The sequence below is a fragment of the Lipophrys pholis genome, assembly GCF_963383615.2.
Source record: "Lipophrys pholis genome assembly, chromosome: 6".
Taxonomy (NCBI): Eukaryota; Metazoa; Chordata; class Actinopteri; order Blenniiformes; family Blenniidae; genus Lipophrys; species Lipophrys pholis.
In genome coordinates this window covers 30,704,529-30,848,707 of record NC_137629.1, presented here as the reverse complement: position 1 = coordinate 30,848,707, position 144,179 = coordinate 30,704,529, and the positions used below count along the sequence as shown (strand labels likewise).

The window sequence follows — 144,179 nt, the reverse complement described above, 5'->3', positions numbered from 1 at the left end:
GCATTTATTACGCAAGTGGCCATATTCCTTAACTTCCGATCTTCTCTAGTTTTCTTCCAAATTAATAATTTTAAACGCCAGACCGACGGAATATTGAAATATGTTCTGATGATACATTTTTACCCCCTTTGCCTTTCGTGAATCAGATGATGAATGTGAATCTGACGACTGCATTTAATGCGACAATACTAAAAAAAAAGTCTTAAAATACATCCCCAGTTTTTCAAGGGTTAATTTATTTATGTTTTGCAGTGAGAGTATGGACAATATTTTACAGAAATCCAGTTTTTCATGCCATAAAAGTTGAGTTGTGGTGAGCATTCATTCAAAGTTGTGACGTTAAAGAGGTGTAATGTCTGTGTTGGTGTTGCTGCTGATCTGTCCCCCCCCTTGCAGGGTGCAGCCGGCTGGCGTCCAGTGGTTGAGAGCAGATCTCTGGAAGTGTGAGTGTGTATTCATGCCCTTGATGGAAACAAAGCAGTATATTTTCCGTGTGCCAGTGAGTGACTGCGTCTGTGTTCATCGTTTCCTTCAGATTTCCGTCACCTGACGGTGGACAGGAAGACGGTGCACAGAGACATCGCGCTGTCGGAGGACAACAGGAGGCTGAGACAGGTGCCGGAGCCTCGGGACTATCCCGATCATTCGCAGAGGTTTGAAGCCTCACGCCAGTTTCTGTGTGAAGAACCTCTGAGTGGCCGCTGCTACTGGGAGGTGGAGTGGAGCGGCTCCGTCCACATCTCCGTCACCTGCAGCAGAATCAGCAGGAAGGGGAAGTCCGACCACTGCTGGTTTGGAGGTAACGACCACTCCTGGAGTCTGTTCTCCTCGGACGGAGGCTACTCTGCGTGGCACAATAAGAGGGGCACATCCGTCCCCTCCTCCTCCTCCTCTTCCTCCTCCTCCTCCTCCTGCAGAGTCGGAGTGTACCTGGACCATCCTGCTGGCACACTGTCCTTCTACAGAGTCTGCTCCAACTCTCTGATCCACCTCCACACCTTCAGCGCCACATTCACTGAACCCCTGTACGCTGGTTTTGGGTTCTGGTCCTGGTCTGTGGTGGCTCCTCCCTCCTCGGTGTTTCTGTGTCCCCTGGAGAGACATGATCTTCTCTAGACCCCCCCCCCCACACACACACACACACACACTGCACCCCACTGCACCCCACTGCTGCTTTCTATGGTTAGTTAAAGTTAACTATGAATAGAGTTAGATGCGGAGAAATATTTCCCCAAGGGAATAAATAAAGTCGGCTCGCTTCTAAGCAAAGCATTTAGAACAAACAGTTTTAAGCTGTTATTGATGTATGTGATGTTCTTTTAGTATCTCTTTACTCACAGTGTGAACCTGGGTGATACGCTTCTTTTTTTAAAATGTGAAAAACAAATTGTGCTCCACTATCGGCTCAGAAAACGCCTGCAGGTGATCTATCATGTATTTTTCTGTATTTACTTTCACACTTTATAAGTCTTGTGAGCGTATTTACTTGTTTTATAAGTAACATAATATTCTAGGTTAGTAGAAGACTATTTAATACTGTATATAGCTCGGCATTTATGTACTGTATGAGCTTGTTAAAGGAGGACTGAAAACCTCTGTCTTCAATATATGTGACTTTGCCCTGTTTAACGTCATTTCTCAAGATGATCGATAGTTTATCTGCCACGTACTGTTACATTTGTCTTTTTCCACATTATTTCAGTAAATTCCCCGCAAGCGGTTGAGCCGGGTCTGAAAGGGAAACACATCAAATGTACTGAAACTGCAGTGTGAAACACACGAAATCCTTTTAGTTTACCAGGTTGGTCAATTGAGAACCATGTTCTCATTTAAAATGACGTGCAGTGGGTGACAGAAGACTGAAATGAGGAGCAGACAAAATAAATAACAATCAGGAGAGTTCATATCGCCTGGGGAGAAAAACAAAACGTTTTTTTAGTATTTTATAAAGGCATAAACTAATATTTCAGTCAAGAAAACCATAAACTGTCTGAATTATCATAGGATCTGTTTTTTTTATTCTTTTTTTTTGATAATTATCACAATTATCATTTTAAAATAATATGTTTTTATGCCTCTGAACGTTACACTGGTGTTCTTGTTTGGCATTTTAAAGTTTAAGACAGTTTCCTCATAAGGTACAGATCTTCAGCTGACGGGACTTCCTGTATATGATGTTTTATTATCGATCCTCAGGCGGTAAAAGACACGTTGGAAACAGCAATTTAGAGGCTTTTACTGAAAGTTCTAGTTCTAGTAGATGTCACCATACTATGGAAATGCACAATAATAAAAAGTAATGAGATTAAAGACGGTGCAGGGAGAGGCTGGACTGATTGTAGCTGCAGCCTCCACCCAATCATATTAAACCTCAAAGAGTACAGAAACATAAATACCAGAGAGAGTAAAGTACTGTGAAGTGTATCTGATTACAGCAGGAAGAAAACATGAAAGAACAACAAACACATGTTGTGCTGGAGGTACTTTAATATTTACAGTTTCCAGAGAAAGGGAGTGTCATTACTTATGTTATTGTCACGTTATGTTTGTTCGTTTTTTTTTTTAAACCTTTGTTTTTCTTTCGTTGTTGGTTTTGTTGTTTTCGTTTCTAAGTTGCACATTTTCCAGGTTACTCCATATAACTCATCGTTAAGGCATTAATAAGCTGCTTTTCTTTGTCATTTAAAGTAAAAAGTACTTTGTTTGTGGTTGTATTTTACACGTGTTGAACCATGAGCGTAAATAAAGCATTTAATTTGTTCATTCGTAGTTCACTGTATAGTCAGACTGATTTTTATAGTCACAATGACTGTTACTCTGATAGTTACTCATTAAGCTTCACAGTACTTCTACTACACAGTTTGTACTGACTTAAGCTTGAGGGTTGTTTGGTCGGTGAATCAAAAAGAGGTGAAACTATTACCGCATGCAGTTTAACCGTTTCAGGCTTTTGGGAAGGAGGCAAGAAAAACGCCTGATCGAAGCTTTACTGGGAATCATCGTAAGAGATTAATGAGTTAAAAGAGTTACACACACACACACACACACACACACACACACACACACACACACACACACACACACACACAGAAAACAAAAGATGATATAACTTCGCCATCTAGTGCTGAAGTCAGCAATTAACTGTGCGTGCATCTGTGAGTGTGAGTGTGAGTGTGAGTGTGTGTGTGTGTGTGTGTGTGTGTGTGTGTGTGTGTGTGTGTGTGTGTGTGTGTGTGTGTGTGTGTGTGTGTGTGTGTGTGTGTGTGTGTGTGAGACAGTAATGGAACAGGTCAGCTGTATCAGAATGAAGGGAAAGTTCTATTCATTCACAAGCATTTTCAAATGTCAGACTATTGTAATTTAACTATAAAGTAACTGATTTCTGTAACTTTGCAGGTTGGATCCATTGTAGAGGCAGAATAGACATATAAAGACATTCAAAGACATGAAGTGTTCAGTTATGGTATGTAGCTGTTGAGAAAGACTTACTTGATTTTTTATTTTTTATTTTTTATTTTTTTTAAATTTTTAAGATCACCAGCATTTTTCCACTCATCCACCTTCTACACCTTGGGGTGCTGGGAACTGGACCTCTGAGACTTTCCTCAGTTGGAGTATTCATGAGGAGAAAAGAAATCCAGTTTGTTTGGTTTTCCTCTCTGAGAAGCTTTCGGCCTCCTGGACAGAGGCTGAGTATTGTATTTCTCACACGTGAGCACCAGAGGGCGACACACCTGAAGCCGTGCCAGCCAAAGGCAAAGATTAAGTCAGAATCAGATGGTTTACGGTTTCGACCTTTCAGCCCCTGAGAGGAAATGGCTTTGTGTGCGGTGTCTTTAAGAAGCTGAAGTCAGAGACGAGATGAAACGTGTGCAGGCGAGATGAGGTTTGTGTTTCAGCAGCTGCCACCGACTCTGATGAAGACGTGTGGGAGCCAGAAGAGAGAGAGACACTGTCAGACAGCGAGAGCCGGAAGCAACATCTGGCCGGTGATTTGAGGAGTTATACTCACAGAATGGCTGCAGTCTCAGTTTTTGTAGCCTGTAGCCCTGTTTTGGAGACCCTAGACCCGGAGACCCATGAGGGGCAATAATTCCTGAAGACGGGAAGCAGGTGCTTGTCCTGCTCTCATGCAGGTTTCTTCTTTGTGGCCCAGCATCAACCATCGACTCAACAATATAGTCAAGAACAAAGTGAATAAAGAACCAATCAAACTGAGAATAGGCTGCACAAAAACTTTACTGTGTTCATGTTACAACATCTGCATAAAGTTCCTCGTTGGGATCTGGGTTCTGGATTATTTAAAGTTGTTCAAGGCAGATTATTGCTTTGGTAACTTAACATGATCTGTGTTGAGTCATCCTGAGTTTCCCTGAACGCTCCGATGAGCGGGTTCCTTTAAATGTTGTCGCCGCAAGGAATTGTGGGGGAACATGATCTGGTCTCCTTTGCTAAAGGAAGCATCAGTGGTTCCTAGGCTGAAGGAGGTTCTAAAGGAAGCATCAGTGGTTCCTAGGCTGAAGGAGGTTCTAAAGGAAGCATCAGTGGTTCCTAGGCTGAAGGAGGTTCTAAAGGAAGTATCAGTGGTTCCTAGGCTGAAGGAGGTTCTAAAGGAAGCATCAGTGGTCCCTAGGCTAAAGGAGGTTCTAAAGGAAGCATCAGTGGTCCCTAGGCTAAAGGAGGTTCTAAAGGAAGTATCAGTGGTTCCTAGGCTAAGGGAGGTTCTAAAGGAAGCATCAGTGGTTCCTAGGCTGAAGGAGGTTCTAAAGGAAGCATCAGTGGTTCCTAGGCTAAAGGAGGTTCTAAAGGAAGCATCAGTGGTCCCTAGGCTAAAGGAGGTTCTAAAGGAAGTATCAGTGGTTCCTAGGCTAAAGGAGGTTCTAAAGGAAGTATCAGTGGTTCCTAGGCTAAGGGAGGTTCTAAAGGAAGCATCAGTGGTTCCTAGGCTGAAGGAGGTTCTAAAGGAAGCATCAGTGGTTCCTAGGCTGAAGGAGGTTCTAAAGGAAGCATCAGTGGTTCCTAGGCTGAAGGAGGTTCTAAAGGAAGTATCAGTGGTTCCTAGGCTAAAGGAGGTTCTAAAGGAAGCATCAGTGGTCCCTAGGCTAAAGGAGGTTCTAAAGGAAGCATCAGTGGTCCCTAGGCTAAAGGAGGTTCTAAAGGAAGCATCAGTGGTTCCTAGGCTAGAGGAGGTTCTAAATTGTCGATGAACTCTGGTGGTGACCTGCAGCTCTGCAGCCCTCACAACCTGTACTGACATTACTCTCTATTTTATTCTGTTTAATTCTTTGCATATTTATATTTTGATGCGGAGTACAGAGTTCCCCACCATGTCGATTTACAGTGTACCGGTCTGACTAACAAAGAATTCTTGAAGCCGTATGCCTTCTTTCATTGAGGAACTATGATACAGGGAACGGGGAGCTGTTGGTGGCACGTGGGCAGTGCCGGAGGCGGCGCACTTCCTTTCATCCTTGAAAACATCAAAGATGCTGAATTGTCATCAAACCACGTGCTCCCTCTTTTTCAGTCGTTTAAGCTTCACCTGTCCAGGATTCCCACTGCTGAAGTCCTGAACAAACATCCTTCAGAAAACTTGCGTTGCATTTTGGACGTCCGTTTACAAAACGACGATCCTCCGAGCCGCCGAAAACTGATCTTCTTAAAAAAAAAAAAAAAAAGTTGTTTATTGAAGTGACCGGAATGCGTCAGTGTGCAGCAGAACCAGGTGAAATGCTTGATGAGTGATTCTGAAGCGACGATGCGTCAAGGTTGACCGACTATTCAAGCCTTTGTAGTCTGTCGGCTGCAGTGTTTGCTGACCCGTGAGGAGGCGCGGAGGAAGAGGAGCGGGAGAAGGACGTGTTGGTGTGGAAAACAAAAGGAGCGCCCTTCGGTGAACGGAGGCGCAGCATTCGCAGCGGCGTGAGAGTCCTGCTGATGACGCCAAGCCTTCATACTTCACAGGAACCTGTGACCTGGTAACTGCGGACGGCTTCGGTGTGAAGGCAGCGTAAGACTTCGCTCGTTTCTCTCACAAACACAGTTCAGCTGACGGCAACTAGAACGACACACTCACTCCCAAACACAGAGGATTACAGGAGAACACTGACGTTATACAGGTGAGGTCAAAATGAGCCAGAAAGTCACAGCCATCAGTGCTTGAGGACAAAAAAGTCTGAACTTTCACGAGTGTGACGTTATGAAGAGACCAATTAAAAGTCGTAAATGTGTTGATCTGTCGGGCCGTTATCGGTTCAGACCGAGACCATCACGCACTGGAGCGCACAGATTACAGATTAACCGTCCGGACCGTCTCACTGCATCAGCGAGGAGCATTTATCTGGTGAGGGTCAGTTTGTTAGACAGGAGAATAATATGTGTGGGGGTGGTGGGGGTGGTGGGGGTCACTCGTATATCAGGGAGGCAGATGGGGCTGAAGCAGGCGGTACAAGACCGCACACAGTGTGTGTGTGTGTGTGTGTGTGTGTGTGTGTGTGTGTATGTGTGTGTGTGTGATGATACTATTCTCCTTCCAGTACACTGAAGGTCACCTCATAACATGGAAACATAAAAATCTACATAAACAATAAAAACATAAATTGTGCTGTATGCAGTGTGTGTGTGTGTGTGTGTGTGTGTGTGTGTGTGTGTGTATAAACCCAGCAGGTATGATGAAAACAGGAGCTCCCTCTCAGCAGGTTCGTTGGTTCATGCTCAGTTTGTCTTCACTGGATTTATCCGTCCATCTGCTCTGTTATTTTTTTATTTAATATTTTTCCTTGCACATTCAGCCTGAGACTTCCTGTCAGAATAAAAGCTGCAGTCGATTTCAGATCTGCTCTCTCTCCCTCTCTGAATCTTCCAATAGGATTCATCTCCTGTGTGCTGAGAGCTGATTGGTGCTTGGGGACATACGTTCATTCTTTATTTGTACTTTTCTGACGACTATCAAGCTTTATATAAAATACTTTATTGGTTATGTAACGTTGCTGCGTCATGAAGCCGATGGAGTTGATATTTCCTACTCGGTAGACAGAAGAAGACTTTGAAGGATGTTTACACGACAACAAATTCAAGTGAAAACGCAAAATGTTTGTTGCGTCTATTTAGACGACGACGGTGTTCAGAGCCGCTGTAAATGCAACTTTTTGAAAACCGCTGAAAGGTGGAACTTTTCGAAAACGCTCCCATTTGTTCCGTTTTGTCGACAAAGGAAAACTTTCTGGAAACGCTCTTTTATTACAAAAACAACGACAACATCTACAAAAAAACACCCCAAAAAGCATGTAAAGTAAATGTGGAACTTTTCGAAAACAAAAATAAAAGTGAAAACAAAACATGTTGGCGTGTAAATGGGGCCTTTATTTTCCTACAAATTAATGCAAACGTGTGTTACTTTGTAAACAGACCGGGTTTATAAATGATTTATTAAAAAGATAACATATCCTCCACGTTTGAGACGATGTATTTCAGCAGGAGAGACGAGTCTGAGGGTAAATCATTTTCACTGTTTGAAATAATCGGTTTGAGCTCGCGTTTCTTGTCTTTGTTTGTGTTTGCCGGAGAAGGAGAAGTGGAGACGGTGCATTCAGGCGCCCGAGGCGTGGGGTCGGGTGGGAGACAAAGCCGTGTCTGTTGAGATGCGGAGGAGCTCCGGTGGCCTCGATAACGCCGACAGAGCCCGTTCAGTGTGACGACGCTGCAGCGCCTCCGCGGCCTTGAACGCTGCGCAGAACAACCAGCCCTCTGACAGTTCACGTTGTTCCCGTCTCAGACCCTCGACCGACGCTCTCCTTCATCCCGCCGCGTTCTTTCGCTTGTTCCCCCGAGCTGTCAATTAGCGGCCGAGACTCTGCGAGGCAGGAAGTGACACCGTGACAGGAAGTCTGGTTCCCTTCAGGTGATTGTTGGTGAAAGTCTGTTGTTTCCTTCGCTGTGTCCAGCTCGCACAGACACAGCAGATTCTGGATGCAGCTCCTGTGATCCAATGTTCAAGCTATAAACTTTGAAAACAAGGTTTTGGACCAATGAGACCATGTGAAAGTGTTAGAAAGTTGTGTAATATATATAATATGACCTCTTTAAAGTCGAGTTCCGGTGGTTCTGCAGGATAAACTTCAGCTGAAGCACATTTAACCCATAAAAAGTTCAGTTCAGTTAAACGTTTCTGCAATAAAAACAGTAAAAGGAGATTGGTTTCCAGTCAGTCGTCGTCGTGTAAGCTGCACCTCAGTCATACCACGTTGTGACATTGCAGATCGTTAACAGTGCTGATTAGTTTTTCCTAAATCACATCAGCCATGTGTTCTGTGTAGTTGATTCGTGTGTGAGGTGAAGGTTTCCGTGGCGTTCACTCTGTGAATGAGGCCGTCAGGTGAGAAGTTCGGTTCTTAGCTGTGAGACTCTGAGCTGAAGCCAGACCGAGCGGCCGCTGGCTTCGTGCCTCAGAGAGCTTCCTCTTCATGTTGGAGGAAAGAGGAACATCTCATCCTGCTGCAGCCTGTCTGATCCTTATCAGCGCAGGCGTCAGGCAGGGGCTGTAAATTCAAGCCAGCGGCGGGGGTGACTGACTGGGCCTGCGGTTATAGAGGCGTGAGGGGGACCCTCGCTCTGGAGGCTTTACATAAACACAGTGTGAGCCTTCACTGGGCTGGATTTTATCTGAGTTTATGTGCAGGAGTGAACTCCTGTCGGGCATAAAGAGACGCTGATATACTGCAGGAATCTGATGCTATCGCAGCGGGTCACAGCTGAACTGTCACAGGAACTTAAATAAAGTTGGAGGGGGTCCATCAACTGTCTGGAGCCCAGCTTCAGAGTTTCAGTCTGGGAACATCGACAGATCCACATTAGAGAGGAAACGCTTTATAATGACGCACCAGGAAATAACATGACTCAGCAGAAAATTTTATAACTCAGGAGTAACATCACATCACTGAACAGAAAAGGACTAGACTCAGACGTAGATCGTGTCACTTTGCAGAAATAATCATACAAATGCGCTGTAAGTCACGTGACTCAGGAGAAACAGTTGATGACTCAGCTGAAAAATCACCAGACTCAGCAGAAAATATAATGACTCAGCAGTAAATCACATGACTCAGCGGAAAAAGCAACTAGTCAGCAGCAAATCACATGACTCAGGAGAAACATTTGAAGACTCGGAGAAAAATCACTTGACTCTGCAGTAAATCACATGACTTAGCAGAAAATATGACTCAGCAGTGAATCAGCGGATTCATCAGTAAATCACATTGCTAGAGTGAATCACTTCACTCAACAGAAACGTTTAATAACTCACCATTAAATGATATGACTCAGCAGAAAAATCTGTAACTCAGCAGAAAAATCACATGACTCGGCAGAAAAATCATAGCGACTCAGTAACTCTTGAGACTGCAATGATTTTTTCCACATCAGCACTTCAAACCGAACATTTACCGACTCTCTATGTCGAACTGTCCTGAGACTTAGTGTAGACTGTACTGCACATTCAGGTTTCGCAAAACAACTTAATTACTTACATCAACTGTGCCACTTTACTTACTAAGTCCTGTTGTTCAGAACAGACAACAACAGCTTTATAAATTTATGTAAAATGTGTGGAGCTGTGACATTACCAATTTTTGGCATCAGCAGATGCCATACAGACATATAGTATGTTTTAATTTTTTATCTAGCATGTTTATGAATGTTAAATGTTGATTTATTGACTGTGAAAATGCCTGCTCGGTGTCTCCTTCTTTACTGGAGAAAATGCTGAAACACTGACATCAAGATTCCACCCACAGCAAAGGCAGATTACAGCATTGTGTTCGTGCTACAGAAGCCGTTGACCTTGTTTACGCTTTAAAACATAATTTTCTTTTCCTCCTGTATCATCGCGAGCAACAGGAGGAAATTGAGAACAGCAAACGCCACATGCTCCTAGATCCACTGCGGAGAACCTTCTGGTTGTTCTCTGCAGTGGACAACACCATGTGCTTTGAGTCTCGTGTGTGATTCATGACTTTTTCCTCTGTCGGTGTATTTCTGTATTTTCGTGGTGACGCTACAGCGTCACCGTAGGTTTCTCCACAGATTCACTGACGGAGATTCCGACATGGATCTATCAGAAAAAGAGACTCCAGTTGGCAGGACAGGGAGGGGTGAGAACCACGTTACGAAATCGGACCAAGATGATCAACACACAGAACATTTGTAACCTGTATAGATATGTTATCAGGAAATAATTCCGATGTATGTGGTGATATACTGCCATTGTGCAAATGTGATGTCAGTGAAGGATTTCAAAACTGTGTTTTTTTTCTGTTAGGTTCATGCCTGGTTTGGAAAACTGTTACCCCTATAACCCTTAGTAATTCGAAACTACCGCAGTATTTCAATCAGTACATTTATAAAGATCTAATGCAGGACCGTCTTCACCAACCAACATATGGCACACCATTCCGACTTTAGCTTCAGGACAGCACGAGAAGAAATCAAAACCTTTGTAGGAATGCCGGTGCCAGGGCTTCCGCTGGATATTCAAGAAAACAAAACGAGCTGCTAAAAGAAGAACTGCATTTATAGCCGGTAATATGACAAGTGATCATTTTCTTTAAGATCAGATCTTTGCTGAAAATGATCTGGAAAAGCCAAGAGAAGAAATAAAAAAGATGGTTGTTGGTGCCAGATGGGCTGGTCGGAGTATTTCAGAACCTGCTACATGGATTCTGACACAGAAGCGCCTCTTTGGGTTACAGACAATGGAAAATGAAATTCTGACAGCGTAAAATGGCCAGACTGGTTTGAGATGATAAAAAGGCAACTTTAAGTCAAATATTTGTTGCAACCAAAGTATGCAGAAGACCGTCTTTCACTGCACATCACGAGGAACCTTGAGGCCGATGGGCAGCAGGAGACACAATCGGTGTTGCACCTGTCTGCTGACGCTCCAGTTCAGGCGGTGGAACAAACGTTGACTTGTCTGATGAGTCCTGATTGGAAAAACACACGTGAATCTACCGAAACCTGTCTGTGTTTTGAGTTTCACATCAAAGCTACAGAGCCACTACAGGTCTGATATAAATCCTACAGATTCTGATGCTGTTTTGTGCATATTGACAAAACCGTCTGTCAATATACACAAAAAGTGAAAACAAGTGAAAACCTGTTGTTTTTGTGTTTTTATTTCAGAAGAGTTTCGTGTTTAAACAGCTTTGAAAACAATGTCCATTTACACAGAAAGAGCAGAAACACTGAAAATGATGTAGTTAGTATATTGGGCCACTTGGGGGTGCTGTTGTTTGTTTGTGTAATGAACCTACACAAACACACACACACACACACGCACATGTGAGCAACCCAACAATAACAACATGGCGGACGACACACTCCAGGTCGTGATAAGGTGATTTCTCTGTGAGGATGAGGAGGAGGATTCTCCGTTTCATCTTCTACGGTTTCACACGCTCTGTGTCTTCTTCCCCTTTTTTAGGTGTGTATTTCTGTGGCACTTACAGTGCCACCTAAAGGTCTGGCATATGTATTACATCGTTTTGAGCCGTGCTCACAGTGACTTGTATTTTTTATTTGTTTTTATTTATTTATTTATTTATTTATTTATTTATTTATTTATTTATTTATTTATTTATTTATTTGTATTTTTTTTATTGTGAACAGAATTCGTTTCAGAAGTGAAGGGGAGAAGAAATATTGTTTTTGGCTTGTGGGGACACGGCCTTAATTTTCAGATTTCAATAATAAATATACAATAAAACCTCAAACCAAAACCGTTTAACTCTGAGAGTCTCATTATGCCTCTGGTTGTTTGTGTGAACGGACTCCTCCTCGTCTAGTCCTGACCTCCTCCCAAACTCCTCATGACCTCCTCCTGCCGTCATGCTGTGAGGAATCCTGGCTGTCATCCCGTTGACAGACACACTGACATCTTTTTAAAGGTCAGCTGAGGACTCCTGCTCACCCCGAAGCTTCACTCCATCACTGCTTCACATGTTCCGTTCACTGCCAATCTGAAGAAGTTTGTTTATTCATCGTGTCTTCACTGGAGTAGATTAGTCTTCTGCATTTAACCCCACCTGAGGGAGCAGTGTAGCCTCTCGGTGGTTCCCGGGTGGTGTTGAGGGAACCACATGAGGGTGGGGATTGGCAGTGGTCTCATATGACCGTAGAGTTTTCTGCTGGAATAATCCAGTCACAAGTTTGCTTCATCACCCAGGCTGTCAAGTCCACAAAGTGTTATTATATTAGCACAGATGCTTTTAGTATTTTTGACATAAAGGATTCAGATGTAAGTGAAAAAGCAAGGTTTATATACCTTAATTAAGTTTAAGGTACCAACACATAATATTTTTTACCAAACAGAGGAAGCATTTCGGTATATAAACGTTTCCATGTCACAAATACAAAGATGAAACTGAAACAAAACTCAGTTGACTCACAGAACATTTATCCCCTTTGAGCTCTTTAATCACAGAACATGTTGGGGGCGTCCACTTTTCCACACCACATGCTCACTATGACCGAGCTCCTCCAGCCGTCCCTCACATGCTGCTGTCAGTCCCTCAGTTCTGGCTGTATTACATGCTGTCCCACTACCTGTTCAGGTTTTGAACACACGTTGCAGTACTGTCTAAATACAGGATATAGGAAATACAGGAATGGATCTGCCTTCATACTCCGACTATGTTATTCCCACTTATTTTCAGTTCTTTTGAAGTTTCATTGTTTTGTGACACTTTTTAGAAAATGTTTTTCTAACCTTTTTCATCTCATGAATGTTTTTGTAGTGTTTATATATGATTTCAGTCTTTTTGCCTGTTTGTGTTTTTCCCCCTGAGTGTTGTGGTTTTTGTGTTTCTGTGAGCCCTCCGGGCCTCCGTAGCTTCCTGCACCAGACTGTGAGGACGGGCTCAGTGTGCTGTGGATTACACAGTGTGAGAGTGACAGGAGGAGGGTCTGAGTCTCTCTGCTCACGTTCACCTGCTGCCCTCGGCTTCATGCCCACCTTCTGTTGGGTTTATTTCTGGATCGGCCCTCTCCTTCCTGCTTCTCTCCTCTTCATCCTTCTGTCCTCCCCGTTGGCTCTCGGGGAAAGCTCATGATGACTGCAGGTCAGAGTTTCACATGGTCACTCTTCAACTCAGACTCTGCTGCAAACGACCTATGATAGTGTCTGGGATTCTGGTAAATTCATCACATGGGCTTAAAAAACAACAACAAACAAACCCAAAATACTATTACACTGAATTTAATCCTGTCGCTGCTTCCTATCCTTAATCTTTGTAGTGCTTTGGCTGTATCGTAACCTACATGTTTTTAGTCCTGTAGCTGTAAAGTCAGGCTACCCTCCATGTTTGTAGTCCTCTAGCAGCATTCTATCCTCCATGTTTGTAGTCCTCTAGCAGCATGCTATCCTCCATGTTTTTAGTCCTCTAGCAGCATGCTATCCTTCATGTTTTTAGTCCTCTAGCAGCATGCTATCCTCCATGTTTGTAGTCCTCTAGCAGCATGCTCGCCTCCATGTTTGTAGTCCTCTAGCAGCATACTCTCCTCCATGTTTGTAGTCCTCTAGCAGCATGCTCTTTCCATGAAGCCATGAAGTGAATGAATCTTGGGAGTTTTTTCTCTCTTTATAGCAGGTGTGTTTTGTGCTGAATGTTCTTGTTAAAGTGGCCGTGATGACACACATTCTAAATTTGGATGAGGCTACCCAAAATACTACCAACTGATTTCAAACTGCTTTCATGGCCAGAATTTTCTATCCACATTCTCAAACCGTCCATCAAAACATTGTTCTCCTCTTTCACCCAGTCTCTCGATGTAATAGAACAGTTGGGAAGTTCCTTCTCAGATCACATCAGGTCTGAACTTTTCCCAGATTAAGGGCGCGTTCACATTTCCCTGTTTGAGAGTTCTCGATAGTCCTCGATTATCCGAATGTAAAAGGCCTCAAGACATGCAGAATTAAACCAGTATAAAATAAAAACTAGTTAAAAAGAAAATATTCTTTACTTAATGACTTGCTGAGCGACTCATTTTCACCACTTGGTTCTTGATATTCTGCCACATTGCAATTTTGGCTTCAGTGTCTTAAGGACACTTCCCCAAATGGACAGGGATAATGGGAAATATAACCAACGGCTTAGTCTTCCCATTGAGCTACATCCAACCTTCAAAGTAAGTCTAATCTAAAGACTGATCTAAAACTCATCTTTCAAAATGTGTGGTTTGTTGTGACATCATGCCACAGGTCCATTAGTGGGCAGAAATAACAAAATTCCAATTCAGTGGCTGGTAGAGCAAAGATTAGCCCCCCGCAAATCTTCCCTGGCTTTTTTGCCCTCCTGCCCCCAATCCTCACCTCTCCGGCCTGCAGGCCGTCGCACAGCTGTACACAGCGACTTTATTTACAGTGTTTACACAACATTTGAACAATGAGATTCCACAGCGGCTAATGGAACGTTTCCATCAGGTGGAGACGACTTTCACAGGGAGTCCCTGCTGAAGTCCTCTCACGGGTGGTGGAGCTCTTATCCTGAACAATACTTAATTATATTCATTGATCCTGGAGGGAACATAAAAGAACAGCTTCTCTTACAGATAACAGACGGGAATCGAACAATCTCACAGGTAAATACTGAACATTAAAAAACACAGATAAGATGAAGACCTCTCCTGAGGCCGCTGACAGGATTCATCATGCACGGTTACTTTCACTGTAACTCACAGACTGCTCATGAATTCTACCAGGCCATGTTTACATGACACTGTTTTCAGTGAAAACATTTAGTTTTTGCATATTTGTTTCAGAAACATTTCGTGTTTACATAGCAACATATTGAAAAAGGTGTTTGTTTACACGACTGAAATGCTGAAAATGATGTAGTTAGCATGCCAGGCCAGGAGGGGGTGCTGTATTTTGTTTCTGTAAACCACACACACACACACACACACACACACACACACACACACACACACACACACACACACACACACACACACACACACACACACACACACACACACACACACACGTACAGAGAGAACTACAACATTTTGCTGTGATTCTGTTGAGTATTTTTGCCAATGTGCAACATATTGTAAGAAAAAAATTTAATCAACTACTTGAATATGTTTAATGATAAATGTTACTGAAATATATGTAACTCAACTGTAACCCAAGCATTCCCAGGTACCAGGACAACAAGTTTTAAGGACTGAAGCACTTCCAAATGTACAAACTCTACAAAGTTTCAGAAAGACATCTGATTGGATGACTCCTCACCATATCGTATTTCAAGTGGAGGACTCAAACTGTTTTGCTGTTCTGGATCCGTCTTGTTTTGAGGACTCGTCTCTATTCCAGTATTTTGTAAAATAAAGCTCCATCAAAAACGTCCATGTTTACAGTTGTTTGCGTTCGCCTTTCCGTCGCCTTCATGCTCTTGTTGCATGACTTTCGTCTTCTTATCCCAAAGGTCCATCAGGTCAAAATGTGTTTTCTTGGATTTTATTTTATTAAATTCTTTTTTCATTTTATTGGTTTCTAATGTTTCCAAATGTTGTCAGATAGTGTGGAAGTTGCAGATTCTGTGACTTTTGAGAAAACACATTCCATCTGTCGTCACCTGCACATTTACCGAGTCCTCATTGCTTGAAACTGACTGAAAAACTCCATTTTGGCGCTGACGCGTGTTCATCTGCTGTATGATCACACGACAGGAGAAAAACCTTCTCACACTGAAACAAACGATGGAGAAAAGTTTCACGTTCCATCAGGAAAGTTTCCAACTCTTCGTTACAATACGACAGTAAATCTGACAAAAAACATCCAACTAGCAGACCTCTTCTGACCTTAAAAACACGTCTTCATTGAAATATATGTTTATTCTCTCATGAGTACATGTTTTGGGTATAAATTGGATGAAGTCCCCACAATAACACACACACACACACACACACACACACACACACACACACACACACACACACACACACACACACACACACACACACACACACACACACACACACACACACACACCAAACTGTCCTGGCTGGGGCCCAAAGGCTTGAGCCCGCAGGCAGGAGAAAGGTGGGGGGGCATGTTACAATCTGGTGTGTGTGTGTGTGTGTGTGTGTGTGTGTGTGTGTGTGTGTGTGTGTGTGTGTGTGTGTGTGTGTGTGTGTGTGTGTGTGAAAGAGGAGGGCCGGTGTGTAGAAAGTGGGAGGAGATGGCCTCTTGAAGGAGTGCTGGAGGTGTCTCAACAGCACTTTGCTTCAGACAGTTTGAAGCCACTCAGGCTGAAGTTAGTACACAGTACAACAGTACTACTATATAGCACTACTTACTGCACGGGATTACATATTACGACGTACTGCTACACAGCACTCCCCCAGTCTGGTGTGTGTGCCTGCTTGTGTATTTTGGAGGATTTTCCAGTTTTTCCTGCTGGATGTTGATGCAGCGCATCATGGTTACTGTCTGGTCATGGTCGTGCAGAGTGAGGAGGCTCGGGGCTGCAGACGAGTGAGACCAGATCAAACGCAGAGGGGAGGAAGAGTCGATAGCGGGACGTCAGGTAGGTTCTCCCACCCGGGCTGCTGTCACTGCTGTTTACTGCGCAAAGCCACAGTTTACCCTCAGAGCACCAACACACAGGAACCATCACATAAGAACCATAAACTATCACATGAGAAACATGACACAAGAACTATTACAAAGGAACCGTCACACAGGAAGCATCTCACATTGAACTACCCTATGGGAACCATCATGGGAACCTGATACAGAAAATGGAACCACAGGAACCACCAGCATAGGAACCATCACTGAATGAATGAATTTATTTGGATTTTCTTTTTTTTCTTTTTTTACATGTGCATGCAAAATAGAACATGCAAATATATGTTAATCATTTTGATGGCATGACGATGACACAAAGATAGTCACTAATAAGACTTATTCCATTGTGATCCTCATAAAATAAAAATAAAATAAAATATAATAAATAAAAAAAACATAAATAATACGAAAGGATCCACCATACAGGAACCATCACGCTGAAACTGTCGCATCTATACAAACCGAGGAACCAGACTTGATGCCATAGATGACTTTATTGTGCAGCTAACTTCTTGCTTCACAATCGTTTCTTTACTTACTTTTATTATTTTGAGAGAAAATGAGAAACTGCGCTTCTTTCTGCTGTGTGACAGTTCAGCTCAGTGCACCTAATGGAGGAGGTGGAGGTGGAGGAGGGTGGAGAGGTGCATGTCAATGCACGCAGCCGAGCTCCTCTCGTTCATACAAACACTCCCTCCTCATTCTCGGAGTTGATTCCCAGAAAGTCAGTCACTCGTGTGACTTATTGCTTCTTTTTTTTTTCTTTCTTTTTTTTAAACTCTGCTGCACGTGGGCAGATCTTCTAAACGTTTCAAGGCCATAGCTGCTTTTCTTTTCTTTTTCTTTTTCCTGTTGGTGTCTGGTGCGGGGTCAGTGGACGGTGTCTGTGATGGATGTATTCTGAGATGACTCCTGAGCAGGAACAAGCTTCCGTCTGTAAAAAAAAAGTGAAACGAAGGGGATTGTTGTGTAAACGAAGCCCGTCAACCTGCTCTGACCTGAGAGCTGCTAACAGAGCAAGATGTGGTTAAAGGCTGGAAGGATGAATCAGGAGTACAACAACAATGTCAACCTGCTAAACTGGACTGAACTTCATAATGTAGGAAGTGGATTAGCAAATAAAAACACAGATAAACTCAGACTGAAATTAACATAAATGAAATGAGACATATTGAGAAAAAATCCTTGCATTTTGATTAGCCTGCCCCCCTTTTTTTCTTTTTCTTTCTGTCTTCACAATATAGAGGGATTATTCCCATCATATAATTTAGGCCTCATTTACACGACAAGGTTTCAAATGAACACGTTTTTTTTTTTTTTTTTTCGGTTTACTCATATTGAAAAATAATGTCACTTTATGTCAGTCATGTGCAGTAGCGATGGTTCAGAAAAGTTGTGTTTTTCACCGTTTCCACAAGTCAAAGCATTTTTGAATAGTTAGATCTTGGAGGCTCGTTTAAAAAACAAATTAAATAAAAACGGTCAATTTTTAGTGATTCCGAGCATCATTGTGGTGTCAATTTTCTTTCCGTTTTCACTTGAAAACTTTTGTAAACAAGGACTAATTAGAGCACAAAGTAAAGCAACTGTAAAGTAGTTGTTTCAATAAAGTAATTCAAAGTAACTTCTGTGAAAAAGCTGTTTTTTGATTTGTTGATTGAGCCGTCAGGAAAAGTAAAAAACAACCAAAAGAAAAACCCTAAAAATGAAAAGGGAAACCAGAAAAAAGGGAAACAGATTCAAAAACAATTTATCCAACTGCAGTCACTTTACTTAACAGAACAAAAAACAAACTAATGTGCAATATAATGTATAAAGGACAAGTGATGAGTTTCTGTTTGTTTTTATGCCTCTATTTAAAAAAAAAAAAAAGAATTTAACAGTTTTTATTTGTACGTCTATTGATATTGGGAAGTTCACTTAGTGGGAGGACGATGAGGAAGGAAGGTCTATAATCTGGATTGAAGCTCTTTCTGAAACGGTGTAACCGATTAAAATGTGGAGATCAGATCTTGGGACCTTCTGACCTCGAACTGGACCAACAGACCTCCCCAAAGTTTAACTGTCTGCCCCCTCCCACAAACTCACCTAAACAAGGCTTCAGGGGCACACCCTGTAATTATGGCATTAGCTGTCAGAGCCGAGTGACCCAGCGGGCGGGATTTTGTGTGTAAGTGTGTGTGTGTGGCTGTTCAGCATCAACTGACCCCCCCCCCCCCCCCCAAACCCCCAACACCCCTCCACCTTTCACATGACATGGGTGAACCCTGCAGAGCTGAGAAACCCTGTGACAGCTGCTCACTCTCTGTTTCTATAATCCACCGGTTCCCAGACTGGCATGGAGGGGGTGGAGGTGTGGGGGTGGAGGTGCGGGGGTGGAGGTGCGGCGGTGGGGGTGGAGGAACTCTGGGTGTCATTAAGATGAAGTCCACATGACTCAAGACAAAAATCCACAAGAATTGTCTTTTATTTGAGGGAATCTTGGGGCTACAAGTCTGTGTGGTTTCATTACAAAAACAGGCAACAGCGCCCTCCCGAGGCCCGGCATACTAACTGCATGGTTGTCAGTGTGTTCGCTGCTGCAGTGTAAACGCACCGCTTTTTTTTTTTTTAACGGATAAGGTGTTGTCACGTGAAACGTTGTCGTGTAAACGGGGCCTCCGTCCCTTTCTTTTTTGCTTCCTCACCAACACGTCTCCTTTGCACCATCGGGAAGACGCTCTGCCCTCTGAACCTCCTGCCGTGAGACTGATGCTCTGCTTGAGTTTCAGCTGCTGTTTTCTTCAGCTCCTCCTGTTTGTGTTTGCAGGTTCAGTCAGAGTGCTCAGTTGTACTGACGGCCATAAACGTCGCCCTGTGTGATATAGTCATTCCCTCCGCCCTGTTAACGGGTGGGTGGGGGTGGTGGGTCAGTGTTTGATGCCGTGGCCTCTGCACGCAGAACGGTCACACTGCTGCAGCGCACTTTGGTTGCTGATGAGTTTTCCTGCTTTAACTCTGCTGAAGGAAAACATGCCTGTAGTAACTTGAAAACCCACTGCACAGATTTGGATGATGCATAATAATAATAATAAAAAAAATACTACAGATAATTAAAGGGTTTATTTTGGGGAAATCTTCTTGAAAGATTTTAATCTCCTCTCCTAACAAGTAGTAGTAACGATCTTCTCATTATGGCTCTGCACAGTGGTGCTTTGGTTAGCACTCCCTCCCTCATCCTGGCTTTGAGGTCTAGATTCCTGTGCTGCATTTCCATGTTCTCCCTGTGTGTATGCGGGTTTTCCACCTGCAGTACAAAAACGTCCATTTTAGTCTAACTGGTAACTTTGAGGCCTTCAAATGGAAACGCATCGCTGTTGCATTTTCGTTTCAGAAAAGTTTCACGTCAACGCGACAACGTTGTCGTGCAAACAGACACCCAAAAGAGTTTTCTGTTTTCTGTTGAAAACACTGTAAACACTGTAAACGGAGCCTGAATGTCTTGTAGGTATTAATCTGCATGTGACCAGATTGTTAGATTTCAATTCCAGCGTTGAGATGTTTAAAACAAAAAGAAAAGAAAAAAGGTTGAAGGTTGGGTGCTTGTTTACTTTATTTGTGCCAACTTGCAAGTTTTGGCAGTTTTTTTTTACCTTCTGAAACTTCTTTCGGAGCTTCGCTATTTGCAATTTCTGTGTCCGGTTACATGAAGTGGTGATACAGTGTTAAGCTGGTCTGCAGAAGAAAACAAAAAAAAAAGAAGTTTGGGTGGGAAGATTTAAAATGTGTGTAGAGAAGCAGTGTTGTGGATCGATAAAGAAGATACAGTCAGTCTCCTGATGCTGTTGCCATGGTAACCAGTCAGCCTGATGTCAAACGTTGTTTGAGTCTGTCCAGACCTCACAGCACCGTGCGTCCCTCAATGATGACATCACACTCGTGCCTGCAGCGAGCAGGTCAGAGGTTACTGATAACAGCCACTCAGGAAGACGGCAGTAAAATGAGAGGAGAGCCTGAGAGGCACTTTCCATAAATCTGAAGTAGTCTGAGGACACAGATCCCCCCGGCCCAACTTTTAATAGGCAGCTGACGGTGGGGCGACCAATCAGGGGAGAGAAGCTCTCCACACTTAGATAAATATCAGATAACGTGTGTGTGTGTGTGTGTGTGTGTGTGTGTGTGTGTGTGTGTGTGTGTGTGTGTGTGTGTGCGTGGCTCCAGCAGAGCTTCTCTCTGATGAATGGTGATGCCCACCGAGCCTCAGGGACCAGATGGAGACGTGTGATTGGCTGATGAGCTGCAGGTGAAGAGTGTGAGAGTACCTCAGACAGCAGACTGAAACTCTTTAAAGTTACGGCAGAACGTAGAAAAATAAAACTTCTCATTTCACTCTGGGGCCCCCGTTTCCACGGAAACCACAGAAACACTGAAAACAATGTCGTGTGGTTGTTTATTTAATTAAAACACACACACCTGGCGGGTATTCCAGCAAGGAGGTTCAACAAACTCTGAGTCTCTCCCTGAACTCTGAGTTGACTTACTCTGCTGATCAGAATCAACTCAACCAACTCTGAGAATGTGAATCAGATGAATGATGCTGTTTGCTGAAAAGTGGTCACGTTCCATGAGGTATTTAACTCCTCTGGGAATTACGGGGCATCGCATCTGAGCCAGAAAACATGTGACACCTGAGCATGTCGTTTTCCAATCCAAATGTCAGAGGTGCACAACAATAATTTCCGAACTATTGAGCGCACCTGAATATAAGCCGCACCCATTAAATTCAAAAAGAAAAAAAAAAAAAAAAAAAAGTTCGGAGTTACGTGATGCACCTGAACGCATCACCCAAGTATTGACGGCGTTAAGTTTGTTAACCTGTAAAAATCCATAAATTTGCTGCATCATTGTTTAAGCCGCAGGGTTCTAAGCGTGTGAAAAAAGTAGCGGCTTATAATCCGGAAATTACGGTGGTTCACTGCATATCTGCTGTTTACAGTCATATTCTTCCTAAAATGATAAATATTCAAGTACAAATCTCTCAAAACTATTCACATATTAGTTACTCAGCTAATATTAGCTTACTTTCAATTAAATGTCTTGACTTAAAAAGTACTTTTAGGCCACATGTCTCTAAACAATAAAACACTGAAGGTCACCGAGGGATGCCAAAGAGCCATGACAGTAAAATTTGGGGGAATGCTCTTTACCCGGCATTCCTTTTTACAACCTTTCAGCCAGCAGTAATGAAGTAAGTTCAAACAGAGTCCGGGGGGGGGGGGGGGGTCTGCTGGCTTCATCTACACTGACAACAGAATCTGACTCAGGAGAGTTTTTAATCCACCAAGATCATCAAAGTTACTCAAAAATATCTTTGAGCCACAGAGATCCTCTCAGAGTGACTCGGCAGTGTCTTTGACATCAGTGTCTTGTGTGTGTGAGAGAAGACAGATTGCCTGTTGGTGGTTTAGTTTCCCCCTCCTTGATAAAAAAGTGAGCTGTTGTGGAAGTGACGGCAGGTGAATCCTCCCCGTTCATCACGGAGTGAAACCACAGCGGGCTCATGACAGAGAGTCTGTAAACACTAAATGACTAAAAACGGCACGCTCACAGTGACACAACGCAAAAACACAGATTTAGATCAGCGCATGAAAACAGGATGAATCTAATTATGCTGGGATAAAGATCCATTGTGTGTTGATCTTCATTCGAGGATATTTTTATGCCCATATTTTTGAAAACAAGCTTCAGTCAGGGATGATTGATCCAGGTGTTTTAGACTTATTCGTTCAAACCAGTAACTGGATCGCTTTGAAAAAAGTTCTGGCTGAGTTCTATAGATGAATTCACAGTTTTAGACAAGTTCTATATCAGTATGAGTTACAGACACTTTTGGACCTGCAGACTTTAGTTTTGTATTTTTAGTGTAGATTTGGAACAGTTTTCGTATTGGTTGCAGTTTTTGGAAGTGTTCTAAACTTTAGTTTTGGGCACCATATTGAACCAGCTTGAAAGAGTCTGGACTAGTTTTCACCAGTTTGAGAACTAAAGATCTGTGATTTTATACACAAAGGCGACGAGCACAGGCTGCCCTGGTGAATGCTCTGCTGTCGAATGCTGAAGGGTGATAAGTTGGAAGTCCATGTGAGGTGAAGTGAGGACTGTGAATGTGTGTGCGGTGTACAGGAGTGTGTCTGAGAGTCTGTGAGACGGATAAACGGTGTCGTGTTTTATGTGTAGGTCTTTTGAAGCTGCCTGAAGTGATTTGTGAATGGTTGGGTTTCAGGTAAACCTCTCAGGTAAAGGGGGCTAATCGCCCAACAAAACCCAGGAAACACAGGGTGTTGGTGAATATGAGCACAGAGGCAGCTGGGCCGGCGAGTTTCAGACAAAAGGCAAAAACCTTACAGTCTTTTCACTGCGTCATCACAGCCGTCCGGATCTCTCCGCTCTTCACCCCCAGCAGCCTTTGTCCAAACAGATGGAGATAATTTGCCAGCACTGGCCCCGCCCACTCTTTACAAACCACTCCTGCCTTTCAGCTCCGCCGCTGCAGGATCCAACATGTCTGCCAAAAGGCGTCAAGCAGGAGGGGCTGGGACACGCCCAGGTCTGAGATTATTCAACAATACAGACTGAAGGAGTGATTCAGGAAAGCAACCAGCAACATCTACAACTAACCAGCAACACTCAACTTACAACCGACCAGCAACACCAACACCAACAACCAACCAACAACACCAACAACCAACCAACAACACCAACAATCAACCAACAACACCAACAACCAACCAACAACACCAACAACCAACCAACAACACCAACAACTAGCCATCAGCAACTAACCAGCAACATTGCCTGCCAGCCAACCAACCAACCAACCAACCAACCAACCAACCAACCAATCAACCAACCAACCAACCAACCAACCAACACTAACAACTAACCAGCAATATCTACAACCAAACCAACCAACCAACCAACCAACCAACCAACCAACCAACCAACCAACCAACACTAACAACTAACCAACAACATCTCCAAGAAAACCAACCAACCAACCAACCATCCAACCATCAACCACAACAACCAACCAGCAACATCTCCAACCAACCAGCAACACTGACAACTAAACAACAACCAACTAGCGACACCAGGAACTAATCAGCAACACTTCAAGCACAGGCGGACAAGGACCGTATGAATTGACCTAAACCAGCAACTCTGTCAACCAGCCAACAACACTTACAATCAATCTGCAGCCAAGCAGCAAAACCAACTAACAGAAACACCTGCAACTGACCACCAACCAACGAAGTTGTTCATTTGGAAGATTTAAGACGTGCACGCACACACGCATGAATGCACGCACGCACGCCAAGAAACAATTTTCTCGTCAAATGTGAGCCACCAACATGTGGTTGCAGGTTGGGACACACAATGTGTGGGAGGAGAATGTTTTTAGGTTTGAAGGGTTCGACTGAGCTGCATTTTAAAGAAAAGAAACTTTGAAGCCGTTTTTGGATTTGTTGTAATCTGTTTCAGGCTGTTATAGACAGAGTCATGTTGTACCTGGGGCCACGTTTGGTGTCACATCATTCTTGTTCTGTGCTTAAACATGTGAAGTGTGTCTGTAGTTCCACCTAAGATCCTGTTTGTGCTAAAAAATTGAAATAACAATAATAATAGTTCCCACTGCACACTGAACCGAGATGGATTAGTTGTGTTCACAAAGCAAAGCTTGTCATGATGAATAAAATCCACCTGAAAGCTCAAGTAACTCTACCAGAGGGGATTGCTTCATACATCATCGTGACAATCCTAAGCGGCTGAAAGAGCCATCAGATTGGTGACTCAGCAGTTTTTATCAAACAGGAGCCAGAGCATATAAATACTGAGAGACACGCCATATATTAAATACCTTATGGGAAAATCCCGTTAGAGACCCCCCGATGACGTGATGGCGGAAAAATTAGTCTGCAAACATGTGAAGTCTGACGAAACCCAAACAGCAGCCTGACGCTGAAATCTGATTGTCTGTCACCTGGTGAGCGGAGATAGCATCCCCCACATACCCCACTCAACAACCTCAAAGCAACCACACACACACACACACACACACACACACACACACACACACACACACACACACACACACACACACACACACACACACACACACACACACACACACACACACACACACACAAACTTTTAAAGTCTGCACACCATCGTCTGGAGTCAGGCAGGAGCTGACCAGTGTTACGCAGATTTCCGCCTGCAGAAGAACTGAGTCTCCCTCGTGCCGACGTGTCAAATGAAAGATGTCAGAATATAAATTGGAATGTTAAATTTAAATGAGACACTCAAGCTATGCGGATTCCCGGGTCTGATTGATGGTTATAGTGACACTGCATGAGGAGGCGCACTATTTGGCAGGTGGAGTTGAATAAAGTTCTCATACTTCATTCAGATGTCAGTTCATTCAAGCAAATGTGATTTAAGGACACTTTGTTTGAATTAATCAAAGAGGAAAAATGTGAATAAAATCAGCTGAAAGTGAAATTAAGAGAATCAGATAAAATATAATATGACCCAAAGGAGAGGTGAAACTGGCATAAACAGATAATGCTGAATTTTATACACATAAAATATATGCAGTAAGAAAAATACAACTAACACTACTTGTAGTACTACTACTACTACTAACTGCAATTAAGATGCATAACACAAAATGAAATAATACTGTGAGATGTAAGAAAAAAACACATAAAACAAAATTCTAAACAAATAGTATATTGATATAAAATGCTAATATGAGAACAGAAATGACATGCAACTGAAATTAAATACAAATATACAACAAAATGTAAATATAAATGGAAGTAGAAAACTGCATAACGGCAGTGTCACATGTGCTCCATGTGCTCCCGGTCATTTCCAAGAGGATTCCTCGTGTCATTCCTAAACAGATTCCATGAATAATGAACGGCTGTTTGTCTTCAGAGCGGCATGGCGGCAAAGTGGTTTGCACTTTTGCCTCGTACGGAGAACATGGCGGGTGCAAGTTTGGACTGGTGTGGACCCTGCCTTCACCCACTGATAGCGAGGATCGAGCCCTGAGTTGGATAAAGTAGTGTGGAAGATGGATTGATGGATGTTTGTTTTCACGTTTGGCTTCACTCCTCTGCTCCTCTGTTCTGTCACTGTGAGGGCGACAAACAGCCAGAGACACTGACTCTGATAACATCGACTCTGCCATTGCAGCTTCCACCTGAAGCATGAAGACGAGACAGATACAGATCGTCTTCAAACGGCCCGGGGGTGGGGACAGGGGAAAGTGAAATCGTAACAGCGGCAAAGTGGAGGAGCGGTTCACGAATTTGTCTCAGAATTAAATCATTTGTTTTAATGAGAGAATCTGACCCACATACTGGGTAGGAGCAATGCTACAACACTACAGTTACTGTATGTGAGCATTATTAAGACAGGAACTTTCCCAAGTAACTTCTTACTTTTTATCTGCAGTGATAGTTACTTTTTCTGGCACGTTTAAAATAAATCTTGCCGTACTTGAATCCGTCACAGTTTGCAGTGAGATCAGCATTGAACCACCCACCATTGTCTACATAAATCAAAACCATCATACTACAAATCCTCCTCATAGCTGCGCGCTGACAAAGGCTCAGCAGAGATAATTTGGATAATACTTGTTGCGGAGGTAATGAGGGGGATGCCACCTGTCTGAGAAAGCTTCAGGCTGTTCTCTGGCTCTGAAACAATGCGGAGTCCTAATTTTTTTCTCTACGGACGAGTCGGGACAGGCCTGGCCTCGGGCCTCTGACTCTGCTGTGTGTTCACTTTGTTTTTTTTTTGTGTGGAGTTATGTGGGAAGTGATCGCAGTACCTGCACAGCAGCCTTGCGTACCACTGTTATAAGTCTTGTTCTGTACGTGCAGTAGCCGATTCACATTTCTTTTTTCCTGGTTCACTGCATGCCACTTAAATCGTCTGCTTCTGTCTTTCGCAGCTCCGTGGAGTGACGGAAGATGGCCGCCTCAGGGAGGACGCTCCTCGCTGTGGCTGCGGTCCTCCTGCACGCGGGGAGGTGTGATGGCATCGTGGGAAAGCCAAAGGGCAGCTCTCCGCTCCGGTTCACGCACCACCTCTACAATGCCACCGTCAACGAGAACTCGGCCCCGCGGGTGTACGCGGAGACGCCAGTGAAGATGGGCATCCAGATGATCGACCCGTTCTGGAACATCAAGTATCAAGTCGTGTCCGGTGACGATGACGGCTTCTTCCAGGCGGAGGCGGTCAGTGTCGGAGACTTTTGCTTTCTGAGGATCAAAACTCGGAGCAGCAACTCTGCACACCTCAATAGAGAGGTGAGAGACTCATACACTCTGACCGTGGAGGCCACCGAGAGCACCTCCGACCTCCAGGCAAAGGCCAAAGTCATTGTCCAGGTGCTTGACACCAATGACCTAAAGCCCCTCTTCTACCCCGCCTCCTACAATGTGGCCATCGGGGAGGATACTCCCCTCAGGTCCAGTGTAACTCGAGTCAGCGCCACAGACGCGGACATTGGCAGCAATGCCGAGTTTTACTACTCCTTCACCAGCAGGGCACATCCGTTCATCGTGGATCCGTTCACAGGCGCGGTCAACCTCGCTAAGACGCTCAATCACAGCCGCACGAACAGATACGACCTCACCGTGTTAGCGGAGGATCGCACCAAGAAGATCTCCGGAGTGCAGAAGTTTGGAAACGTAGCCAGAGTCACAGTTACTGTCCAGAAGATGCACATGAAAACGCCACTCATCAACCCTCCCTCTAAACCCAGCTTCTCCTCAGATGGAGGGGTGACCATTAATGTCCACGTCGAGGCCGGAATCAGGCCTGTGGAATCTCTGATGATCGTCGGGGGCGATCCCCACAAGTATTTTGAAGTAATCCCCTCAGGTGTCCAGGGCTCTGACTTCCAAGTGATCTCCACAAAGAGGATTAACTGGGCTCTCACTCCTATGGGGATGAATCTGTCCCTCCAGGCTAAAGACTGGAGTGTTCCCAGTTTACGCTCTCCAGTTACAAAACTCCACATTCCTGCATATCATTACAGCCCGCTGGCATTCATGGAGGACACCTACATTGTAACCTTGAGTGAGTTTTCTCCTCCTCAATCGTACGTCGTTAGAGTTTCTCTAACCTCAAGTGGTCAGAATGTCACCTTCAGCATTAAGAATAATCCAGACACCTCGAAGTTCAAGATGAACCCGCGGACGGGGATCATCGTGACCACAGAGAGGTTTGACTACGAGACAAAAGATCGGTACGAATTTGATGTGGTGGCCAATCATGGTGAAGCTGAGACTCACATCGTGGTCGAGATCACAGATGAAAATGACAACAGTCCGCAGTTCACTCGCTCGTCCTTCGAGGCCTCATTGGATGAAAACTCTCCGGTTGGAAGCAGCGTTTTGAAAGTTTCAGCTTCAGATAAAGACAACGGCAAAAACGGCTTTGTGACCTACGCCATCGCAAACGCCGGCCAGTCACCTTTTACCATCGATCCCTTCACGGGGGTCATCTCCACCTCTGAACACCTGGACTACGAGCTGATGAAGCGCAGATACCACCTAAGAATCTGGGCTTTAGACAGCGGCGCCCCCTTCAGTCAGGTCAGCGAGTGTCCCGTCACAATAACCTTGAACAACGTCAACGATAACGTGCCCCTGTTTGAGAGGGTGAACTGTAACCTCACCGTGTCCCCCGACCTGCCCGTGGGACATGCGGTGGTCGAGCTTCCTGCCATTGACCTGGACGAGTTGCAGCAGCTGCAGTACGTCATCGAGTCCGGGAACGAGATCCAAGTGTTCGCCATCAACTCAGCTTCAGGAGCCATCACCCTCCAGAAGCCGATCCCCCCGAACCAGGGTTCGTTCACGCTGAAGGTCATCGCCTCCGATGGGAAGCATCAGTCTGAGGCATCGGTGGTGAGAATCACCGTCACAGACCGAGGTGACGAGCCGGTGACCCAGTGCAGGGAGACGGGAATCTTCAAACAGCTCACCGACAAACTCATCGAGACAATCAAACCTGATTTATTGAGTCTGGAGGAGGACACCTTCTCAGACGTCCACATCACCAACAGACATTCTCCAAAGTTTGACCAGAGCGTTCCCAGCTCCATCGACCTCTCGGAGGATCACCCATTAAACGCCACCATTGTCCAGGTCAAAGCCACAGACTCAGACTCGGGATACAACAGTCAACTCGTCTACACCCTATCAGGAGGGAACGAAGATGGCTGCTTCTCCATTCACACCTTCACAGGTGAGTCACACTGCGCAAGGTAATAATACTCTGTGAAATTAATGCACTAGTTACTGCAGATACAATGTAACTAGTTATTTGTGATGGTCACACAGCTGTATTATCACAGTGTTGCTGTGACACATGAGCAGAATATTCAGCATCGTGTGCATCAGACTGATTCATTCATTAAGTTCAGTTGAAATTACAGAGTGAAGAGGGAGGAAGATCTTTATCATCTGGATGTTAGCACATGCAGACATGCAGACGGGGACGCTGCCTGCTATTCAAGCTGCTAAGGCTAATCACACCTACTGCGGATGCACACTGATGCTACGTACAGTGTGATAGTTTTTAACATTGCTCTAAGAAGGACTGAGTTCATACAAGATTAATGAGGTGTTCATCTGCCACTTAACACTAGTGACAGAGCTCTTCCCTGGAGACTGTTTGGGATAGTGATCATGCTGAAGTTGACAGTGGACTCAGTTAGCAGTCGTTGAAATTAGATTCCAATCTGGTGACTGTTTATAAATGGTTCAGTCATATATGAATTGATTTTATTAAAATTTTATGGGAGTTTAACCACATACATACATACATACATACATACATACATACATACATACATACATGCATACACACACACACACATACATACATACATACATACATACATACATACATACATACATACATACATACATACATACATACATACATACATACATACATACATACATACATACATACATACATACACGCAGACAAAAACACAACCTTCCCCCAACTTTTGTTGGCTAAGGTAACAATCTATGGAGTGTAATCAGATTACTGCTCGGTATAAATGCCAGTGGGATTACAGTTACACATCTCCTATGTTGCTATCAGGACGATTGAGATGGTCCAGGAGTAATGAAGTGATCCTCCTCCATTAAAAAGGAGTTTAGTGAAATAGCAACAGAGAAAAGAAACGGCTTTGGATAATGCTAATGCTAAAGCTAAAAATCAGCCCAATGAGCAGGACAGAGAAAGTTCTGAAAATGTTTTCATTTCTACTGAGAACACCTAAACTGACTTACTCATTCATTGATGGTAGTCAGTTCCTCGTAACTGTTTTGGAATTCCCGTTTAACTTTGTCATTTTTCAACATCAGGTGACTTGCAGCTGGTTTGTCCGCTGGACCGGGAGGTGAAGGAGTTCTACATTTTGAACATCACTGTGTACGATCTGGGGTTTCCCGTAACGTCTGCATGGAAATTCATAGCCATCAACGTGCTGGACGTTAATGACAGTCCTCCAGTTTTTGACCAGCAAAGATACGTCGTCCACGTCTCCGAGAACACGGAGCCGGACTCGGTGGTGTTCACCGCCCGGGCTGTGGACTCAGATGCTGACCTGAGTGGGAACGTGGTGTACTCGCTGCTGACCTCCACCGATGCGTTCAGGATGGACAAGGTGAGCGGGGAGCTCACCGTGACGGCTCACCTGGACCGGGAGAGCTCGCCCCGACATGATCTTTGGATTGAGGCCCGAGACCAAGCGAAACCGGGCTCCCAGCTCTTCTCCATCACCAACCTGGTGCTGGTGGTGCAGGATGTCAACGACAACCCACCCAAGTTCGTACCCAAAGTATACAGGGTCAAAGTGCCTGAGGACGTCCCTGTGGGCACCCTGCTGGTCTGGATGGAGAGCATGGACCTGGACCTGGGCAGCGGAGGCCTGGTCACCTACAACCTGAAGAGCACAGAGGGTGGGACCTTCCAGCTGGACTCCTCCACCGGCGCCCTGACCTTGGAGCGGGAGCTGGACTTTGAGAGGCGGTCACTGTACAACCTGACGGTGCGGGCGGTGGACCACGGCCTGCCGCGCTCCCTCTCCTCCTCCTGCGTCGTGGAGATCCAGGTCCTGGATGTCAATGAGAACCTGCACCGGCCCGTCTTCTCTGAGTTCGTGTACGAGGCGGTGGTGATGGAGGATGCAGCGGTGGGGACATCTGTGGTCACGCTGACGGCGTCAGACAAGGACCTGGGCAGAGACGGGGTGGTCCGGTACTTCATCCAGGATGGGTCCGGACTCGGGGTGTTTGCCATCGACCAGGAAACAGGTGAGAAACACTGTCAAAATGAAAACCTCTAACTCTTATCTGCTTGTGAAGTCCAAGGTGGGGGGGGGGGGTCGTCAGAGGGACAACAGTAACAGTAAATCACACCGTGCCTGTCTCGTCATGATGTGTTTTTCATATGTTACATCAGTTTCCGTTAAATAAAAAAACAAAAACCTTTCGCTCCGCCTGGAGGAGTTTACAGGAGCTGACCCAGCAGTTTGGATCATATTATACGTAAATGATGTGAAAGTAGCTCATCTCAGAACCTTCACAGTTTTGCCAAACACGTTTAACAACCTGTAAACAAGTTGAAACTTAAAACAAAACAACCCCCGGATGTATATAATTATCTATACACAATTCTGTGCAGGCTTCCAAGTGCCCGGTCGTAAGTATTCATATTTTTCTTCATTTTTCAAGCGAAAAGGCAAAAAGGCAAAACTTCCTTTTACATGCACACTAACAAAACTCGCTAAAGCATCAATCATGACTTTCAGGTTTGTTTGGTTGTAAATTAAAGTCGTTTACCTGAAGCTGCAGGAAATGGAAAAAAAAAAAAAGATTCTTCTTTCTGACATAAACAAAATGGAACATTTGGTGTCCAAAGGTCACGTTCAGGTTCCAACAGGAACTCTTTTCATTTCCTCACCTGGTGTTTCAATAAGTTTTCTCCTTTCGATCAGACTTGTGAGGTGAGGCAAGGTTATATGTACGGCAGCGTGCCGACTGCAGCACAAAAAGCAGCAAAAACACTAAAAAATACAAAGTAAAACTTTTTTTTTATTTAATTTTTTTTAAATACTGTAAATATACTCTGCACCACAACAAAGAAACCCTTAAAGTTTAAATTTAAAAGTTATTATGGCACTATCTTAGCAGTTCAGCCCAGCTGTATGGCCCCTGAAGTGAAATGTGTTCTGGAGTGATCATGAAACCTCTGCTGATGATCACACTGCGACTGATCCGTCGTGACTGTGGAAAGTACAATTCAAATGAAATATTGATGCGTTAACACTTTGAAATGCTGCTGTTAATGCTGGCTATGATATAAAGGCTTGATTGTCAGAAACTAGTCCACAAGAATTTTGTAAGTCATCCACATGACCCCAGATATGAACTTCTGCCTGACACCTTAAACCCCCCCCCCCCCGGTGCAACTAAAACCTGACAAGAGCAAAGTGAGTGTTCTTCCGGTGCTTCAGTTATTCGTTCCCTCGTGTCCTCAGCTCATCATGTCGGGTCCCCACTCTGAAGACGGGGTCTTTTCTCCCCCCAGGGTGATTTGTGTGACTTTCCATCAGACAGTGAGGATTTTGGGGATGGGGGGGGGGGGGTTTCAGATGAAGGCCTGCTGTCAGAGCTCAGATACGATCAGGAGGTTGTACATTATCTCTTCAGCTGCTCTCTGCCTGCGTCTCCCATCACCACGCACTGTTTTGGCAACACAAACCTGTCAACGGAGATTTGAGGATCCAAGCAGGTCACATATGTGACCCTCCAGGAGAAGAGGGAGGCACTGATTGATCCTACAGACTGTACGAGCAGATACCAGAGAGGAGGAGCGCGCTGTGCTCTCTCTTTCTCTTGTTTGATCCTGTTCCTGTTTGCAGACTTTGTGATTTATGCGTTTCTTTGATGTTTGCTATCTGCTCCAGATTGTATGATTCTGGATGATGATTTTATCTCCTTCCCTCATCGTCCTTTACATTTTTATCGTTCTTTAAATTTTTTCTGCTGTCTGTGCTGTTAACCCCCCCCCACACACCCCCCTCCGCCTCTCAGGTGTGATCCGGACCACGGGGCCGTTGGACCGGGAGCTGAAGCCTCATTACTGGCTCTCTGTCTACGCCAGAGATCTCGGGACCGAACCTCTGCTCTCTTGGACTCACGTCTTCCTGGAAGTCTTGGACGTCAACGACAACGCTCCCGAACTCTCGCAGCCGGTGTATTTCGCCGCCGTCCGGGAGAACGTGGAGAAGGTCTCCTCCGTCATCAAGGTGTCGGCGTCTGACGTGGACTCGTCCTCTGAGGGGAAACTCTCGTTCCACATGCTGGAGTCCCAACGAACGTTCTTCAACGTGGATCCAAAGACCGGTCAGTACCATTACTACACTGAAGGAGGCGCTGTTCTCTACACACAATGTTCACGACGTACATGATTACACAAACTATAAAATATACAAAGCAAAATATTTAAAAAAAACAAAAAGGAGAGATTTGACTTTCTTTTCTTGTTCGTTTGATGAATTTTAAAAGCTTCATGACTCAGGACCTGTTTACACGACAACGTTTTGAAAACTTTTTAAACTTTTTGACTCTGTCTCCGGGGCCGTTCACACGAGAACACCGTTTCACGTCAACAAGCACCGTTTTTGGCCGAACATCCACACGAGGCAGCATTTTATAAGCTCAAAAAAGTTTTTTTTTTTTTTTTTTTTTAAACACGGGTCCCAGAGTGGGGAAAATTCTAAAACTCCAGCTCAGCTTTTAGGTGTGGACGGCGAAGACGATCATCTGTGGAAAAAATATGACTTAATCCCCCCCATCGCGGTCTGCGATGTCACCTAATAACCACAACAATGGCGGTCTCCATGCTCCAGGTGGCGCTGCAGAGGTTACTGACGAGTCCAGTAGTTTTTAGTTTCAGTAGTTCTATAGCTGAGAATCATTGGGATAACGTTAGAACTTTGTTGTCTGTCCGCGTACAATTATTAACATTTCGTTCTCTGCACACATGGCTGTGTGTGGTGTCCATACAAAAACAGCTCACAGCGCCAACTTGTGACTCAACATACTTACTACCTAATTCAACTACATTTTTAGCGTTTCTGTGTGAACAAACAGGGTTTTTAAAACGTCTCCGTGTGAACACAGAACTTTTCTGAAATGAGAAAATAAAGACGAGGCCTGTTCACCTGAAAGGTGCCAGTATGACTCCCGGTGTTTGTCTCCATGTTTAGTCCAGTGCGTGCTTTAAAAAGCCTTGACTTATCATTTTATGTCACGATAGAGCAAGAAAAGCCCACCGCGCATTTCCGCAAAGCTTTTAGGTGCACTGATGTGTCAGTGAGTTATGAAGGGCAATTTTACAACCATAACCCATTCACTAACTCACACATCGATGGTGACAGCTGGCACACAAGGTGCTCAATCATTCGGCTCCAGTGAATTTCTTAAGGCCACTTCGACATTAGAATGGAGGGAATCAAACCTGCAACGTTGTGAGTGAAAGACGACCAACTAATCCACAGCCACCCAGCTTGTGTGTGTGTGTGTGGTTTTTGTTTTTATCTTCCTGCATGATATTGCAGGTCTTTGTTCAGAGTGTGGATATGATGTAAATGCTGTAACATAAATCAAACCAAACAGTAAAAACTGTCTTCATGGGAGCAGTTTTATAGCAAAGCTGCAGGGGTCTTCTGATGTTTGAGTTCATTCTCTACATTTAAACCTCACAGTTTGGACTGGAGTTTAATCAAAACCTGTGTGGTAACAAAGCTTTTACGTGGAGGTGTCTAGGAGCCTTGTAAAAGTCCTTCAGATAAAACAGAAGGAGGCGGAAGAGGAAGAGCAGCTCGTTGGTGACAGATGGTTTCACCATGAACTCTTCAGAATGGCTTCACGCCTCTGAATCCTGCTTTTATGGAGCGTTTCAGCAGCAGTTTGAGCAGAAATACAGTCTGTGTGCTTCCTTCTGATTGATTTAGTCCTGCAGTGAGGCTTTATGAGACACGTGGACGCTGGTACAGATTGTTTCCACACATTCGAGCTGATGTCCCCGTGGCACATTTACCCGTGAAGTCCTGTGTCTTCCTGCTGCTGAAGGAGCTAACAGCACCTTATTTCCCATTAAGAGGAGGAGGAGGAGGAGGAGGAGGAGGAGGAGGAGGAGGAGGAGGAGGAAGAGGAAGGGAGGAAGAGGAGCAGGAGAAGGAGAAGGAAGAGGAAGGGAGGAAGAGGAAGGGAGGAGGAGGAGCAGGAGCAGGAAGAGGAGGAGCAGGAGGAGCAGGAGGAGAAAGGAAGGAAGAGGTGGAGCAGCAGGAGGAGGAGGAGGAGAAGGAAGAAGTGGAGGAGCAGGCAGAGGAGGAGTAGAAAAGGAGAAGGAGGAGAAGGAAGAGGAGGAGGAGCAAAAGAAATGGACGAGAAGGAGGAGGAGGAGGAGCAGAGAAGGAGAGAAGAAGGAGGAAGAGGAAGAGGAAGAGGAGGAGGAGAAGATGGAGAAAGAGGAGGAGGAGGAGAAAGAGGAGAAGAAAGAGGAGGAGAAAGAGTAGGAGAAAGAGGAGGAGAAGGAGGAGGAGGAGGAGGAGAAAGAGGAGGAGGAGGAGAAAGAGGAGGAGAAGGAGGAGGAGGAGGAGAAGGAAGAGGAGAAAGAGGAGGAGAAGGAGGAGGAGAAAGAGGAGGAGAAGGAGGAGAAGGAGGAGCAGGAGGAGCAGGATATGTTTGACTGCAGAGTTGCAAGTCTGAGCAGAGCTGCAGAATGTGGGTGTGCGACGGCGCAAAAAAATCAAAGATGAGAAAGTAGTTTAAAGGTCGTTGGCAGAAACATTAAGCTGTGATCAGAGGAGAGCCTCTGTGTGTGTGTTTGTGTGTGTGTTTGTGTGTGCATACGCACATGCGTGTGTGTATGTGAATGAATGTGTGTGTATGCATGCATGGGTCAGTGTGTGCCTGTGTGCTTTCGTGCATAAAGTACGTGCTTGTAAATAAGTGTGTGTGAGTGTGTGTGTGCCTGTGGCTGAATGAGTGAGTGTGTGTGTGCGGTCGTGTGCATGTGTGCTTGTATGTGCGGGTGTGTGTGCGTGTGTGTGTGCGTGTGAATGAGCCAGTGTGTGTGTGTGCGCAGGATTGACAGTTTTAACTGACTCACTTGAAAACTTTGAAGTTACAGAAACTGAATCTACGAGTCTCTGCAGGTCGGCAAAACCACCGGAGTTTGTCCTGAAGCCACTACAGTTACACTTTGTGTGTGTGTGTGTGTGTGTGTGAGTGTGTGTGTGTGTGCGCAGGTGTATTTGCTATACATTTCCTTGTGTGTACACACTCAGAAGCTGATGTATTTGGGTGAAAAGGTTTTTTGGGTTTTTTTTCTTCTTTTTTTTACCCACTAATCAAACTCAGGCTGATCTCACACAAAGTGGAGTGACTGCCAATCATTATCACACCTTCATTTGGTTTGGTTTCCTGTTGATGGTTCCAAACCGCCGCAAAAAAGGTCAACATGCTGTTTTTGGTCCGCGGACACACAAACACGGACTAGGAGAGAATCCTGGCAAAGCTCCATCCTGTTCATCCTGCTTCACACTCCCAAAGAACACACACACAAACACACACACACACACACACACACACACACACACACACACACACACACACACACACACACACACACACACACACACACACACACACACACACACACACACACACACACACACACACACACACACACACACACACACTGGAGCAATTAGACATAAGAATTGTTGCGGTTGACCACAAGCAAACACACTATGTGACCATGTGTTGATAAGAGAAATGAGACGTTCAAGTATCAATGACCTCAATCCAAACAGAATACAGATCAAATTTACTCGTGTTGTTTTTTGGGGCTTTTACTTTGAAGAATCTCCTTCTTTTTCGCTGTTGTAAATCTGTTACATCACACGATGTTGCATTAGAAGCAGAAAACGAAGACTAAAGACCGGAATTTAAAGTTAATTGTGCCCAATTACGCACATGCCGCAACAAGAGGGGGAAAACAGTGACTTGAGTCAGCGCTTTAATTATAACTCATCCTACGGACTTTTAATGCAAAATGCCATTGACAGTGCTGGCAGCCGTGCTCACCACAGATTGAAGTTAATGCGGACCTTTCGAACCTCATCCTGGAGCCGCTGATGCTAATGTTGCTCGGAAAACTTGTTTTGTACGAACAGGATGGTGCGGCTTGAGGGTTTCTTTTCATATAGCTTTGCTTTTTCTTTTCTTTCTTTACATTTCCTGCGTGTGGCAGCTTTATGTGATCAGGAACTCGTCCAGAACGCTTTAGAGAAGAAATATCTTTTACCATGCACATAAATCGTGGGTTCTTTGACAGTGTGTGTGTGTGTGTGCGTGTGTGTGTGTGTGTGTGTGTGTGTGTGTGTGTGTGTGTGTGTGTGTGTGTGTGTGTGTGTGTGTGTGTGTGTGTGTGCTAACAAGGCCGTACCTGTCCGGAATGTTCCACTTGATTTACATTTTAATGGCGCAGATACTTGTGATTAGCACACCTTAGCCTTTAACGCTGATTACTCAGGTGGTCTTTAACCATGACTCAGCGCGTAGACTGAACATTGCCGAAACCCGAACGGAAACTCTTTGAACTGACAACAAAACAACAAGAGTTTTAGCGTTTTCAGTTCCGAAAAGTTTCACTTCTACGCTGCAGCGTTTTAAAAAACGATTTACACGGAAACAGCGAAAATGCTGAAAATTATGTAGTGAGCATGTTTGGCCATGAGGTGGTGCTGTTGGTTTTTTTTTTTTAAATGACACCTCATATACATGTGTGGGGAGAACAATACGCTATAAACAAGGACATTGGTACGGACAGACGATGACATTAGATTGCTGTTACGAGTGACGCTCAAATATAAAACACGCAGCTTTTCAGAAAAGTTTCATATTTTCCCGTTTCAATGAAATCGGAGCGTTTTTAAAAAGTTGCATTTTCCCCACATTTCCACTGAGTCTTACTAGTTTTAAATGTTCTTTACACTTGTACTGAACCAGCTTTGTGTGTATTTGGGACCAGACGTGGTCCGAGGAAGTCGAAGTTCATGACGGCCTCACCAGTTCAGGTGGTCGGGTTGAGGCTCCGCCCCCCTGTGTGGCTGTGAATCCACAGAGCAAACAGGAGGAAGCTTGAGCTCCATTCACCTTCTGACAGCAGCAGCTCCGCTCAGTGAAAGCAGACGTCACTTTTGATTCTCCGGCTCTGCAACTGATGACTGCCGCACGCTTTGTGACGTCCTCATCGTGTCCTCGTCACGTCGCCACCGGGTCCTGTTTGCTCTCTTGTGAATAGAGTAAATGACCCCTGGCGGCTCCTCCACTCACAGTTGAACCCTCCATTCAGGGTGCAGACAGAAGCTGCCTCTGAGGACGCCGGCCGAGATGTTCAGGCTGCGCTTGTTCAAATAGAACAGCTTTTACTTCTGATTCAGAGTCCACAATCCTCACATTCTTCACGAGCAGAGGAAACACAAGATGACCTGCAACACACACACATTAACCTTTTATGGGACACTCACCAAAACATAAACATTGTAGATTTGCTTTTTATGATTTCTTACATGCAGACTTAAAAGAAAAAGGAAGCGAGTTCTCAGTAGTATTTAGAGTATTAAGGGACTAAAATGCTGTAAGACATGCAAAGTGTCAGTAAATGAGACTCAGACTAACGTAACAAGACAAGACAGGAAGCAGTTTGGTGAAACTCTGAAAAGTCTTTTTATTTAATGTGGGCAAATTTGAAAACTGAAACTCATAATTTTTCCGCTTTTACTTCTAAAATATTTGGTGTTTGATCAACAAACACATTAAAAAGTTTTTGCTCGCTTAAACGGAAACGGACGAAACACTGAAAACAATGTGGCTTTCATGAGGAGCCACTCGCTGTTGCTGTTGTTGTTTGTTTATTTGTAATGGTAATTACCATTGTTGTTGTTACTGTCCATCTACTTGCGCATGTGCAGAAAAGTATATATATATATATAAAAAAAATAATACCATAATTGCCGGACTATAAGTTGCTTTGAACTCTGTGGCTTGAACAATGATGCGGCTAATTTATGGATTTTTACGTTACATGGGTGATGCGTTCAGGTGCATCACGTAAATCCGACCGTTCTTTTTTCTCTTTCAAAATTTGGTGGGTGCGGCTTATATTCAGGTGCGCTCAATAGTTCATTTTAGTTCAAATTACAGTGCATAATCTTTAAGGATAAAGTGTATAACATGTCAAGAATGTCAGAATATGACTGAAGCTATTAGATTATCAAAATGTAGTTTTTATTACTGAAAAGCAGCTTTAATACGACCAGAAACAGCATCAGTGATGTTTCATTAGATTGGACTTCTGCACGACTCCGTTGGGTTTGTTTTATCAAGACGTGTTTTCAAGTATCAACATGACTCCAAGTTTCATTATGACCAATGAATCATAGCTTATTAATCCATAAAACGCCTTCGGACGCTGTAACATTCGGTTTGTTATTCCTGCATAAACGTTGCTCTGAGTGCAGATTTGAACGATTCCCAATGTCATTATTGGACACACACACACACGCACACACACACACACACACACACACACACACACACACACACACACACACACACACACACACACACACACACACACACACGTCAACAGGTGGCAAAAACGTCCACAACCCCGTTTGTTTGTTCAGATGTCGTCCGTTTTGTTGCTACTGCAGCTGACACACACACACACACACACACACACACACACACACACACACACACACACACACACACACACACACACACACACACACACACACACACACACACACACACACACCTACAACAACTTTAACAGCTGCACTTTACATTTTGTTTTCATGTTCTCTTCGGGTGCAACTAACACTTTCACTTCTCGCGTTTTGTGTTTGTGTGTGTGTGTGTGTGTGTGTGTGTGTGTGTGTGTGTGCGTGTGTGTTACAGGTGTGATCAGCACTCTCTCCGCTCTGGATCGGGAGGATAAGCCGGAGCACAGCATCGAGGTGAGGCCGTAAATCAGCGTCAGTAAACACACCACAGTCTCTTCCATCCATCCGTCTTCTGTCCAGTTGGGGGCAGCAGGGGTCACCGTACTGAAACAGGGTGAACACAGAGGGACAGACTGAACCATTTATGCTCGCTCATTACACCTTACGGCAGTTTAGGCTCATCGATTAACCTTACATACATGTTTTTGTTCTGCGGGACAACAAGCCCGTGCCGATCCATGTAGAGAGGACAGTTTGTAACCCACGAGGACAGAGCGCCAGCCACTAGGTCACCGTGGGTCGTTATCTGGCGTTAAGCCCCGGTGTACAACGTTTTCACCGAAAAATGATTTCGTAATTTTTTCAGTTTATTTGTAGTAAGTGTAAACCGTGAAAAGTTGACAGTTTGAAAAGGTGAAAGTGATGAAAAATGAACATCTATATCTAGTTATATTATGGGATGTATCTCTATACGCGGATCAGAGCCTGTGTTCAGCCTCACTCTTGTCTCGTCAGGTCATCGTGTCCGATAACGGATCTCCGTCGCTTCGCTCCACCGCCACGGTCGTCATCCAAGTTCTGGACGCCAACGACAACCGACCCAAGTTCACCGACAAGCTCTTCCACGTCCGGCTGCCGGAGCAGCGGCTCGGCGCAGGCGTGTCGGAGGTGTGCAGGATGGTGGCGCGGGACGACGACGACGGCCTGAACGCCGTGGTGACCTACAAGCTCCAGGACGCCGGCGACGACCAGCGTTTCCAGGTGGACCCGGTGAGCGGCGTGGTGACGTCACACGGCGACTTCTGGCCCGGGAACTACAGCATCCTGTCGGTGAGTTCAAGTCTCATCTTTACGCGAGTGATGATCCTCATCTTCCGTCCTCCATCGGTTCTACTGACGCTGACAGCGCTTAATTAGCCGCTAAAGCTAACTGCGCTGAAAAATAACCAATAGCAAGAAAACGTTATAACATTTTGCACAATATTTACACTTTTGGAATAAAATGTATTGAGGTGCAACACTTCATTATAAAAACATAATGACGTTAGCAAATATAACGTGAGATTTACATCATGATGCGTTAAAGTTGAGCGATTTACTGTGAGCATTTTATGTTTAAGACAATAAAGTTTAATAATTTATTTTAATACATTTACTTTGAAATGTGGTAAACAGAAACCAACATAAAATAATGGTTCATAAATTTGATTCGGTTTCAAAAAAGTGCTGTGGGTTTACCTTCTAACATGGTTTTATGAACTAATTTAACAGTTTAATGTGAAAAAGTGAAGAAAGTCAAATAAATGCAAATGTAAATGTTATATATATATATATATATATATATATATATATATATATATATATATATATATATATAAATAAAATAACATTTTATCACCATTTTATCATAAAATAACATCCTTATGTTATAATACGATAAAACTTCATCAGGTATAATGAAACTCTAAATAGTCTTAAGGTATAATGTGACTTTTTAAGCTGCGATCTGATAAAATTGAGCATTTTAGAGATTAAACTAAGTCAGCCACTTGTTCTCGTTATTTCCAGATTAAAGCGACCGATCAGGGCAGCCCGTCACGCTCCTCCACCGCTCGCCTCGACATCGAGTGGATCGCCCTCCCGCCTCCCTCCTCAGAGCCAATCACCTTCGAGGAGCCGCACTTTACCTTTGCCGTCATGGAGACGGAGCCCGTCACCCACATGGTGGGGATCATCATGACGGAGACGTCGCGACAGAAGTGGTTCGACGTCGTAGGTGAGAACGTTGGAGGTTTTCACTTTGTGATTTTTGTTGGAATATCACAAGTTCAGGTAATAAGATGATGAAGATTAAAATAACAAGCCAAAATGTGGAATAATACCCTGATAGAATATGAGAGCTGGCTTTTACAGGTTAAACATTTATGACCGAAAGAAAATTTTCTATCAATTTTGAACGAAATGTTTGGAGCCATAAAACCTATTTACCCCCAAAATTAAGAAAACACTGGATATTACCTTTATATAGAGCTCTATATGTTGTTGTTTTTTTGCAGTTTTACATTTTTGTTATTCATTTTTAGAGATTTCTACCTTTTTGTTTCTTTTATTGTTTCATTTATTCACTCACATGTTCAGTCATTCATTCATTTGTTTAGTGGTACAGATTTCTAGCTGAAGGTTTTCTGTTTATAGAACTTTATCTTACTGTCGAAGCCACAGAAGACACCGTTTACAGAATAATTCAACACCCTGTAAAAGTTACTTTGGCGCTCAGAGTGAGGTGAGAGTTTCACTTGTGAGTTCAGGGATAAAACTGGAAATGGCGAATCGCCGAAGATCGTCTGCGTCTGATCTGGAGAAAGAGAGGGAGAGCAGTGAAAAGGTCTGGGTGTCAGCAGGAGGTTTCTCTCAGGGATCAAACAGCAGCGCTCCTCCTCTCATCAGCTGCCATGTGGCTGCAGGAGGGACAGCTGTCCTCCCCTCACCTCCTCCTCCTCCTCTGGGTCCTCGGCGTTGCCGCTGTGACGGAGGCATTTCAGACCTAAAAGAAACATATTGAATGGAGGCGGACTGCAGCCGTGTGACGGTGCTTCGGTGTTTGGGCCTGGCAGGTTGACTTGGTGTGCAGGTGGGAGCTCAGGGAGGACCGGCGCTCCTCCCGGTGGCTCCTCTGTGGTCGCCTGGCCACGAGCCGGCATTACCACAACTCAGAGACAAACTGCACATAACCACACACACACACACACACACACACACACACACACACACACACACACACACACACACACACACACACACACACACACACACACACACACACACACACACACACACACACACACACACACACACACACACACACTCGACAGGAAATGACTGAACTCCATTTTCACTGGAAATTCATTTCAATGACTATTTTATATCAGGTTACTGATCAGAAGCCTCTTGGAGGGATAAAAAACTAATCAGCTCAACATTCAAGAATACTTTAATTATTACTTGTATATCAGGTGGTTACTAAACCTTAAGAAGAGCCCTGATTAGTGTGATTAATGCTTCGTTTTTGTCTCAGAAAAGTTTCCCTTTTACACAGCAACATTTTGAAAACGATGTCTGTTTCCATGGAAATGGGAGAATTGCTGAAGTTGGCATGCCGAGCCACATGATAGAAGAGAACAGTATGCGCTCAACAGCAACAGTTGTGAGGTCATGGACATTCATATGGACAAATACCAGGAGAATATGTACTGGGAGTCTTGACACTCTGGAGGCGGCCATTGTTGTTATTAAACACCGACTGAGCATGTGCAGAAGGACCAATTTACTTTGGCTGTTGTGCGCATGAGCAGTAACAACTTCAGAGAAACGTTGCATTTTCGGCTGCTTACACAGAGTCGGAGTGTTTTCAAAAAATTCCACCTTTGGAGCCATTTTCAAAAAGTTGCGTTTCCAGTTTTCAACGAGCACCGTTGTCGTGTAAAGGGACCTCAAAACGTGGTCGATGGAGACGTTGGTAGATCTTATCTGATTTAGTTGTTTTGCTCTCTGTCCTCTCAGTATGTCTGCCTCAGCTCTCGGTTGGAACTCCTCTTTAGCTTGTAGAAAAAAAAAGTGAAACAGCTGCTGTGACTCCTAAAACACCAGTGTCAGAATGAGAATCATCAGAGAGCTGGGCAGGACGCCGCCTCTGCTGTCGGCGGAGGGACGTAGCATCCACACAGCTCATCTCTGCTCGGCAGGGGTCCATGCTGGACTTGATGAGGTCTCTCACTTGCAGGGCCTGAGGCCACCGCCCCCTGCTGGAGGAGGTCTGACCCTCCGCTCTGAGAGGACGAGTTCAGAGGAAACCTCAAAGAAACGCCTGCTCCTGTTGTAAAGGGTGGCGGACATTCAACGACTGAGACCGACCTCCTGTCAACAGTTATTCAACACGGTGACGGGTTTAAAGCAACCCTCAGAGTGTCTGAGTGTCTAATTGAATTCGTCAGACGTGCTGACATTTCAGACTGAGGGAGAGGCTCTCCAGTCAGCAGGGGGGAGTTGCTCGAGGACGCAGACTAGAAAGAGATTGCGGTAAATTGGGTGTTGGTGCAAAAACAGAAACTTTGACGTTGATGTGATTGTAATCTCGACTCTTCTCATCATAAACAGACACACAGATGCAGTCAAATTTCACTTTTGTCTGAAAATTATAGTTATTGACAAGAATACATGTCCAGGTCTCTCTTGTGTCTCACTGCTCGTCTTTGGTCCAGATTAGGAGTGTGAGACATAAAGCCAGAGGGACAAAATGGACAAAAGAGGCTCCAATCCGGCCAAACCACCGAGCACACTGTGAAAATGACAAAGACCACATTTCCCTTTTTAAATAGATTTTTTTTTCAAATTTAGCCTCCAAACTATGGTGTCAGGTGACTTTGTAAAAAAACAAACATAATGCAACAGCTACAGGAGAAGTTTTCTTTGGGCCATTTCACTTTTGCATCAATAAAATTGGCTTTATGCTGAGATTGTAGTCGTTTTCGGTGGTAATCTTTTGGTTTGGTTGGGTAAGTGCTAATTTTAGCGACCGAGCGTTCAAAAGTAAGCTCCAAATAAATCTGCACATAAATGTCATCATTTTATAAATCAAGACAACAAATGATGTAAAGACCATAAACATTAATACGCTTATGGAAGAACGACCAGTTTTTGTAGAATATTGTTTGTTGTATGTGTGTGTGTGTGTGTGTGTGTGTGTGTGTGTGTGTGTGTGTGTGTGTGTGTGTGTGTGTGTGTGTGTGTGTGTGTGTGTGTGTGTGTGTGTGTGTGTGTGTGAGGTGGATGTCTTCATAAACACCATCTGGCTGAGCCAACATGGGTTTTACCTTCGTCACGTCTAAACATGAGGCTGACTGAGAGAGAGAGAGAGAGTGAGAGAGAGAGAGTGAGAGAGAGAGAGAGAGAGAGAGAGAGAGAGAGAGAGCGCATAAGACAATAAAAACAGGAGGAAAAGAAGGACAGGTAGAAGAAAGGAGTGGAGGATAAAAGAAAAGAGAGAACAGATGGTCGGAGTGACGTCAGTCACTTTCAAACACATATTGCTTTATTTAATAAGACGCTTTCCCGCTTTCTTGATTTCTGATCTGTGAATGTTATATGAGCAGATAACATGGAGTTTCTCCTGTTGTGGATTGTTTGACCATGTAATCAGGATACACATGATCAGTAATTTGATTTATTGTATTGTAACAAACTCACCATTGCAGTAAGAGTTGAATTTATCCTATCAATTTCCCTAAGCGTATGTAATTTAGGAGACATTATAAATTAAAAGCAGGTCTGTAAAGTCATTCGTTAATTGTTTCCTGAATTTTCTTCCTCCACCTCGATGTCAACTTGGAGAGTTTCTGTGGGTTTGGTTCGTCCTTTTGGGCGTCTCAGCATCAGACAGTGATGGATGATCTCAGATGTGTTGCTCTTCAGTCTGCTGGTTTTTCCTCCAGCATGCTGATGAGCATCACAAACTGCTTTCACCAGAGCAGGTTCACTGACCTCCATCTTTATCAGTGTGAACCAGCCGGTCACTGAGGAACTGTTTCTGCTCCTGGACTGAACCAGGATCAGTTTGCTCCTCTAAGACTCCTTAGTGAAGGGCGTCCAGCACAGATCCAGTGTGAGACAGATGACCTGAAGGCTTTGCTTTGACAGGTGGAGACCAGTCCTACGGCCCTTTCACCTCCTCCTCCCTCAATGTCTTTCTCCTCAGGCGGCGATGAGGACAAGGACTTTGACATCCAGAGAACCTCAGGAACCATCTCCATCGCTCGCAGGCTGGACGCCGCCCGACGCTCCAACTACAACCTGACAGTGCGAGTCACCGACGGACACCACAGCGCCACCACGCAGGTCAGAGGGCGAACTGTGTGCTGAAACAGTCTAAATGCAGACACAGAATTAGGCTGAGATCATAGAAGTAAACAGAGTGTCCGAACAAGTAACACATCAAAGAAAATAGAAGAAATATGGGGAAATATATGACTCAGATAAAAATTTGCTGGTTCAAGCGAAGCTTTGCTGAGTCATGTGAAGCTCTGCTGAGTCATGTTTGGTATAATGTCTCTCACTGAGTCTCTTCCTCCTCTGCAGGCTTACATCCGAGTGTTGGACATGAATGAGCATCGCCCTGTCTTCCAGAAGCTACTGTACAAGGTGATTTTAGGGTTTCTGCGTGATTCGTGCATGTCAGAGATGTGATATTTATCTTAGACTTGAACTATTTACTCTTCTGTCCTCACTTCCTGTCTGTGTCCAGGTGAGGGTTCCTGAGGACACGGCGCTGTGGAAAGATGTCCTGCACATCAGTGCTGAGGACGCCGATGCCAACAGCCGGTTGGTGTACTCCATCCACAGCAGCCTTCACCCGGACAGCGCCAAGCTCTTCCACCTGGACCCCAAGAGCGGCGTCCTGGTGATGACAGAGGAGCTGGACTACGAGACCATGTCCAAGCACACGCTCATCGTTATGGTAACTAGTCACGTGTCTGCAACCTCCATTCCCAGAGATTCAGTTTAAAGATTTCCTCAGTAGGAAATATACCGTTTCTAGCAGTCAGTACTCTGCAAACGTGCAGCTGATTATTTATAGGTGATATAGATATATTTTTTTCTTTTTCCAAGTTTCCTATTGCCTGGAACTGTGGAAGATTCAAATTCCACAGACTGTTTAATGTGTGTATTGGTAAATTCAATGGTGAGACATTTTTTTTAATCAAATCCTTATGTCTAAATGGTAATATACAGAAGTATGTCATCTGCATAAAAGTGGTATATGTTTATCAGGCGTTATACATTTAAACACTTTAAACAAGCAGAACTTTGTTCCTTTTGTAAACAGGAAAGTATTTCATGAAACAGTTTACACGTTTTTAAATTTCTGGATATGACACACTGAACAGCGAAAATGAAAATGAAACATCATTTAAAAAACAAAAAGAATCCTGTGACAAGGGGAAAGTATGAACATAAAGTGCTCAATTCAAAAGAATGCAAGTCAATAAAACGTCAATAAAAAAAAAACCGCCTTCAGAAAGGAGCGGAAAAGTAGAGAACCATCAACACACAGAAAAGACACATAATTTTCCATTTATTTCATTTTCTTCATTGTTTTTTATTCCCCTGTCATTATCTATAATTTGATATAACGCACTAAATAAATAGAAGAAAGTCAAACGTTTATTTAACTTCCTGAAGGGAAAAAAAACCTTCAACTGTCACACTGACTTTTTTTTCCTGTTGCCTCTCTTTGTTCTCGTCACTGTTGAGTCACACTGTGTAATTATCTTGATTCTCACATCAGTTTGAGTTTCACTCGTTTTATATTCTTCAGTTGGACTCAACAATCTGAGTCATAAGCATGAGTTCACACACTGGAGCCAAAGAGCGTGAAATCCACTCAGTCATAAGTAGAACCAGACAAGACCGGATGATATTAAATTAATCCTAGAACTGGACACATTCAGTCATTGCAGATCTTCCAGAGTCACGGGTACAATGTGCAATAAGGACTGTCTGTTGCAACTGCATGTTGCCTTCCTGCAGATTCACCCTCTCATTTGTTCCCTCGCTGTTGCTCAGGTGCGTGACCAGGAGATTCCCGTGAAGAGAAACTTTGCCAAGGTTGAGATTCACGTAGAGGACTGTAACGACCACTCGCCCGCCTTCCTCAGCCCTCGCTACGAGGCCAGTATCTCCAATCAGGTCCCTGCAGGGTCCCTGGTGCTCCGAGTCACGGCCCTGGACAAGGACACGGGAAGTAATGCTGACATCAGCTACTCTCTGCTCTCTGGTGAGCACATGACCTCTCCCCCATCTTCACTTTACCAACTGCTGCACTATATTCACGTTTTACTTTTTTTTTATTATATGACTCATTTTTGAAAATGAAAGGTTTGTTGATTTGTTTTTGTGCTCGGCCCCAAAAAATTCTGTCTCCAGATTTTAAACCTGATAGCAAAGCCTTGTGAATCTGGATGGAGGAAAGATAAAACCCCTCATATTGCAAATGTCTCTCTCTCCTCTTCTCCGGCAGGTAACACCGACAGTGTCTTCTCCATTGACCCGGAGCTTGGCTCCATCACTGTCTCCAAACCTCTGGACCTTCAGCCTCAGGATCAGTTCCACCTGACAGTGAAGGCCACAGACCAGGGTTTCCCTCAGCGCAGTGACCTCTGCTCTGTCCAGATCCACATCCACGTCTCCGACCTCACCCCCCCATCATTCCCTCCTGATGAATACCTAACTGAGGTCAGCGAGTTCAGCGCCCCGGGTGCCCCGGTGGTCACGGTGTCGGCCTACAGCCCGACTGCACTTCATTATGAGATAGAGAACGGAAACCCAGATGGCATATTTTACATCAACCCCACAACCGGGCTGATTTCCACCCTGCAGCACCTGGACTTTGAGGAGCGTGACTCCTACAAGCTGAAAGTCGCAGCTTCCACTGCGAGCGGTGCCTCGTCCCGGACACTGGTCTACATCTATGTGACAGACGAGAATGACAATGCTCCTGTGTTTCAGCAGAAGGCATATGTGGGTCGGATCAGTGAGTCGGCTCCCGCTAACAGTATGGTGATGGGCGAGAGGGACACTCCGTTAGTCATTCAGGCCTCGGACGCAGATCGGGACTCAAACGCTCTGCTGGTGTATGAGATCTTGGAGGCAGATGCCCTCAAAGTGTTTAAGATTGACTCCAGTACAGGAACCATCTCTCTAATCTCACCAGTAGACTTTGAAACCAGGTCTCGGTATCACTTCTCGGTGCAGGTGAAGGACTCCGGGGAGCCGGCGCTTTTCGCTGTGGAACCAGCTCAGGTCACTGTTCACATCCTCGACCAGAATGACTGCCCGCCACATTTCACCAACCGCCTGTATGAGCACTTGGTCCTCCTCCCAGCTGTCAGGCATGCAGAGGTGGGGCAAGTCGTTGCTCATGACGCTGACTCGGCAGTGTCGTATAGCATCGCCGAAGGAAACCTTCACAATGCCTTCTCAGTTCACCCAGACACCGGAGTCATCACCGTGAGCAACATTTCTGAATTCAGGCCATCCTACCAGCTGGTGGTCAAAGCTTCTGATGGCCTTTTTAAAGATTCAGCAACAGTCACAATAAATGCAACGAACCTGACGGCAACCGATCTCAGGTTTGAGCAGCAGGTGTACTCAACCAGCATCCACGAAAATCTGAAAACAGTGAAGACATTGTTAGCTCTCAGGGTCATGGGTAGCTTTTTAAATGAGCCTGTTTTATATTCCATAATGAACCCTGTGGGTAAGTTTACAATGTCGCAAACTTCCGGCGTAATTGAAAATACTGGTATTCCTTTTGACCGAGAACAGAAAGACGCTTACGACATTTTGGTGAAGGTGGAGGACATGAGGACGCCTCCCAGAACGGCTACAGCCCAGGTCAAAGTTTTTATCGATGATGTCAACGATAACCCTCCACAGTTTCTGAACTTGCCTTTTTCAATGGTGATCTCCGAAGACACAGAACCGGGAGATGTTCTGTACCAGGCAACCGCCATCGATCAGGATATGGGAGAAAATGGAACCATCATGTACTCACTGGAGGATGACTACAACCTCTTCAGGATCGATCCTGATGTGGGGGATGTGTCACTTCAACGACCACTTGATTTTGAAGCCTTGAATAAATATGTGCTGACAGTTATAGCTACAGATGAGGGTGAGCCCAGTTTGAGCAACACTGCTCAGCTCAGCATCCAAGTCAGGAATCGAACCAACCCAGTTTTTCAGACTCTCCTTTACCCACTGAAAGTCCCTGAAAATGTGCCTCCATTCACCACCATCCTTCATGTCCAGGCCAGGAACCCTGAGGGTTATCGACTTATCTATAACCTAGAAGAGGAAAATGCTACCAAGCACTTCCATGTTGACTTTAAAACCGGCGTATTGATTGTCACCAACCCACTCGACTATGAGAGTGAGACGATGCATGTGCTCACGGTCCGAGCCACTGACTCTGTTACTGGAGCCTTCTCGGAGGCGTCTATTGAAGTTGAAGTTGAGGATGTGAATGATAATGAACCACTTTTCTCAAAGCCAACATATAGTATGAACGTTGCTGAGGGACTCCCGGTCAGCACTTCTGTGATTCAGGTTTCTGCCTCCGACAGAGATTCTGGTAGAAACAAAGATTTGGCCTTCCAGCTCATTAAAACAGAGGAGGATGAGACAGATTTCTTTGACATTGACCCTAAGACTGGATGGATTGTAACCAAACAAGTGCTGGATTATGAAAGCAGAAAGCATTTTACCTTGAAAGTCAAAGTGATGGACAATGGGCTCATACCTCTCAGTAGTGAGGTCTCTGTTTTGCTGAATGTCACAGATGTCAATGACAATCCTCCACACTTTGTCAGCTCCCAGTATGAAGCCACAGTTGATGAAATGGCAAAATGTGGTCACATCGTCATCAAAATCCAAGCTTCAGACCCCGACACCACTGACCAGAATAACCTCAGGTACAAAATTCTGTCAGGGAATGAAGGACGTTACTTCAACATCAATGAATCCTCTGGGATAATTTCCTTCTCCAACGTCTGCAGGAAGAACTTAGACCCCCAGTACAACCTGACTGTGGCCGTGTCTGATGGGGTGTTTCAGAAAACTGCCCCCGTCAGCATCGACATGGTCAACAGCAACAGGCACAGTCCTTATTTCAAACAGAGCGTCTACGAGGCGGAGCTGGCTGAGAATGCAGAGGCAGGAACTCGTGTGATCCGCCTGGCAGCCATCGACCCAGACGACGGGCCGTATGGCAGCGTGGACTACACCATCATTAACAAGCTCGCTGAGGACAAGTTTTCGATCCACAGAGATGGACAGATCGTTACCACACATCCGCTGGACAGAGAAAACCCCACCCAGCGAGTCATTGCAATCAAAGTGATGGCCAAGGACGGAGGCGGGAGAGTGGCTTTCTGCACGGTGAAGATCATCCTCACAGATGAGAACGACAACGTGCCTCAGTTCAAAGCCTCTGAGTACCAGGTCTCCATCCAGTCCACCGTGAACAAAGGCTCGCCCGTCATTCAGATCATGGCTTATGACGCCGACGATGGCAAAAACGCAGACGTCACCTACACTGTGGATGAAGCCGAGGAGGTCATAGAAGATGTCATTGAGATCAACCCTTTCACCGGAGTTGTCAGCGTCAAAGAGAGCCTGCTTGGCATGGAGAACAAGATCTTCAATTTCAAAGTAAAGGCTAGAGACGGCAGCCTTCCGTTTTATAACTCCACCGTCCCTGTTCAGCTCAAAGTGGTTCCCCCTGATGTTCCTCTCCCCAAGTTCTCCGAGCCGCTATACAGCTTCTCAGCTGCAGAGGACGTCCCCATGGGGTATGAGATTGGCTCGGTGAGGGCGGACTCGGACATGCCTCTCATCTACAGCCTAGTAAACGGAAACACGGTGGAGAGCAACAAAGACAAAGTCTTTAGCCTGGACAAAGAAAGTGGGACCCTGCTGTTGCAGAAAACCATTGACCACGAGAAGACCAAGTGGTACCAGATAGACGTGATTGCCCAAGGGAACCACAATGGGACAGATGTGGCCTCGCTGGTGTCCGTCAGCATCCAGGTCCAGGATGTGAACGATAATCAGCCGGTATTTGATGCCAGCCCATACAGAGCATTCCTGGCTGAAAACCTGCCTGCTGGAACCACAGTGATCCAGGTGAGAACAACCAGCTGTGTTCACATAAGCCAATGAGAGGTACAGAGAGACAGAGAAAAAAATAGATAGTGTTTGCAGTGTATACTACGGAAGCGTATTGCAGTCTCGCAGAGCTTCTGCTTGGAATAACACACCACTGTCCTATTAATGCAGAACAACAGAGCCAATTTAAAAAAAATTCAGAAAACATTATCTCATGATAATTTATTTTATCTCATAATTATGAGCTAATTATCTCATAAATTCAGAAAAACAACCGATTTTTAAATTTTTTATTTGAATGCAATACGCATCCATAGTATACCGTATCCAGGGAGACTAAACTGCATAAAATACTTTCAAAAGTCCTTGGTCATACCTGGGAAACTGCCCAGTGCTTTAATTGTGGAGGCTCCGAATGGGCATGTCCACCTGTCCACCTATTGTTCACAGTAATGTTTTTGCCAATCAGAGATCAGACAAGGGCTATACAGTCTTTTTGAGAAGAAATCCAAGGTGAAAAATGTCCAAAGCGTATTTATTTTAAGTTGTTTGAGTTTGAGGAAACCCAATGACCAATCAGGTGTCCGCTGCCAGGTAACCGCCAATGACCCGGACACGGACAGCAACGGACTGGTCACCTACAGCCTAGAGTCTCTTCCCGATCACTCCCTGGACATCAATGAGGTGTTCACCATCGATGGAGACAGTGGCTGGATCACCACTGTGAGAGAGACGGACTGCGAGGTGACCAGGCTCTACCGCTTCCACGTACTCGCCAACGACCACGGTGGCGACGTGCGGCTGTCGTCGAGCGTGCTCGTGGAGGTGATGGTGACGGACGAGAATGACAACGCGCCGCGCTTCTCCGAGGAGGTGTACCACGGCTCAGTGGAGGAGAACCACATGCCTTTTCAGCCCATCGTCACCATGACAACCGCCGACGCTGACGTGTCTCTGGAGAACCGGCTCGTCACATGTTACATCACAGGTTTGTGTGTGTGTGTTTGTGTGTATTTTTGGGTCCGTGTCTATTGCAGTGCTCACAGTTTAAACGGAGCCCCAGATTGTTGAAGGACATGCCGTCACAGCATTGTGGTTACACTCTTTACATTACAATTATTTATGACAGCCTCATACTTTCTACACACTCAAAGTCTGAAAGTTGAAGTTACACACCGCAGAGCTGACTGGCCGGTCAGTACAGACACACAATTTAACTTGGTTCTGTTTAATTGATCTAACTTATTTTTACCAATCAAAGACGTGTTACAGGGTGGAACAAACTGAAAATATACACCAGCTGACATGCAGCGTTTTTGACAACAACACTTTCTTTCCAAATGAAACCCAATTTGTATAGCTCCCATATCTACAAATACATCTAAATGAAAGAGGTTCCATTTTAAAATGTTAATCTATAGTTAATGGGTATGTTAACAAATATTGAGTAAAATTGAAGAGTCATCTCCATTAAAACTTTTTTTTTTTTACTTTATCGAATGAGCTCATAACTTGACAAAGATAGTACTAAAGATCAATTATTAAACATGCTGAAGATGTCTAACAGTTCAACAGGAAAAGTGCATTAGAATTTGAGGTTGTCCGATCTGATCGTTTCTCACACTGACAGATGGAAACATTTAGTGGATTTAAATTAAAACATAACGCAAGTTGAAGTGTCAGTGTCACTTATCTACAATGAAAGTCACTTAATCGAAAGGGGAAATGGGGTCATCGTTACCTCCTGTAAATAAGCTTAAGTTAAGATTCAAAGTGTCACCGCCTCCTCTACCTCTTCCACATTCTTCCAGTGGCTTAGTTTGCTTCAGTCTTTCTGCTGTTTCGTCTGTACCGATGAAAAGCGGCGAGAGGCCAAAGTCACATGACCGGGTGCATTCAGGAGGTCTGATGTAAGCAGCAGAAACACACAGTAAGAGACTAAACTGATGAAGGTGACTCAGTTACTCAGAACGACATTGCTGTCAGCAGACATGATCAAAGCAGCGGCTCCATTCAATCAGAAAGCAGGAGTCAGAGGGAGGACACACACACACACACACACACACACACACACACACACACACACACACACACACACACACACACACACACACACACACACACACACACACACACACACACACACACACTGTTAACCAAACACAATGACACAGAACAAGACAACACAACACAACATCAGAAACAAAACAGTTTGAGAAGGAGTCACATCGAACACACACAGTTACACAAGACAACAGAAACGAGAAGAAAGAAAGTCAATTCACACAAACTCAAAGATGCACAACAAAAATTAAAGACAGTATAACAGACAGGAAAGAAAAAAGCTCAAACACAAACAAACAAAGCACAAATAAAGGAACTACTGACAACACAAAACATACAAATGGAGATTCATATTGTTTCCTGTGATCGGAGAAAACATGCACATGCACACCGATGAGACCCTGTCGCGTAATCAAACCCAGGTTCTATCACTGTGAGGCAACAGAGCTTCAACACTGTTCCACTCTCTGGAATACTTAGTTAGTGATCAACAACTGTAGTGATCCTGATAATGTGGAGCTTCGATGTCTTATTGTGACTAGGTAATAAACATGATGGTAAATGTCTAACTGGAGAAACCTACCTACTGTGTTACCCCTGCAGACGGGGACCCTCTGGGGCAGTTTGCCATTGTGCAGATGGACGAGGGCGAGTGGGGTTTGATCGTGAAGGAAAGTTTGGACCGAGAGCTCAAAGACAGATACACTTTGAAAGTCCGAGCCTCCGACGGCAAGTTTGAGGCCCCCATCACTGTGGACGTCCACGTGTTGGACATCAATGACAACAGTCCTCAGTGTGAACAGGTGAGCGGCGGCTGGAGATGCTTCTTCGTCGGTTACCGGAGAAAACCAGCACAATACGTTGACGCTCCCGTTGCAGGTGCTGTACACCGAGGCGCTGATGGAGAACTCGCCCTCCGATGTGTTCGTTCTGAAGGTGTCGGCGTGGGATCCCGATGTCGGCGCTAACGGGCAGATCTCCTACACGCTGCACGGCCCGCATGCAGACCGCCTCCACTTGCAGCAGCAGACGGGTACGCCACCATCTCGCCCGTTGAGGGTCTGATAACATCAGCTGCTCCGAGGGGCCCTGAAAGCACCGCAGACATAAACAAAACCCTTGTTTCCTAAATCATCCATCACATTTCACCTCTGTCACAATAGCTCCAGCTCAGCATTCTGATTTCCTCGAACATGCACTCAGAAGGGTTGCTGTCATATTGATGATAATCAGCAAGAGGAATTTATTAACCACCGACCGATAGTTTAGCAGCAATTCAGAAGTAGATATGAGCCTGTGATCCAAAACCATGATTAAAACAGGTCAATACTAATGTAAAAGTCTAAAAGCCAAACACTCGTCTAAAAGCTCCTTTAAATTAGTACAAGACTGGCGTACAACGAGGGTTTGCCATATAAGAAGTGTTTCCTGCTGCGTCCGCAGGCGAGCTCTTCACTCTGGCTTTGTTGGACCGTGAGAAGGACGTGGAGCTCAGCCTGGTGGTGAAGGCCACGGACGGCGGCGGGCGGTCCTGTCAGGCTGACGTGCAGCTGCTCATCCAGGACATGAACGACAACCCGCCCCTCTTCTCCTCCAGCCACTACCAGGTCACCGTGTTCGATAACACCACCGCACGCACGCCGGTCGCCGTCGTCTACGCCAACGACCCCGACACGGGTAAGGTGCTGCCGAGCTGACGGACCGAGAGACGCTGCGTTTCCTCACTGCCTTTTACGCATATTAATGCTCCTTTCAGGCTAATTAGACTTTAGAGACTGCTCTCAGGACTGATTTAGTTTACTAATGAAGAGAATAAGGCCTCATTTACACAAGTGAAAATGCATGATTGTGCAAGAAACCTCCTAAACATAAACGGAGTCCTCTCAGTTGTCTCACTTATGTGTTTGGAGAGAAATCCCCCCCCCCCCGAAAAGAGAAGGCGTGGAATATGGACGCGGTGGTGGATCAGTAAGAGAGGCCAACTTGGGATGGCAATTTTCTTTATGGACTCGTATTTCTTAGTATTGACGAGCATCCGCGATCAACTTATGTCAGCATTTATTGTTAAGATCTTTCATTTTCCAACAAAACACATTACATGTAAAAGTAACAAACCGGTCGCAGCAGCATCCACCATCGCCCCAAATCGCAGGTTGTCTTTGGTCGCCATGACAACGGTTTTTGAACCGTCTCTCAGTGTGACGTAGAAGCACCAATTCAGAGCCACGGCCAAAGATACCGAACCGATTCTCCCACAGTCGCTATCTTTCATCTGCCTTAAGGACGTGTGCATTTACTACGTCATCGTCTGGCTCACAGGTGGAGGCACGTTCTATTTCTTACTGAGTCGACCAAAACAACGACGAAAAACAGTTTAATGGAGGTTCAATGTTTAGAGCGTACTGTTCTCTGCGCGCACACAAAAGTGGTTTTATCACATAAAAAACAGCACCCCGAGTGGCCCAACACACTCACTACATAGTTTTCAGCATCTCTGCTATTTCCATGGAAATGGTTTTTCAAAATGTCGCTGTCTTAAAGCGAAATTTTTCTGAAACATAAATGCAAAAACTATGTTTTTTTCACTTGAAACGTTGTCGTGTAAACGGGGCTTTTGTGTGATGGTAGCAGAGCTGCTCTTCACTGGAGACGACAGTCTGGGAGGTAACACTGGGTTCAGAGCGAAACAGCGAGAAACAGCAGCTTTACAGATGTTCTCAACTGTGGACACTTTAACTGAATTACTTAGTTCAGTAATCAGGTTCCAACATGTCCGTGCTGTAAGTAGTGGAGTCACCTTATCGAATAAAATGTTCCCAGCAGTGGCGCTCGCCCAGCGTGTGACTTTCTCACAAACAACAACGTCTCACAACTTTTCTCTTGAATCTGCAGGCTTCAGTTTGTCGAAACAAAACAAAAACAAAATTCAACAATGCAAAGCGAAGCCGGCAAAGTTCAAATTGTGCTGTCGAGAGGGGGCGTGTCCACCTCTGCTCACCGTCACTGGGATATTTTGGTGAATGAGCGGCCACAGATCTGGTTCTCATCATGTTTCGGACCTCCAGCTGGACGTGAAGAGCCTGGGTGAAGCTTTACTTTTGGTTTCTCTCACTACTTCAGATAAAATCCCCGGCAGTTCTGCTTCAAACAGACAAAAAAAAATCCTCAATCTTGTTTGTGGCCGAGCTTTAGAAAACCCTCGTTTTCAAAGTGCGTTCTAAAGCCGTGGAAGTAACGGGTTCTATTGATCAGGTGTGACATCAGCGTCTTAGAAGTCGTTCAGTAAAATGTTTTTATCCTGCAGCTCAGTCGCTCTCTGTTGTTGATGGTTTCTTTTTTTGTTCTCTGAGCTTCAACTTGATTCTTCACCACAAACCAGTCGTGTGTGAATCCAAATAGGGTTTTTAAGGTTTATTATTACATTACCGTTGTTAGTACTGTTATTAGCAGCTCATTTTACTGAAACTGCGCGACACATTCAGACCGATGAGGAAACTCTGTGTGAAAGCAGGACCAGTGTTGGCTGATTGGCTGGGTTTCTGTCCAACTGGGCTGATTTTGATTTTGCAGTAAAAAAATAAAAACATTGCATTGGGCTGGTTGATAGAAAAAATTATCTGTTTTTCACAACATTAGGCCTTTTTATTCAGGAAAAAAGAATCATTAACGTTTTCAACAAACCTCTCTCTCCTACCACTGGTTATTTTATGTTGAAATCAGGGAGAATCTGCTCTGCTTGATATAATCAATGATAGATATTGGTCAAATAAGTGATTCAGGGTTTCAGAGCGCGTAACACCGTAGTTCCGTACGTAACTTAAATCCTGTTTTAACCTCACGGAGGTTAAAACATGGAGTCTCTTTAAAGACTGAAAAAAGAAGAAATTACAAAGATTTTCCTTCACATGAAGGAAGGGGAAAGAAAAATACTCGGACACAAATAATCACTTCCTGTTTCCTGTTTCCTGCAGGTATAAACTCAGAGGTGAGGTACTCCCTGTTGTCCGGTGACTTCGGGTTCTTCTCACTCGACGAATTCTCGGGGATCCTGCGACTGGAGCAACCTTTGACCTCCGAGGCCCCGCCCACCTTTGAGCTGAAGGTGAAGGCCACCGACCGGGGCCTGCCTCGACAACTCCACTCCGACGCCACGGTAACGGTGGAAGTAGTCTCCCTAGAGGACTACCAGCCGGTCTTCTTGCGGTCGGAGTACACGGCCCAACTCCCAGAATCCTCGGCTGTGGGCTCGGAGGTGCTGAGTGTGTCGGCGCTGAGCGCAGACGGCGGCGGTTTGGATCCCATCACGTACCGCATCGTGTCCGGGAACGAAGACCGACTCTTTCTGATGGACCGTCAAACAGGTCGGTCCAAAGTCCAATCAAATAAAAGCCTTTTATCTCATCTGTGTGACGACAATACACACTTTGGGGTCGCAGTCCTCTCATGTATCTACTTCATGTCTGTTTTCCCGGAGCCTTTGCAAGGACAAAAAACTACTTAGTATATTTAATATGTTTATTATCTGTATTTTTTCTGTGTTTTTATTGTATTATGTTTGCGTGTGTGTATTGTATTCTGTACCTGGCTGCTGTGACATTTTAATTTCCCTCTAGAACAGTGAAGTAAATCCAATCCTGTCCTACCAGACATGAAACTCAATCTGACTCAGGAGTGAAACAAGGTCTGAATCTGAAGTATTAAACTGTCTGAAACCAAGACTAACCTCAAAGTATAGCTGGTTCCAAACCCCGTCTTCACATCTACTCTAACACTAGTCGAAGTAATGCACATAGTTTTCGAGTTTTCATTTCAGGAAGCTTCGCATTAATCCAGGAGCCTTTTGAAAACACTGTCTGTTTACATAGAAACTGCAGAAACACTGAAAAAGATGTAGTTAACATGCCGGGCCTCGGGTTGGCGCTGTTGGTTTGTCTTCGTGATGAAGCCAGACACACGATACGTGCAGAAAGCAAAGCTCGCGATGGCGAGAACGCGAACACTCTAGTGGACAGACGATTGTTACTCCGGGTGACTGTCGTCTGTTTCCTGCTCAGGTCGGCTCGTGTCAGAAAACAAACTTTCTATTTCTCTATGAGACAGACGCAAAAGCAGAACGTTCTGAAAGTGTGCGCTGGTGCTGTAGGTGAGGATGGGGTCCGTCTGGTGTCGCTCAGTTTTTTTTTTTATTCCAATCGATAGAGAATGAGAGATGGAACTGTGTGACTCGACTCGGGAAGTAAAGTGAAGGAAACCCGGCAGACAGACGGCGGAGGAGTGTCTATTAAACATCTGTGTGTGTGTGTGTGTGTGTGTGTGTGTGTGTGTGTGTGTGTGTGTGTGTGTGTGTGTGTGTGTGTGTGTGTGTGTGTGTGTGTGTGTGTGCCATGGAGATCATGGAGACTGATTATTTCTTCTTTGATGTTTTCTCTTCTGAATCTCTATTGGAGGATTTGAGGTTAAAAAAAAGAAAAAGAAAAGCGCCTTTGTGAATCGTTTTATTGATTTTGTGGTGTTTTGTGGAGTTTGTTAAGTTTTCTTTAAACTTGGTTTCAAACTGATCCGGACTGAGACCTATGAGGGTTGTATCGGAGCAGAGAGGGGGGGGGGGGGGGGGGGGGGGGTGAGCGGCGTCCTCAGATGTCAGGAGGTGGTTACGGACGTGAGACGGTCAGCAGACTGGACACAACCTCTGTGAGTTTTACCTCCGAGCCGCAGAGTCCGGCTCTCAGAGCTGCTCCTGTTTGTGTCCGAAAGTCTTTAAATGACTCTCTTATGTTTCCCTCCGCTGTCTGATGGAGGGAGACTGACTCTCTGTGACCGCCTGGGATCGTTCCAAATGTTTACCGTCTGAGGTCCAGTCAGTGATTCACAGGAAAAGAAATGATGTTCACTCTGAGTCACTGCTGAAGGTCTCCCATGATGCTCAGCTGTAAATCTCCTCTCTCAGCAGCACTTTGTCTTCTCGTACTGCAACTCCCAGAAAAACTGGGTTTAACTACCACAGCAACACTAACCAATCTCTAACCTGTCTAGTTTAATAGTTGAGACTCACCCCGATTCATCATCAGTCCATACGCATGTCGGGTTCTCTCCATTTTCTTCACGTTTATAGCGTTTTGTTCTCAGCACACAAGTCTGTGTGGTTTCAATACAAAAACGAGCAACAGCGCCCTCCTGTGGCCCGGCAGACTAACGACATCGTTGTCAGTGAGTCTGCTTCTGCAGTGTAAATGCAACACTTTTTTAATTAGGTGTCACGTGAAACACGTTATGTAAACGGGGCCTAATGTGTGTAAACCATCTAATACATCCTATTAATGTGTTCTGGCCATTAAATGAATCCATGTAACGTGCCTAAATATTCTGACTGACTAACCCATCTGATGGGTTGGCTAACCAATTCAACATGTTTAACTCGCCAATCAAATGTGTGTAACCTATCTAACAAACCAGTTAAACATGCCTAACTTATCGATGTAAAGAACTTGTCTAACTAACTAACCAACCAAGTAACTAACTAACACATTTAGCCCATCTAATCTACTCATTTTAAGTGTCTAACTAAAACTTTCAACTATCCCATCTGAAGAAAGCATATTGGTGAGTTGGTTGGTTAGATGGTGAGTTAGTTGGTTGATGGGTTGTTTGTTTGTTTGTTTGTTTGTTTGTTGAGTTGGTTGGTTGGTTGGTTGGATGGATGGTGAGTTAGTTGGTTGATGGGTTGGTTGGTTGGTTGGTTGGTTGGTTGGTTGGTTGGTTGGTTGTTTGTTGAGTTGGTTGGTTGGTTGTTGAGTTGGTTGGTTGGATGGTGAGTTAGTTGGTTGGTTGATTGGTTTGTAATTAAGCAAGTAAGAGAGTAGCGGAATACCTTTGTAGGTTGGTTGGTGAATGGATAAAAAAGTAATTAGCCAAATGGGAAGTAGGTAGGTAGGTTAATGACTATGGAGGAATATTGATTGGTGACATCATACATGGGCTGGTAAAGCAGGTTTATAGACGCTAGAAAGAAACAGCTTATGAAATGAACGAAGCAGTCGACAGTGAAGCATGCGACTCTTTAAATATTAAATTGAGTGTCTTCCAAAAGGTTAAACTTCACAAAGGCAGTGAATTAAATGATCCGCAGGAGCCACACCTTCAGGTTCCGAGGTAAATAACAGGTTTCAGACCTGCAGTCAACAGAAAAACCTCAAACATGCTGAGATCAGAGTTTCATAAGAACAGTTTCACAGTAGTTACTTTGAAGTTTAAAGACTGTGGTCGGGGAAATATCAGCAACTCAGGAGAAATAATTAACTTGTTATCAATAATTAAAAGCTTGGGATTAGAATCCCATTCCACAACCATAATGGTGTTTACATTTATACATTATTTTGGTTTACACTTTAAAGAGAAAGAAGCTCCTAAATACAATATTTGCTGATTTAGGCAATTTATTCTTCTTCTTTTTTTTCTTTTAACAAAAGATCTTGTAGTGAACCACATCCACTTGTTGTGTTTATTTGTGTTTTCTTTAATGTCACATTCTTCAATGCGTGTCTCTGTACAAATGTTTTCTTTTCCTTATCGGTTGAAATCAGAGCCTTTATTATACTGTGTACGTCCACGGCAATGACGTAGAGTACCTGCTGTAACACCTCAAACTCACACACACAAACAAATAGGGTCAGACGTACAGAGATAGATAAAGGAGAACAAATGGAGCTCAGCCAACTTCCTGACAGCAGAAGCCTAAAGAGGTGATAACTTAGAGCCTGGCACCTGCAGGCAGGAGGTGAGGGAGGGAGTTGTTGGGTCCTGTTGTCTTAATGAGGAGTGCTTCACGGCCTGGCTGGCTGCCCAGGAGACACTCACACACACTCATACAGCAACTGAAAGCACAGATTAATGCAGTTTTTAAAAAGACAGGAGCCCAGGTGGGGTTTACAGATTCTGGATCAGCAATCTGACTGTGCTCTCTTTTAAAGAGTCAGAGACAAGTTTTACAAGTCTTGATGAGATTTAAAAAGTATAGACCGTTTGTTGAGGAAGAATAATATATTAATATCAATGTGGGGCTAATGTAAAGACTCTCGGTGTAATTTAAAGAGACAGGGTCGTGTTTAAAGAGTCTGTGAGTGTGGGTGGAGGACTAAGTCTGGGTCTGATTTTAATTAGTCTGCATTTTTGAATAAATAGTCTTGCTAAGATGAAAATAGTCTGATTGTCTTAAAGAATCTGGGTCCTTATTTAAAAGTGTGGTAATGCGCCCTCTACTGGTAATGCAGAGTCTTGTTTGGATTTAGAGGGTCTGGTTTGTCTAAAGGTGAAAAGTTTTAGGTTTGAAGAGTTGTGATCTGGTTTAGATGGTCCGTGTGAGGTGAAAACAATTGTGGGATTGTCTTAAAGCATCTGGGTCATGTTTAAGAATCCAGGTCTGGTTTAAAGGGGTCATATTATACAAAATGTACATTTTAATGGTTTTCCAACAGTAATAATCGTCCCCATACCTGGAATGACGCCCGAGAAGTGAAGAAAGTCTGCCCTCTCTCTCCCTGGCTTGTTTCAGTTTTTAAAAAGTGTGTTGCTCCAACCAGCCAATCAGAAATCAAACCCTATATAGTGTCATCGGGGGTTTAGCCAATCCCATCCAAGGTAGGCCCCTCCCTTTGACTCCTCCCACAATTAGGCAGCTGTGCTCTGGCACATGGCACCACGAGAGGAAGTACTTCCTCCTCTTCCCAAGACGGGCATGTGTGGGCGGAGCCAGTCCAGCTCACACAGACACAGCAGATTCTGAATGCAGCTCCTATGATCCAATCTTACTTTATATAACTTTGAATACAAGGTTTTTGGACCAACGAGGCAGCTTTCAAGGTGATAAGCTTTATGCCATTTGTCAGAGTCCGCAGCTGTGGGATATGTTTCAATACTTTAGAACAGCATGTCAGTTTTTGTCGCTTTTGGCCACCTCAGCGCTCACGATACAACAACCTGCATGATCAACAGTGCTCAGGCAATCAAATGACGTAATCTAACCCACCTCCATGCTTGTACAACTGGTGGTAAGGAATATTTGAGTATGTTTGATGAAATATGCATTGTAAACAGTGTTTATGCATTGGCCTCGTCTTTATATATGAGACCCATAAGGACTCAATGTTTCATAAGTCCACTGAGCATCAACCTCAGATTACTTGGTGTGTGAAAAAATGTGATATAATAAAAAAAAAAAAAAGTGAAGTGAGACCAGATGTAACCCGTGAAAGTCGTTAAAATTTATGATGTGCTCCCTGAGTTGTAAAATTCTTTTTATGTTACGATAAAAAAAAAAAAGACGCTTCACAGACTGTCAGTACAAAAAAAAACCAAGAATAAGTGAAGAATTATATTATCTTGTGCAATGAGGGATGCAATAGGCAATAAAACTATAGGTGGTGTGGGTTACAACATTAAGTCATAATCAGTTAATAACATTTATTCCAAACATTTTCCAAATCAAACCACAATTGATTATATTCAATCGTTTTTTAAAATTATTTTTTTTTTTTATCATATGTCGGTTAAATTTAACTGTAGGAATAACGTTAACGTGAGTTCTGGGGCTCTGTGCCCTCGGCTACTTAACATTCAGACGATGTAAAAGTCTTGAATTAGTTTGGCAGGATACAAATTCTTTGTTTGGAGGAGCAAGTTGCTTGTTACGCTTCTGGTTCTTCAGTTTTGATGATCCTCATCACGTCTTCGCCATGTCGTCTCTCAGGTCTGCTGACGCTCATCAACCCTCTGGACTACGAGGTGTCCCACCACTACTTCCTGTCTGTGGAGGGCAGTCGTGGAAGGTCGTCCATCACCGACGTCACCACGGTGATGATCAATGTGACCGACGTCAACGACAACACGCCAACGTTCGGCCGTGGCGACTACAGCGCCCAGATCCCCGAAGACCTGACGCCCGGCAGCCTGGTGTTGAAGGTAATCCATCCATCCATCCATCCATCCATCCATCCATCCATCCATCCATCCATCCATCCATCCATCCATCCATCCATCCATCCATCCATCCAACCGTTCATTCATCCATCCATGTTTCATGTTGTGTTGTTTCTCACTGAACCTCTCATTCACATCTGTTTCCTCCAGCTCATCCAGCTGCAGACATGCACACTACTGAATTCAAGGTTACAGTAATTAGATTACTTTGTGATGAATACCTGAGTACAAGCACACCTTCATATATCACAGACAGAGAAACATAAGGAATCTGTTCAAGTTTAAATTAAATGTAGTTTCAAGGAGGAATTTTAATGAAGGACAAAGTGCTACGTTACCGTTCACACACATGCACGCACGCACGCACGCACGCACGCACGCACGCACGCACGCACGCACGCACGCACGCACGCACACACAGCCTGTCAGCAGAGATAAGTCAGCAGTGTTCCAGCCCAGCAGCCACATGATGAGTCTGTAATCTAACGGTTTCATATCTGACATTTTTCTCTGTAATCTACTTTGTTTCTGTGTTTCCATCCTGTGAACTGAGACATGTTGCTGGTGAATTGTCTTTAAATGAGATGAGCTGTGCTCCTGTCAGCACAGGAAATTAAACACAGCACTGCTGCTCTGGTGTCAATGCGATACTATTTCTAGTAGTTAGAATAAGAATACGATAATATAAAACAATAACTACTTAGAATAATTTATTTCAAAGGGGAATATGATGAAAAATTCAGTTACTAAAGGTTCTCCAGCAGTACTAATCGTCCCCATACCTGGACTGACGCCCCAGAAGTGAAGACAGTCTGTCCTTTCTGGCTTGTTTCAGTTTTTAAAAAGTGTGTTGCTCCAACCAGCCAATCCGAAATCAAACCCTATATAGTGTCATCAGGGGTTTTAGCCAATCACAATCAAGGTAGGCCCTCCCTTTGACTCCTCCCACAATTAGGCAGCTCTGCTCTGGCACATGGCACCACGAGAGGAAGTACTTCCTCCTTATCCCAAGATGGGCATGTGTGGGCGGAGCCAGTCCAGTTCACACAGACACAGCAGATTCTGAATGCAGCTCCTATGATAAAATATTCAAATGAAGGAAAAGCAAGAAAGTTTGAATCCAAGGTTTTCGGACTGATGAGATCAGTATTAAGGTGTATGAATTAGGTTCTGTAGGAAACTTTGACGTCAGACCACGGACTTCTTCAAAGTATCGGCTCCACGTTCTCTCTGAGTCATGTTTGATTCTCGACTCTTATTGTGACCTCTGGCCTGCTCCTCCAGGTAACAGCCACCGACCAGGACGGCCCCGTGAACAACTTGCTGCGGTACGCCATCGTGAGCGGAGACCTCCAACAGCAGTTCTCCATCCACCCTCGCAGCGGCGAGATCAGCGTCCGCACCGCTCTGGACCGAGAGGAGGTGAAGACTCCTGTTCGGAAGCTGGAAGAAAAACCTCGGAGCGAACCTGCGAGCCAAAGCTAAAATGTGAGCGTCTCTCCTCTGCAGATCCCTCATTACTCCCTGACGGTGCAGGCGGCTGACGAGGGCGATCCCCCTCTGTCCTCGGCGGTCCTCGTCACCATCACCGTCACCGACGTCAACGACAACCTGCCTGTCTTCTCTCAGGTCGCCCACAGTCTGCTGCTGCAGGTGAGTCCAGACTCCACCCCAGAACACACACGCACAGTGGTACAGTCCAGGGTATGTGTTGGAAGACGGTATGTGTTTACTCATTCTTCAGGCAGCATTGCGTGCGGGGCGGGCCATGACTCGGCAAATATTGCAAAATTGATCAATTATACCGGAATTATGTGTCAGTGAGCAAATACTATGGACATTTTTCATGAAATAGATTCGACTCACGTGCTGCTGTTTTCTTAAAAATGGCGTTTCTGGGCTGAAATAAAGTGTACTAATAATAATAATAATAATAATAATAAAAGACGAATATCATCATTTAGGAGATCTGATGTTTGGTTGCATTTCAACCCATTTAGTCCATTCAAATCTTGAGTTGTGTCTTATTATTAGTCTATTGTTTTATGTTTTGCATTTCTTTCCTCATTGTGTCACTTTGTGGTTATGTCATTTTAGTTTTCATTCAAAATGATTCCTATTTACTCATTCTGACCTCTGAAGGATTTAAAACATTTTCACTTCAGTGTGTTGAGATGCTCCCATTAAGAAACTTGTGAAACCTGTGAGCGGCTGCCCACACCGTGTTCAGAGTACGGAGATGTAAAGTGTCTGGAAACGGACATTATTCAACAGGAACACTGTTTCTCACTACAAAGGTCTTGAATATGAATTGTTGAGCCCCCGTCAGTCGAGGGACACGGTGTGCGAACATCTTGTGAGCACTCGGAGTGTTTCTGTGTCTCCCGGCACTTCAGTTTCTGTTTCTGGCTCCAGAAATCTGAATGTTTTTCACGCGACGTGCGCCGAAGTCACACAGAGGTGGTCTGCTGTACGTCGCCTGAGCGGCTCCTCAAATTAAAAACCACACAGTGTTTCATCCATGACGCACTGCAGCGGGCGGGCGCACGCACACACACACACACACACACACACACACACACACACACACACACACACACACACACACACACACACACACGCACGCACGGGTGTTGGCGCCGTGCAGCCTGTGTTGGAGGAACATCCTCTAAGAAAGCACCGCATCAACAAAAGGGCCCCCGAGGAGCCCGTAAGAAACCGCCCGCTCATCATAAATCAGCCGAGAGCGCTCCAGAGAGGACGCGCTGCGAGGAAATTAATATCAGAACCATTTTAGAGAGACTCAGCTGAGAATTTCTGGCAAGAGTGCAGAGCATGCACTAACAGGCGATATGAAACTAGAGAGAACTCATTCACTAAAACTCTTTTCCTAGAAAAGTTCCTTGTAATGTGCAAATAGCTGCGCTGTCTGTAGGAGACCAGCTACTGACTGGTTCACTCATTACGTTCAGCTGAAGTTGCCTCAGTTAGTGGGAGGAAGATGCTCCATAATCTGGATGATAGGTGATGTTACATGCGTTAGTTTGAAGAAGATGCTCTTTATGTTAGTGCTTCTTCAAATTCCAAAACTACTGAGGCAGCAACAAAACAGTTGAGAGAAGCTGTAAACATGCTCTAAACACACAGACAGCTTTTTAGAAAGAGGTGCCAACTGTTCCCAGCGTCTCTACGACGGTTTCCTCCTGTGATAAAAGAACATCTGTGTTCAGTTTCTGCACCTTGTTCTTCTCCCGCGTCAGTTTTCATGTCTCGGTTTGACTTACTGTCTCTCCGAACCACCTTTTTTTCAATGAGGAGAACATCTGCTCTGCAGACGAATCAGCTGCGGTGAATCAGAGTGTGATGAAGTGAGGCAGATGGATGGAGAGTTATTGTGTTTGCGAAGGAGAAGCTGTCATGAATCTCTCCGCTGAAGTGCCGATGGACTTTCAGAAATGACAGAAGTCTGTGATGGGAACATGTAAACATGGTGCCAACACCTCCCTGGGAATGTTCCCCTTTATTACGGGATCACGCTTGTGTCAGCAGGAGGTGAAGTAACTTTTTCGATTCAAAGTTTTGTGCCACACATCCGGGACCTGGCGTCAGGCAAAACAAGTTGAATGCAGCTGGGAAGAAGTCGATTGTACGACAGCAATGTGCCTTAAGTCTTCCAAACATGGTGTGATTTTCGTTGGCGATCAAAGATTGGCCGCCCAGCACACCACTGGGCACGTCGTATTTCCAATAGATATTTATATCGCAGTTGTTTACGCCAGGTAAAGGATGTAAAGCGTGTTGCTGTCTTAAAAAAACGATTTCTTCCCGTCTGCGATGGACCAGTTCATTAAGTTGCAGGCAGACCGCCACAGTAGATCCTGGTTCCGAGGAAATCAAGAGCAGGTTCGGACTCCATCTGCTCATTTTCTCACCAACACAGGCAGGATCCTCTGGTCAGCAGTGGTGCCCCACAGAGTTCTGTATCAGAGCCCCTCCACTTCTCTTTCTGTGTGGAGACTGGTGTGATCGTTCTCACTGAACCCCGGTAACTCCCAGCTCTCTCCCGCAGGAGGGCGAGTCCGTGGGCAGCGGCGTGCTGCAGCTGGTGGTGACGGACAGGGACACGCCCGCCAACGGCCCCCCTTTCTCCTTCTTCATCGTCAGCGGCAACGAGGACCGCCGTTTCCACGTGGACCAGGGAGGTCTGCTCTCTCTGTCTGCACCTCTCAGGAGGAAGGTCCGGCCGCAGCATCGGCTGAAGATACAGGTGGGAGCACCGCCACATCGTCTGCACCGCCACATCGTCTGCACCGCCACACACTGCAGCTGCCGGTTTTCTGCAGTTTTCACTGTATCTCATGTGTCTTTACTCAGGTGACGGACAGTGGACACCCTCCTCTCTCCTCCATCTGTGTGGTCAGCGTCAACGTCACCGAGCAGAGCCGGTACCCGCCCTCCGTAGTGCCCCTGGAAGTCTTCATCACCACCTCCGGGGGGCTGTTTTCCCACCGAGTGGTGGGCCGGCTGCACGCCTCGGACCAGGACCTGCACGACGTGCTGAGCTACCAGCTGCTGTCAGAGACTCCTGCAGGGAAGAAGTTCTCCATCGACCCGGTGGACGGGAGGATCTGGGCTAACGAGAACCTGCCGGGGGGCTTTTACTCGCTCAACGTCAGCGTGAGTGACGGCAAGTTCAGCGTGTGGACGGGGGTCAAGGTTCACGTGTGGGCGGCCGACCAGCGGGTGCTGGACTCGGGGCTGACGCTGCGGCTGGCCGGGGTGACAGCGGAGGAGTTCCTGGGCGATCACTGGAGGGGCCTGCAGCGCAACCTGGGCCAGGCTCTGGAGGTCCCCCGCCAGGAGCTGCACCTGGCCGGGCTGCAGCAGCACCCCGACACCTCGGTCCTGGACGCCCTGCTGGTGTGGAGACCTCCGAGTGGAGCCGTCCAATCACTGCCCGCCGGCAGAATCGCAGGTCAGCCGTGTTGCACGTCTCCGTGCTGCCCTTGTCTCTGATTGTTGGTCCATGAGAGCTGATGTCTGTGTCTTGTAGGGGTCATATCAGATTTGGAGGAGTCTCTGGGCCTCAGCGTCCTCAGGGTGAACCATAACGGTTGTCTGGGCAGTGGTTGCCCTCCACGCGGCTGCAGGAACGCCGTGCGGCTGTCGGGAGACCGTCTGAGTCGTTTCACCACAGCCAGAGCAGATTACATCACACCGCTGCACACCTGGGAGAGCGTCTGCCCCTGTAATGGTATGTGGACCTGTCACCGTGTGTGTGTTTTATCAGATTCCTCCTTCTTTAATGGAGTAAAATGAGGATGAATCGGTGTGTGAGCCGCCAGGGAGCTGTGGGAGTTTGACTCTGCTCTGATATATTCAACTTTATCTGCCTCTCAACTCACGTCAGCTGTTCTCTGACCTTGCTAAAGATATAAGGAGCGGAAAAGTGGATGTTAGTATCTCGGCTCCTGTGTTGTGTACATTTATTTAACTGCGGTAGCCCAGCCAGTAATGTGCCTGTATTATTTTGAGTTGGGTTTTTTTTTTGTAACACCCTCTTCTCTGCTCTTTTACACACTGCAGTTTGCACTGAGCTCTGGATACTCTCTATAGTATTTTCTATAGATATGGTATATTCTTCTTCTACTATCTGTAGATCAACTGTGAACCGTAGGGATTCATCATACCACTTTTTTATAGGACGAGTACGAGTACCAACCTCTCGCTCCTTGATGATATCGAGTACTGACAGGAGTACTGATAGGAGTACTGATAGGAGTACTGATAGGAGTACTGTTATGTCCAGCTGCTTTCTTCGGTCGTTCAGCCGATCGTGTCTTCGGTACGGCGCGGCTTTATTTGCATACTATACACTTAAGGGAGAAGCACACAGAGCACATAAAAATAAATACATAGAGATATAACTGCAGTTGTAACGGTACTTCATAAATGCCATTCTGCCTGATTCACCCTCCAAATGCAAACGATGTGCGCACACCTCCAACAGCCTTGAAGGCTCCAGTGTACGACTGCATCTACAGTACGCGTGGCGCAATGCGTACATGAACATGGACCACACAAACAGGATTGTTTTTTATAAACGGAATACTTCAATGTGAATGTTAGAGAGGATTAGAGCTGGCGATCAGGCTGTATTTACGTCTTTTCGTTGGTTTCAGTTTGGAGACGTGGGCTCGTCTTTCTTGTCAGCGCGATGAGGGACGTACCTTCCAGTTGTGAGTCTGTTGTGTTGTTTCAAAGATACTCAGACTGTAAATCTGCCACATTTCTTTCCTCGCCGTGAGCACATCAGGACCGAATCTGCTCTCGCTTTAGCATCTGCAGGACGTCTGAGCGTCTGTTTGGTCTGAGCCGCTGCTGTTATCATTCCTGCGAGGATTAATCCTGAGTCTGAGGACGTCTGTGTGGGACAGACTCTTCTCTGCCTGTTTGGAGGATTTTTATCCCCCCCCTCATCACAGAGACTCAAAGACAGCAGTTCTTTCTTTTATCACACTCATCCGTCTGATGTTCTGAGGTCCGCAGCCACAGAGTAATCCTTACGAACTGAAGTATCTATGAAAACAACAGAAGAGACGTACGGTTTGTTCTCAGATCTGCAGATTTCTCTCATCCTCGATTCAAATCTTCAAGATTGTCATTTCAAACATGCTTTTCTCTGCAGCATACTTCATCAAGCTGGGTCAAGACAGAGAGAACTACTAAATGTATTACCTCTGATCAGAGCTTTGACGTCACACAGTAAAATTGAATGAGAGCGTTTTTCTCACCGTAATAGGGAATCACCAACTAAAATACATTTTCAACTGGTTTCTAGTGATAAATGACGTAAAGATTACCAGTAAAATGTATTTGATCTCTTTCACTTAAACTTGGGGTGACAGAACGCAGTTCTCGTCGAAGTCTCGTGTACAAGTCTTAGACTGGAGAGTTCAAATATCTCACTTCAGAATATATTTTCACCGTGGTCAGAAAGCAATCAGATTACAAACTGAGCAGTTATAATACAGTCAAAACATAGTTTTGGATTAAATTTAAATCCCCCTGAACGCAGTCAGATTACAGAGTGAAAACATTCTGAAGTCAGATTACCATATGAATAGATTCTGAATGCCGTTTGAATACAGTTTACATACAGTACGAACACAACCAGAATACAGTTTAAATACACTCAGAATACAGTCTCCACACACACACACACACACACACACACACACACACACACACACACACACACACACACACACACACACACACACACACACACACACACACACACACACACACACACACACACGCAGACACACGGTTTACTTATTCATTTATTCCACTTTGTCCAGATCTTTATCTAAACTAACAAACAGATCCTCATCAGAGAAATGCTGACTTTGCTGTTTTTTTTCAATCTCTAGAATTTGCGGATTGGAAAATCAGCTCACAGCAGTGATTACAGTTACAGTTTATTAGCAGGTTTTTCACAAGGAATTATTCATTTCTCCCATGTACACACTCTCTGGATTATCAGGAAAACATTTATTTACAAGCCGAACCCGGGTCTGCAGCAGCGGGTTCCGCTGTTCAAAGCCTGATCTTACTCCCTGCTCTCTGTGTTTCAGAGTCGGCCATCAGGTTGGAGGCGTCCTCTTACCTCAGGTATCTTCACGGGATGGATGAGGACACTCAGAGCTTCAATCTCTCTCTGAGCTTCAGGACCTTCCGGCAGAACGGCCTCATCCTGTCCACCAACAGCAGCAAAGACTGGGGAGCATTGCAGGTACTCAAAAGTCCCAGCCGACCTCAAACGCATCATTTTTATTGACCGGGGTCAAAGATCAGAACGGGTCTCCTCACCGCCGGCTCACAGATTTTATCAGGCGACTGATAAAATCTGTGAGCAGCTAATTCTTCCAACGAAGGCGTGGAGATAACGCCGACAGCTCGACGGCCGACAGCTCGACGCCGGTCTCATACCGACGTCACGCCGAGAGAAATGTCAGTGTTTCGTCAGGTTTCTATCTGACTGCTGACGTGTGTTGACACACATTCAGACACATTCTGCTCCTCCTGCCACCATCCAGCTTTCCCTTTATGTTATGTCAGTAATTTCACTATCAAAATGCACATTTATAGAACAGAACTCATTTGAATTGTGACAATTTAGGTTGAAATATCACAAGTTGAAGAAAACCTCCAGAACACGGACATTTGTATGGACAGACGATCAAGTTGGATTGTTATTACAGTGACTGTCAAAATAAAACAACCAAGTCCAGGAGAATCTGGACATGGGACAGTCTTGACACTCTGGAGGAAAACATTGTCGTTCTTAATTGTCCATCTACAGTACCGGTGTTTCGGAAAAGTTGTGTTTTCCGCTTTTCCCACGGAGACGGAGTTGGAGAGTTTTCAAAAAGTTGTGTTTTCAGTGGCCCAGAGCACCGTTGTCGTGGAAACGGGCGCCAACGAAGGTTTTCTGTTTTCACCTGAAAACATTGTCCCGTAAACAAGGCCTGGATATAGTAAACTGAGCAGGAGCATTTTCAAAAAGTTCCACCTTGGAGAGACATTTTCAAAAAGTTGACCGTTGTCCCCCCACAAACTTGAAAAGGTTCTAAACAGGGCCTCCGCTGCTTCCCATCCCTGAATCTCTCATACAAACCTTCCGTTTCGCTCAATAAATTGTACATTTATCAGTTTTTTTAATGAAAATACAAATCAGACTGTCATTTTAGTTTGGAGGATTTCACATCGCGCTCCTCCGATCTCAGCTCCGACTCATTACAATTCCTCATCGACGCTTCGTTCACCCGATCTGCACGTGCGTCACACGCTGGCCTTTTCCCAGCGCGGCGCCGTCTGCGGGGTTTACATCCTGGTATTTGAGGGAGCTGCAGCCTCCTCTGTTCCACATTTCTGAAAGAGAATAATGAATTGTTGTGACATGAATAATTCCCTGAGCACGAGAGAGAGAGAGAGAGAGAGAGAGAGAGAGAGAGAGAGAGAGAGAGAGAGAGAGAGAGAGAGAGAGAGAGAAACCACATCTTGATATTGATGTGAGCGGCCCCCCTCGTGGCTCGCCTCGTTTGCGTGACATCCGAACGCTCTCGGGCTGAATATTCAATCAGAGGCGGCGGCGTTCGGTCTTTTCCCCTCGGGTTTCCCTCGCGTCCCCGCCGCGCTCATTGTGAGCCCGAGCTACTTCAGAAGGAATTTCTGAACGTGGTCATCTGAGAGGACTTTCTGATGACTGCGGAGAAACTTCCCGGAGATGTGAGCCGCCGTTTGTACGCCCCCCCCCCCACGTCCCCCCCGCGACACGCCAGTGGATTCCTTCAGCCGTCAAACCTCATCAGAGGAGCAGAGGAACTGCTGCACAAACGCTAATTCAGACCGTCCTGAGCTGACGGAGATCCAGGCCCTGCAGGTGGAGATCCGGGCTCCTGCAGGTGGAGATCCGGGCTCCTGCAGGTGGAGATCCAGGCTCCTGCAGGTGGAGATCCAGGCTCCTGCAGGTGGAGATCCAGGCTCTGCAGGTGGAGATCCAGGCTCCCGCAGGTGGAGATCCAGGCTCCCGCAGGTGGAGATCCAGGCTCTGCAGGTGGAGATCCAGGCTCCCGCAGGTGGAGATCCAGGCTCTGCAGGTGGAGATCCAGGCCCTGCAGGCGTAGATGTTGCCAACTGTCACACATTCACATCCACAGTTCATCAGTCAGAAGCTCAACATGTTTTAAGCTGTTTGAGGCTTTTTCCTGCATCTTTTCAAAACTTTTCCACGCTGTGTTTTTCAAAGTTTTGAGACGTTTCATTTTTATTTTTTTTTAGACGTTTTATTTTCCTCTCTGTTTCCGGCTCTTTCGGTTTGCTGCTGCTTCTAAACGCTTCTCCGGCCTCGCAGCCTCTCCGTGTAGCCGCGCTCTGATTGATGGAGGTGGAGTTGCGGCGCAGCGTTGGTCTCGGAGGAGTTGAACTCTGCTCGCGCTGCAGCGGCTCTGCTGATGGTGTGAAATCTTCAGAGCGCGTTTCATCTCTTCAAATATCCGACATTCATCACGCAGAAGTCGCGCAGATTGCAGAAACACAAGCCGCACCGCAGATTTCTGCTTCCGCCAGCACAGGTTGTTTTTTTCTTTTTTCTTTTATTTTAATAAACAGAAGTCCATCCGAGGAGCAGCCTGTTGTCGGCGTTTACACACCAGCTCATCTTAAAGGTGCTGCTCTACGCAGCGACAGAAAGATCTGTCGGGGGAGGGAGAAGAACTATGACGCACACCACTGAAGTCCCAACAAAGAGAAGCTGACGGCCGAGCAGCGATTAAAGAAACGCAAACACGTTTCCATCAATAATTCATGGAGGAGTCCGGCGCTCCGGAGTTTGTTTATCTCGCTTTTTAACAAACGAGGGAAGAAAACATGAGGAGGGCAAAGTTGGCGTCTCGTGAGAACGCTGAGCCAGCACAAAACAATGAGCGGGTCAGCAACACGGAGACCTGGCAACTGCAGCAACTGCAGCAACTGCAGCAACAGCAGCAACGCTGAGGAGAAACTCTGAGAGGCTGAGTGACAACGGCAAGACTGTGGCAACAGCAACTCCTGCAAAAGAGCAACTTGAGCAACAGCAGCACAAACTCTGCAAGGCTCAGCAACGTCGCAGGCAACACAGCAACAGCGTGACACGGCAACACTACAAATTTAGCAACACGGCAACATCGACAACAGTGCAAATTCAGCAAAAGGGCAACAACTCAGCACAGCAACAAAGAGCAATGAAGCGTTCAGTAAAATGACATCAGCAACATGGCGACAACTTAACATGGCAACAAAAGCAACATGGCAAAACTGTAACAGCAGCAACATGGAAAGTTCTGTAAAATGGCAACAGCAGCAACATGTCAACAACTTAACATGCCAACAGCAGCAACATGGCAAAACTGTAACAGCAGCAACATGGCATCAACCACAATGCAAATTCCGCAACACGGCAACAACTCAACCCGGCTATAACAGCAACAATTCAACAACTCAACGTAGCAACAACTCAATTCAGCAAATAATAGCAAGAAAGCAAATTCAGCAACATGATGAAAACAGCAACCTGGCAACATCAACAACACTGCCCATTCAGCAACATGGTCACAACTCAACGGGGCAACAAGAGCAACGCAGCAACATCAACAACGTAGTGAAATTGAGTTTGATGACCTTTGTGTTCTGTATTTCTGTCTTGAGAAGCTTTTTGTTTCTGAGCTCCTGATTGGTCGGTTTGATCCTGACTGGGCGTGTCTTCCTTCCTCAGCTGACCAATGGCGTGCTGAGTTTCTCCTTCGCCTGTGGGGGTGGACCCCCCGGCTCCCTGCTCCTCCCCTCCGCCCGCCTGTCTGACGGCCGCTGGCACCGCCTGCTGGTGGAGGTCAGCGCCTCCTCCCTCAGACTGACAGCCGACCGCCTGCCTGCCGCCTCCTCCGCCCTCGCCCTGCCCTGCCGCATGCTGCGCTCCCATGGCGCTCTGCTCTTCGCCCCCCCTGACTCCGCCCACAAGTTCACCGGCTGTCTGGAGCACCTGGAACTCAACGGGCAGCCAATCACGGTGGGAGACAGCTCAGAGTGGGCGGGGCCAGGGAGCAGGAGGGTGTTCGGGGTGTACCAGTGCTGCAGAGGGGGAGGAGCCTGTGACAGCGCCCCCTGTCTGAACGGAGGGATCTGCACGGAGGACGAAACCGGAGGTGAGCCAATTGAAAAACGTTATTTATTCCTTTTGTAAGCATTTTCTAAAACAAACAGTGAAGAATTACATTTCTATGAAATTAGAAACTAACTACAAGTTCATTGTAAATATTAAAAAAAATAATGAGGGAGCGAGTTTTCAGGATTTAGAGATTCAGCTTTGCAATTAAAGTTAGATATTTTAGATTTGAATTGAAATGTTGAGATTGAATTCAAAATATTGAATTCAAAATGAAAAGCTACTGAAAAATATTTAATTTAATTTAATTTAATTTAATTTAATTTAATTTAATTTAATTTAATTTAATTTGGGAATTGAAGTGGGGGACTTGTTGAGTGTCATGAATGAAGTTAAGAATAATTGAGCATTTTTGGTATAAAGTTAAAACGTACTTTGTGTAACAGAAACATTGAAAAGGAGACTAATGCACGGACACACAGTTTTCCACCACGTCATCCAGTTTCCGGAGCCAATCCTGGCCGTCAATAGGTGAAGATTATACTGTGACCTTCTGAGTTCAGACGCTGTCCTCTTGACCTCTTACTGGCCTCCGTTCATTTCTTTCTCAACCATATAAAACATGACGGGGACGTGAGAAGGCATGAGCCCCTGCGGCCGCTATTCTCTGAATGCGACTCCCGCTCCTTTATTGCGACGTCCCCATGCTGACGAGCTTTCAGGTTATCAGTGATGTGATGGACGCACACGACTGAGCGACGCTCCTGTTTCAGCTCCGTGTGACAGTTTGACTCGTTTTCAACAGGCGATAAGCACGACTGCATGCACACCGATAACCGTGTGTGTGTGTGTGTGTGTGTGTGTGTGTGTAACAGGTCATCGCACCGTTTCCACCGCTGTCATTCATCATGTCGTCCAAACTATTTTTCACTCATGTTACACATGGAAAACTACGACACACCCTTTTTATTTTCCCCCAGATCGGATTATTTCCCCGAGACTGCACGACGGGATGCAGAGTAAACAGAAAGTACACATGCAAAAGTAGAGAAAACTGTAAAGTGTGTGAAGTCACCGCCACTCTAACAGAAACATTCATCACAATACACACTCATTATGAAGACAGAAAGACTCCAAACGTTCATCCACCGTTCAGGCTCCTGTGCCGTTTCCATATTCTACTCTGCTGACCAAACATGGAAATTTCGAACTTAAAATTTCCCCAAATTGCCTTTGTAGGACCATGTTAACTACAACTTATTACTGTCACCGTAGCAACCAGAAGATAGTATTTCATAACGTTTTCATAACATCTTTGGAGCCAATCAGAACCTTGTCTGATTGGCTGAAGCCATATACTGTACATTATCTGTAGACATCTTTATATGTGTAGAAGTCACCACGTCACCTTGAGATACAGTATGTCCACCAGTTTTAGGTTTTCTTTGACGTGTGTGAAAATAATATAATAAATATGATAGAATATAATATAATATTATATGATGTGATGTGATGTGATATAATTTCAATAAAAAATAAATAAAATAATCCAGGTCGACGTGTGAAAATAAAATAAAATTAAATTAAATTAAATTAAATAAAATTAAATTAAATTAAATTAAATTAAATTAAATTAAATTTTATTTAATTTTATTTAATTTTATTTAATTTTATTACATTTTTAAAAAAATTATTTCAATAAAAAAAAATTTTCAATAAAAAAATTTGAAGAAAAAAAAAGCTCCATGGAGACATGTGTGAATATAACTTTAGCAACCTCATAGCAGACAAAGTCTCGGCCTGATCCTGTGAACTCTGGCGACGTCTCAGGAGGCCTCGGACCTCAGGTTGGGAACCACCGACAATGAACAAACAGAAGGTTGTGATTTCTTTCTGTGTCAGTGGCGCTCTGACGATATCAGCTGGATACGAAGGCGCTCCTCGCCCTGTGGCAGCCTGATAGATCCAGGCCGTTACTCTCTGTGGGATCAGGTATCAGCAGCGTTGTGTCCCTGAGCAGCAGAGGCTGCCGGGTCGCCCTCCGTGTTGACCCTCGCTGATTGTCTCCCGCCTGTTAATAGAGACCGGTTCTGATCTCGGGGTGCATTTGTTTTCCTGTGCAGCGCCGCTCTGCAGCTGTGAGGGACTCTACCATGGCGCCCACTGTGAACACGCCAACAACCCCTGTGCCTCCCAGCCCTGCCCCAACCACAGAGTGTGTGTCCCCAAAGCTCAGGGGTACCTGTGCAACTGCACCGAGGACCAGGCCGACGCAAGGTACACACACACACACACACACACACACACACACACACACACACACACACACACACACACACACACACACACACACACACACACACACACACACACACACACACACACACACACACACACACACACACACACAGCACACTGACGGCCTCCAAACTAACATTCCATTTGACTCCCCCCGGGCTGATTAACAGCCTCCCGTCTCTTCCAGGTCCGCACTGAGAAATGAGCGAGTGGTAATCACGCGAGTTAGCAGACTGACTTGTAAAACACACCGGCATGTTGTAATCAGCACCGTGGACAGCTCCGCCTCGCGCCGCAGTTATAAACTCTCCCATCCACACACTGTAGAAAATAAATGAGTGTGTGTGGGGGGGAGGCTCCTGGTGTGTGTTAATGAAGGACTTCCTTTCTCTGCGGTGAGGGTCTGAAATGCTGGAGGAGGAGCGTGTGTGTGTGTGTGTGTGTGTGTGTGTGTGTGTGTGTGTGTGTGTGTGTGTGTAGAGGCCGGCATCGGGCCGCTCAGTGTGGAGCTAAATGAGAGGTTTTTATCAGTGTGAGCGCCGTGCCAGGAAGTCCTCTGGGCCGCGTTTGAAAGACGGACGATCGGCGTGAAGCTTTTAGTGTCATCAGCCAAATGTAACCATCAGTCCCAGCCCACACACACACAAACACACACAATACATTAGAATTTGAATAGGATTTCAGATTTGACCCCAGGGGCCAATTAGCCAGGCAGCGAGAGTAAAAGATTTAGGAGAAAAACTGTCTCATCCAGTGTTAGACAAAACGTTTTGTTGATGTCAAACGTTGCGATGTACAAGATATGCTCCGATAAAATAAAACAGTCACACACTGTGATACTTTTCAACGTGATCATACAGTATTTTGAACTGCAGTACAATATATTACTGTGTATTACAATAGAACACAATATGATCGGTCATCAGGAGGTGATATTCTGCATTAAAGTGCTTCTGAATACAGTGAGAACTAGAACGTGCACGAAGCACATACCTTCACCAAGGCCACATGGAACCGAGTACTAGCACGTTAGCCGTTAGCTCATATCAATGCTAACTAGCCTGTCAGATAGCACCATCACAGTGCGAAACACTGAGCGGGGGCACCACTCCCCCACTACCCGAGTCAATGCGCTCACGCCGTTGTTTCTGGATACTTTCTGAACTGAGATACTCGCTGCGAGCGCCAGAGCGGCGTTAGCAGTGTGCTAGCAGGCGGCTAACTGTAGCTTCCTTGCTGCCACCCTGGCAGGGCTCCAGAGTGTCCACAAAGCTGTAAATATCTTGCCTCCCCAGGAGCTGTTCCATACCAAAATCTAATCCATTGGTCCTTGGATGATGATAAATCATCCCTGGAGATTTCATGCAATTTGGGTCAGTAGTTTTTGCGAAAAGTTGGTAAAATACATGCACACAAACCAATAAATACACGCAGACAAAAACAGAACCTTCGCCCCAAACGGTCATTGGCGAAGGTAATAAAGGATCTATTTCGTAAAATAGGTCATTATTCCATACTAGTGTCGTAGTTTGTTTGTTTCTGAGTGAACCTGCTGTGCGCTACATCTGGAGCCTGTTCATTTTGCCGTATTCGTGCTGACGGCATCATAATAAGACCAGAAATGCAGAATCCCACACGTCTGCTGTTTAATGCACGTCAACGGCTGTGGCCATTGGAGCATTAGCAGATTAGCATTAGTATTCATGTTGGGACCGAGCCGAGGCCCGGAGCAGCAGAACTCCAACAACAAACCAAGCGAAGCGGGAACAAACGAGGATTTACACACAAACAGCTGTGACGTGTTTGACTGACTGAAGCCTCCCGCTTTCAGCTGCCACAATGAGATCGAGCTGTGCTCCCCCAGCGTGTGTCCCGGGAACTTCGACTGTCGAGTCGCCGACGGCTACATCCACTGCGACCCGCTGCCTCAGGTCAGTCATTCCTGTAATCTGATTACAGCAGCTTCACATGTCCACAGGAAGTGAAAACTGTCATCATTCAGCGCATTAAACAGAGGTTAAAAAAAAAAAAAAAAAAGCAAACAAATTTTTTATAAAATTGTAGATAGTTTTTATTTTTTTATTTTATTTTATTTTATTTTATTTTATTTTATTTTATTTTATTTTATTTTATTTTATTTTATTTTATTTTAATTTTTTTTTAATTTTATTTACGAGCATGTATAAAATATTTTAAAAAGTCCACAAGAAAAAAAACCAAAAAAAAAATTTGATTACAGATAGTAGCGACTCTTTTTGTTCAATTTTTTTATTTATTTACAAACATGTGCAAAAAGTAAAAATAAATGAGAGAAACAAACAAAAAACACTATTTTAATATATAAAATATAATATAGTTACTTGTATGTATGTATGTATGTATGTATGTATGTATGTATGTATGTATGTATGTAACAAGACAAAAAACAATAAATTAAAAAAAGAAAAAAAAGACAATCATCCAATGTTACAATATGTTTGAAAAGTGGGTAAGAAGAAGTATAACTTTTTTAATCCTCCCTTTTACATCTTTACCGTTACAAATCTCACAAAAGATAAATTTTTCTAAATTTACGTCAATGTTGCTCTATCCCACACCCAAATAACAAACACTTTTCTAGTAACTGAAATAAAAAAATAAATCTGCAGTTATTTGGAAATGAGCTGCAAAGATCTGTATCGAGGGTGTGATTTGTTAAGAAACCAGTGGGAGGCGCTGTCCTTTCTCAGCCTTTCTCTCTAATTACAAAATACCTGAAGGGAGTAAAAGTAGCCTAAAGATATACAATAAAACTTAAAGTGTAAGAAGTTGCAGTCTTTGTTCTTTTAGATAAAAGCTAATAAAGGTTGTACGAATCCAGATGTGTAATAATTCCTTCAGATTTTAATGCGATGAACCGAATCAATTAACCAAACTTAGTTCTGTGGAATTCAATTTATTAACTCACAAGAAGAAGAAGAAGAAGCTGCGATGAAGCAGCTGTGCTCGCGACTTCATTTTTGATCAAGTAATCAGATTACTCCCCACATACAGTGGCGTTGCAGCTGCTTTCTCTCACGTTCTCTCCTGCGGCAGGTGTCCGGGACGTTCGGCCAGTGGGAGCTGCTGCAGATCGGCGCCGGCGTCCTCGGGTTGCTCTTCCTCGTCGGCATCTTTGTTTGCGTCAGGAAACGATACGTTCAGCAGAAGAAGAAGAAACCCGCCTGCGTGCAGGACTCCAACGGGTACGACCCTCCAAAACGGCTCCTTTACTCAGATTACACCTTTTTTTTTTTTTTTTTTTTTAAATCTCTCGTGAAACGTGCGTCACATGTCAACACGTAGTCGTACGTCACACACATTATTTCTAATTGTGTCAGTTTGCACGAGTTCCATTTCTCCACTCTGTAATCTGCCTCTTTTATCCTGCTGAACTCAGCCACCTTAACAAAGTGACTCACGCCGTATTGATTGAATGGAGTGTTGAAGATGAGGTTTAGGATGTGACGACCTTTATGTTCTTCTCAGCTCCCGCAACTGAGCCCATGAGCTTCTAAAAGGCTCTCATTGAAATCTTTGGAAAGAGAAAGATTAAAGGATATTTCCAAGACTTTGAAGTCAGTGTGAACAAGCAACTATTATATCCATATCCATTTATATGTGTTAAAGTCTGTTAAAACCAGGAAATCTGCATTTCGGCCTTAAAAATCCTATAAATTGTAAAATATTTTGTCAAAAACTTCCCACACAGTATCTGGCAACACAAGAAGCTTTGGGTGCTTTCATGTTCTCATGTTGAGAAAAGCTCTTTTTCATTGTTACGCTCCCAAATTGGGAAGTGGGAAACTGCCAACTCGTTGCTTTCCCGAGTAAAATCTTGGGCCTGTGAGTAATCGGATTACTCCCGACACTCCCCGTCTCGCAGGTATTTCCCTCCCGGCCTGACGAAGAGCATGAAGGACGGCTCTCTGGAGGGAAACCCCATCGAGATGAGTTCTCTGGTGGGCATCAACGACCTGGACGTCGCCCCCTGCAGGTCGCCCCGGAGCTACGCCGGCTCCTCGGGGGGCCGCAGCCCCAAGACTCAGAGGCCCGTGGTGTGCAGCGTGGCCCCCAACCTCCCCGCCAGGCCGCCGTCCAGCTCCGACAACGACTCCATCAGGAAGGGCCACTGGGACAGGGAGTACGAAGGTGAGTGGAGCTGCGGTTCGATTCCCATGGAAAACCTCCAGGAATCAGGTTTCAAAATAAGAGCGGCTGTTGCTTCCCACTGTCCCACACAGGCTTTACCTTCACGCTGTTTCTGTCTCCTGCACACAAACGCTGCGAAACGCCGCCTTCACACACTCCTTTACCCTTTAATCTGCCCCAACCGTCGTCTCACTGCAACGACACTCTGTCCGCAGGAATGAACCGTTTGTTCTTCACTTCCTGGTTAATAGTGGAAAAAATATCAGGAAGTACAATGTGACCCTGAGGAGAGTGTGTTGGGTGTGTTCCTTCACTGGACCGCAGTTCTACAACATTTATGACCAAAACAGACGTTTTTATATTTCTTCCACCAAATAAAGTTTGTCTGGAGCAAAACATGTTAAATATATGGAATAAAGAAAAAAAAAAGAATTTTTTTTTTTAAAAGTGTCATAGCTACAATTTAGATATAAATATACATTTTTACATGTTTTTACTCATTTTTTCATGGATTTTCCCACTTAAATGTTTTATGGCTCTTGGCTCTTTTAGGTATTTAGACATTTTTAGCTGCTGTGTTTCCTAATGGTTAAAACCGTTTTAATTATATGTGCATTTTTTTTCTTTTTTGTTTTCTTCCTTTTATCATTTTTTTTGTATTTCTTAATTTTTTTTACATTTTTTCAGAATTTTTTTCTTTTTTCCAGATTTTAAATTTTTTTTCTTTTCTTTTCTTTTCTTTCTTTTTCTTTTTCTTTTTCTGTTTCCTTTTTTCTTGTTTGTTAAAACATTTTCTTTCCCCCCTTTTTTTTCTTTTCTTAAAAAAAACCCAACCTGTACTGGCGATTTTAATCGTTGAGTTTGACCTGTTGTTCTCGTGTTATTTGATTTATGGCACTTATAGGTGTTTTACCTCATTCAGCTGTTTTCAGCGTGGAGAATAGACCACGTCTGAATCAGTGTGTTGCAAATGAAATTAAAATTAAATGTTTATTCTGAAAGCTGGAGCCACTGGAGAGGAGCTGAGGAGCCACATGTGGCTCCAGAGCTGCAGGTTTCTGACTCCTTCAAGTGAAACTGTTGTTGTTGTTGTTGTGTTTCCAGTCTACCCAGCTGATCCGGACTACTATGGCCGTCCCAGCGTGCGGGAGTTCCCCCAGTTCGACATCGTGGAGGACGCCTACTCCACCGCCACCGTGGACTCCAGGAGGAACTCTCGCTTCGGCGGCTTCCCGTTCCCGCTGGACCGCTGCGACCGCCGCGCCCCGCTGCCGCCGTGCTACAGCAACCAGAACCTGGACGACTTCCTGGGTCCCGACGGGCTGCCCCTGCCCAGCTCGCAGTGCCCCAACGAGTACACGGCCATCAGCTACTACCCCAGCCAGCACGCCCGCAGCCTGGACAACGTGTCGGCCGGCTACAAGCGGCTCAGCATGCGCCTCAGCGTCGCCATGCCGTCTTACGGCGAGCACGGCGAGCCGCGCCCGCCGTCGTCCAGCAACGTGGCCCAGCCGCAGACTCGCCCCGCGGGGCCGAACCCTCGCAGCTACGACGGCTGCAGCATGGTGGAGAGCGACTACGGCAGCTGCGAGGAGGTCATGTTCTAACTCGCTGCGGCGACGCTTCAGAGTGACCCGAACGGACCAATCAGACGCCATCTGACACCCAACTGGTGTAAAGATGGATTCACCTGAAAGTATTAAAGTGAAGGGGAGAATTCAGCACTGTGCGGAGTTTCTTGAAGGACACGTCGGTACGTGGACGGCCGGAGACGGCATCAGACACCGTCTGAGACACTTTGTATTCATGTTGAAACACACACACACACACACACACACACACACACACACACACACACACACACACACACACACACACACACACACACACACACACACACGCAGACTTTCAGGCCTCATCAGGACACGTCAGTGATGAAACTCGGAGAAAGAGGTGCGACGAGGACGGCCTGCCGCGCGTCGCTCCGAGGAGACGATGTTTGATTCAATCGGCAGCGACGTGCATCAGATTTCCTGCAGTTGAACATGAACCTGAACACATCACGTCCTCCTGCTTCGTCCTGGTTTAGTGTGTCGGTCTGTGTGGTCACAGTGCGTGATGAAGATCTCCTCCTCCTCCTCCTCCTCCAGGGAGGGAAGGGAACCAGTGTTCGACTCAGTTTAAGACTTTTCACCGAGCTTCACTTCCTGTTTCAGTCCGATTTCACTCCACTTGTTTTGCACTTGATTCTTTTCCCTTGTTAACATTTCAAAACGAAATTCTCGACGACTTTTTGCACTAGTTTCAGACTCGTTTCATGACTTCACACCCACTTTTGATTTGGAATTTTAAGATCAGTTTAGACCGACTTTGACCAGTTTGTTAACGACTTTTAATTCGTCCACAGCCCGTTGATATTTATCTGAACCAGTCTGGATTAAACCAACTGCGATCTTCCATTAGAATAACAGGAAAAACAAACCATCAACTGTTGTGTGCCTTTTTTCTTTTTCTGTGAGGCCTTGTTTACAGTGTTTTCAAGTGAAAACGCAAAGCTGTCATAGCGTTTTTGTGGCCCTGTGTGTGGATTCATTACAAAAACCCCTAACAGCACCCACTGGTGGCCCAACATGAATACTACATCATGTTTTCATCATCGTTTTCAAAATGTCGCCTTGTAAACGTGAAGGTTCTCTGAAACAAACGCGCTTCGATCAAAAGGCCTAAAGCAGAATCTGACTGAACCAGGAGCTGCTGAACTGAGTGAATTAAAGAAACACAAACAAAATCAGGTTTCAGCTCCTCATATGATGTGAAATTTAAAAGTTTGGGTGTTGCAGCTTCATGATTATTTAATGTGACGATTTTTTTTTCTCTTTTTTTTTTTACTAAATGTGCTTCACGTTTTCTGCAGTGAAGCTCTGCGCTTCACCGTTTCTCTCCAGAAAATTCTCTTTAAAAAGAAAAAAAAAAATCTGTCACCGTCCGAGAGCTCAGCTCTTATTCTTCCTCCTGTAAATGATCCCGTGATTTAATTCATGAAGGTTATAAACCTGAAGATGATTTCTAATTGAAACTGAGTGCCACAGTTTTAACTCTTCATTAGCCAATAAATTGCGATAAATTCAACACAAAGATAGAATTTTATAATTTTACAAAAGTTGTATAATAAAATTCTAATTATTTAAAGAATGTGGTTATGATTTTGTAAAATATTAAGGTTTCAGAATTTCAGTCAGTTAAATTCAATCATGACAGTGTTACAATTTGTTAAAATCCCCAAATTCTGAATTTGTACATAAATAAATACAATTTTTGAGGTATTCAGATTTAGTTCAAACTGCAGATTTGAATGAAACTGAGCGACGAGTTAAAGTTGGGATTCAGTTTGTTGTTTGTTGAACGTGGCGTTTGTGTCCCTGCAGCGGACGAGCTGCTCGCTGTGTTGTGTTGTGTTGTGTAGTGCATAACGGCCGCGTACATCCCGAATGTGTTTGCGTTGATAAAGTTTATTTTTGTACCGTGTGGCTCCTTGTTGTGTCTCGCGAGAGACGCGACGACCGTGTTTCCTCTGAGAAGGTGAATAAAGGTCGGATCTGATGGGTGCGGCTCCTTCTTTGCTCGGCTGCGGGAGATTGAAAACTCCCCCGCAGGAGGCCCGGATCACCGGAACCATCCGAGCGTGCTCAGACTGACACCGTCAGGCTGATTCGCGGGAATCCCAGCAGCAACTGTGAGGAACAGATTACTGGAGACGCTCTGAGTGTCATTTGAAGATTTAGACAGGATCATCATTTGGTTATTTTCCCTCACAGACTCCTGGGATTAGACTCTAATAGTGACATTAAAGCCCCGTCGCTCACCGAGACAGATAGAATATTAAAGTTTCATCTCTGGACGCAAGTATCAGCTTTAGATTTCTCCAAACTTTTCTTTTTTCTTTTTCAAGCCAGTGCTCAAAATGTGATAGTTTGGACAGTGGGGTGATTATTATGGAAAAACAAACCAGACGCGTCTCATTTAGTCTTAAACACAATGAGAGAAATCTTTCATAATGACATGATATTCAGCGGCTTGGAAAAGTATTCAGACCCCCGGAGTCAACGCTCCTCAGAGACACATTTATCAAGTTATTTATGGTCTGTCTCCACCAGCCCTCGTCTGAAGCTCAGTCCGACTGGAGCAGCAACGTTCACGCCAGAGATTTTAAATAGCTGAGCTCCCTCCTGTTTAGTGAGACCAGACATCCTGGTTTAGGGAACAGCAGGAAATGACGACGCCTCTTGGATCAGGAGCGAAACGTCTCCTGAGACATTCTGTGACAAACTCCGGCTGAACGGATTCAACTTGACATGAGATTTTCCCAGATAAAAAACTTTTTTTTTCTGTTTATCTTTATAAGTAGTTTTAGGATTTACATTTTCATGGTGCCAGAGATGAGAAACAAAAATGTTTGTATGATGTGATTGAGTCAAACAGTATTGATGTATTTGTCCTTTACAGGAGTGAGAAGACTGACCCTCTTATTTAATTGTATAAAAAGAGTCATGATGAGGTTCCTTTAATTCAGGCTGTTATGGATGTCTCTAGTTCACTGGACATTCAACCTGATCTTATTTTGTCGCATTAAGAAAAGGCTTTTGAAATGTTTTCGATTCCAGAGCTACGATCCTGGTTCTGCAACCGGGACATTTAGAGCGTTATTAAAATCGTTAGATACAAACTGGGCTATTCCAGGTCTGCTATACACCGTCTCTGTGTCGCCTTGTAAAATACAATCCTACTTTGAAAGTCTAGATTTAGATTCCTGCAGGATTTCGTGCAATTCGGGTTAAAATTTATTGTAAAAAGTTGGTAAAATACGTACATACATATAAAACCAATAAATAAATACACGCAGAGTAAAACAGAACCTTCCCCACAACCTTCGTTGGCGAAAATAAAAATGAGCAACAAACTACAACATTATTTTATGAGCCAGTTGGCTTTAGATTTTCTAATTAAAAGTGAAATTTGAGAGATTCAAACAGGAATCAGGGCTCAGCGGGGTTAACTAGCTGTTAATGAGATTTACATAATCGTATTTATGGTTGGTGTTGGTGTTTGTCTACATCATTAACACTAATCAACAGGAACTATTTGTGAATTGTAAATATTGTTCTTAATGTAAATAAACTATCTTTGTGGTGATTGAACTGGGTGTATATTTACAGAAAACATGTCTGCCCTCCACAACCAGCAGATCGACACCCTCTCTAAGGTTCGCCAGCGTCTTCCCGCTCGCTCAGCTTCCACATCGTAATTAACAGCGAACAAACAAACAAACAAACAGACAAACAGAGCGCGGCTCTCATTACAGAGGCGACATGTGTGTCATCACAGTTACTGAAATCAGCTACAACATGCTGAGTCATTCATGTCTGAGACGCCGGAGCGCCCCTCGGGTGACGTGTGAAAGAAAGGCAGACTGATGCCAGAAAAGCTGGGACGCTGTGTCACGTAAATATAACCGGAGCGCTCGGATGTGATAAAAGATATTCTTGCGATCCTCAATCTGCTCTGATTTTCCTCTCATATTGAAAAACCTCTTTTGAGATGCGTGTTTAGTGGATAGTAAAGATAGAAGGTTTTACTCTCAGTCAGAAGACAACAAACTCAGAGATTAAGGCCCCGTTTGCACGACGACACATCAACAACGATGTAGTTAGTATGCCGGGCCACGGGGGGGGCGCTGTTGCTTGTTTTGGTAAACCACACAGACGCGTGCAGAGAACAAAACGCTGTAAACGAGAACAAAATGGTGAGTACTTGACATTCATGTGGACAAACAACGAATCGGCTGAGTCTCAATTATAAAACCACAGAAACTAGAACACTGACTGCGAGTCGTGTCACTATGGAGGCGGCCATGTTTGTTTACTGGAGCATGAGCAGAAGGAACTTTTTTATCTCGGGGGGGCGGGGTTTGCAGGTACTCTTGTCGTTCACAGCTGTTCCACAGATAGCAGGAGCGGAACAGAGTTGGTTATTAGAGGAACTTGACTCCTATGGTGTGTGTAGGTGTGTTTAAGTGTGTGTATGATAGTGAGGAAGAGAGTGCAACATTCTAAAGAGCAAACTGCAGATGGAAGTAAAGCGCCGGCGCACTTCTCCACTATGTTTCCCCGCAGTAACTCTCTCTGACACGTTTACACTGAATTAATGGAGGTTTGCTGAGTGTTCTTGGTGAAAGACAGAGCTAGACACACACACACACACACACACACACACACACACACACACACACACACACACACACACACACACACACACACACACACACACACACACACACACACACACACACACGTGGAGACAGAGGTCAGAGCTGATTTCTGCTCCGGGCTTGCGGCAGATTAATTTGTCCCTGCTGACAGCAGTGACGAACAGCGACAATACAAAGGAAATGAGTCACTGCTGTAATGATGTGGTCTCTCAGCATGTATGGACGAGGACGTGGATCATCTGCCCTCCTCGTCCTCCCAGGATCAATTAAATCATCACACTGCTTCGTACCCATGACATTTAAACACTGATGGAACTCTCTGAGACAGGTTCTCTGTGCATCCATCAGTCTGTCCAGAATCAGCTTTAAAGATTTATATGAATATGAGGAGACATTCTTCACTGAAAGTTGTTTAATGGGACCTCATATAACCACCAACCAGTGGCCGGTCGTGTATTTTCACACCTGAGCTTTCAGTGGTGTCCTGCCTGAATGGATCCACCTCTTAAAGCTGCCATTATGATGCCCACGGCAGCAGAAACCATCACTGATATACAGAAAAGCAGCATAACAGGGTGGAAGAGAATGAATAACACTGCTAAAGCCAGAACCACAATTAACACCATTTAACCGGTTTATTTCTACTGCAGCCAGCGCTGCACCACATATACATATTTAGCAAAAGAACCAATGGTATTGTGTTGAAATGGCATAAAAATATGAATGAATGAATGAATGAATGAATGAATGAATGAATGAATGAATGAATGGACGGATGGATGAATGAATGAATGAATGAATGAATGAATGGATGAATGAATGAATGAATGAATGAATGAATGAATGAATAATAAAATTAAATTAAATTAAATTAAATTAAATTAAATTAAATTAAATTAAATTGAATTGAATTGAATTGATTTGAATTAAATTAAATTAAATTAAATTAAATTAAATTAAATTAAATTAAATTAAATTAAATTAAATTTAAAAATTAAAAACTTAAATTAAATAATTAAATTAAATTAAATTAAATTAAATTAAATTAAATTAAATTAAATTAAATTAAATTAAATAAATGCATTTGAATCAGCAAAAGTTGGGGGGGGGGGGGGGGGGTATTTGAGTTTTCACGTTATAATACAGACATTAGAAGAATCTTTTTTTCCAAGAAAATAAAATGAAGAATAAAGCAAACAGCAGACCATCAACCACAGAATGCTGGATAATTTTCTTTGTATGAGAAAGAAAACATGGGAGGGGTTGGACGATGCATATACAGTACGTGACAAAAGAAGCTGTTTCAAAAAGGGAGATAACACAACAACACCATCAAAATGTAAACAGAAGACAGTCGTTTTGGGAAAATTTCCCTTTTCCAGTTTTTATTTTGTCAAATTTTGCTTCCTGAAGCTTCATAGAGAAAGAGACACTATAAGGTGATATCAGGACATTCCCCATAAATGGGACATCGGGTTGAAGCCATTTTCTTGTTACTGCTTAAATCAATACAGTCTTGATTATTTCAAAATAAAATCCTTCCTCCTTTCTTCAATCAGTTTAAATATTCAGGTTATCAGTGCATTCTAGTTCCAATGATAAGTCCTTTTCCACCATGGTGTCAGGGTTCATGTTTAGTCTTCTTGTGTCATGATGAGATTCTGTCTCGCTTTTCAGGCTCCTTGACTTCCCCTCCTCGTGTCTCATTGCTGCTCCCTGTCCTGATGTGTTTCACCTGCGCCTCAGTGTGTGATTGTCTGTGTCCGGTGGCTTTGGAACATGTTGAGCGTCTCCTGTGTGTCATGGTCGTTTCTGTTTCCGGGTTCCTGTTCGGGCAGCGACTCGCTCTGTCCTCTGTATTTCTTTGTTCCTGTGTTTGGACTTTCCAGCTCTTCGTGATTCTCCGGCGATCTCAAGGACTTTTTCTTGTTGGGGAATAAAGACGTGCTTCTGCTCCACCCATTTCTGGCATCATGAATCCTCCTCTGAGCCAAACCCAACACATGGACGCTCCTGCTGAAAGTGGAGTCTCCCTTGCTGCATTTCCACCGTGAACTTTTATTGGCTTTAGGGTTGAGAATGTCCTCTGGACAGAAAAAGCAGACACGGGGGACAAACATGCACCTTATAGAGCTGGCTCATGCTCTCACCAGATTTTTTGGGAGGAAATTAAGGAGATTAGGACGACTTTTCCCCTGAAAATAAGCCCTGGCATCCATCAAAGTCAGCTCTGCTTTAGCCGGAACAGGTCCAACAGTGTCCCGTGGTTTAAGCTGAAGATGTTTATGGGAATCTATTTATTTATTCATGGATCCTCAATGTTCTGGGAAAGTTTGAGATGTTTGTTGTGGCCTCATAGATCTCACCCTCTTTCGCTCAGTTGTGTCACAAAACTCCTTCTCTCCTGCCGGAGAGAACTGTAACATCCAACGTTTTGTAAAAAGCACATCTGCACACTCAAAAATCCTCAAAGATCAAAGATCAAAGATCAAAGATCCATCTTCAAGCCGTCGGCACAACACGGGGTCGTCATCAAACCCGTCATGAACTTCCAGTATTTGATGAAAACTCCCCTCTCAAAGACAGTACTGTACTGACGACCCTGGATGTGGACTATCACCGTGTTCGCGCCACAAGAATTCAGCTCCGATGACTTGTAAAAGCGTTCTCATGTCTTTTTCACATCTGGTCACTTTACAGCCACAAATTTATTTTATCATGTGATTGACCAACACAATCCTAGACAGGCAACCAGAGGAACAACGCCACAATTACAACCAATCAATAAATCTACTTTCATCAGTTCCCCTTTATAATCCTTCCATCTGTGCTTTGCAGTGACTGGTCGATATTGAAAGGGGGCGTGGCCTCAGTCAAGACTTTTTTTTTTATTCCCCTAAAGCTAAACTGCCACATCAGTTATATTCTTCACTGTTTATTCAGCGACAATAAAGGCAGTTTGTCAAGTGAGCATTTTGAGATAAAGAACAGGGACAACAGGGTGTTGAACTGTGAAAACGTTAAATAGATGTTCAGTTAAAGACAAACCGTTCGGTTGAAAGTCGCCGTTTCTACTTCAGTCTGCCAACCGAGGTCATTTTAACAATGAACTCTCACAAATGATCGTCTCTGACCACCGAGCAACCGCAGGCAGGCACACACACACACACACACACACACACACACACACACACACACACACACACACACACACACACACACACACACACACACACACACACACACACACACACACACACACACACACACACACACTGTGGGCTCTAAGTGGATAATGAGGACGACACCCGAGGTGCTGAAATAATTGAAGCTGTTTGATGTCCCGTCAAATATTATTCACACACCTTTGACACACACTGACGGGCGCACACACGTTAACCTTTCCCCAGTTCTCATATGAACACACACACACACACGCACACACGCGCGCACACACACACACACACACACACACACACACACACACACACACACACAGAACAGTAAAATGTTGTCGTCTTTCGGGCGGCCAGCGTTCCTCTAATCTCCATATTTCCCATGATGCATGTGGCCGTGCTTTTAATCTGAAGTGGGGAAGCGAGTGTGCTCGTTATTGGGCTTTTTTACAAGCTTGATTATCGCCTCACCATTAGATTGAAGGATTCTGAAGCTGGGGGAGCTAAAACGTGCAGGACACCGGCCCTCGAGGCTCGGATTGAAGACCCCTTGTCTGGTGGTGAGGAGTCATACCTGCAGGAAAGAGGGGTGGGTTCAATCCCGGAGGTCTTCTTTCTCTCTACTTCCTCACTACTTCTTCTCTACTTCCTCACTAGTTCTAACTACTATTTCCTCTGTACTTCGTCCTCTCTACTTCCTCACTACTTCATTTGGAAATTGTCACAATTAGGAGCCAGATCACATTTAAAGAAACATTGGAATAGAAACTTATTAATTATCTTCTCGAGGTAAAACCTCCTTCATATTTGTAGTCCTGTCATTGCTACTCTTCAGTCATTTCCAGGGAAAAAAGAAATGTACTGCGGTCTGAAGGGTAAATCTCTCCTATATGTTTGCAGTCCTGCAGCTGTGGGCTGCTTCCCCGTGTTCCCATGATTCAGACAGGTCTCGAGGTTTCACACATAATTGGATTAAGTGTATGTTTGGATCTCTTCATCAGTTTGGATGAATTCCCAGTTTAAGTGAATGAAAGTTTTGGACTCGTCTTCTCTCTGTAAGTGGGAGTGAACTGACCTGAATGTTCCTGTTAGGGAGGAGTAATGTCACACACTGGATTGTTTTCAGGAGTGCAGAGTGAGACCACCAAGCCTCCCGACCTCTTTCACACTTCTCCCTCTGCCTCACTCTGCTCACCCTCCTCTGCCCCTCTGCAGTCGGAAAACACGTGAGGCTGGCATTTAAGAGTCCCCCAGTCAGCATCCTGTCCACTTCCGGCTGAAATGTTGGGGTTCAGCAGGTTGACTCACCTTCTGATTGCTCGTTAAGTCCTAAAGAGCCAATGAGAGCGACTTTAACATGAGTCTGCCAATCTGCCATTAACTGCTGGATCCCATCCAGATCGCTGAGATTCATCACAGTTATCACCACCAACATCTGTACGCACGCACGCACACACACACGCACGCACACACACACGCACGCACACACAACGTCTGTTGAGCGAGTGCGCATCTATGTGAATCACACGAACACTGTGCCAGAGGTGCGCGCCCATACAGAAGAGAGAGAGAGAGAGAGAGAGAGAGAGAGAGAGAGAGAGAGAGAGAGAGAGAGAGAGAGAGAGAGAGAGAGAGAGAGAGAGAGAGAGAGAGAGAGAGAGAGAGAGAGAGACTAAAAGCTGCTCCACGCGGACACGCTGCTCACAGCTGGGAGTTCAATGGCGGAGCGGATTTATGAATGAAGCGCCGCGCGCAGTGTGAACCGGCTCACACCGGAGCGGCGCTCCTCTCTGCAGAGCCTCCCCACGCTTTCACCCGCAGCACATCGGACCGGTAAACGTCCTGTCACACACCGGCGGACCGACACCCTTCTGGCACGGAGCCGTGCCACCATGCTGCCGCCTCTGGAGAGCCTCGCGCTCGTGCGTAAAGGACACGTCGCTCCTGTGCCGCTGAGCGCACCCGTGCGTCTTTGCGCCTAGCCGCCTTCCAACGTGAGCGTGATGCTGATCGGAGCGACCTTCCGTGGCCACGACCCCGTGCGACTGGTCCTGCCGAGGCACCTCCCGCAACTGATGTCCCTGGAGGACGATGAGCCCAGCCTGGTGGGAGGGACGCTGGGGCCCCGCAACTCCACGGCGGCGGGGGAGGACGGGGCCCCGGGCCCGCAGCAGCAGTCCTTCCCCTGGGCGGTGACCCTGCTGGCCGGCGTCCTCATCACCACCATCGTGGTGGATGTGATCGGGAACCTGCTGGTCATCGTGTCCGTGTTCAGGAACCGCAAACTCAGGAAAGCAGGTACCGAGTCTCTCTGCGCATCTCAACCACCAAACACACTTTATCTCCACGAGCCAGCTGTGTGGCGCTTTCAACACCGTTTTAATGTTAAACAATCATACAGCGACAATTCATATTATACAGTTTCAATTGAACTTGTTTTAGGTCACATTTGTAGAGTTTCTATCACTCATAAATTAAGAACTTATTAAGAATATAGATGTATTAGACTTTATCACTAAACGTTAATCCACTATTCATTTTCATTTGTAATTATCGTTTATTCATAACAAAAAATATATAATTTTCTTTCAGAAGAATTTTTTTGAAAGATTGTTTTGAGAAATAAATTGTACATTGTCTAAAAACAGTTTGAGAAGGACGAATTAGGGTCATAATGTCCTAATTTATGCATTTGTTCAAAATCTTTATGGAGTTCATATCTTCAGTTTGGGTTAGTTTAGCGACTACTCAAACATTTGGAAAGAAAATACACAAGGAACTGGACGATACAATGAAATTATACTTTAAAATGCAGATTACTTAATCCACGTCAAGTTGACTAAAAATATCAACTGAAAAGAAAAAAAAAGTGTTAAAAACAAACTCAAGAGATTTAAAGTAAATATTAATTTAAGTGTGCAGTGCTCAATTGATTTACATATTTTGGATGTTGGGGTTTACAGTGCAGATGTTAACAGTTTGGCTCTAGTAGGATCTTTTCCATTCACTGACACAAACCAGAAAAAAATCTGCTCAATCTGTCCTACAAAAAATTAAATATTAGGGCAGTTTTTATTTTTTATTTTTTTATGTTTCAGTCATTTTGGTTGGAATTTTTTTTTTTTATATCAGATAAGTTTTGATTCATGAACAAAGCTCATCTTAATTTGAGATTTAAAAGCGACTTTCTTATGCAGCACAGTTTAATTCCTTGTAATCGTTATTGTAGAATCATGGTTTCCTTGTTTGTCAGAGCGTCGATGCTCTTTATCGTGGAGCTCATTAAAGTTCACAGAGTTATATTTTCTCTTGCCTTCTCTTGATTAGACATCACAATGATTCGACTCGGGACGTCCTGTAAAAACCAGCAGCTGGAATGAAATCAGGAGGTGCAGAAACTCTGAAACCCACCATCAAATTAAAAGCTCCACATGTTGGCATGATGTGTGATCTGCACCACGTTCTCTAGTTTTATGTTCTCAGGCTGTTATTTTATTTTAGATTTTTTTTACCAGGGAGACACATCGTGTTCGGTTGTTTGTTCCTTTATTCCTTCAGCAATCAGGCTGCTGAATCGATGGAGACGTGAAAGTCAGATCCTATAAAGTAGATGTTTGGTTTGGCACCAACTGTGCCGACTGTGGAGAAGATCTTGCGTAACAAGTTTATGAAAGGTAGGCAGACTTATGGCCACAACACACTGTGATTTTAACGATCTTATAAGCTCTCTGCACAACGTGAATGTGATCAACTTTGGCCGCGACATTGTTATGTGAAGATGAAGACAAGCCGAATCGCAGCCTGCCACGTAGGAGAGTCGACGTGATTGTGCGAGAATAAAACGTCTTCAGCGTGCGTCGTCCGTTCATGAAAAAGAAACATGAACTGAGCCCTCGCCGTTGTGGCATTTATGCGTTTGAGCCGACCGCTTGGTCGGTTAGTTGACGTAGGTCGTAGCAGCAGTCACCATCACCGCCAAGTTTCTGACACGGTCAGAATGATTGTGGAAAATCGCACAGCGGGCGTTCAAAGTAGAACGGGAACAAAAGGAGTAATGTTAGTTTGGAACCAGCAGGGGGGGTTGGTGAGCAGGTTTAAGACGAGACGGAGATCAGGTGAAGAAATCCTCTGAGGAGAAAAATCCAGGAAGAAGTTTAATAATCTTTTCTCTTTAATGTGTTTAAGCTTTAGTAACCTAAGAGAGTAAGGAGGTAAAAGAAGAGAGAGAGAATTCTTCCTTTCCGTAACCTTCCCTTCTTCCCACTCTCTTGGTATCGTCGATATTTATGGTGTCGTTCAGGTAAGTTAACCTCTGGATTGTTGCGTAAAGAGAGCCTGGAGGTTTCATGGGACCAACTGAAGAAACGATTAAGCAGAAACTGCTCGGAGCTCTAAAGCTTCAGTTCTGTGTTAATAACTTACAAGCTTCTCGTGTTCCGTTCCTGATTGGGAAGAATAAAGTAGTTTGAGTCTGAGCTCCTGCATTTGTCTCAACTGGGTTCCTCTGGTGGCTCATGAATCATTGGAACCGGCTCAGATTGGGACATCTGGATTACAAACCCTGTACCTGAGGAGGTGAGGCTGTTCGTAGGTATGCCGCAGGACGACCTCTGTCTTCATCTGTTGTCATGGGGGGTGTCAGCCTCCTGTCGGCAGCATCGCCCAGGAGCCACTAATCTTCAGCGACCGCTCCGGAGTTTGTGATGGTGGTAATCAAACCGCTGCAGATGGAAACCTGGATGAAGTCCGCCCCCCCAACCCCCCAACCCCCCACCCCCCCACCCCTTCTTCTCCTCACCTCCTCTCTCAATTCATCTGCTGCTTCTTCAACCTGACCTTTCTTCTCTTTGAGAGAAAGCCTCTCCTCTGGGTCCTCTCCTTTGCGTTACTCTCCTCCTCTCCTGCCCCCTTCAGTCACCTCTTCCCTCCTCTCATTTCCTCCATCTCCTCCTGGTGAATTATTCTCCGCTTTCCTCCCTGTCCTCCCCGAGCATCCATCTCCTCCCTCCATCTGTCATGTCACACACACTTTATGTGATGATCAGCGCTGCCGTTCATCCATAATCTGCCCTCAGTTGTAAATACATACCTGCTGGTGTAGTCTGTCACCTGGACGCCTTCAGACTCTCATTGATTCTCAATTCTTCACCCGTCGATCCGGGCTCAGAAAATGAATAAACGAAAACACTGGGAAAACAAACAAACAAAGAGACGAACAACCAATTGAAAAAAAACAGTTCAAACCTGCTGAAAACCAATACAAACCACCTTGAAACCAGTTTAAATTAGTCATAAACCAGATTAGAACATTCAGAATATTAATGAAAAACTAGAATAAATCCCTCTTAAACCAGGTAAAACCATTCTTAATCTACCAGAAACCAGTGTATACCATTAGGAAACTAATTTAAACCATTCGCAAACTTCTAAAACAAGTTTAAAAGATCCAGAATCCAGTTTAAAACATTCAGAAAATCCAGGAAAAATTGGTCTTAAACCCGGTAAAACCAGGCTGAAACCAGTTTAAACCAGCCAGAACCCAATTTAAATTCTAAAACCAGTTTAGGTGACAATCAAAAATCAATTTAAACCTGTTTAAATCAGTCTGAATTCAAATAAAACCAGTTTTAAACATCAGTTTAGACCTGAAGGAAAATAGTTCCAAACCAGCCAGAAACCAGTTCAGACCAGTTGTAAACCCATTTATATCAGTCTGAAATACATTTTCCTACGATTAAACTAGTCTGAAACCGGTTCAGCCAGAAACCAGGTTGAAATTGTCAGAAAAATCATTTAAATCAACATGAAACCACCAGTTTAAACCAGCCAGAAACCAGTCGGAAAATCTGTATTTCAGTCTCAAACCAAACAGTCGTTTGATTTCCCGTGATTAGACCGACTGTCCTCAGACTGCGGCGGGACAGTCGTGTCGCTCTGTGGGTGAAAGACTCAGCGTGAATAACCGAGGATTTAGTTTCCTTCGCCTGATGTCACGGCTCACAGGTGGTTTCCTCGCATCCGTCACACACTGGAGGACGTCTCAAATTTAAGCAGCAGCTGGCAGGAAACGCAAACTTGGCTGTTGGACACGAAGTCATGGCCTCTGTTTAGTGACCAGGTCACCTTATCAAGCCCCCCTGCACCTGCCTCACATGCTGCGCCGAGCTCCAGCAGCTTCCTGATTCACTCTCATGCCCTCACGTCTGACGGAGCTGGCTCGCCGTGTGCCTCAGCTGCTGGAGGCATTCAACACCAGACAAATATGTGGAATTCAAATTTTTTCAATTCAGTCCAATTTTTGTTTATATGGCACCCAATACAACACAGTCATATCAAACAGTCATCTCAAGGCATATTTACAGAGAAAAACCCATTAATTCTACTGGGGAGGGTGCAGCCGATGGTGAATGCCGAGTCCGTCACGGGACAAACACGGAAACGGACAGCGATACAGATTTGGCGCTTTTCCACGAGTACCGACTAGGAACTCGCTGATGTTAAAATGAGAATCAAACGGTACGATACTTTAATGGGAATGCGGTTGAACGGCATTCGCCAGGACATCTATGGATTTTGGTCTTGTTTTTAACATCTAACGTGAAAAGGGGAGGCTTTAGGAAGCCAATGAAATGCCGCACCTCAGCGCTGAATGTATTTGCATCTGAAGTCAGAGAGAGAAACCTGGAAGTCTTTAAAACTGCCCGGACTTCAGGGGGCGAAGCTGATAGCAATCGTTGCTAATTGAGTCGCCATTTGTCTTCCGAGAACGGGCTCATTAGCACATTAGCACATTAGCACATAGCGGCTGGTGTTTCATTTATCATCGGGGAGCGACAGTGAACCTCGCAGCTCTTGATAACGAGCCACTATATCTGATGAAACTCGCTGAAGCGGCACTCGGGAGGAAAACACAAACGGGTGTTTGGATCAGTTTTTGACGTCTCACAGCTTCTAGTTTTCAGTCCAGCCGAAGCGTCAGTTTGTAGACTTGATTCAATTACATCAGAGTGACTGAAAAGAAATGAGCCCGGATCTCCTCATTCCGCCCAGAACTGCCTTCACACACGAGTTAATCTGGTACCAAACTAGTCTGCGTATGTCTAAAACCAGCGTGAGTCCGGAACCCGTTTACTGGATCCATGAAACAAGCTCTTCTGGGATCTGAAACCAACCCGGAGCCGTTCCTGTCCAAGCAGATTAAACCCTAAACTGACAAACGGTGTCGAGCCTCAGCAACCAGCACTTTTTTCCATGAGGGGAACCCAAGGTGGAACGCTCCATCCCGAACACTGAAAACGCAACTTTTTGCTTCTACTGTCTAAATAATTCTTGTGCACATGCACGACAGTCACCTTAACAACAATCCAACTTCCTCGTCTGTCCATACGAATGTCCGTGTTCTCGTTGTTAATGTTTGAAGCCTTTTTGTTCTCTGTGGTTGTGCTTTCGTTGCAAAAACAACCAACCAGTGGCCTGGCATTTTACCTACAACGTTTTCAAAACGTTTCCGTGGGGTGTTTTTCTGCCCCCTGCTGACAGGAGAGGGGCGGGGCGGGGCAGGGTGCGGGGTGTCGTTGCAAAGGACACGTGAAGTAATGAAGACGTAGGCTCCGACAAACTCGCATTGACTGCTGGTTAACAAGTGTCCTGCCTTTGTGCCGGGAACTGTGCAATGGCCGCCGCTCAGTGAGGCGTCGCTCTGATGAAGACAGAGTGCAGCTCTGATCGAGACTGAGGGGCTGTTACAGCTGCCACAGGTGACGGCCTCACACACACACACGCTCCTGTACACACACACTGATCAAAACCTGTCCATCACAGTCCACACACACACACACACACACACACACACACACACACACACACACACACACACACACACACACACACACACACACACACACACACACACACACACACACACACACACACACACACACACACACACAGCTCTGAGGTTCACCTTCAGACTCGCTGCACCCGCTCGCTCCTCATTTCAAATCTGTGAGAGCACTTAAAGGAAACACAGCCAAGGTCCCACGGGTCATCACCCAGCACTGTAACCAGACTTCATATAACACCGCATTTGTGTAGAACACCCAGAACCGCTCACTACACCTGATTTATCCATGTTAAGGTGAGCTAACACAGTGTGACTGTACATACATGCACACAAAATACATGCCTACACACACACATACACACACACAGAAAACCATACACACACACGCACACTACATGCCCACACACACAAACGGATGTTATTTAGTTTTCTTGAAGTTTCTAAGTTTCCACAGTGATCACTGTCAGATACTTGAGTTTCACGTACAGACGGGTTAATTCCTGTGGACGCTGGACTTTAAAGTCCCGCGAATAGACACACACACACGAGCCCAGTGACAACAGGCTGCACGTAGATGTTAAACTCCTGGATCAGACTTCATTTCCTCGTGCAGACCGAGACCTTTACATCACAATGAGAGCGCGCCGACGCCCAGAGTGAAACAAAAAACTGAGAGCAAAGAAGCGAGAAATGGCAGTGAAATCGAATCTGTGAGTAAACTGTGTTACTGAGCTGATGAGTGAGCGGGTCACAGATGGGATGGAGCCCGGCAGCAGCAGTAAACAGCTGTAAACAGCCTGTGTGCGTGCGTGGTTGGGGCAGGGGTGGCGCTGCAGCAGAGAAAATGGTGGGTGACTTTTTTTTTTTTTTTTTATCCAAAAAGAACAAGGTCAAGAGTAAAAACTGTAAATTATTTTGTTCAAATACTTTTATAAGCCTGAAATTTTTAAATCAACCAACCAAACAAACCAACAAAAGAACCAACCAATCAACCAATCAGCCACCAGACCAAACAAAAACAGCAAACAAACAAAAAACCAACCAACCAACCAACAAACCAATCAACCAGCCAATAAGCCAACCAACCAACCAACCAACCAACCAACCAACCACCAAACCAACTAACCAACCAATCTTTATAGCGTGCATTTCAGCCAAAGTAAATGTAGGCTTTACTCATCAGTGGAGATTATTTGAAATAAAACAAGCTTTTGTCCATAATCAGCAGTGTAATAACAGTTGGAGAGTAAATATAAAAACTGTGTCAGATTTCAAAATAAAAGCTTTTACCTCGTAAAATAAAAGTTATGCTAACCTGAGTTTAAATGAAGGTTATTCTCTCTGGCAGAGCGGCTCTGAATCAAACTGTTTTCTTTTCTCCCCTCGGCCTGCAGGAAACGCCTTCGTGGTGAGCCTGGCCCTCGCCGACCTGGTGGTGGCCATCTATCCCTACCCGCTGGTGCTGACCGCCATCTTCCATGACGGCTGGATCGCCGGATACATCCACTGTCAGATCAGTGGCTTCCTCATGGGCCTCAGCGTGATCGGCTCCATCTTTAACATCACCGGCATCGCCGTCAACCGCTACTGCTACATCTGCCACAGCCTGAAGTACGACAAGCTCTTCTCCAACAGCAACACGCTGTGCTACGTGCTGCTGGTCTGGGCGCTCACCATCCTCGCCATCGTGCCCAACTGGTTCGTGGAGTCGCTGCAGTACGACCCGCGCGTCTACTCCTGCACCTTCGCCCAGTCGGTCAGCTCGCTCTACACCATCACGGTGGTGGTGGTGCACTTCATCCTGCCCATAGCCATCGTCACCTACTGCTACCTGCGCATCTGGATCCTGGTCATCCAGGTGAGGCGCCGGGTCAAGCCGGACTCGCGACCCAAGATCAAACCGCACGACCTCCGGAACTTCCTCACCATGTTCGTGGTGTTTGTGCTCTTCGCCGTGTGCTGGGCGCCGCTCAACCTGATCGGCCTGGCGGTGGCGCTGGACCCCAGGCTGAGCAGGGCCATCCCAGAGTGGCTCTTCACCGCCAGTTACTTCATGGCGTACTTCAACAGCTGCCTCAACGCCGTCGTCTATGGCGTCCTGAACCACAACTTCAGGAAGGAGTACAAGAGGATCGTCCTCATCATCTTCAAGTTCCACTGCTGAGAAAAGAACCAGGAGTTTGGTGAATTAATGGCACCCCACTGACAGGTATCTGCGATGCTTTCAGGGACCCTGGGAAACTTTACTGAATGGAGGGAGTCAGAATCCAGAACGAGCCGATTTTTAAGATCTGGATCATGTTAAGATGCTTCAGGGGAAAGAAGCAGGAAACCTCATCCTAAAGATTCTCATTATAGCTTCAGATACAACCTCCGTTTTACTTGTATTATAACACATTTATTTATTTTTTAACATTACAGAGATTTACTACTACACTGTACAAAAACAGAAATTTAAACATGTTATTACAAATAACAATAACATTTATATATCTTATCTTTCTGACCTGTTTTTACAATATGAGCCCTCGTGGCCCCTGAGGTCCTCTGGCGGCGGCCTGTTAAGGGATCCTAGTGTCAGGACCAGGACCTGTGGCGACCAGGACTTGTGGCGAGGCCTCGTTCTGTCACTGTGGTCCACGTTTGTGGAACGGCCTGCCTCAGAGGCTGTTGGTGTTTTTAAAAGCAGGCTCAAAACCCACTTTTTTAATTTAGCTTTTAATTAGTTGATTAGTTTACTTATTTTTATTCTTATTCTTATTTCTAATGTAGTCAACGTTTTAGATTTGATTTCATTTATCAATTAATTTTCTAAGCTCCTATTTGTTTTTAATTAGTTGATCATTTAAACCTACCTCTTATTTTTCTTATCTTTCTGATGATATATATATATATATATATACATATATATCCAGCAAAAACAAATCCTGGCATGGGGGAGGGGGATGCCTTTTCCCAGCATTTCCCAGAAAACATTTTTATAACGGAATGTACTGTGAATGTCATTGAGGCCAATTAAAGTGATAAAATAACCTTCAGTGTAAAAAACAAAAAAAACTAGTGTGGCTTTTACCACGGTTACAGACTATGTAAAAAGACCTTCATATGTCAAACTGAAACCACAAGTGCATCTCAAGTGTTCATATTTATGTTAGTTCTCCTCTCAAAACTCACAAAGTTGTTAATTGTGATAATTATGGTCCACAATTTAAAAAAGAAAGAATCCTTCATCAAAAAAAATATCTCACTTAATGAGTAGTGCATCTAAAATATATAAAAGTTTCACGGTTTAATTTAATTTTGAAACCCTGTGCTCCATATGAATGCATCACCTCGACCTCGTTGATCTTATAGGAAGACTGAGCGCCACCTGCTGTCCGTTTGTGCACGTGGGGGACTTTTCAGCTTCGATTTGATGTAGAAACTTTGTGAACAGAAAAAATTGTGATGATTCACTGTGAACTCGCCTCAAACGCCGAACGCCTCACATACTGTGATTTTTCTACAGGACGCAGAAACTTAAAGGACTGAAAAACAAGTAACTGGTGCTTTGGCAAGAGATGAACTAAGAGATTATTTGAGGTGCTACAAGCACCATCAAGGTTTTACAAGGTTTGTCTTTGGTTACAGCGGGTTATTTGGAAATTTGGTTTACAGATGATAAGTTGTTTTTTGTTGTTGTTTGTTTGTTTGTTTGTTTTCTTTGGGGGGGGGGGGGGATTCTTACACTGGACGAGGGAACACGAAAACTCAACTAACTTCAATGACCCCAAATGACTTGATAACATTCCTGAACCCAAAGATCTCAAAATATTCACATACAATACCGGCGATCCAAGACGTTTCTGCACACTTCGTTACCTCTTCACCATCAAAGCATTAAATAGCTCACAGTCCACAAGGTGGCGCTATAAAGCAGCTCCAGATCCGATCAAACCCGTGGCTACAAAAACATAGGTTTTGTCTGAAAATGTGACTTTTTATATGACGCACATATTCATAAGATGGGATTTTCTTATAACTGTGATCTTAAGAAAAAAAAAAATATTACTGACTTTTGGTTGATATACTGTTTCTACCAATCACAAGAATAATCATCAGAATTTTAACAAAGTCACCCATGAGCCACAGACCTGATCAGATGGCGTAGTAAGTCACTTTACCTCTGTTCCCACTTTTCCTGGAAGAAGTAGCAGATTCTGACAAGAAATGTAAAAATGTTGACAACAAACTGCTAAAAGTCACTCGTTCAAAAAGTATCAAGGTCTATAAGTAGCTTCTATGCTCCTCATCGCTTTCATATTTCATATCAATACTGTCAACATAATCACAGACGACTTTGTAAGATTCCAAGTCTGCATCTTTTGTATTCCTGAAATAAGGAAGATTTAAAAAAAATTGTGTCATCGTAAAAAAGGAAAATGAAAAATGTCAAAGTTTGGGATTGTCCTATACTGTTAAACAAGATCAAATTTCTATTGTTTCAAGCTACAGCTCATGAACACCCAAGATAAAGTCACAGAAATGTATTCTTTTATATCGATGACACTCAGCTATACATTGGTCCTCATTTTGTTTTAGAGCTGAACATTCTATATTTGCTTCATATCTTATACAAATTATGTCAACATGTCTACCAATGCAGCATCTTCTTCAGATTCTGAGATCTGGAGGCTTTTAAAAAGTGGTATCATCTGCAAAGAAAATTGTGGCACTAAAAACCTCTAAAAGTTTAAAAATCCTTCCTATTGAAACATTTATGTTGGCTGGGGTAAATCTTCATGGAAAAAATTATGACATAGTTGGTTACTAAGTTCTGGTGGATGAAAGTGTTTGGTAAAGCAGTGAAGGAAGATTCACTTTATGCAGACGACACGCAGCTGTATGTCCACATTTGGTCTTCAAAACTTAATATATTTCTCAACTAACCAACTTTGTATTATCTTTACATTTTAAATGAATTTACTGCTCCCACCAACCACGGTTCTAGTCTTTTTATAATGCATCATGTGGTTTCTGAGATACGGAGGTTAAGAAAATGTGGCGTCTGCAATGAAATTACATCTGCCTTGAAAACCTGCCAAATTTTAGAAGTTCTTCCTTTTGGATTATTAACATTAGAAGGTTTATATAATCAGGGATTGTTGAACACTGTTAGATGTTTTTAACTTGTAAAAAGTTGAAATGCAAATATGGTTGAGATTTGGTTAGCAGAACTTACCGTTTGTTGATATGTCGACATTATTGATATAAAACCAGAGATACATTCGCTCCACACACGGTGGATCTGATTGACACTGAATGCATCTTTGTAAGTGAATATCTCATGTTCAGCTGTTGTCTCGTTTATGTTATTACTGCAAAATTGCTAAAGTAACATCATATATTGCGACGCGCTGAACTGTATGCAGCCACTCAGCGTGAACTGCGTGATGCGTTCAGGGACCTTCACTCACCTTTTCAGACTCACGGTTTTGGACTTGACTTGTGCGACTGTGACTGAGGAACAGAAGTATGTGTCCAACTGCTCCAGACGAGTGGAACAGCCTCAAATGAACAAAGGGAGGAGAGATGAGAAGAGAAGAGCTTGTTGTCTCTGTCATTCAGAAGCAATACTGTGTCCATGTCTGAACCACAGGAGTGGCGTCCTAAAATAGGACACCAGAAGAAGAGAACGTGGCGTTTAACCAAGAGGTTTACTGACCACATCGTTGTGTCTCATACCTGTTATCATCTCCCTGTGAGACAGCCATTGTACTGAGCTCTCACTGTGTGTGTGTGTGTGTGTGTGTGTGTGTGTGTGTGTGTGTGTGTGTGTGTGTGTGTGTGTGTGTGTGTGTGTGTGTGTGTGTGTGTGTGTGTGTGTGTGTGTGTGCTCTGCACTTATCAGCCGGAACATTATAACCATTGACTCTCTGTGTGTTGGCTCAGGCACGTGGGTGGGATCGTACTCAAAGTTGACTTTACAAGCAAAAATATCAACAAATGTGAAGAATTTCAACCAACACAAGGGTAGCTGTAACATCATGCTCTTATTGCACAACTGTCATGTCGGCATGGTTGCGCTACCGGTGTGCCAGCGTACCAATATCATGCAATTGTTGCGGCAACGTTGTGCCCTTGTTTCCTAACAGAAGCCCGAATGCCGTGCGACAGTCGTGCCAACAAAGAGAGTGTTGTGCCTCAGTGTGCAATGGTGATGCCATCTGACATAATTGCCCAACGGCCACGCCGACGTTGTGCAGTAGCAAGGCTAATGTTGAGCAATGGTCGCCTCATGGCACAGTGATTGGTCAACGTCTTGTCGCGTCAACATCGCGCAATGGTCAGGTGCTCCCATGCAAGTGTCAAGATAAAACCGTGAGACTTGTTTGTGGATGCAGAACAGCCGCGCCGAGGTGTAAAGGGTTAAACTTGTCCACTGGGGCTGCAGAGGTGTCAGGGTGTCGCCTGCTGTTCCGGATGTTTGAGGCTAAAAGGTCGAATGTTGACATGAAAACCTGCTGGTGAAACCATTGTGGTGATGAAATGTCCCGGAATCGCTTGAACGGGTTTGAACGGGAAAGATAAATATTCTGCTGCTCCTGTAAAGAAAAAAAAGAAATGTGGGTTATTGACACTTCCACAATAGTTCGAACACACACACACACACACACACACACACACACACACACACACACACACACACACACACACACACACACACACACACACACACACACACACACACACACACACACAAACCACATTGGTTGGTGGAAATAAAACTGCAGCAGCGGCTCCAGCAGGACCTGATTCTCCCAACGTTCGATGGAAAACGTGGGGAAGTCTGTTTTTCTTTTAAAAGACTGTAAAGTATTAAATGAAGCTCTACAGAGACAAAGAAGACAAAGCTCCCCTCCCGGTACACTCACATATGGATTTACATGCTGTTAGTAAAAAAAATAAAAAACAACAGGAGCCGACCAGGACAGCGCAGAAATAATTGGTCCGTCGAGGACTGATAACAGATCAGATTCACCTGCAACAGACCAACTTCACTGTGTGTCTGTGTGTGTGTGTGTGTGTGTGTGTGTGTGTGTGTGTCAGCTGTCAGTAAAGCAGAATGTATTCGCCATTTTGCACATTGCCGTGGAGAATGTTTCATGTTTGTTTGACGAGACAGAAGAAAGCTGCCGTTTCCTCAACGAGCGTCCCAATAAAGGAACTTTCACTGTGCGAAGGGGTCTTCTCATTTCACACCGAAACAAACATGTTTAACGCTTGATGTGACCCGACGGTGAGACATCCTCCCCTCCGACACCAAGATGTAGCTTCCTTCCTGGTAAATCTTGAATTTAGGCAACATTTCTCAGACCATTCAGAAAAACCTAAAAAATAAATAAATAAATAAAAAAAGAGTCAAAACAAAACTTAAAACAACAAAAGGCCAAACTAAGGTCAGAAAAGCAGCAACATTAGAAAACACAAGTCAGCTGTACTCCATAAAAAAACTTCAATCCAAAAACAGTCAGAAAATATATCAGTAAATAGTAGAAGAACCGTCACTCACAAACTTGCCAGGCGAAAAGGTCCAAAACCAAGAAATGATGAAACTGCTCAGTTCAACTTTAATTCCATAGCAACAACTGCTGAAACTATTTGCTTCTGCTTGTATAACTTATAACACAGACAATGAATGTTAAATTATGAGTTAATGGACAGTCGAGAGAGAGAGATTTGAATACTTTAACAACAACGCAGACGTCAGATATATTTGTGATTTGATGATCCAGGGTTTGTGTGATGTTGACAGTCACATCAGGTTGTTCACTTTATTCAGTCAAACATTTCAGGAGTTTGTTGGATGAAGTCTGATTTTATTATTTATTATTACCTTTGCCAACAACTTCACACTGTCATCAGTTGGGGCCATCGGCCCGGATTGGAGACGTATGACAGGATATCATCCGCATAAAGTGAGATGCTGTTTTTTGACCATACATTTTAATAGGAGATATCAGAGGGTTTTGTCTGATGCCGGCTGCTGAGGGTTTGATAATAATTGAGAAAAGGAATAGAGAGAGTTGTCAGCCCTGATGTATTAAAATGATCTGAATCCTTTTTCTGAATATGGATCCAAATTTATTTTAAGCCCGCATATCAAATAAGGCCATTCCACTAGATCAGATGCGCGCTATGCGTCTGAAGGAATGATAACAGCTTCATCAGGATGTTTTGCATGTCTGCCTGGCATGACGCCCGTCTGATCAGAATGTATAATTGAACATATGTATTCTTTTGATACTATTGGCCAGAATATTGTCCGTCTATCATCCGTCTTTCCCTCGATCCATAATTTTATTAATTACGTCCACCAAGGATGTGATCAAATCATCAGCATATATTTCTTTGTCTTTATGTCTGTCAGCAGGATTACGTGAAAACTACAACACAGATTTTGTTTAAAGTTTCACCACAGATAGATATTAGCTCATGGAAGATACCGTGCAATTTCGGAGGTGATCCGGAAACATTTTATTTTTCAGAGTCAACCTTTGGCGGACGTCAGGAATCCGATTGCTCTTGTTTTTCATTAATACTGAATTGATATTCCTTCTATCCATCAATTCTTATCCATCTTTCCATTCATCCATCATCCATCCATCTGTCCGTCCATCTATATTTTTTATTGATTCTTCATTTATATTTTGTTGATATTCCTTCCATTCATCATTTTTTTTATCCATTCATCCGTTCATGCATCATTCATCCGTTTCACATCGATTCGTCATCCGTCAATTTTCAATACTAAACCAGCACAACTGTCAGGAACCAATAAACAATCTGAAAAGAAGTTAGAAACCATTATATTCTGGTCTGAGATATTTAACAAAGCTTAAAAAGGAAACCCAAAATGAAGTAAAATAAAAACCATAAACTAACAAAAAAAGGAATAACCGAGGACTATGAAGGAAGATCGAAAAAGGCGAAATAAATATCACTGTTAGGTTAAAAAAAAAAAAAAAAGAGGCCTAAACCAAGTGAGAAAGATTTCAAAACATGTAGTTTCTCCTAAAAACTCCATCATCACCAAACCTGTGCAGAAAGAGCCGGTCGTCATGGTAACAGGAGGTTGTGACAGGTGTCCTGTCAGTGCAGAGGTGCTGTCGCCGGGGGCAACACCACCAGTCAAAAAGAGAGATGCAGGGGAGCGATACGGGGGGATGCGGGGAGTGGGAGGAGGAGGAGGAGGTGGTGGAGGTGGAGGTGGAGGTGGGTGGGGGTGATGGATGAGGAGGAGATCAGAGAACAGTGAGGGGAGATTAAAGTGTCTCCACAGTTCAGGAAAAAACACCTCGTGGGAAAGAAGTGAGAGAAGCTGCAGCCTGAAGGTTTCAGATCGCACACGTGACGTGGCCTTGGTTTAGCAGCACACACACACGCACACGCACACGCACACACACACACACACACACACACACGCACGCACGCACGCACGCACGCACGCACGCACGCACGCACGCACGCACGCACGCACGCACACACACACACACACACACACACACAAACAAAGCAGATTAAAGTGTCTCCACAGATCAGGTAAAACTACTTTGTGAAGAAGAAGAAGACGAAGAAGAAGAAGTGAGAGCAGCTGCAGATGAAAGATTCAAATTCACAGGCTTCATCTGTCTGTTAACAACACAACACACTACACAATACTACACAACACAACACACTACACAACCCACTGCGCACCGCAATGCAATATAACACAGGAGAGATTAAACTGCCTCCATGGATCAGGAGAAAACACCTCCTGGGAAAGAAGTGAGAAAAGCTGCAGGTCTGAAGCTCTCAGATTCACACACGCTTCAGGTTAACACAACACAAATACACACAACGCATGACACACAACAGACTCATTTCACAGATTACTGTACAAGTTGAAATAATTCAAGACCAAAGAGTCTAAAGACGTTTTGAGTGTGAGTGTGTCTGATTGAATAAAGATGCTTGTTTTCCTCTGTTAAAGTGTGTGTGTGCTGATATCTTTCCCCTCCGCGACTGCAGCTCGTACAAGAGTGACCGAGTGTTTCCTGGATAATCCGCGTGAGATTATTATTCTCCTTCCCATTAAACATCCGTGCGTAAAATCTCTGAACACCAAAGAGTTCCTCACTCCTCAAAATCGGACGAATGTCCGACTCCTGCTGGATCGGGGACAAAAAGCTGACAAACAATCGTGTTTTATTTCTTGGGCCATCGTGGACGCAGAGGGGGCGGCAGGTAGAAAGAGATGAGTGGATTCCAATGAGAGACGTGACGAGTGCAGGAATGACAGAACAAATCCGCAGAAATGTATTCATGGATTCATCTGGAGATTGGAAACGTTTTCATCTTCCCCCCGTTTCTTTCTCCACCTTAATCTTCCCTTCCTCCTCCGAGGTGTGTTTAATGCAGTGTATTCACAGAAGGACCTGTTTACGTTGATGCTGCGACCTTCACTCTGGAACCGGCGGCTCATTAACAAACCGCAGAGACTCCGGCTGCCCGGGGAGCTGAGCCGAGCCGAGCCGAGCCGAGCGGGGAACACGACGTCCTCTCATCCATTTAGTTTGGATTCAAACTGAAAAGGCTCGTTCCGGTCTGATGCTTTAAAGCAGAAAGATTCAGATTCCCTCAGCTAAATGCAGTTCAAATGGTGAGAAATACAGCAGCTCAAGCAGTCCCAGGAAACTGTGTCAGCGACGATGAGTCAAAATCTTAAACCAGTCAAAAGAGACCCAACCTACTTTAAAAACACCAGTTTTAGGGGCCTTTCCCCCCCCGGGGAGTCCGGGACTCGGTTCACTTTGAAGGGAAGAAGGAGGTGGAGAATCTTCACCTCTTTTGGTTCACATTCACTTTTGAGACCAAACCGCCAGGAAACGGTCACGTAATTACACCAGCTGGTCATTTGGGGGCGCTGCCGCCCGAAACGAACACTGACGAGTGAGGAAGTGAAGAAGAAACACGGCTCACTGATTGGTCCGGACCGAAAACGGAAGTCCCGCCGCTTCATTACCAAACTCACTGTGGAGGCAGGAATGTGCGGAGCGGTGCACGGTGACGGTGCACGGTGATGGAGGGTGGAGACGAGGAGGCGTCGATCAGCAAGATCCACTAAGAGTTTGAGTTTGAGTTAAGATGATTAATTGGATAAAAAGGAAAACAGCCAAGGCGGAGAGGATGGTTGTAATCCAGATTCAGAAGTGAAGACAGAAAACGGGGTCACTGTGACCTCTGGCTCAGAACCGACTGCTGTCAGGGACGTTTGTCCCTCCGAGGAGACGTCGATGAGGTGGATTATCTGCGTCCCCCCGCGGGGCCGTCAATCGCTCACAGCTCAGATCCAACGCCGGAGCGGGTTTACAAAGCGAAGCTGCCTTCTCTGCAGCGGCGACTGATCGCACAAATAAATAAATAAATAAATAAATAAATAAATAAAATAATAAAAATTAAAATAAAAATTAAAATAAAAAAATTTAAAAATTTAAAAATTCAAAAAATAAAAGAATTAAATTAAATTAAATTAAATTAAATTAAATTAAATTAAATTAAATTAAATTAAATTTAAAAAAGCATAAAACCAGCCCCCCCCCAAAAAGAAATAAAAATATCATCGAACTTACAGAAATGATCCTGATACCAACCCAAAACGTCCATAAAACTAATCCAAAACATTTTTAAAAGCCTGCTTCCAGCCCAAAACCAGCATAAATTTAGAGCCAACCTAATAAAAACTCTCCAGATCGCCTTCAAAGACCAGCATAAAAAAAACTAGCCTGACTCCAACCAAAAAGTAGTGAGATTAACATGAAACTAGTCCAAAACGAACATAAAACTAGATTGAAACCAGTTTAAAAACCAGCACAAAGCTAAAGTAAAATAAAAAGATAAAAAAATAGCCTGACTCCATCCCAAAAATAGTGTGAGATAAACAGCACCAACACACCCACATAGAACGAGAGCCAACCTTACAAAAGACGACCCCAAAACGAACATAACACTAGAATATCAGACCAAAGTGAATATAAATTATACAAAATATTCCAAACTAACAAAAACTAGCATGAAACTATCCTGATTTCAATCGAACATTAACAGAAAACTGGAACGATGCCAGGCCAAAACTATTAATAGTGATAGTCTGGAACCAAAATTAACATTGTTCAAAACTTCCACACAACTATCTTGATACCATCTGAAAACTAATAAAAAAAAGTGATCCAGAGCTAATCTAAAGAAAAATATCCCCATGCCAGATCCACGAATAGCGTGGAATTCAAATGACACCAGAACAAAACTAACCTGGAACCAGACCAAAATTATGAAACCTATATCGATACCATCCCAAACCTAACATGAAAGTAATCCAAAGGAATAAATTACTGGCCTGATTTAAGCCCAAAAGCAACATAAATCTAGTCTGACACAAATTTTATACTTTAACAAAAACTACCCAGAAACCAGTCTGAAACTATCAGACTAACCTGAATGAAATAACAACAACAACAACAACAACAATAATAATAATAATAATGAGCATCAAAGCAAAACCTGCAACGCCAAACATACTTTGTCAGTTATATGTTTACCACACAACAGACTGAAGCCAGTGGAGTTTCAGTGTTCGTGTGTTTGATTCCTTGAAGAATCTGCAGCTAATCTGAAGTTAAGCGCAGGCAGCCGCTCAGTATTCAGCAGCAGGTCTCTCGGAGGCCGTGCTGGACTGTGAATGCATCGCTGTGCATTAAAGAAACTCCCCCCGGCTCCCAGTCGGGTTAATGAAATTCCAACCGCATGTGCGAAATGAAGCCCAGCGGGCCTTTTCCTCTCCTCCCCGGTCCGATCGGCTTCCCTCTCATTTGTATCAATTAGGCGGCGAGGAGGATTAGAGCCCGAGCCGTGTGCACTTCAGGGACGAGCGGCGGCGAGTGAAGAAGCACGAAGGCAGCAGAAACGTCCTCCATCAGGAACGCTGAAGACCCCCGCAGTGTCTCAGACCACCGTGCTACGGCCCCCACAAACCAATGAGAATACCGCTGGGGCGGACTTTCTGTCCATGTTTCACGCCTTTATGTCTCCCGGATGGACGGCGGACGCTTACGACGTTTCACTCTTGCGTGATCGTGACGAGTCGGCGCAGGCACATTTTTTTATTTCGTTTCGTTTGTGGGAGCCTCTTACGCAGAGTCCGAAGTATACTCGCTACTGCAAGGTCTCATTATAGGGTAAATGAGTGTACGATAAAAACGTGATCTGAATCGCAGCCTACGCTGTATGTGTGAGTCGCCTCTACGGCGCGAGAATAAAACGGCATAAGCGTGCGCCGTCCGTTCACGACAAAGAAACAAGCGGAACATGGACTGAGCCCTTGTGGCGGTAATTTATTTGAAGAGAAAATCGAAAGGTTTTTTGTGTTCATCCCGCATACTTTTTATCAACGCGTTTTGCCCTTGTGGCTGCAGAGCATCTATTTGGGTGGCGCGCCGCATTTCTATCGGGTTAGTTAGTTGACGTCACCATCGCCCCAAGTTACACGACAATGAATGCAAGTGTATTCGCAAAACTTCCCTCACTTTTTTTTGGGGGGGGGGGGGGGGGTCCGTTTACGCGACGCCGATGTGCGGATCCACTGTATCGACAAAGTTTTTATCCCGGCTCCAGAAGTGGAAAGATTCTTTCACGGTCCCAATTCCCGCCTGCACATGTGCAGCTCTCCCCTCTGGTTTCTGCTCAGGTGCCTGGAAACAAACATGGCGGTGTGACTTGCGGTACGTATTCTAGCTTTATCGTCCAAATCAGTAGTTTAATAGTTGAGTTAATTGGTGACACGAAAATCGCCCCTTCGTGAATGTGAGTGTGTGATTGTCTCCGTGTCACCTGCCCTCGCTCATAGGACAGGAGGGAGGTGTAGAAGATGGATGAATGGAGAATAGTTTGGTTTAGAGGACATGGAGGACAGTACACAACTACAGAACTATAATGGAGGACAGCGCAAAGCTAAAGGACTACAAACATGGAGGATAGCAAGCAGCTACAGGACTACAGACATGGAGGATAGCAAGCAGCTACAGGACTACAAACATGGAGGATAGCAAAAAGCTACAGGACTACAAACATGGAGGATAGCAAGCAGCTACAGGACTACAGACATGGAGGATAGCAAGCAGCTACAGGACTACAGACATGGAGGATAGCAAGCAGCTACAGGACTACAGACATTATAGCTCTGCAATGGAAGATTAAAATAAAAACATAAAACTTTTATATAGAATTGTCATGGAATCCACCACAGTGAGGGCGTGGTGTTATCCATATAAAACCACCCAGTCAGGCTCATGTTACTGCTTTCAAAGTATTTTATTGTGAAACAGGAAGAGGGAAGTAAAGGAGTGTTCAGGTCAAAATGGGATTGAAATCATTTAAAGTCCACAAGGAATGAGGGATAAAGGGTTTGGGGGGGGGGACCAGTGTGAGGAGCTTCTCATCATCGCCTTCCAGATGGAGAAAACTTGAACATGTGAGTTTATTTACAAGCCACAGACGAGTTTCTCCTGAGAGACCAGACTCAGGGACACAGAGACACTGTTAGATTGAACCACAAGTTACAGGACTGGACACACTGAACGTCTCGGGAATCAAAGTCAGTTAAGTAAACAAACAAACAAAAAAAACACGGTTCGGTCCTTGAAAGTAAAAACATTTCAACATTAAAGCACATGAAAAAATAAGTGATTTAAAAAAATAAATGTTTTCTGAGACAGAAGAGCTACGTGTGTGTGTGTGTGTGGGGGGGGGGGGGGTGGGGGGGTGCGTGTGTGTGTGTATGTGTTAGTGGTTGCAGATCAGTCAATGTCACAGCAAGGATTAAATCCCCCCAAAATACATTCTAATCAATTTTAACCAAAATCTTCTTTCACTTTCTAACGTTTGATCTCAAAGTTTTAAAGAATAATTTGTACCTGATCAAAATAAACCCAAAGGAGCATGACTGGAGCTTCAAGGCTTTTTTTTAATAGTAATAATTTGAAATAGCCACTAATAAAATATCCACATTAAAAAAATAAACAAAAAAAACCCTTCTGTTTCATTTATTCTTTTTTCTAATCAAAATTAAACGTCTGCTTCCGGAAAGTTGTTAAATTATCTTTTAATGTAAAAGTTACAAAAGTACTTTTAACGTTAAAAAGTGACGCTTAGGAGAACAGTGCATGATGAAAGCGTAATAATTAAAGGCCAACAAAAGCAGAAGAAAGTTCTGGCACACAGCTGTTCGGGCCGAGGGTCAACCTTCTGCGTGGTCGGTCAACTCTCGTGTGATTGGTCAGATTCTTCTAGTTCACTTCTGCATTCCGCCACAAGGCGGCGACAGGGCTGCGTGTGGCGTCTATTTACGCTTTCTAGCACACGCTCATGAGTGCATCGGGCGTATTTTAATCATGTTTAGCATGTAGCCTCGCTACTGCGCGAGTCCTGACGCTCATTAACATGTAGCACGGCGCATGTCTCGGAGTTACGTGATGCACCTGAACGCACCGCTCAGGACCGTCAGCTCCTGCGGTTAAAACCGGATCAACGCGGCAGCTGGGACACGAACGTGCTCTTATTACTGAAACGGTTCGGCGAAATGCATTTCTGAAGACATTTGACGAGAGAAATAAGCTTGCGCAGTCGAAAAGGTAAAACGCCGCTTCACAGAAGTGTGCGTGCAGTTAGGGGGCGTGGCCTATGAGTTCACCCAGCTCACCCTCGGACCATGCTGTCTTGACGAAGAAGAATTTTGTTGTTGTTCTTTTGGGAGTATGCAGAGGCCCTAAGTGCTCTGCAGTAAGTAAAAAAAAAAAAAAAAAAAGTCAGGAGTTAAGTGAACATAAAAAACTAAAACGAATTAAGTTTTAAGTTATTAACTAACTTTAACAGGAATCCTTCGTTTTTTTAGGTAAAATTTTATTAGGCGTTGTAAAGTTTCCTTAAAAATCTGCATTGTTACGGAAGAAAGATGTAGGTGAAACTGAAGTTAAGAACCGTTTGTTTACGGCTTCACACAGAAAACTTCTTTAAATTTTGGTTTCCTGAAAAACTTTGAAGGTGAAATGTGACCATGTGAGAATGAGGCTTTTGACGAGTCAGCATTTTGTTTCTGTACAGCGAATCTCTCACACCCGATGAGCGAGCGTCGTCTGGTTTCCGGTTGTTGTTGTGATTCGTCTCATCCGTTTCCATGGTAACTTGAAAGTCAATGAAAGTTATTTTATGGGTTGAAAACGAGAGGCGAAGAAGCAGAAGAGACGTTTCGTTCCCCGTTACGTTTGTGACGTGTGGAGGCAGATCTGAGTCGTGTGTTTTTGTGAGTGGATCAGAATAAGGCAAAAAAAAAAAAAATTAAATTAAAATAAAATAAAATAATTAAAGTGCAAAGACGACGTTAGCTTGGAGGAGACGCGGAGACGCGGCTCGCTCAGCGAGGATCTACTCGGAACGGCGTGACGATAAACGTGACTTCAGCCAGACTCGCTGAAGTGAGATAAAAACACATGAGTACCACTGGTCGCCCCGGTGACACGGCGCCCGACCGCAGCGGGGATGAAAAAAATTTTTTAATAAAAATAAAAATGGAAATGAAACAACATGTGCCCTAAAAACATGGCGCCGGCGGCCGCGTCACTGCACCATGAATGGCGAGAGCGTCTCTTCGTGTTTGTGGGCGTTTCGCGCCACGATCTCCACGATGGCGATGTACGTCCCCGTCAGGAAGCCCACCAGCCCCACCACGCTGATGACGGCGTTCTTGGCGGTGACCAGCGGCGACAGGTCCTCCGTGTGGAAGGTCAGGATCTGCAGCAGCGGCGGGAAGATGAGCGCCAGGAAGCTGCTGCTGACCGAGCCCACCAGGGAGATGACCAGGTCCAGCTCCGGGATGAGGACGGCGAGGGCGCCTGCACACGGGGGGGGGGGGGGGGGGGGGGGGGGGAGAGCGAGCGTGAGAGAGTGTGTGTATGTGTGTGTGTGTGTGTGAGACACCCTGAACGTAGCCGTAGCTCTCATTAGCAGATCAAACACTGTTTGAACATCAGCTGTTTTCTCCGCTGCGTTCGTCACGTTAACCTGCGGACGAGGACGAGACGCTCAACTGGGGAATAAAACCTCAGTTACAAGGAGAGGACGATGAAGGGCGCGCTTTAAAGTACTTCTGAAGGCGGGAGGAAGAGGAGGAGGAGGTCTGAATATTCACTGAACGCAGAAGAAGAGAAACGGGAAGAACTCTTGTAACTTTAAAACAAAAAACAATAGAGAATGTGTTCGTTGTGTCCAGAAGCAAATGTCCTTCCAGAGGACTATGGACCGCCACGACACCGACACTTCCACCCATTGTCGTTATTGTTCATCTACTGAGCACGTGCAGCGATTCACTAAGTGCAGGAACAGAATATCAAATGAGCATTCTTATCCCGTTTGCACAGCGATGGAGTCTGAGCGATTTCAAAAAGTCACGTTTTCAGTGCCTGAACAGTGACGAGGAAATCAAACGTCACGCCGCAACCCGATCCACCCCGACACACTTCCACTGATCCGCAGGCAGGAGGAACACGGCGTAACGCCGCCCCGGGTTGATCTGCAGCTGCCGCGTGAAATGATGGCGGTAAACGGTCCGGCTGTGAGCGAGAGGATAAACGCTTGCTTTCATGAATAAATGCATATCAATCTCTCGTTAAGTCGTCATTTTAAATAAGTGACCGACGAAGAGCCGGCAGAATGAAGAGCCGGCGTGCAGCAACGCAATCTGTTGTTCTCAGAAAGAAATGAGGCCAACAGGTCACATCCGTGAGCCTCAAACACGGGAAGTAGTCACTTTTCCATCCACAAACACAACGGGAGCCCAGAAATGAACATATCTAAAATATCTGCATGATTTTTAATGAAACACAAAATCTGATTAAATGTTATTGAAATCTAAAATTTACTGAAATTTATCTTTTAGACAATATGAAGAAATAAAACTAAACTACTTTCTTTAATTGTATGAAGGAAAAGCTGAAATATTTTAAATGAAACAAGAAAAAAAAGAATAAATTATACTATAGCATAAACGGTTGACTAAAAATAGTAAAATTTAATTTAGAATTAGAATAATTGTGATTAAATGATTAAAAAAGTGAGTCTCAAATAGAAATAAACCCCAAAAATCAAATAAAATAGAAAAAAAGGTAAAGAAAATAATTTGAACAAAGTTATAAAAGTGTTTTCTAGAATAAAACAAATTGATAAAAAAAATTTTTATATATTAGAATTGTTTAAATAAACTGACAAATGGAATTAATTATTTAATGAGATATAAAATTGGAAAAAGATAATATCAAAACCAAATCATTATTTTTTTAATATAAATATAATTTTAATGAAAATGAAATTACAACAAATAAAAATAATAAAATACAAAAAATAAAACATTGAATAAACTATATTAAGACATAATTCCAATAAAATAGGACTTTTATTTGAAATTCAGTATGTTTTTTTTTTGTTATTTTTTTTTAATCTGAAAAAAAAAGTTGCACTGAGTTTAGCTGTTATTTCCAGTTAATTAATTTTTTTATTTATTATTTCCTAGAGTTTTAACAAGCTGTGGTCCAGACAAAAACAACAAAGAAATGATCGGGGTGTTCTGTAACAGAATGACAGGCATCACACAGGAAGTGGCCTTTCAGAGGAAAAGGCAGTGAATGGATGTCGGGGTAAAAATGGCAGAACAACAGTGGAACACGTCAGCGTGGAGATGAGCTGCCACTCGCTCATTGTACAACGACAAAATACCAGGCGGGGACCTTTGGAAGCAAACGAGGACAGAGACAGTGAGGGATTCGTCCTGCTGACTTCACAGAGACCTCCGGGGGGCGCCACCACGACCAGAGATGTCTGGGTTCTAACGCAGTCCCTTCATCGTGGAAGGATCAGTCGTGAAACTGCAGGAAACTCCTTGGGGTTTATTTTCCGCTCGGAGCCGCTGAAAACTCGGGGTCAACTTTTCAGAAACGCTGCTCCTGCGCACCGCAGACTGTACATGCGTGACCAGGTGAACAATAACAACAACGTTTTCCTCCAGAGTGTCATGACACCCGCTCTATATCCTCCTGGGACTATTTATTATTCAGTGTTTCACTGAAGTGTTACTGTGTGTGAGTGTGACTGCCTGCAGCGCCGATCAACGCTCACGTGGAAACAATGAAAAGAGACGAAAGGGAGACCAGCGACAGAACAAAGAGCTCTCCCCGCAGGAAGACACACACACACACACCACTGGAGCGTGTGGCAGCGGCGGTGAGTTTCCCACAGGAAACGCATCTTTTTCCCGCCGCCGCAATGTGAGAGTGAGCGGCGGCCGGAAGGTAACCCTCGTGTACGCATTCATCCACTTCACGAGCTCATCAGCACACACACACACACACACACACACACACACACACACACACACACACACACACACACACACACACACACACACACACACACACACACACACACACACACACACACACACACACACACACACACACACACACACACACACACACACACACACACAGCTTTAAATTGTCTGTAAAGAGGAAGAATTTTCAAGCCATTTCTACACGTATATATGTTGTGTACTGCAAATTGTTTCGCTTCTATAGTCGTAAAGTAGCAGCAAGTGTTTCATGTCCGGCAGCAGAGCGGCGAACACGCGCGCGTTCGGAGTAAAGTCAATAAAAAAGTGGGCGGGAGCCTCGTTCCTCCTCGTTAGCTGCAGATTAACCATCGATCTGTTGTGGTTAACTCCTCTTCTCGCTTCCCTTCTGATACAAGAAGATGGTTTGATGGTTTCTGACGGTTTTATCTGGACTTCTCATTAATCTGTGTTTTCTTGCAAAGTGTGAGCAGCTGTGTTGGTGCTCTATCATCCGAGATAGACACTATATATATATATATATATATATATATATATTAGGGATGTCCCGATCACACTTTTTTGCCCCCGATACCGATCCGATTTTTCAGAATTGAGTATCGGCCGATACCGACACTTTCCCGATCCGATACTCACGTTGCGTTTGCAAATACACTCAATAGTCTATTATTGGAGCGACTAAGATGTCTGAAGCTAAAAGCACTATTGGCAGAAGCTTTGTTTAGCTAGAAATTATTGTAAAACTCACTGATTGAATCAAAATTCTTCTCTTTCTCTTTAGTTGTTGTTGTAAACTGAGGGTACATCCACACAATGAAAAAACGATATTTTTTCTCCCTGGCCTTCTCCCAAAAAACTCCCGTCCACACCTCACTATGAACACGGCTCAACACGAGGCTTCGGGGCATGTAGTACACATGCCAGGCCTTTAGGGGCGCTGTGACTCACCAAACACAATCAAAAAGCAGAAGAAGACAGACCACATAGAAGTTTAGAAGTAGACTCCTGCACATAAACCACGATATATAACTCTAGTTTTATAGGTCTATGGCCCCGCTCCGCCTGCTTCTAGCTTCTGCAGCTCGACCGGAGCTTCTCGTCCCTGATTGTTCTGGTTATTAGGTGACGTTGCGGACTGCGTTTTTTTTTTTTATTCTTTAGATCGGCGGGGTGATCGGCTGGATTTGCTGATCCCCGATCAATCACAAATCACTAATATCGGCCCCGATCCGATATCTATTGGGACATCCCTAATAGATATATATAAAATGATGAGTTACTTTTTCAAAGCAACCATGTGTCTTTATGTGATAAAGTACATTACTATTCATCCTAGGTCACTGAAATTTTTTACAAATAATTAGCTTTGGTGTAAAAAGGCGTCTATCTGGGATGACACCGTCCACAGCGGAGGAAGAGGACGTGCCGTTCCACAGACGAAAGGTGTTGAGACTCACAGGTGAAGATGACCAGCACGGTGCGCAGCGTCAGGTCCACGGGGGTTTCCCAGCGCTCCGACACGCGGGCCACCACGGGGGGGATGAGGATCTCTGCCGGCACGTAGAACTGCAGGGCGAAGGTGATGAAGATCCCAAAGCAGTAGAGGAGCTTCACGGCCTGGTAGGTCCTGCACACAGAGAACAGTAGAATGTTTAAATGAAAATAAATAATAAATCTGTAGGTATCATAGGAGCGCCATGTTGCACATTAAACATGAAAATAAAATGATTAAAGATTAATTAATACTCAAATACGATGAATATTTAAGAGGTAAATGTAGACAATGAGAATTGCTAAAAAAGAAAATGCACAAAATGAAAAAACAAACAAATGAACAGTAGAATATTTAAAAGGGAAAGACGTGAGCTTATTTAGAGTATTTAAAATAAACATGTGTACAGATTCATGGCAGGAGGTACGAAAGATCTGAAAAATGTTCAATGGATCTGAGAGGAAGAGAAAATCTAAACAAATACCTGTGTGTATTTCTCTGTGTACGTGTGTGTATGTGTGTATTTCTCTGTGTGTATTTCTCTGTGTGTATGTGTGTGTATTTCTCTGTGTATGTGTGTGTATTTCTCTGTGTGTATTTCTCTGTGTATTTCTCTGTATGTGTGTATTTCTCTGTGTATGTGTGTGTATTTCTCTGTGTATGTATTTCTCTGTGTATGTGTGTGTATTTCTCTGTGGGTATGTGTGTATTTCTCTGTGTATGTGTGTGTATTTCTCTGTGTATGTATTTCTCTGTGTATGTGTGTGTATTTCTCTGTGTATGTGTGTGTATTTCTCTGTGTATGTGTGTGTATTTCTCTGTGTATGTATTTCTCTGTGTACGTGTGTGTATTTGTGTATTTCTTTGTGTATGTGTGTGTATTTCTCTGTGTATATTTCTCTGTGTATTTCTCTGTATGTGTGTATTTCTCTGTGTGTGTTTCTCTGTGTATGTGTGTGTATTTCTCTGTGTATGTGTGTGTATTTCTCTGTGTATGTATTTCTCTGTGTATGTGTGTGTATTTCTCTGTGTATGTGTGTGTATTTCTCTGTGTATGTGTGTGTATTTCTCTGTGTATGTGTGTGTGTTCCATCACCAGCAGTTGGGCAGGTTGAGTGTGATGCTTCCTCCGATGTCGTCGCCAAAGCACATGTACCCGATGGTGCCGAGGCTGATGTAGAGGAAGGTGACGATGCCCATCCCCAGGTACAGCACTATGGTGAAGGTGTGAGGCCTCTGCATCTTGTTCTCCAGAGGAAGGACCTACACACACACACACGCACGCGCACACGCACACACACACACACACCAGGTTAAACTCTGTATTAGTCTGAGTTATGAGGCGCTCTCAGACATGGCGTGAGGAAGACGTATAGCAGAGCGTGAGACGCATCATGAGGCGGATCAGATAAAAAAAAAAAAAAACAACAACTGATAATATGAGGAGTGAATGCAAAGAGTTGTGATCTGAAGTCGTAATCTAGAGAATCAATGCAGGTGCACACTTCCTGTTCACACTAGGTAAGGGTGTGTGTGTGTGTGTGTGTGTGTGTGTGTGTGTGTGTGTGTGTGTGTGTGTGTGTGTGTGTGTGTGTGTGTAAAGCTGCTCACGTACCACCCCGATGCCCTCGAAGGCAAAGATGGCCGTCCCGAAGAAGAGCGGGTAGTTTTTGGCCTGGCCCACTTTGGGGAGGTTGATGGGATACGAGATGTTCTGCAGAGACAAAACCACGACTCGTCATTCGAACTGGACCGATTTAAAAACGGCAGCTTTCACTTTGTGTCCCAGCAGATATGAAGCTTCTCCTCCTCCGAGGTGTTTCTCCATCACATTCTGCTCGTTTTACTTTTTCCCTGTTTGGTCTTTGTGCCTCTGCAGCTCAGTCGGTCGGGTTTCCTTTGGATTTTATTGCAAAAAAAATTCCTAAGATATAATATATAATGTTTTCTTAAACATCTTGTTCAAAGTGTCGCTGGTTAAACGACAACGTTTAAGTGAAAACTGAAACCTTTCATTGCGCTTTGGTGCTCTGAGCGCCGTCGTCTTTTCTTTACTTCTAAATTGTATTTATGCTTAAACTTTATTTTTATTTAGCTCCATTCTGCTTTTATCATTCCCTCGTGTCATTTTAACATTATGTCCTCGTATTTGAGGAACTTATTTAAACCACGTTTTGTTTTTAAATCAATTGAATCTAGTTTTTATGTTTGTTGTTTCATAAGAATATTGAATTTTTATGTTTTATGTGCTTTGAATGTTTTTTTATGCATTTGTAAACATTATCATCACTATCAATATTAGCTTTGAAAATTCCATTCCATTATTATATTACGCAAAAATAGTCACTTTTCATTACGTTATGAGATTTTAAGAATCATTTAAATCATTTAAGAGTAATTTCAATATTTCATCTTAATATTTTATGTGATTTGAATTAATCACTTTGTAATTATTTGAATTGAGATTTGCATTCTAGTACGATATTTATAATATAATTTAATATAATACTTATAATAGCTTTCAATTTTTTATGGTGTTTTAATCCATTTTATCTTCATTAAAATAATTTATTTTGAGTAATTTTAGTATTTTGTCTTCACTGTCAGTTTTAATAATCACTTTACTTTCTAAAAACTTTTTTTTAAACATTATTTTCCTGTATTTCCTGTTGTATTCTGCTTCTTTAATCTCTATTATTCTTCCAGTAAACCTTTTTTAAATTTAACTGGACTATTCTTCATTGATGAAGTCCGAATAATTGACTTTGTGACACCGGGTATATTGTAAAGAATGACGAGAGGCGTTTGAGTCTCACCGTCAGAGAGTAGAAGTAGATCAGGACCAGGCTGGCCGTCATCACCAGGTTGGCCACCAGCGAGAGCGGTGCCAGGAACTTGAGGTTGGGGGTGAAGACGAGCAGGATGAAGGCGGGCAGGAAGCAGAGCATGTAAAGGCGCGAGTCGAAGCTGGGCACCATGACCTGGGTCTGGTTGGTGTAGTTGATTTGGCAGCTGAAGGTGGTGGCGTTCGCCGCTTCCACCACCTGCACAAGAGAGAGAGAGAGAGAGAGAGAGAGAGAGAGAGAGAGAGAGAGAGAGAGAGAGAGAGGGCGAGAGGGCGAGAGGGCGAGAGGGAGAGAGAGAGAGAGAGAGAGAGAGAGAGAGGGCGAGAGAGAGAGAGAGCGAGAGAGAGAGAGAGAGAGAGAGCGAGAGGGCGAGAGAGAGAGAGAGAGAGAGGGCGAGAGGGAGAGAGAGAGATAAAGAGGTCTGAACTCCAAGTACAACTCTCAAGAGAAACGTCACTCATCCTGTAAAACAGCAAAACTGGTGTGATGTCTCCATCTAGTGGTCACAAGCCGTATTACATTTTCATTTATTCGAACGGAACGGTGCATATTAATCAACTCGAGCTGCAACTCTGCCAGATTTAGCTCAGAGCTCATTTCCATGGAGTAAAACCATACCAACAAACACAATAATATATAAGTACTATAATACATGTAAAACATACCACATGCTAGAAAACACAGAGCATTATAATACATATACGATATAACACACGAGGAAACACAGCACATTACCAAACAGACAATACAGCATTTAAAAAACATTAGTCTATCCCTAAAGTTAGGTGCCTTATCACACACTCCAAATATTACCCATAAACACCTCCGTCCCCCCTCATACTCATGAAAAAAATAAAAATATATATCTTCCTGTGTACTGAACCTCCTAGTAGTCACAAGTTTGCTGACCAAGACGACATGAGACCGAGCTGGTTCTTTCTCTAACTACTTAAACTACTAATTATTAATCAAGTCACCGTGTCTGTTGTAGTTTAATCACCTGTAACTATGGAAACATGAACTTGTGGCAATAAATTATTAATTTGCATGATGGATCTGTTTACATTCTTTCACGATGTACAGATTTTGTGGGGCGACTGTGGCTCAGTTGGGAGAGCAGTCGTCTCCCAAAAAGGAAGGTTGCAGGTTCTATAGCCATCCCTGCCCGACACTGAGCAAGACACTGCCAATCAGACTAATGCCCTTCACTGTCCATTTTATTCCTTGGCTTTTAACCATGTTGGAGACTCTGCCTGCTTTTATTGTTTTACCGTATTTTATCGTTTTGTCATTATTACTAGTCTATTATGTGAAGCACTTTGGCTTCACCTGTTTTAAAGGACTATTTAGATAAAGCCGACATGACTGAACCCTAAATTGCTCCCGGTGGATGGATTAGACACCTTGTCTCACTGGTGTGTGTGTGTGTGTGTGTGTGTGTGTGTGTGTGTGTGTGTGTGTGTGTGTGTGCATGTGACTAACGACGAAAAGTGCTTTGGGACGGCTCCTGCAGATGAATATTTGCTATGCAAGTGAAATTCACTCATTTGTATACTTAATTTCAATTCTAAAAAAAGAATGTGTGTGTGTGTGTGTGTGTGTGTGTGTGTGTGTGTGTGTGTGTGTGTGTGTGTGTGTGTGTGTGTGTGTGTGACCTGCTTGATGTTGTCACTGAGAAAGACGAAGTAAACGCAGCAGAATCCGAGCTGAGTGATGATGAGGAACAAGTTCACTGTTCGCCTGAGACACAAAAGAAACAAAGATCACACACGTGCGCACACACACACACACACACACCAAATGTCCCAGTGACACCTGAATGCAGCATTTTAGATGATTGAACTTCCTGTTTTGAGACTCACTTTCCCCACTGAGAGTGTCTGCGGAGCCACGTCACGTTCTCCATCCCGTACTGTGCGGCCTCGCCGTAGGTCAGAGAGGGACGGTTCATCCTACACACACACACACACACACACACACACACACAACATACTGATTACCAACCAGTGTGAACATCAAGAGGCTGTTTTATTATATTTCAATACAGAATATGAGAGTCAACGAAACCAGTACGACTAAATCACATCTTCAAAACGTTGCCGTGAAAACTTGTCTGAAATGAAAAAAATCCCAAAGATGCGATTCCACGGGGTTTTAAAAACACGTGAGCACAATCGTGGTTGTGCTTGGATGCAGACAGACGGACGAAGAGACGAGTGTATTAGCAGATCTAACGTGGCCGGCAGGCGAGATTAGCCGTGCTGACGGTGACCGTCGTCTGCGTTTGTGTGAGCAGGATCTATTTCTGATCGCGTCCCGCTCCAGAGACTCTCCATTCATGCTCCCTTCAACGCTTCTAATCCTCTTTGGCGTGGAGTGGGCGGGGCCTGTGCAGATCCCTGTGTGAACGGGGCAAAGGGCGAGGGAGATGACCCTCTGGTACACACACACACACACACCTGTAAAACACTGGATCACGCCAGGGTTTATGGTTCAGTACACACACACTCACAAAACTGAGGCTGACGTGGCAGCATGGAAAATACACGAAGGAGAAACTCAGACAATTCAGCAACTGATGCGATGACACAGATGACAGCAAGCCTTTTCTTTTATTTGTCGTTCTTCTAAACTGCTTCCAAAGGGATTCAAATCTTTAGCATCGGCCCAAAGTTAAACGTGCGGCCACACTGAAGTCATTTCAACTGCAACTGGGGAGTAGGCGGAGTCTGTTTGGAGAGGAGCTCATGAAGAACATCCTGTATTTACCCTGAAACGGCTGGCTGGTTATTTACCGCCCTGCTCACGGTGGCAGCAGCCTCGCAATGTTTCTTGCAGCTTCTTGACCTTCTCAACCCTTCCTTCCATTTTCAGTGGGATTGAGGCCGAATATTAACGTATCGTATCTGCGTTTCCGTATACACGGCAACTTTTTGAAAACGATGTCCGTTTACAGTGAAACGGCAGAAATGCTAAAGTTATTAGCATGTCGGGCTACGAGTTGACTTTGTTGGTTGTTTCTCTAATAACAGCACACACACACACACACACACACACACACACACACACACACACACACACACACACACACACACAACAATAAACATTAACAATGTCGAGTAAACGGACATTTGTATGGAAGGACAACAAAGCTGGATTGTTGCCACGGCGACTGTCGACTATAAAACTATCAAGTCCCTGGAGAATGTGGAGTCACGACACTCTGGAGGCAAACATTGTCGTTATTGTCCATCTACTGAGCATGTGCAGAAGGATGCTTTACTAGGGCCGTGGTTCTTATAGGCAGGAGCATTTCAGAATCACTTCCCCCCCCGTTTCTATGGAGACGGAGACTGTTTTCGAAAAGTTCCATCATCCCTGGGGTTACGTGTGTGTGTGTGTGTGTGTGTGTGTGTGTGTGTGTGTGTGTGTGTGTGTGTGTGTGTTTACTTTGCACTGAGGTGGTGTGAACACTGGACCAGCAGCCTCATGCAGTGCACCGCGATGATCCCCATACAGAAGAGACTGATGGGACCCAGCTGACGGGGGAACACAGAGGTCAGAGGGTTAAAAATCAGACACAGCAGATGGATCATTAAATAAAACAACCCTTGAGCCATTTGGACCCGTTTGGACCCGTTTCCCCACTGAACAGAAACACTGGGAGCCGCAAAACCCTCTTGACATAAAAATGAAGATCACACCGCATATATTGATTTTGACCTCTGTGCTACGGAAAAATACTGAGGGATGGTGGATCGAAAATAAAAAGGATAAACAAAGACAGCGTCTTTAAAATTAACTAAACATATTTAAATAAATGAATGCACACCACTCCGCCGGGGCCTTAGCGTACCCACGAGAAACTGTTGAAACGCTGTTTAAGAGGAGAGCTTTAAAAACTCTTAATTCACTAAAGTCAACAAATAAAAAAAATTAAAAAAGGAACAAATGTAAAAATAACAGCTTGAAAAAAAACGGTTAACGTTGATCGACTCCATATTGCTTCTATCTGGAACGCTGCTGTTTGAATCCAGCTCAGTGTTGTTCACCAGTGTGTGTGTGTGTGTGTGTGTGTGTGTGTGTGTGTGTGTGTGTGTGTGTGTGTGTACGCTGCAGTCATCAGATAAAAGAAAAAGGGAGTCTGCTCACCACCAGGCCGGCGTTTTTCACAGCCAGGGGCAAACCCAGCAGCCCGGTGCCGATGTTTCCCTTCAACAGGTGAATTAGAGTCTGACAGAACCTGGAACACAGGAACACCGGCGGTCAGGAACACAAGGGTTACCGGTTCTCCGCCGTTTCAGCTTCTCGGTCTCAGAAAATGTGGGAGGATCGAAGCCACTCACGAGGTTCCCGTCCGCCCGTCGATCCTCTCGTAGTTGCGTTGCGGCCTGGAAGGTCCTGGAGGAGACGGACACAGAGCGTCCATCTCGGAGGGGTTCTGGTCTGACAGCAAAGGGCCTGAAAGAGAGAGAGAGAGAGAGAGACAGAGACAGAGAGAGAGAGAGAGAGAGAGAGAGAGACAGAGACAGAGACAGAGAGAGAGAGAGAGAGGTCAGCCAGCCAGCAGGTAAATATTTGCGTGAACACGTCAGACAGGGTGATAATACTCTAATTTCACTTTGTCCCGCCCACACTAAATCTAATTGGGCTGAAGCCACAAGCCATGTTTACCCAGGCACAAACAAAACACAGCAAATGATTCAGGCACCAGAAACTCTCATTAGTCTCCTGATTTGTTTGTGGTCGGCTCGCCAAGCTTTCTCAGCAGCAGCAGGTTAAAGTCAAGTGTTAATAAATGTGTAAATAAATCCAGATTAATTCACAAAATATGGGAATTTTCCTCATCCAAGTGGCCTCGCAGACTCTACAGTCACTTTGTTGTATGTTTTCATTTGATTGTTGGATATAAAAAGGGGCAAATTATATAAGTTCATACTTCATTCATAACTTTGGAAATTTTTCTTTTGCTTCACATTTGTTTATTTGTCAATGAATGAACTAAACTAAACTAAACGTTGGTTTCAATGTGCAGATTACGTTGCCCTGGGCGGTGGTGTGTTGGACCCCAGCATGATAGCTTTTTTGGGTGTGCTTTTTTTTTTTTTTACAGTTTTCACATATTTCACGCACAAGTCAGAATCACTGTTTGTATGTGTGAAATAGTGAAAGACAAAAAAAAAATTTATTAAAATTTTTTTATTTTTTTTTTAAATTTTAAAAAACTTCTGCGATTGTTGTTGTAGAACTGCTGACCTTTTCTCAGATTATTTTTCCAACTACGACTAAACAATGTTGTGCTTTAGTTAGAACTGACATTCCTCTCGCTATGAGCAGCACATTTTCAACCTTTTTTTAAAAAAAATTTTTTATTTTTTTAATTGTGATAAAAATAGACCGAGTAGTCGTCCCACATACCAGAGGAGAAATCACAAGAAAAGCAACTGGTTTTTCTACATTTGCACAGAAACCACAAACCTTTCAGGCGTTTTTAAATTCACAGAGGCTTTTCATGTGATTTCTCCGAGAGGTTGATGTGAGTCTGCTGTTGGTTTGTTTTCACCACTGAAAAGGGAAACGACCTTATTGCATCTGAAGGAATTAATAAGAATATTGAATCTCCTTTAATTCTGTGACGAAGACATGCAGAAGCGCCCGGTGTCGGAGCCGAAGATAGGGAAGGGCGGACGTATCGTCGTTCCTCAGTGTGAAAAGATGCAGCAGCTCCTCTGTTCGGTTGAGACGGTCAATATTGACAGGAGTCACGTGTTTGACGTTAAACGACCTTCAGCCGGTCAAACATTAAAATCTACCGTTTGATATCAGCCCGAGGAGGAACGGAGCGGTGAAATAAAACTGTCTGCACTTAATCGCAACTTTGATAACAGGAAAAACATGAAGGCACTGCAATATGTATTGTCCCGAAGCTTCAGAAATACTTTGCTATACAAACAAGAACACTGATGATCATTTTAAGTATTAAAACGGATTCTCCACTGTGGGATTCCTCGTTATGACAGACACTGATTTAATTCTGTTGCAGGATTTGTTTTTGCATTGTGCTTTCATTTTTTATTTTTTCTGATTAGGCATCTGATGAATAAGGTTCATTATAAATACCTTTACACAGTGGGAATGATGTGACTACTTTAAAATAATGCACCATAATTAAAATAGGGGGGGAGATGCTAAAATAACTAGAAATTCTAAAAAGGGGGGGGAAAGCTTTAGAATGAGGCAAAGTAAGTGTGGGGAGCAAAACGGCTCAGAAAAGAGATAAAGTTGTTAAAATGTCCGTCCTTCCTGTGGCCATAAGACTCTACGACTCCGTAAATAGTGCTTCGCTGTGTTTTGGTTAATTTTATTCTTTCGGTGCTTATATTAGTCACCATTAAGCAAATGTTACTATTTTATCCCGTCTTATTTGATATTTAACTTTCTATTGATTCTGGGTGGAGAAAAGCTTAAAGGAAGTTCACCCTGCGATTAATAAACTATTTCTTTTCTCTTCTATGGTAAAATGTCAAAAATTGTAAAATGCAGGAAAAGAAGGAACAGAAACGGGTCAAATGTAAAGAAATGTTTCCCACCGTGAACTGCATTTGGAACTTCATTAATGCAACTCAACACAAGTTCGTTTTTTTTTTTTTTTTTTACACGTTTCAAAACTACTGCATGTATGAAACTTCAGACGCCGTCTTGGCCTCATTTTAAAAGGGTAAGCGTGTTCCGCGGCGCCAGTTCAATTTGATTTGGTGCAAAAAAAAATTCCAAAACGTCTGTTTTGGAAATGGACTCGAAACATGTTGTTCCTGTGTGCGACGGATCGAAGCACATTAAAGTCTGATGACTTCCTGCAGCGGCTCCGTGTCTCCGGCCAGAGACGGAGAGTGATGAAGAGGGTGGAGCTCGTTCGTCACGGTGACATGCAGTTTCTGCGTGGACTTCCTGTGTCCGCCACAGACCACGGCTCCACCCTCACCACGTCACCCTCTGCTGAATAACACTCGGAACCTTAGAAAAAACATCTTCATCACGGCCTGACACACGTTCAAGCCTCCTCGGGAAACACAGACGGCTTCTTGGCGAGGGAATCTGACCTTTTGGTCATCAGGTTAACAACGATCTGCGACGGATAGAAACATTTCAGTAACTAATGTTCACATCTTGACTTGTGGTGGCCTGAAAACAAACATCCTGTTTAGCGGAGATCCTGAAGAGCAACTTCACTTTGCTTTTTCGTTCCTACATTTCGGTTTAAACAAGTTGATTTCTCAGTAACATCAGATAAAATCACTTCAAACGTCTTGGAAACGACTTGAACCTCATATTCTTGGCCTTTTTTAAAGGACTGGATCATTACGTTAACAGTGTTTCAAGGCAAACGTCTTCATAGAGCATCGCTCAGACAAGCTCATTCACTTTACTAAGAAATATAGGAAACACATTCGAAAACAAAGCAAATAAGAATCTTAAGCGAATAGGATTATTAAAATAAAGGACTTAAAAAAGGAGAATAAATAAAAGTGTTATTAAAATCTATTGTTTACATCGTAATCAAACCCAAACAACCTCCTCGACCCTTTTTTAAAGTCTTTTTCCAATAAATTTCATTAATGCGTGACTTGTTTTCAACTTTTTTCTTTGTAAACTTTGTTTTTGTGTTTTACTAATGAGACTATAATTCAATTTATCAGATTGTTTTTGTAATTTCATTCAACCGTAAATAGTTTTGGAATAAATCTGTTTTATAAGTTTTGTATTTCAGCATTTTTACTGCGTCGTCCATTTTTCCTCCAACATGTTTAATTTCTGCTGCTCGTACTCTTTTCTTAATTTTCAACTACATTGTTCCTTCTAGTTTCCATTTTTACTTTCAAAAGGTCCTTTATTGATTGCATGATTCCTGCTAAACTGTGTGTAGAATTGAAATACTTTATTAATCCCAGAGGGAAATTCTTTTAAATGGTTGTTCCACACGGAATAAATAGAACACAAGGTTAAAATACAAAACACGACGAGATGAAAATTCAGTAACTAATACATAATAAATAGTGAGTGTATGAAGCTTCTGTAGGACTAAACTTCCCGTTCAGAACCAGTGTTTAGTTTCCAGCTGAGCTGCTGGAGGCTGAATGGTTTTAAAACGGTCTAGATTAGCTGTAATCTCTCGCCATAATTAAAGTGTCTCACCTTCGCCCCGGTCCACGTCGCTGGACGCCAACATGCTGGCTTCAGTGGTGCAGCAGACGGCTGGGCGCGGCCCGTCCCGGCCTCACGGGTTCTGGTGCGGCGATCCGGGGGAGTCCAGCGTGGACCGCTTCACTGTGGAGACGACGGAACATCAGCATGAGGCTCAACGGAGGGGAGAGACACGCTCCCGCCGTCCGCAGAGGACGGCACTCACAGAGACAAAATGTTCATTTTCACTTGAAAATGTCGTTTAAACATTAAGGTGGAGTCAAATGAAAGATTAGAAACAAGTCATACTAAACCAGCCATTGTCAAACTTCACATCCACATAATCTGGAGATCGGAAAGTCAAAATATTCACAATCCTGTCATGGGCAATAAAGTGCACATTGACAGATGCACAAATAAGTCAACAAATTAATTATTCCGTTATTAAAATTCATTACAGCTTCATGTTGATTCAAGTATGCTTTATGGTAGGTTGTCCTCACGAACGTTCTCTCTAATGAAAAAGCAAAAATGATGCGGTTTGACTTAAAACATTGTCGTTTCCCCAGTCATACTTCCTGTTTAGTTTGGGGTCATTCAAAGGCACGTGTTCCAATAGGAAACCAGCTTCAAGACAAGAAAATGGCTTAATATAGATCATGTTATTAAAAAAGAACAAACAAATCATCTTTTAAATCCTAATATATGCGTCATTACAGCATTTTCAGTCACGATAAAATTAAACGTAGTCATTTTTAAATAAGAGGTTGAAACCATATTTAAATAATTAAAAGAAGTTGAACCAGTTGAGGGTTCGTGCCGCCGCTTCACGTCGACTTGAAGATGTGAAATGTCTTTCCTCTATTTTCACACGCAGTTCATACATGTGGCTGCTGGCTGGTACTCAGAATATTAACCAGCAGGAAGGTGAAGGACTGGAGTTATGTCACAGCTTCAGCAGACTCAGCAAGTTTCACATGATCAGTCACATTCTCACACAGAGAGACGCCCTTCAGAGGCCCGGTGGACAATCTCTCCTTTGAATCGGGCGCGTTGGAGCCGGGACACGTCCAAAACATGCTGATCCTCCAGGATCAGGATTGGAAGTACAGCACTACACAACCTGTCACAACTCAACTTAAAAAAAAAAAAAAAACGGCTCAAAAATGGTTGAGAACCAGTCTCCATGGAAACGGGGGCAACTTTTCCAGGATGCAGAAAAACGATCCACGTTAGTCGTCTCTGTCCACACGAATGTCTGCTTCCTCACTATTGTTAATGTTTACGGCGTGTCGTTCTCTGCAGGCTAAACAGCAGCAGCCACTAGTGGCCCGACATGAAGACCACATCGATATCAGCGTTTCCGTGAAAACGGACATCGTTTTGCAAAATCAACGAGTTTCCACTTGAAACACGGTCGTGTAAATGGGGGCCCGAGACATCCGTCTTAACAGGAAACATTTGCATAGTTGTTTTACCAGAGTAACCACAGTACATTGGTGGGATGGAATACTGAAACAGGAGGTGTAATCTGTAGAATCAATAATGACCGTGTTAAACACCTCTGCTTCACACAGCAAACACTATTATTTTAAATGTGTTTAATCCAGTCATGGGACACAAAGCAAATAATGTTAGAATAAACCAACATTTGTCTCGCGGTGTACAGGTAATTTCTGAATGACTGTAAACACGGCGTTCCACCTGAAATATTACAGTCTTTCTGCTCCGATATCAAACCCATTTCCTTCTACACAGAGACAAGAAGCATCAATCGGTAATCCATGTGAATTTCAGCGTTTCTGCCATTTCCACGCAAATCGCTTACAAGAAACTTTTGACTTTCACAGCTGAGACGAACTTAGATCATTAGCATTAATGAAATACAGTTCAGGTGAGTTTGTAAAAGGGGACTTTAGTCTAAAGGGTTATGCGAGTACAAGGGAAGTGCTGGTTTCCTCCCTCAGGCTTAAAAAAACAGGTTAGTTGGTGACTGTGAATGTCAAAAAGCGTCAACTGTCACTGACCTTTACACCTTAAACTGCATAAAAATAGATGGACAAGATACTTTTCAAAATAAAGTGCATCGAGTGCGTTCTCTGGATGTACTTTGTACCTTTATAGCTGTTGTTATTTAAAGGTTATCATGCTGTGAATTTACTGGTTCAGCTCAATGGAGATTGAAGCTTATTCTAGAATATCAATGGACCTTTATTGCACTTGGACTAAAGTCAGTGACTATGCTATAATAGAATAAGGAAGTTTTTTCACTAATGTTAAAAGTCATAGAGGGCAATAACCAGGGAGGTCCTGCACTCGTTAGCACCTCTTATTCCTCCCATTGCTCAGGAGTGTGAAAGTCAAGTGTTGATGGTTCCTGTACAAAGTTCAGACAGCAGAACTATCAGTCGTTCTAAACAGCAGCGCAGATATCGTGTTTAAATGACTTGTTATGTTTGATTTCACTCATGTGCGTTTGTGCGAGTCTGACTTTTAGATCAATAAAATCATACATTCTCTCTCTCAGACTGTTTCGATGTCTCTCTCCCTCTGTAACCCCCCCCTTCTCCCAGACAGACATGCCGTCCTCCAAACCCTGACAGCGGCTCTCTCTCTCCCCGATCACCCCGCTGCTCTGATCCACCTGAAGTGAACCTGAAAATGAGCTTACGATTAATCGCGTCGCGCTGAATTAAAGCGAGTTATAGCGGCTGTGAGACGAACAGGTGAGCCGCTGTTTGTCTCGCAGCCCCGGGGACGGAAATAGCAGGAAGAGCCGAGCTAAACCGAGCAGGGAGGACTGACCCGGGGGACGTGAGCGCCACAGCGAGCCCGGTGCTTCGTCACCATCTGCCCGGTGAAGCTCGCGGTAAAGAGTGACAGTGACATTAAAATGAGCTAGCTGCACTTTCCATCCACACACACACACACACACACACACACACACACACACACACACACACACACACACACACACACACACACACACACACACACACACACACACACACACACACACACACACACACACACACACACACACACACACACACACACACACACACACACCAGCCTACCTCAGGGTACACCGAGCGGCCGCTCTCCTCCTCCGGGCCAGCGTCCAGCTGGAGCCGCGGTGCTAACGCCTGCCCAGGCTCCCTGTTAGCGGCTGTCTGTCCGGCTGGGGCCGCACGAGTCTCCGGCTGTGAGCTCCGTTTCTCCTCTGCGGATGTTGGCGGTTGGAGGTCGGCTGTCGGCGCCTCCCCCCTCCTGGGCTCTGGAGGCGCGGAGTTAGCGGGTGTTAGCTGCTCTTCCCAAGCGGCTCTCTCCTCCAACCCCCGGCCGCAAGGCACTGTTAGCGGCTCTGTCCCCGCGGCTATAGGCGCTGTGTTCGAGGCTTTCTCTCCCCACCGCCTGAAGGCGCCCTGTCCCCGCCTGTAATTCCGTCGTTGGCTCGTCGCTCTCCGCCGCAGACCTCTTTATTTTCTTATCGCTGCGCGCGGCCCCGCGTCACAGATTGAACGCCAAGCAGAACTGGCGCTCGGGCACGCGCGGCTTCACAGTGAAAATCAGGGATGAGGTCACGTGGCATGACACACACCCGGAAGAGACGAGCTATGCTGTTGTCATGGTAACACATCAAGCGTCCACTTTGTTAAATTGCATATACTGTACGTCCATCCATCCATCCATCCATCCATCCATCCATCCATCCATCCATCCATCCATTCATCCATCCATCCATCCATTCATCCATGGGGGGTATGAGGACTGATACTTAGTAGTATTAATATTTTCGATATTTACAATAGTCACAGTACAACAGTATAATTTAAACAGTTTTTATTCAGTTCCTGCTGTTGAAAAGACAGCAGCAGGTATGAATAATGTGAGGTTGATTGGTCAGTCTAAACGATGCGTTTTCACTTGAAATGTGTAAAGGTGTGAATGTGAGTGTGTATAGTTGCGTATCTCTGTGTTTGCCCTGTGATGGACTGGCAACATGTCCAGGGTGTATCCTGCCTCTAGCTGGGAATGGCTCCAGCGCTCCACAATCCTGTAAAGGATGGATGGATGGATGGATGGATGGATGGATGGATGGGTCATGTTTTTCCCCTTTTTTTTCCCATCACACATTCATCTACAGTGTTTTATAAATGAGGCAGTCTGTTAACACTGCTATACTTACTCTGTTTTGTACTTTTATGCTTCTCATTTCTGGCCACCACCTACGAAATAAGTACGGCTGCCAGTAGAATACATTTTTAGAATTAATTAATCAATCTTATGCGCTCTAATCGTGTTCATTATTCTTCAATTTCGAATGTTCAGTGTTCTGATGCAAATTGCATTTAACAGCGGTTATTAAATTAAAGACGTATCACGCAAAGCTCGTGAAAACATCGTCACCACTTCCGGTCACGACTTCCGGTCCTGTGGAGCCAACGAGTGCCAGCTTGTCGTTTAGCCGCTCGGCAGGTTTCCGAGCGCTTCTGCGGGTTTTCACGGGACTTTAAAACATCAGAAACGGGTCGGAGGTGAAAGTCCACCGCAGTTGTCAGTCCCGGCCTGAACACACTTTCCTGAAGACATGACCGTGAGTCTTTATTTCAATTAGTTAGGCTCAGATGCAGTGGATTAGCGGTTAGCATCGGGGCTAGCCTGTGGAGTTGATGGAGTTTCTACTCTTTTTAGAGAAATAATCTCTTATTTCTGCTCACTTATTAACATTCAGTCTTGGGAGTTGTACCACAGACCGCGTGGATGAGAAAGATGCGTAAAAGAAACCGTGTAAAAGTCTGTTGTAAGGGCAACATTTCCAGTCTTCGGTGCTTCGTCGTCACAGCTGATGTTTATTTTGTCGATTAAAGCTATTTTCAGAGGAAATCTGCTGCTTTCACGTTCTGCTCATAATCGATTAATCGATAGCAATCTGCTCTGTGAAAGACAAAGTTTACGGGTTTGTTAAAAGTGGATATTTTGTATTTCCTGGAGATATAGCTGATGTCTCAAACCGAAGGCTCCATTCACTGCTCACTTTAAAACACATATATGAAGTGAATGGAGCAGCTTATTTAAACTATACGTAATTAAACACTTATTGAAGTATTGTAATCCTCACATCCTGTAAACAGCCTGAATTGAATGGATTTAGCCACTTCTTCTAATAATCTTTCTAGTTTATTCGTCGTTTTTCTAAAGTTCAGTGTGTAGTTTAATCTAAGCCAGTGTACTGTAATGACAGATGTCATACAAATGTGTGTGGATTTAATTTCTAATGGGAACAATTAAAGGCCCAAATATGCTTATTTTATGCATGTAAGTGGCTAAATGTGTTGTCATGCATCCTTTTTTTAATTAAATCAATACATCCAACAATGTTACATTCAAAACTACTAAAATAGGTATTTGTGTCTGTAGTCATATTTCGAATTATGTCTGTGGTGGGACGGTGATTTGTTGCGATACCTTTGGAGAACACGTTCCTAAACTGTTCGCACTCGTCACGTGAAACTTCTTGACTTCCCGGTGATGTCGTGTTGTGGATATTTTTGTGTCCAGGCGCACATTCACACAATCGTTCCTTGAAAGGTTTATTATATCGGTTGTCTTCCGAGTTTCATTGTCTTTCGTTGGTAACGTGAGCTATGCAGGCCCACACTGCCCCCACAGGTCATCAGTGGTAGTACTCTATGCCATGGATCTATAAGCCCCCTGGAAATGAACCAAATTATACGTCATGAAAGCAGAAGATGGACTGAAGGCTTGTCCACCAAGGGTGGCCAACAAATTTCGAAAAATGTCTTGAGACCTAAGTTGAATTGAGTTTTGCTCAATAAGAAATATCTCATGACGAAAAGCCTTTTATTATGAGCTGTTGTTTGGAAATCATGATCACATTTTTCCACATTTTGAGTTTTGGTACTTAAGTCAATAACAACTTTAGTTTTTCATCAACTGTCCTTTTTTTCCCCACCAAGTCTGGCGTAGAGCATATTTGAGCCTTAATGTAACACTCATTGCAGATATTACAAGACATTTTTAGACTTTTTTTTCACCCCCCACTTTGAAATACTCCCAAGTCATTTTCAGAACATTGTCCTCTGATGATCGGTCAATCACCGTTGTGTTTCGCTTCCTCTGATTTCAACCTCTTAACAGTTACTGTGTTGGCATTGTATGGTAATACCGTGCCTTTGAGCTGTGCACGGTTTCACATGCGCTCTTTTCTTACCGTGATGGATTAATAGTCTTGTGCAGGCTCCGCCCCTCATCACTCTCTCCTCTCTGTGACAGAAGCACGAGTTTGAGGTGGCGATGACCTGTGAGGGATGCTCTGGAGCCGTGACCAGAGTCCTCAACAAGCTGGGAGGTGAGAGAGCACCACCACTCCATCTCTGTCTCCTCCTCCTCCTCCTCTTATAGCGCTTTGCCATGACACAGTTCTATCACTACTCGCCTCGACTCAGTTTGGTCGTTTAATATCTCTGCTTCATCACGGTAACACCAGAACATACAAAAAAAAAATTTAATAAAATCAAATCTTCTGTGCATGTCGGCTTTAATGTCTAAATAATGAGTGTTTGTCCAGCACTGTGTGGTCGAGTTTGCAATTTAATTAAAACTGTCAGTCGGCTAAAATGTCTCTCTTCACTGTTTGTTCTGAGAGATGACGGTTAATAAAGCTTTTGGGTGTGACGTCGTCACGTGAAGCTCATGAGTGAAAGTGAAACTCAAAACGAGACAGAAAGCCACCGAATACTTTTCTAAAGCAGCCTTCCCAGATTTATATGGTAAAGTTAGAAAAGAGGGTCACATGTCATGTTGCGAGGGAATCACCAACATCAGATAACATGACACCGTTTAGCTCGGTGACCATCCACACCATAGCAGCAGAGCAGAACATGCAGAACATGCACACTCACCGGCATGTGGCACAACTGCTGCTGATTTATTAAATTAATTAATTAATACATTTTTAGTTCTGTAGAAACTAGTTATATTCTTTGGCTCTACGGAAGCTTCATATCCAGTGAATTCACACATTTAGTTAGTTAGAATTAGTATAGAAGAGTAGAGAGAAGAGGCTCCGTCTCTCTTCATAGACTAAAGTTATATTATTTATTTGTTTGACAGACCACCCTCTAACTTTTTCGTCTCGTCGTGTTTTAATCGTCAAAGAACCACGTCACCATCGTCACTGTCTCGTTATCTTTTTCTTCCTCTTTCTTCTTCATTTTGGTTTAACGGCAGTTGGCATCGGGGAAGTTGCATTACCGCCATCTGCTGGTTCGAGCTGGTGTTTACTATTCCCACCGCTTAAAAAAAACAAAAAAAGAGAGAAAGAATCGAAGTGCTCCCTGTGTCATCATCGTCATAAAGAAAGGGGGCACACATCCGTCTATAGGTTGGGCTTCAGCGCCATTGTTCGGTTTTGTCATGGCGTCTGTTGACAACCAAAATCTGACGACCATAATCAATAGCCGCGGTTCCACCGCGCAGTACGTGGCGGAGCAGGAAGGTACGGTACGGCAAAGCGCACCCAGGCCCAACTTTGTTGCGCGGTCCCATCACAGTAAGTACCTTTTTAAAATGTGCGCCGACGTTTCAATAAACCGACTCAACAAAACAACCCGTGAGCGCAAAGCGGCGGCTGTAAACAACAACGGGAGAGTTTATTGTTGCATATTGTTATTCGCAGTAGCTGAGTCCTAATGTTTTGTTCTGCCATCATACGTCAGGCTGATGGCAGAACAACCTGATCCTGCAAAGAACAGTCAGATTTTCAGTATCTTAAGCGTCCATATCAACCCTGATCTTAGTATCGCTAATGTAATATCGTTTGGTCATAGTTGGGGAAAAAAAACGACACTGTTCACGTGCAATGACCATCCTCACAATATCACTCTGGAGAGTTTGAAACATTTCAAACACGCCTTAAAACTTTAAAAGCGGCGGTAATATTTCCTCTTCATGTACCTGAAACCAAACAAGAGAACATAATGTGGAAAGTTGTGAGAGGAAGCTCGGCCTGTGTGGTCGGTCGCGTGATCGTCTCCTTTACGGAAGGTTTCCAACACAATCGTTTCCCTTTTCAGGAATGTTTAACTTATTTTTGTAATAAAACGTCTTTGTTGATACCGGACCTCGACGTCTGAGCCTTAAAACAAAAAAAAACGATGATGGCCGCTGATCCGTCCTCCGTCCAATCAGAGGCCGCCAAACTGGAGGCAGGATGGTCATTTTAGTGCGTGAAGAGGAGGATCAATCCCTGCAGCATGGTTTGTGTGTCACACCTGTCCAGGCGGGATTTGTCATGTATAAAAACACGCATGCCGATCCAGACTGCTCTTTCACATCAACTGGAAAAACGAGCTGTGCGACTCTCCAACTGATACAAGCAAGTGGAACAAGTAACCTGGTTCTGTTGTGTGTTTGTATCACGACAACAATCTACTTGAAAGTTTTCACGGTTATACACGTGTAGTTAAAAGCTTAGAGAGGGTCGCATTACCCGGGAAATAGTTTAATAGATTTAGGTTCATGTGGAGATTTCACCAAGAAACCCCCGAGTATTCTGAACGTTTTGATCGTCGTGAGAGAAGAAGTGCAAACGTTCGAGAGGGAGGAAGACGTGAAAGAGGAGAAATTACAAGTCATTTTCACACGAAGTGCGATTTTCAGTTCCTCTCAGACGCTCCGAGCTCGGCAGTCTGTGGTCCTGACCTCAACGTTACTGCTGATCTTGTTCTCATATAGTCGGGATTTACTTCCTAAAAAGTGTGTGTGTGTGTGTGTGTGTCCGTGTGTGTGTGTCCGTGTGTGTGTGTCCGTGTGTGTGTGTCCGTGTGTGTGTGTCCGCGTGTGTGTGTCCGCGTGTGCTCAGACGTGAAGTTTGAAATCGACCTCCCTAAGAAGCTGGTGTGGATCGAGTCGGACCGAGACGTGGACGTCCTCCTGGAGACGCTGAAGAAATGTGGGAAGGAGGTGAAATACAACGGCACCAAGTGAAGGAGGTCAGGTGACACTTTCCCTAAACTCCTGTTTGCTTCTTCTCTGCTGACTTGGCTTTTTTGATTTCGCCTCAATCGTACAGGAACAAACTTCCACCGGAGGCAGTGAACTATGAAAAGCTTGGTTGGCTCAGTTCAGGCATGAAAGGCATCATTCCATCATTTATTTGTTGTTATATATTGTTATTTATTTAATTATACAATTACTAGAGTAAATTAGTGAAGAAATTAAAAAAAGGATGTATTTGTTTTATCCTAATAATTTGCATAACAGTGTTGCGTGAGGTAGAATGAGACGTTCAAACCAAAGCTGACAGTTGATGATGATGTCATTTCCATTGTGTCATGTGACTGTTTTCTTCTTCTTCCACCGTGATAAAAATGTCAGAGTAAGGGGGGTCGCGTGCCTCTTGTGGGACACAGATTCCTTAGATATTAATTAATATTTATGATATGTTGATTGAAAGAAATGTTTCCATAATTACAAGAAGCGTCGACAAACGAAAAGATACCAAAAAATAAGTTTTGTTTATAAGATAATATATATTTTAAAGACATTTTAACCATTTTAATTGAGATTCGATTTGGTCATCAAGGGGCTGAGAAAAAAGAAAAATGGAAGTAAAGGACTATTCTACTCTATTCTATCTCCTCGTTGTTGTTTTTTTTTCAGTTTGGTGTCAGAACAAGTACAATTTATTCAAAAACAATTTTTTTACATGGGTAATATGACATTTCATGGCTGGACGTACAATATCTTCCAATTCTGGAACGACCCTCGACACAAACAAAATACGTTTTCTGTTAAAGGAACTGCTGTTCCTTACTTATCCACCGGGGGCACTGTTTCAGGGTTCCTACAGGTGCACATTAAGAAATCTGTTTGCCACACTTGTCAGTGTTTTTTTTACACTAAACTAACATTTTCTTTTTAAAATATTAGTTGCTGTAATATATGGCATATATACATATTCTGTAATCTTTTATTTATTTATTTATTTAATGTGGAAACATCTGATTTTATATAATATTCTGGATTTTAATTCCTAACTTTTTTTTTGATCAATTTAGACACAACTATAACGTGCTATCTAACCTGTGTGTTTCAGGTGGAGATCTTTCCTAGACTCTGACCAAGTTGTGCAGCCTGACTGAGGTCACGCCGACAGAAAAGCCACCTGAACATGTTTTTTTTTTGTTTGTTTTTGTTTTTTTTATGACGAAATGCTCCATAAAATAACTAGAAGTGAAATAGTAGTTGACCCAAGTGTTTGTTTGTCTTTCTTCTCTCTCTCTCTTCCCTCCATCAGTCTTTATCTGTAAGATGTTAGTCAGTAAAAGTGCTCACACAGAAGACGGACAAACTCCTTCAAGTTTCAGTTTTGTTTTGAGAGTCAGTTTACAGGCATAACGCCGACTCGGCTTGATATCGCTTGTTGTGGCGTCGCGTCGTAGAGATAAAGATCATGATGGAACGAGAAAAGTTTTAGAACTCATCTTTCAAATTTCAAGCTAAAAATCAGAAATTCACTCTCATTTAAAAAAAAAATTTTTTTTTAATTTGTATTGAGCTCGATCAAACTCTGAATATGTACCCAACAATAAACACATTAAAAACAGACATCCCATAGTTGTTGTTTTTTTCTCATTGTCTGTCTGGAGGACACACAGAATCAATCATCTTCATTAAAATTCCTCCTTCTAATTCAAATTCTCAGTTTATACAATAAAGAAAGTGTCACTGTGGCTGCATGTCGTCATAAATATCCTGTAAATCAAAGTGAAAGAAAACGGAGACAAAGGTCAAACTGGAAATCTGTGTGATAACAAACAAGCACAGATACAAACACATTGACGGTTTATTATTTATGATACACAATGCAGGTGAACATCAACAGTTTTAAAGAAGCTCAAATTAAAGCTATGAAAAGACGTGAAACAGGGTTTGCATTTCTGCTGTAAAGACGCGAAAGTGAGTCTTTATTTGTCTCCACTTAAAGTTGGAGACAACCAAACTAAAGATGTCAAACACACACTGACCATCCCATCTCTGTGTCTTTTCATTTTGTTCACGTTTCAGTGTTTCTCTCTCCAGTTCTCTGTTATTAGGAGTTGTGCGTGTGTCAGTTCTTAGAGTAGTTGGGTGGCCACCAGGAGGCGCTGTGCTGCTCCTCCAGTCAGTGTGATGTTGAGTTTTCCTCCACAAAAAAACCAAACCAAACTATAATCACCTGTCAGAGAGCGACGCTCTTTGTGGGATTTTCTAGAGTGGAAGGAAGAAGCATGCAGAGTCAGTGAAGTGAATGAAAGAATATGAAAACGTGAACTCACACCAAACAGGCCAGAGAAACCGAACGTGTGTGTGTGTGTGTGTGTGTGTGTGTGTGTGTGTGTGTGTGTGTGTGTGTGTGTGTGTGTGTGTGTGTGTGTGTGTGTGTGTGTGTGTGTGTGTGTGTGTGTGTGTGTGTGTGTGTGTGTGTGTGTGTGTGTGTGTGTGTGTGTGTGTGTGTGTGTGTGTGTGTGTGTCCCCTGTTTGAGGACCTCAGCAGGACGTCACAGCCTGCGGTGAAAAGTGGAGACTATCTGTGGAGAACAAACATGAGCCACCCGGCAGCTCCTCGCCTTTCCAGGAGAAAGTTCCTCTGTTCTAGGACCTTCTGGGAACCCAGAACCTTCTGGGAACCCAGAACCTTCCGGGAACCCAGACCAGGAGTCATGTCAGGGGAAGCTGTGGAGGACCGTCCCTTCAATGGGTCATACAATATTATTATTGTGTTTTATGATTGATTCAATAATCATGTTTATCATAATAATATTACACTAAAGAGACGTGTTTACACAATATTGTCCAGTGAAGGTGAAAACCTTCCGTTGTGCTCTCTGTGTCCGTTTGCACAACAACCGCACTCGTAGTCAACTTTATGAAAACGATTCGACTCCGTCTCCATGGAAACGAGGGGGTTGGGGTGGGGGTGGGGCAATTTTCCTGAAAAGCTGCTACTGCACATGCGCACTGCAGCCGTAGCAAATAGTTCTAAAAGGCGTTTTCCTCCAGACTGTCATGATTCCCAGTTCATGTTCTCCCGGGACTCATGTGTGTGGCTTCATTACAAAAACAACCAAACGCACTAACTTGTGGTCTGGCGGGTTAGCTGCATCGTTTTCTGTCGTTTCCGTGGAAACAGACATCGTTTTTTGACACTTTGCTGTGTAACTGCAAAACATTTCTGAAACAAAAATTCGTTTTTTCACTTGAAATGTTGTCGTTTAACTGGGGCCGGAATAACATCAAGACCTTACCCGTTTGTCACGAGAAAGTTTTCTCTTTTCACATCGTGAACCCATTTTTCTCTCCTCCCGCCCTGTCTGTCTGCCGCTCTGGAATCGCCATAGCAACCAGTACCATTGGTTGACTCTTCATCGCTCCAGTATTTCCGATTGGTTCAATCAGCGTCACTCACAGAAATCTGAGCGTCTGATTTACTCGTGACATGAAACACATCAGCTGTGATTGTTCATCGTTATTTCAGTGGCGTCATCTCCTCCTTCCTTCTCCTTCTCTGTACTTCCAGGCTTATTTAAAACAAACCCACCGCTGATGTAAAAGATCGATATGATCTCGAGATGCAGTGTTTTTTTACAGCCTGTTTCTTGCTGCTTGACTTTGAGCTTATCGCGATCTGCTCCCTTCAGCCGTAAATCTGCAGGAACATGTTCAGAAAACAGCCTCGACTCCGAGCCGATTGTTGGTTCTTTCCACTGGACTGGTTCAAACGCGCCCCGATCTGATCCCAAAACCGAAAGAGTGGCTGTGCCGTGGATCAGATGTCTGCCAATAAAAGTCTGAACTTATCTCACATTCCTGCTGCTCGTCCTCTGTGGACGGAACACAGGCAGGTGGGCGGCGGCGGCGGCGGTGGCGGCGGCGGCGCTCTGGATAAGAGGAGCACAAGAAACAAAGACGAGAGCAACTCTCACCAAAACATTCAGATCACGATATGATTGGCTTCATATTCACCTGCGATAAGATCCGAACCGGCCCGACGCACAAACAATATGAGGGCGCATAGGGCCCCGATGGCCACCAGAGGGCATCCAAGGGCATGTAATGTTGTAGCATTTTTTAACAGAAGAAGTATAGTGTAAATAACACAGG

At 44.2% G+C, this 144,179-nt stretch overlaps 5 protein-coding genes across 8 annotated transcripts in view; 4 read left to right on the top strand and 1 right to left on the bottom strand.

The window, feature by feature from the left end:
• The window catches only part of LOC308111135 (NLR family CARD domain-containing protein 3-like), a 13,936-nt gene extending 11,169 nt beyond the window's left edge, over window positions 1-2,767 (top strand). For 3 of the 4 annotated variants that reach the window (XM_080465903.1, XM_080465905.1, XM_080465904.1), the window contains exons 11-12: window positions 397-443; window positions 536-2,767. In XM_080465903.1, the coding sequence (XP_080322029.1) occupies window positions 397-443; window positions 536-1,116 (628 nt within the window). In that variant the 3' untranslated portion in view covers window positions 1,117-2,767. The remainder of the gene's footprint in view (window positions 1-396; window positions 444-535) is intronic. The other variant, XM_080465906.1, reaches the window with a different exon arrangement.
• Window positions 2,768-26,655: 23,888 nt separating this feature from the next.
• On the top strand, window positions 26,656-86,922 carry fat2 (FAT atypical cadherin 2; the record flags this gene model as incomplete). Its single annotated transcript, XM_080465961.1, has 29 exons — window positions 26,656-28,942; window positions 30,079-31,029; window positions 32,812-33,123; window positions 39,760-39,818; window positions 40,320-40,634; window positions 41,373-41,580; window positions 45,556-45,695; window positions 45,936-45,998; window positions 46,102-46,314; window positions 47,424-47,634; window positions 47,878-51,545; window positions 52,122-52,515; window positions 54,195-54,394; window positions 54,471-54,624; window positions 55,035-55,268; window positions 57,563-57,952; window positions 63,334-63,545; window positions 64,848-64,985; window positions 65,073-65,216; window positions 67,633-67,830; window positions 67,938-68,538; window positions 68,617-68,817; window positions 71,204-71,361; window positions 74,881-75,307; window positions 77,391-77,544; window positions 79,397-79,496; window positions 80,641-80,789; window positions 81,470-81,735; window positions 82,840-86,922. 29 exons carry the CDS (start codon window positions 26,656-26,658, stop codon window positions 83,340-83,342), a joined length of 13,050 nt encoding a protein of 4,349 aa, XP_080322087.1. The 3' UTR covers window positions 83,343-86,922.
• Window positions 86,923-93,179: 6,257 nt separating this feature from the next.
• mtnr1al (melatonin receptor type 1A like) lies at window positions 93,180-101,183 on the top strand (the record flags this gene model as incomplete). Its single annotated transcript, XM_080465213.1, has 2 exons — window positions 93,180-93,474; window positions 100,414-101,183. 2 exons carry the CDS (start codon window positions 93,180-93,182, stop codon window positions 101,181-101,183), a joined length of 1,065 nt encoding a protein of 354 aa, XP_080321339.1.
• Window positions 101,184-115,572: 14,389 nt separating this feature from the next.
• On the bottom strand, window positions 115,573-134,592 carry slc36a1 (solute carrier family 36 member 1). The gene is made up of 12 exons (XM_080466379.1): window positions 134,087-134,592; window positions 131,022-131,153; window positions 127,175-127,289; window positions 126,981-127,071; window positions 126,279-126,367; window positions 124,691-124,780; window positions 124,484-124,568; window positions 122,799-123,026; window positions 121,598-121,696; window positions 121,079-121,245; window positions 119,948-120,117; window positions 115,573-115,983 (listed from the first exon to the last, which is right to left on the bottom strand). The coding sequence occupies exons 2-12, from the start codon at window positions 131,053-131,055 to the stop codon at window positions 115,709-115,711; spliced, it is 1,443 nt and encodes a 480-aa protein (XP_080322505.1). The 5' UTR covers window positions 131,056-131,153; window positions 134,087-134,592; the 3' UTR covers window positions 115,573-115,708.
• An 832-nt stretch (window positions 134,593-135,424) lies between these two features.
• Window positions 135,425-141,642, top strand: atox1 (antioxidant 1 copper chaperone). The gene is made up of 4 exons (XM_080466378.1): window positions 135,425-135,606; window positions 137,307-137,382; window positions 139,897-140,026; window positions 141,133-141,642. Exons 1-3 carry the CDS (start codon window positions 135,601-135,603, stop codon window positions 140,019-140,021), a joined length of 207 nt encoding a protein of 68 aa, XP_080322504.1. The 5' UTR covers window positions 135,425-135,600; the 3' UTR covers window positions 140,022-140,026; window positions 141,133-141,642.
• The last annotated feature ends 2,537 nt before the right edge of the window (window positions 141,643-144,179 follow it).

What these genes read in the sequence shown, in the direction of transcription:
- atox1 (XM_080466378.1), top strand. An exon ending in AGTCCTCAACAAGCTGGGAG is followed by an intron (nt 137,383 to 139,896) that starts GTGAGAGAGCAC and finishes GCGTGTGCTCAG; the next exon opens with ACGTGAAGTTTGAAATCGAC.
- slc36a1 (XM_080466379.1), bottom strand. Translation starts at nt 131,055, where the DNA reads ATGTTGGCGTCCAGCGACGTGGACCGGGGCGAAG. An exon ending in TCTACTTCTACTCTCTGACG is followed by an intron (nt 121,697 to 122,798) that starts GTGAGACTCAAA and finishes TTGTCTCTGCAG; the next exon opens with AACATCTCGTATCCCATCAA. An exon ending in CTCAACCTGCCCAACTGCTG is followed by an intron (nt 120,118 to 121,078) that starts GTGATGGAACAC and finishes CTCTGTGTGCAG; the next exon opens with GACCTACCAGGCCGTGAAGC.